Genomic DNA, 144,179 nt, shown 5'->3' with positions numbered 1-144,179 from the left:
AATTGAACAGTATCCGGTCAACTAATGAAATCGTGGCTAGACTATGTCGTACCGTGATGTCCCCAACATAATTATGATTTTTTCGTACTGCGCCCTGCTTTTTATAAAAATAATTCCCGTAAGAATCTCGTTTAGTGTTGTTTTTTCTCCGGGTGGTCATTTGTAAATCCGACGGAGACTAAAATTAATATTTTTATGTTAAGGTCATCGTAAAAAGCACATTGCTTTTCAAAAATGCCGAAAAGCACGAAAAGCTAAAAATAGCATAAAAAGCAACAGAAAAAAATCAAAATTTTCTAAAATTGAACCACGGGTTTCCCTTGTCCGTTGGAATAAGAAAGGGGACACGCTTTTCACTAAAAATCATGAAAAGCTAAAAATAGTGTGAAAAGCACTCGAAAAGCAGATTTTTACAAAATTGAACCATAGCTTCCTTGGAACACGTAGGTTAAGGATCCGCGACTCTGCTTTTTGCAAAAAAGCACCTAAAAGCATAAAAAAGCATGAAAATTCTAAAAATAGTAGATTTTCTCAAAACTGAATCAAAAATCCGTCTGACCTACTAGAACATGGAAACAACCTTGCTTTTCACTTTAGAACCTTACAATATTGTCAAGCAAACATTCTAAGCTTGAATTTGATGATAGATATTGAAAGCTATTTTTCTTAATTTTAAAAGAGACCCAAAAATTGGGGATCTTACATTTTTATTGTGAGAGCTAGACAAAGCATTGTACACATGTAGTGAGTTTAGAATCACCATTATACACGCACATGTAGATACTCACAAATGGAATGTCAGATCCCGTCTATATTTACCACAAACAACCATATAGCTTTCAGATGTTGAGAGCTTGAGCACACACTATAGTACCGGATCATCTTATTGATGGTCTAGGTGCAATGATAGGTAGAAAACTATGGACGGTACATTGAATTTTGGATTAGCACCATGGGAGGACTATGTAGGAAGCTTTCAACAACCATTGATAGTATTTTGCTAGACCTATGTACGGTGATGAGCATCATAATGTATAGGCAAGAGATAGCCATACCTAGTTTGTACCCATCTTTAGATGAAGGTGGACCTATTCGACCACATTCCTTACAAGGTACCTATAAGAGCAATTATGATGAAGATACTTATATAGTGATATGTGGATTATGCTCTTTGAGAAGTGATGTTGCACCTACTTTGGACCCAATGATCATGTCCATTACTCAGCCTACATGCCTTATATCACCTTCAAGGTTCACATAATCTAGATATTCTAAAAGACCAACCATGGCAGAGAATGCAAGATGAGAGCTCAAGAGCCATTACCCTATAGAGCTAGAGCAGCTTCCATGCATTGAGACAGACATATTGCATCCTTTGATTGCACCCACAACTAATGCACATGATAGAGTGGTTGTAGAGACCATAATATGTCTACCAAGAGAACATTAGACCTTGAGCTCAATCACATTCCCAAGTTATGTATACCATTCATTGTTCACCACCCACGGATACCATGCAGGTCCAACTAAGGATAGAGCTACCATGACTAGGACAACAAAGCACCCTAAGGAAATTGTGCAACATTTTCTATGATCTAGAGGATTCATGCCTTGGCTTTTTTACCATGATGGACATGCTTATATCAGAGGCACCTTTTCAAATGAACTAGACACCTAAACATGGTAGATACTTTTTCATAGACATTATATGGCTATGATTGAGTTCTTGCTTGGTGAACTGAAGGGCATGTATATGTCCTTGCAGACTAGTCCATCCAATGTTATAGAGAGAGAACGCATCTAAATGATTTTTTGGACACCCAATTTCATCCTAGGATAGAGCTACCATGACTAGGACAAAGCACCCTAATGAGATTGTGCTACATTTCCTAGGATATAGAGGATACATGCCTTGGTTTGTTAACCGTGATGGACATGCTTATACCAAAGACACCTTTTTGGATGATGCGAGACATGGGTGGATGAGATACTTAGAAGCCATGACTATCTCCCCCCTACAGTACAAGTCGCATTAGAGAATTTCAAGCGAGGGTCACCTAGATTGACTTCTACCACGTCACTTGAGATACCATACGATCATGTAGAGGCTACTCTAGATCATGATCATAGGAGTAGTACTACCCATAAGAGATCAAGGACATATCGTACCTATAGCTCATGACATAAGCTTATCTTAGGGCCGCTAGACATATTTATCTGCCTTGTATAGTGATACAAATCAGACCATTGTTTAGAGATGATACACCAGTTTGTATTGAGATCCACCATACACTTGATGGTAGATCATAGGGTTGGCTCACACCTAGTAGGTCACTAGAGGAATAGGGATATCTATGTAGTACATAGATAGATTTGGGTTCCTAGGCCACTGACTGTATACACTCTGGTTTGAGAGATCTCATAGTACTACTATTAACAAACGTGTCCCGATCAAGATCTAGAGTACACCCACAATAAAAGAGGCCTACACCGTGACCAATGCCGACTAGAGTTAGACCTTCACATTCGTATGCTAGGAGAGCTCACAATATAGTTAATGAGAGACCATAAAATTTACAGACCTACCTTCCAAAAGGCCAACCTTCTATCCCACCACAAGTTGACATGAGCCACCTTAGACTTCCATCGACCATACTATTTACTAGTTAGCCACTAAGAGATCTTGAGCTTCATAGCTCATTGACTGCACATTCACATGTTGATGCCATCCCTAGACCCATTACTTGTCCTATAGAGTCTACCATTAATATGGATTTAGGTGCTAGCTAGCCTTTGACCAATAGACAAAGTGCTAGGAGATTGTAGATTTATTGTTTGGTTAGAGCTCTCTTACCATTCCTAGTTACACTAGACCTTTGATCTGAGCATATTGATCAAGGTGCACTAGACCCATGAACACATACCAAACATACTATTCTCCTTTAAGTTTTTTGCCTTTGGATATCCAAGTTTGAGACCATAGTAAACGATATATATTTATTTATCTTTGAGTAATAAAACTCTCACTAACATGCTCACACACCTGTTTAAGTGGTAGCGTGTGCATACATGATATTGTCTGTGCAATTAAGCTTCTCTTTACATGTGCTTAAAGTTAGTTGAGTGATTAAGAAACCTTGAAGTGCCTAATTGCCCTTTGAATGGACCTAATCAGTATGTGTGCTAGAAGAATAGTGGTGTGTAAACTAATTGACATGCATCATTGATTAGTTTGCTACCTATGTGTGTGTGGTTGATTAGATTAGGCTTCGTACATAAGCTCAAGGCTTCATTATAGAGTGGATTAATAGGTAGATCAGTTAGTCTTACGCTTCATATTTCTCTGATTCATTCTAATCTCTCCCATATCCAAGGACTCCATCCCCTAGCTGGGTTGCTACCACCTTTGGATTGACTAGTATTGGTTGATCCGGTGGTGCTATGATGGATTTCCCTACAACACCTTGGAAGTTGGCTTCATGCGAAGCATATACTAAATATCAGCTATTGTGACACATTACATGCTTGTTTTGCATGGCCCATTTTAGTATGGGCAAAGGAAATCATTTGTAGATATTTTTAGTGCAGATGATAATTAAAAAGGTCCAACGTTTGTATCATACTATTCATAACGTGTCTGACAACATAAATAACCACCATATATTGACTAATTGTGTATGCCTTAATACAAATATTTTTGGTGTATGAATGAGCTTTTGCATAGGCTCGTATATCAAAATCTACTTTTATTACAAAGCATTTAAGATATAAAGTGCGTTAAATTTTTTGGTGAGGTGTTTCATATTCTTTATTGCTTAATACAAATCCTTGGTTATATTATGTTTGCAATAAATATTTGGCTTGGTGTGGTGAGGTTGACATAGGGATATCTTGAGCCTCATGCTTGATCGTTGGCTACAACCAAAATATGCAACGGTGAAGAAGAAATGATAGGTTGGGGGAAGCAACATGTACTGAAGGAAGAGCTGATAATGTTGGAAGCTTGAGAAGGGGTTGATGGGGAAGTTGGTGATGTCATTGGGTCATCAAGGGGAGTTGATCGGCTGGGGTTGGATATGTGGTGACAAGAAGTATGTGATGCTGCATTGAATGGGGAGGGTGACACATAATATGTTGGACATGAGGGCATTTCAAAGGATGACGTAGCCTAATGATCCAAGATAAAGGAGAAATTTCAAGTAATGATAAATTTATAACATCATGTCAAAAGACTCACCATATCAATGGTATGAAAGAGAGAACCACAGACACTAATATGTCAAACCATGGGACGTGGCTTAACTCAGTAGTGCATGGAGGCTATGAGAGGTTGTCAATCCCTCAAATTGCAATCACAACTTACTACTCTCAAGTGACAATCTCTAGTGAGTGTCATTCAAAAGCTAGTCTCCCACTTGCAAGTACACATGCATGTTTCACTAAGCTAAAGTGCTTTGAGTGGAACCAGAATTGCTAGGATGCTATACCAATTAGAACCTCTGTATGGTTTCAAATCTTCAATCTAGCACTTGAGAAAAATCATGTCTACTATAAGTGGCCTATTTTTAGTAGGTGGGTTTTGATGTTTAATACACTCAATTGCTTTGTCTAAGGGAGCTCTATCCTCTCATATGCTGAGAAATCCAAATGAATTCATAAATCAAGTAAATCAAGACAAAATAACAAGAACATGGCCACAAAAAAAGCACAAAAACTTTGCAATAGACTCACATTGAATTGAAGAGAGTTCACATGTGATCGCAATGCTAGTCATGTATTTGCAATAGTGCTTCACATGAGGAAGATACTGATAGGAGAAGTAAGAGGGTAGATAGATTACTCAAAATGATAGAGTGCTCACTTTCAATATCCAAAAACTTAGGTTTAATTTGCAAAAGTTGGCCTTTGTACTTTGCCAATGGTCAAGATCTTGTCCTTTGGCCAATATGGCTCATAAAACTTGCAAACTAAGTGCCCTAGGTGATTAAGTTACAAGCTAGAAGCCATCTTCCCTAATCTACTTAATAAAGGCTTACATATAGAACTATAAAAATAATATTAATAATTGTGATTCTCTCTATCGCATGTGGTCTTGCTTTCAGTGGCATGTCCTAGCTTAGCTGCTAACACATCATAAGATCAACTTTGGTTCTCAAAGGACAAAAGGTGTTTCAAGATTGAAGAGATTGAGACTATTTGTTTTGCATACCAATACTTGCACCAAATTGGCTCGAAGTAATGGAAATTTTCAATGTATTGCACTATGCGTAGCCTTCCTAAGAAGGCTAGGCAAGTAGCTCAAACAAGTACTTGGAAGCCAAAAAAAACACAAAAACTAAAAATGAGCAATTCAAATGAATGGACATGATATTCACATCTCCTTACTCTATAGCCTACACTTACTTCAACAAGGTACCATATAGCATGCAATCCATCCAAAAGCATGTTACATTCTTGCATGGTCACTTTGCAAGTCAAAACTCTTGTTTCTTTCCACCACCTGTCTTGTGTCAACGCCTTTGATCTAGTACAATTTTTTTTGAATTTTAGCATTGTCATTCAAGTAACCATTTCTATTGCAATGCATCAAAACTAACTCATCTAAATTTGTGATACATTCTCTCAATGATTTGTCATAAAGAACCACTTGATGCTCTTTATGCTTTAGACCATTCATATCAACCACTCAACCAAAAAATTTGCATTGTTTTGCATGTGGAAACTTTGACACCAAGGCTGTCAAAAGGACTGTAGAAATTTACTTAAACATTTTCAAGCCAACAATTGTTTCAAAATATTTATGCACCTCACTAGGCATATAATGACTCTATAGTTCACTTTCATGACTAAGTTATATGTCCAATAAATCCCAAAGATACATTCTAAAAGCATGGCACATGAGCCATTCAAAAGTGGCAGTAGCATTCGTTCGTCCACAAAGCCATGAAGAAAACTATAGGCTTCTTTTCTTGCTCCTCATTCACGTACATGGACGATGTGGGTAAGGGGTAGTTACCTTGGACGATGGCAACATTTACTTGCTTGAGGTTAAGGCAAACCATGAGCTTGCCATTTTTTTAGGAACTAGAACTACCACAATCAAACACAAGCATTCGATATGCTCAATTTTGTAAGTAAATTTTGCATCTAGGAGCTTGTTTTCCTTCCTCTTTGATCTCTCTGTGAAATTTTCGTTGTAGGTATAGGGGTGTTGTTTACGTGATCATTTGTCATCCTTGAGGGGGTTAATATGTTGGAAGATTGATGGGTCTACCATGTTTAGATACTTACAGAGCATACAAAAACATCGGTATACTCCTTGAGAGTGGAAACTAGCATATTTTCTTCTTCTTCACTCAAATCTTTGGCTATTCACACCATTCTTGGGTGGTCCATCTGGTTTGGGTAGGTTCACTTGTTTAACATTACCTAGTCCATTTTACATTCCTCTATCGATCCCATTGGTTCTCACTTAGGTTTTTCTAGGAGTATTTTCCTAGCTTGCATAGTGTATCATTTGAAATAAGTAGGCAGATTAAGATTTTGTTCCCCTTCACAAAGGCTCCTTTCAACCACTTCATCCCTAGCCTCTTATTGATGATTAATGTGATAATTTTGTAGTGATTAATGTATTAATTAATTTCTAATTATCCATCTATTACTTTTTAGTGTTTTGACCTCGTATTTTAGAGCATTTCTTAGAGTTGAAGCTCTCTAGCTTGGAGTTGGCAATCCTCTGGCGATGTTCATGAGACACAAAGTGTTTCAAGATTGAAGTGATTGAGACTATTTGTCTTGCATACCAATACTTGCATGATCCCATCTTCCCCCACAAAATTCCTCTAGTGCAAATCAATCCTAGCATGGTCAAGGCTAAAAGCCCCCAAAACAGGCACTTCAATCGTAGCACATGTGTCGCCTAGTTCGTAGATCGATGCTCAATTAGTGAGTAGTTGATATGTGTGCTAGAAGTCATATCACTCTTATGTAGCTCATCCACCACCTTCTTTGATGTGTGTGCTTCCCAAAGTAACTTAAAAGCCCGCGCTTGAAACTCATTCTAAAGCTCAGATAGAACATGTAGAATCTCAATCACTCTTCCATTACAAAGACCCACTAGAATGCAATTCCAGCTTATTACAAAGCAAATTTTTACAAGGTCAAATATGCTAAATTAATCAAACAAAGCATGCATCTCCAAATGCCCAATCCTTTCCTTCTTGGATATACAAATACTCAGTCCCCCAATACCCGGTCAATTAAATAACCAACCCTACATTATGTATATCTTTGTATTTTGCTTGATCAATGCACCAAAATATGCCAAATAGTTATGCAAAGTGGGGTGTTGGAGCTACCCATTTTGTTAGCACAAGCATTTCTGCCTCTCACCTCAAACTCCCTTAAGAAATTATAACTAGTTATCCTAAGCAAGTAGGTATGTTCAATATTGGAACGATAAGTTTTAGTGAGAATCTCAAAATATTTCTTTTAGGTTTGAAACAAAAGGTAGCTAAGTGCAAAAGATGAGGGGAGTGGGATCATGTTTCTCTGATGATGGTGTTGCATGCAAGTGTGCAAGTGACAGAAGAGTCACGGTCTCTCTCTTAGGGTGCACACATGCACACAAAAGGATGGTCCAATGGATTGAGACTTTGTGGTGGTCCACCCATTTTTGGGACTTTTACCCACCCCTTTACAATCAGAGCTTTGTCATTTCTAATAGCACTGTAGTGTGCTCCCCTAGCCGTTTGTAGTGATGGTGAGATGGTCAATTGCTAAATTTAGTAGCACCTACAAAATATGTCACTCCCTTCTATTGCACGTTGTTATAGCGTAGTGTCTACGACTTTGGGTCTTCTACCCCAAGCTATTGGTCGGCAACAAACTTTATGCATGTGCATCGAGTGTCAGCAGGTCAGATAAACCTTTGTATGTGTATGTGCACAAAGCTTGCTCGTTCGATGGATGGAGATTGTGGCTTGCACACCAACCAGGGAGTTGCATGTTGCGTAGCCTCTCTCTCTCTCTCTCTCTCTCTCTCTCTCTCTCTCTCTCTCTCTCTCTCTCTCTCTCTCTCTCTCTCTCTCTCTCTCTCTCTCTCTCTCTCTCTCTCTCTCTCTCTCTCATCCAAGACAAGGTGTACAAGTGGTGTGTTCAGTATTTTTTTTCTGCTTGTGATGGATTAGGGGGACCTAGTGCAATTTTTTTATTTTGTTCAATAGCGAGGAATTGCAGCTCAGTTCTTCGTTGCCCTACGAGGAGGAGATGGGATTTGCAGAAGTGACACACACACACACACACACACACACACACACACACACACACACACATGGTGTCTACTTGGTGAACACGAGAGAGAGAGAGAGAGAGAGAGAGAGAGAGAGAGAGAGAGAGAGAGAGAGAGAGAGAGAGAGAGAGAGAGAGAGAGAGAGACATGGTTTGTCTCACCACAAAGAGAAAGATACACAGACAGACAGAAAGACGATATCACCGAAGGCCCAAAGGGGGGGGGGGGGAGAGAGGGAAAGAAAGAGATGGAACCTACGATGTTGAGCCCTTTGCAAAGACGATGGCGGGCCGGCGGGTGGGGAGGGGAGGAGATGATGGCGATAGCTCGTCTTTGTTTTACCTCCCCAATTAGAAATGTCTATCGAGGAAAATGGTAGCCTTGGTGTGTTATCTTTGATAATCGCTCTTGATGAGGCAATGGCAGAAGCCACAACTAAGATACACGTCAATAGAGATTTGGACCTGCGTCAAAAAACATGCACGTGATTGCGATGCTTTTTCTTCTTTTTGATAGAGTCGATTTCCATGTGAGTGCCAGAGTTGGGTAAGCCGTTTAGCTGCCCAAGATTTGTGAGGTCATTAACAATGATGCCTTCATTACTCCTCAACGCAACAATTACACCCTATGCCATCTCGTTTGCTCAAAAGGTGACTCCCCAATGGTCTCCACTCTTGATTCATGTGATTCTTGCATTGATTGTGTGATTCACACTAAGTTAAATTTACACTTCCATATAAGGTGTCGGGTAGTTTTTCCATTTAGTTTCCATTGGTCTGACCTGCTTTTAAGCCTGCTTAAAAAGCTTCCAAGGCCGCGTTGATGGGTTTGTAAATTTTGTCTACCAACACTAATCCTCCTTCCTTGGCTTTGGTTCTTTGAACTCAGTTGACATCGACTTCATTCTTTCCTCAATCATTTTCAAGGCTTTCTCTTCAATTTTCCTCCGTTGTTGTTGTATTCTAAGCTCGTAGCATCAGTGTCTCTCATTCTTGGAGTCTTTTGAAGAGTTTGTGTTATTATTTAACTTGCTAGCACTATTCGGTTTGTTTTTCTTGGCATGTGCCCTTGCCACTACCTTGATTAGAACCGTATTTTCATTGTCTAAGGAGCTAACCGACATGTTGATGGTCGCTTTTCCTTTATTTGTAGGGTTTCTAGGACAATCCTATGGATAGTATTCACCTTTTTTGCTGCACTGCATGCAATAAGCCTCAATTGGCCCAACATTCTTATCAAGCTTTGGACAATCATATTTCCAATGATCATCAAATCCATAGTTATGGTAACTTTTTGCTTTTGGTTTTGGCATTTGTTTCACCATGGGTAACCTAGATTCCTGGTATGCAATGAAGTGAACCAATATTGCATTTGGAGGTGCTTGATAGATGAATTCTACCATGGTAGTCTACGATTGAATATGCCACTCTTTCTTTGTTGATGAACTAGCTTCATTATAGGGCGTGACTGATACCTCCACTTGTCCTTTAGATGCATGTACTTGATTGGTACAACAATGTTTCCTAGCAGGGGTGGTTGATGACCTAGCAACCATTGTGGTCTCTCCATAGCCATGGGTGGTTTTTATATTTGTCCCATCTTAGGTGGATACCTATACATATGTTGTCCCTGCTATCTCATAGGCATGTATTGCACATTTCCATCATAATGGCACTCTTTTATCTCATGATTCATCCATTTTCCTTCAATGGCACATCACTTAAATGGTCTTGTTGTTTCTAAGGCACTTGCAAAAAGGTCTACAAACATCTTACTCATCCGTTTCATACAGAAAACCCATTAACATTTCACTTTCAGTGTAGAAACAGGAACCAAGAAAGAAACGTGGCACTGCAAACTACTTGAAAACAGTTAACACAAAAAACACAGAGAATAGGCATGGTACAGGGTCCCAATTATCCTCTTCTCCTTCATTCTACATTCAAAATCATCAAATCTATTTGGGATCAACCCGTTCCGTGATCTTAAGAGGTGTTTTGACCCATTTTTACATCATATTACTGACTATTGACTAAAGAATGAAAAGACTAGTTAATTTTGACTTTAACCCTTGGTAAAGATCAGTAGCAAAAAAAAAAATCAAGCAAAAAATGTTTGACTCAAACCCAAACATCGCTTGGCCCCTAAAAGTAAGGTTTTGGTAAGTAATCCCCCATGGATTGTAGTACCTCGAACTAAATCCAAGATGCGTTCACATGTGAAAATACCTCCTCTACCCTTGACAAAACAAGTTCCCCTTAGTGTTTAAAAACACGTTTGTTAATCAATCATCTCAATTTAGCATGTTGGCAACTCCCCTAAGGGCATCTCCAAAGCATCAACACAATTTGACATCTCTATATCAAACTCTTGCACTTTCTTTATCACTTAAGGTTCAATCTTCTCCAAAGTATCCTTTGGCTTTCCAGATAAGTCTTCAACTTGCTCTCCTTGAACTTTCCTCAAGTACTTCCCGAACCACCTATGTAATGATGTTTCTTGCCTTTGTTTCCTACTCATTAACCTCTTCAGCATGCTTCTCCATTCCTTGTACTTCGGGTCCTTTCTCAATAGAACCATGTGTTTTTTTACCTTTTACTAGAGTGAAGAAATCGTGGTCCATTGTAGATACCTGCATTTCATTTGTCATTGTCTCTTGTCCCTGAGAAAGTATATGAGTATTCCTTGCAGAGATTTTTTCTCTCTAATCTACCATCTGCAACTCTATCTTTTTGAAGTAGCAAATACTCAGCATTTGCCTCTTCTTTAGAAAATGCCTCTTTTTAGCAATTACTTGATAAGGAATATTCACCAAAGAAAATTGTTTTTTTCTCAGCTCCGTCCACACTCCTGCACCTTGCTTCCTGACTTTAGACTTGAGCACTTCCACATCCTGAGTTAACATGTACCAACCATCAAGATCTAAATCATCTTCAGACATGTCTCTCAATTTGCCTTCCAAGTCCTTGCAAGCCTGCACTTTACTGAGTAGAATACTGCTCTCTGATTGAATCTTAGAATAGTTGAGTTTGAACATTTTCGGTTGCTCACTCAAAGCTTCAGACCACTTATTTTTCCTCTCTTGCAATCTCTCTACATTACTCTCCCTCCTTTACAATTAGGACTTGTAAAACTGAGTAGAATCTTTCACCTTCTATAGCTCTTGCTTCAGGTCTCCAACATATTCCCCCAAGTCCTTGGTTAGTTTAGCGTCCTCCTTTGATCTCCTTTACATCTTCTGTAATTCTAAAATCTAACCCTGTAAACTGAAAGTTTTCTCTTTGCCAGACATTGTAATTGAGCTTCCCCTGTCCAGCAAAGTTTTCCACCAAGTCTAAAGCTTTATAAGCATCTGCAATGTCAATTTGTCTATCAAACTTACTTGAAAAAGATAATATAGGGTGTTTGCTTTTGGGATAGCTGACAAAGTGTCCATGTCACCATCGAACTCCATTCCCAGATTTTTCCAAATTCCTCCTAATCTTGTTGGCTCATACAAGATGCAACCCGATCCTATTTAGCCTTTGTTCTTTGCTCCTTCTTCATCCTTTCTACTACTACATCTTTGCTTCCCCCAGCTTGGCTCTCAAAGATTGAAGAGACTATACCCGCCATCTTACTTGGGAGTATCACCCACAAATGAGATCATGCTCATAGCATGAATTTGTAAACATATCAAGAATGGAACAATATTTGTAGTTCTATCCTCTCTTCTTATTTTGGTAGATCTCTATGTTCAATCTTTGAAACAACAAGTTAGCCTAGCCTGTTTTCCTTCAACACAATAGTGCATCATGGAGTATAGCATAGTTCTCTTTGGAGATATACTCTAACTTCTCTAACACAAAAATCCTTCCAAATACCATTTAATTTGTTGATGTCAGAAAGGATTCTTCATTTTTTAAAGCGGGCAATAGTTTCCATTACCTTGAGCCTATCAAAATTTTGAGTCCGTCAAGTCATCTGAGGCCTTATCCATATGATTGTCTTCCTCCACATTCATTTTAAAAAAACTCACCAATCATTTTAGGACTCAATCAATAGCTGCCAATGATGGTACCCTTGGTGTCCTCAATGTGAGTAAGTGTGTCTACCACTGTGAGGTTATGCTTCCATGGCAACATTGCATAGTCTAGCAGTCCAATTCTTTGCAAGCACTCCTTATGCACTAGGATGTTGAAGTCTATCTCTTTTTGCATGTCGACAAAGCTATAGTCCATCGGCCCCCTATACACTACTAAAGGTGACTCCTCTATGGGTGTTGAGAGGTCTTTCTCTATCACCAAATCAGGTGATGTAAGTGTAGCTTGAGCAACAGCTTTTGCCTTGCGTGCAAACCACCTCATCACCATCGTTTCTATGTCTTCCACATTTGAGGGGATCACTGCAGAGTCTCCCACCTCAATTGCTAGTGTCTTGTTAGAAATGGCTTGAGAGAAAGAGAGCATGCAGATCTTGAAGGAGGACAAACGCATGCACAAGAGCAATGAAAGGTTTAGGAGGAGGGGTATGTTTAAACTGGATTTCACTTACATGGATGTGACCCCGCCCCACTAATGGCATAAATTTATCCCAGGGATTCTCCTAGATTTAAGGTTCTCGTTTCACTTCCCTTGAAATGAGAACCCCTACCAGCAAGAGTTTTAAACAAAATATGTTAACTGCTTTAGGGAAAAACCTCCCATGAAGATCAACTAGAAAGTAAGTTGAAGGTCCAAGTTCCTCTGCAATCTGAAAAGGACCTAAATATTTGAGCTTTAATTTTCTTGGTCTCTTTCCCAATTTGTTATTGTACATCAGTACTCTGTCCCCCTCTAAAAATATATATATATGCTTCAAATATTTCTCCATGCATGCTCGCCTTCTTCTTTGAATTGCTTCAATAATATAGGCTGTCTGGATTCTATCTTCTTTCAGGTTTAGGATTTGTTCATGCATGCTTGCCTTCTTCTCTGAATTGCTTCAGTAATATAGGCTGCCTGAATTCTATATTCTTCCAACTTTAGGATTTGTTCATGGCTAAAAACTGAAGATTCATCTCCTTACGTTTAATGCTTTACTACAATCCTAAACTTGGAATCACAAACTCCATTGGCACAATAGCATCTAGTCCATACACCATCTTAAATGGTGTCATCCCTGTACTGACTTGGAAAGCTATCCTGAATGCCCACAAATTAGAATCCAATTTGGTATCCCAATCCTTTCTATTTTCAAAAACCATTCTTTTTAGGATCTTAATCAAAGTTTTATTTGTAGACTCTACTTGACCATTTGCTTGAGAATAATATAATTTGGACTTTTTGTGGATAATCAGGTGACAATCAGTAAAGTTCTTGATCACTTTGTTAATGAAATGGCCTCCTTGATCAGAGATCAAGTCCACAAGACATACAAACCTTGTCATAATGTTCTTGTACAAAAACTTTGTCACACTCTCTACTTTTTATCCTTCATTGCTCGTGCTTCCACCCATTTGGTGCAATAATATATTGCCACCAAAATGTATTTTTTGCATGTATACTTTGCAGTTGGTTTAACAACAAGCCCCATAAAAATAAGACCCCACTTTTGAAAAGGCTCAAGTGGAAGTATTGGTTGCAGTGGCATTCTATTTGCATCCAGTGGTCTATCGTCTCTTTGGAAAGTCAAGGAAGTCTTCACATACTCATGAGCATCCCTGAAAATTGAGGACCACCACAAACCATTGTTTAAAAAAACAATTGCAATAATGTCCCCTAAAAAGTGACCACCTACATGACCTGCATGTGCTTCGACCAATATCACCATTTGTTCAAACTTTTGAACACGCCTTCTCAAACCCCCTCTTGTAGAGGACTCCCATGATAAATGTAAATGTTGTGCTTCTCCATGCCAACTTGTTTATCTTCATTAACTGATATTTTTTTGGGGAAGAACTCCTTGGAGCAATAAATACAACATCTCTTCATACCAAGAATCTTCATCATCAACCAATTTAATTGGGAAAAAACTTGCATCAAGAAACTCATCTATCTCTTCACTATGGGTTTCTCGTTAGCCAACCTACTTAGATAATCTAGTATCACCTACTCTTGACATAGCCTATGAATCGATGTGTAGTCAAATTCCTGCATTAGCAACACCCATCTAGCCAATATTCCTAAAAGATGAGGCTTGTTAACTAAGTATACCAAATCTTAATGATCCACATGCATGACTACTTTATTTTGCCAATAAGTAGTGACTGAATTTTTGCATTCCAAAAACATTCCCAAGCATTCCATTTTAGTTACTATATAATTTCTCTCTGCAGATGTGAGCACTCTACTAGTATAATAAATTGGTTTGTACCACCCTTTTTCTACTTCCTACATTAAAACTGCTCCTATTGCTGAATGGGAGGCATCTACAAACAAATGGAATGGTAAGTCCCAATTTGGTGCAATCAATATTGGTGCGGTTACTAGCATTTTCTTGAGTAGGCCAAAAGAAATTTCACGTTCTTCTTTCCACACAAAATCCACATCCTTTTTAGTTAATTGCGTGAGTGGTAAGCATACACGGGCCAAGAATTTCAAGGATTTGCTATGCCAATTTACCTAACAAATGAACCTCATCAATTGCTTCACTTTGGTGTTGAGGCCTTCAAGATTGATTCCACTTTTCTTGGATCAATTGCTATCCCTTCTTAAATGATTATGTGCCCCAACAAAATGCCTCTTTTCATAGCAAAGGCACATTTTGCAGGGTTTAGTGGCAATCTAGAGACTCTGCATTTCACAAAGCACGATCTCAAATGCTTCAAGTGATCTTCCTTTTTCCTTAAAACACTAAATTCATTTAGAAACACCTTCATGAGAGTAGTCAGGTAAGGACCAAATACTTCCATGACCCACTTCTAAAAAGTGCATGGTGCATTCTTCAACCCAAAATTCATCACTGTGGAAGCATACACTCCCCATTTAGTTATAATGGTTGTTTTGTCCTTAACCTTTACGACCATCTTGATTTGATTATATCCACTAAAACCATCCAAGAAATTGTACATCTCCTCCCAGTTACTGTATCCCGCATTGTGTCACAATATGGTAAAGAAAATGGATTAGTAATTGTTGCACAATTAAGTTTCCTGTAATCTACACAAACCCTGGTCTTCCCATTCTTCTTTGGGACAACAACAATTGATGATAACCAAGACACCTTATCCACTGGGTAAATGAAGCCAACCTCCAACACTTTATCAATCTCTTCTTTCACCTATTTAGCATGATTGGGGTTCATACTATACATATATTGCTTCACAAATACTGAGTCTATTTTTAAATTAATGGTATGTTGGCATACATTAGGATCTTCTCATTTCATGTCAGTGTGTGACCAGGCAAGCACATCCCGAAATTCTACTAGCAAAGCTTCCAATGCCTTTTTAAACTCGGTATCCAGTTCAATACTTTCACCATTTTGAGGTTCTCTGCATCTCCCAAGTTCATGTCTTCCAATTCATCCTCCCTCATTCTAGAACTCTTGGACATTTGTTCTTCAAACATCTTTTCAACATGTTTAATGGCTTCAGATGCTTGCTACTCCTCTTCTAATTTTACTCTTTAGTTTTTTTTATTGTTTTCGTCCTGGTTTTTGTCAAGTTCACTTCAAATGATTGTTTCTAATTCTCAACCATATTTGCAATCTTTTGCACATTTAGCTCAAAAATTAAAAACATTATTGTATTTCTCTTTAGAAACTCCTCTTCTTCATCTTCTTCAATAGCTTCTCCCATATTGATCCCTTCTACATACAAAGGTCTAAAACCAGGTGGGATAATCTTCTTTGGTACCATATGCATTCTCATTTTCTTTTTCCTTTGTTTGATGACAATTGTATCTACACCCCATAATTGTTTCACTTTGGTTGCCCTTAGCCATGTCCTTCCCAAAATCATTGAGTAAGAGCATGTTGACTCTTCCAGTCTAAAGACAACAAAATTGACCACAAATGTTAGTCATGCTACACTTATTGTTTGATTTCGAAGAATCCCCAAAGGTTGCACCCTTCTTTGATCAACCATTTTGAATTGAAATTGTGTTGGATACCATTTTATGAGGTTCAACTTCTTACAAATTGATTCAGGGAGAATGTTAACACTTGAACCTCCACCCACTAGCACATCTAAAAGGTACACCTTCCCTATGGAGATACTTATTGCAGGTACCTTGTAATCTACATCCATTGGAGCTGCATCCCCACAATCAACTTGAGCCAAATCAATTTGAGAGCTTTCTCCCTTCAGCTTTCTCTCCTTTTCTTTAATTTGACTTGTCATTTATTTATTTATTTTTGGACTGAAACCAGGAACTAATTTCAATAGTTGTCCCACATTCACTCAAATGGGTGCTTCCAACAAAGCTTCAAAAAGATCATTTGATAATCCTTTATAAAGTAATACTTGGATCTGTCTATCTCCTGTGAGGAATTTAATCTTCCCCATTTTGGGGATCTCTTTCTTAGATTTTCCTGCAATGCCTACATTGTCCCTGCTAGCCATGAATTTGCAGATTCTTCAGTGTCCTCATTTAATTGAATTTCCTTCAGCATCCCCTTTCTGATCTTATCCTAGGCTTCCCAATCAATGGGTCCTTCAGGACTAGTCCCTTGGAGTTCCCATTCTTCCTTTGGTTTGCCTTTTGACCTTGTTATTGCTAAGCTTCCCACCTCCAGAGGTTTCTCCAAAAATTCCTCAATCTTGATACATGTCAGGCAATCACATTGAAAGCAATGCAAGCTATCACCTTCTAGACTTCCGAATTCAATTGATGCTATTTGAGGAAGCTAGTTCCTTTTCTCTTCTTTTGCATGACTTTTTCTGCTCTTCGCTTCAAAAGAAATCTCTTCCAAGAGTGCTACATTCACTTGAGCAGGTGGTTTCATTATTGCATTATTGGAGGAACTAGCTCCTGCATTTATAGGTGTATAGTTCACAATTGGGATGACCCTCTCATTCATGTGCTTGCCCCATAGTTCATAAGTAGGTCCCAATCTATGTCCCACCAAAGTTCCACAATAAGTGCAGGGTTACAATGGATTGTTTTGTGGGTGGTATCTATGTACATTCTCCCACTTTCCTTGTTAAAATGTCCTTGGTGGGCCTGTATTCTAAAATCTAGTCTTGAAGGGTTGCGGAGCTACAACATTTGCCCCTAATTCCATCTTTGCAAGAATATGTGCTAGTCTCCTTCCCCTAAAATTAGGGTCATAATAGCAATTATCATAATCATGCCCATGTTTCTGACATACCTGGCAAAATGGTGGTCTAGAGGGATTCACAAAAGGTGAAGGTTGAATCTCCTTTAGCTTCTCCAAAAACAGTTTGTTGATATTGGAGGTATCTTCGAGATCCGATTTACCATTTTTCTTCTTTCCTTTGCTCTTTTGCTTCTTTGGATTGACATCCTTCTTTTCCTTTGACCTCTTTTTCTTCTTTGCACTCCATGTATCTTCTCCTTCTTCATCAGAGTCCGACTCTTCGTTTGAATCAATACCTGAATCCTCATTTTCATCTTCATCTAAATCTTCCTCTTTTGAATCTAAATCTGTTTAGATTTATTCTTTCGGATTTTCTTCTCCTCACTTGATCCATACGTCCTTTCAGCTCTCATTATTGCATCCAACAGATTACCAAAGTATTTTTGTTGAGCAAGGGGTGCATGACTTGCAACAACACTCTTGAGATGTTTTCTTAGTCATTTACCAAAATAATCCCCTAACTTCTCCCAAGATAATCTCTGATTTACTTGCAGTCTATTTGTTAGGTTCCTAAACTGTAGTGCATAGTCTATGTCATAAAAAGAACTAATATCTAATTCTCCCAAATGATTTCTCATGTTAAACTGATCATTTAATATGGGAGGTACCAGGGGAGTAAAAGCTAGAATATTGGTAAGGCTGCCATACCGGTCTCAGCAGGGATCCAAAGGAGGGAAAATCGGGATCCGAAGGGGGGCAGTCTGCAAAAGAGCAATGTGCATCAATGGAACTTAAAATACCTAAGGTTCAGATCCATTAAGAATTCCATAGTCTAAGGTTCCAAAAATCAACTAAAAAGTCCAATGGCCAAGGTGAAAAATATTGGATGGTTATGGGAAGACTAAAAAGTCTTCCCACATCCCTAGGAAGGAGGAGGCGAGCCCTAATGGTAAGGGATGAGAGAGAAACACACACACACACACACACACACACACACTTCCAAGCTCTCCCCAAAGGGAAGAATGGACACATGGTAGGCTCCTAGCCCAGTTGCCCCCAATCTCCCCTCCTCAAATCCTATTGGATGGCCATAGAGGTGGACCAATGAGAATTAGGCTAGAGTAAAATTATTATAATCAATTTAAAAATGCTTGATAAAAGAACCAATAGAAATTAAGCTCCCTAGAAGACTATTGGATAGTCTACCAAGGGGTCCAATGAGCATCCAGCAGCCGGATGGCTTGTTTAATTCCTATTGGCCAGAAGACTAAAAGGTCCAATGAGAGTTAAAATAAATTATTTAATTACCTAAATCTCTCACGAAAGGGAAAAGGGGGACACATGTCACAAGTCTATCAATTATGCTTCATATTTGTTATTGGCTAAGCCCTGCAGGAACCAATGGGAAGCCAGCAAGAGCAAAAGCAAGAGGGGTCGACCAAGTAGAGAGAGAGCATTTTTAGTCTAACTCACTCTGCTACACACACACACACACACAACTTATGTGTTGAGCAAGAACTCCATCCTTTTCTCCAAGCGTTGAGAAGTAGAGGCCTACACCAACAACACTTGGCTATGGAGTGCAAATCCAACCAAGAGCCAAGCTTCAATGGCATGGTCATCTCCTTTACCATGCTAATTACTAAGCTAAGCGATGCGATTAGAGTGATTATGAGAGGAGAATACTTCTTTCTCGTAAGATATATCTTCTTTCTCTCAATCTTTCCTCATTCCCTGTTAGCTCTCACCATTTTTGAAGGTGTGTGAGGTCTTAGGACTGAGGCTAGGGACAGTACGTGTGTTTTTCAAGCATAATTTGGTGCATGAAGCTTCCATCTTCATTGCACCAACGAGTTTTGTCAAGGAACAAAACTATTTTATTGTACAAAAGTCTCCTTTGATGGGAGAAGCTATAATACACAGTCTTTTTGGAGGGGGGACCGGCTCCATGTAAATCCGGTCCTCCACTATTGTCAAATTGTTCTATTTCTCTCTCTCTTTTCAAGTATTGTCTATGCTAAACTAGCTGGGTGTAAATTGCTATGTTCCTTTCTCAAATGAAGTACTCTCTCTATGCTCATTAGGAACTTGTTCTTAATGAAATGCTCACTTTGTTATCAATTTTCGCTACACACAAGTTACTAGTGCATTAAATGTTACATCTTCTCTATTGGCAAATCCTTCTGCTTGATTTTCTTGATCTTTTTCACAACATCTTCATAGTTTTTTCAACCTTGAACCTTGCCAAAAATCTAGTCTTCAAATTGTCATAATTTGGGAAGTGATCAATATCATACTACATGAACTATGTCTTGGCCTTTCCCTACAATGTGGCTGCAAAATGCTCCTTCTTAATTGAATCATTATACAACACATCATACCCACTTGTAGACCACCTAGTCTCAAATTTAAACCCCATTTTTCACAGTGTCGGGATTCCCAAATTTTAGATGTTGCACTCTATTTTGATCTATATAGAAGGCATCTTGGTTTTTGGCTCTAACCTGCTCTTCAAATTCAACCATATGGTCATTGACTCTAACCACAAACTCTTCGTAAGGGTCCATGTAAATCTGAGCCCATGCGTGTTGGTCTTGTAGAAGGTCAATATGTGTTTGAACCTGAGAGATGTTCCAATCCTCTATTGAGTAGAAAAGAAAGACGTCTCTAAATTTGTGTCAGAGTAAGAGTCAACAGGTACTCTAATGGTACCCCTTGGTATACGCTCTCCTCCTCTACTCTCATTTTATCGATTATAACCTTGATTATCTATGACACGACCTGATCTAAGGTACGTAAAGACTCAAAATACTCCTTGTCTTTAGAACCAATACCAATCCATTTCAACTGTTGTAATTTGAATTGGTCATTGCTCAAGCTTGATTTTGATCACTCTTGTACAATCAAAGGTATATAAGTCAATCTGTTAATGTGCAAGTATGTACAAGGACTCTTGATCAATTAGTAGCAAATGGTGTCCAAACGAACTTTGAATTTTTCAAGCTATTGGTATGTTAGATCTACTAACCTTGGGAACCAAAAAAATGAGCCCTCTAGCTAGCAGGAGATAATAATCTCGATTAATATCTACTAAGACAAAAAAAACATTACTTTTCACTTTTGTTGATCCCCATTGGTTAAGTGTGTGTTCAATAAGCTTTGAATAGGGTTTTACAATTTTTGGGTAAGTTTGGCTCAATCTCCTAACAATTTTTGTGTCTTATAGTTTCAGATACAATTCAAGTGGCCTTGCAAGTCAAAATTTGTTCAAACTACATGAAACTCCTCAGAAGTACTCTATTACAACCCTAGATCCAATTCCCTTTGTTAAAATAGCCCAAAGTTGAATTTTTAGGGTAGGATAATAATTGTGATTAATATCTTTTGGATCAACATGAAGAGTTCTCGCCACTTTTTTTACTTGTGCTCAATGTTTACATTATAAACAAGTCAATCATCAAGTTTCATGGAGTTTGGTTTAGTTTCCAATTTCTAGGCCAAAGTTTGTGTATGCAGTTAGACTTCAGTGAATTTTAGGCTTAACTGACAACTTAAATTTCCAAATGGCACCAAACTTAAATCAAGGTCTTATTTTACTACGTTCGAGCCTGTGGTGTTGTCAAGTGGTAGAAATTTTGCATTTCCAGGCTCCAAGATAATAAGTGCGATTAATATCAAAAAATACGACACCTCGATCCTCTAAAAAATACAACTAATAATCAAATTTCACCAAAACACCTCTATTGCACACTCTCAAACACATAATCCCTCACAAAATCATCGCTTGCAGCATGCCACTCAACATAATCACCTCTCGTAAAGCACATGCTCTCTCTCTCTCTCTCTCTCTCTCTCTCTCTCTCTCTCTCTCTCTCTCTCTCTCTCTCTCTCTCTCTCTCTCTCTCTCTCTCTCTCTCTCTCTCTCTCTCTCTCTCTCTCTCTCTCTCTGTGTGTGTGTGTGTGTGTGTGTGTGTGTGTGTGTGTGTGTGTGTGCGTGCATGCACGCACGCACGCACCACAACTAGCATGGGAGGCTCGTGCTAGACACACACAATCAGCACCAACGCACAAGAGAAGAGCAAAAGAAAAGGGCATGGGGGAGAGAATAGAGAAAAATGATGCCTCAAAATGGCGATGGCAGCCTCCTTCCTCAAAAAGCCTTTACAATGATCTCTCTTTAGAAGCCCCAGTTTCTCCTTCTCTAACTAGGAAAAAAAGCCACCAAGAACACCCAAGTTAGCTCTGAAAGGAAACCAAAAGCACATGCATGGGGAGGGAGGAGAGAGAACCATAGCCATGAACCACCCTCTCCCTCTCTTTGTTGCTTTATGAATGGCGCACAGTCTTATATATACCCCATGATGGGGGCGCCTTTTTTTTGCATGTGGGATGAGTCTATGTTACGTGGCAGCCCTCTTGGCCCTTCTTTCTTTGTGAGCTCCAAAAAATGCTCATAACCTAGTAGTTTGAACTACGATTGAGGATCCAAAAAGACCCGCAAGGTTAGAAAATTGAGCACTTTGACCATATGTCTTCACATAACCCTCAATCCATTACCATGCATGTGCCGCCCAATACAAATCTGCAAACCACTCCAACCTTCAAACTATACCTTTCACACTATAGCTCTAATCGATGGGTTGTTTAGAAGAGCTTGGAGAGCACTTTGAAGAGCACCATATAAACTCCCAAAATTGCACTTTTCCAACTAAGATAACATGTACAATGGTAAGTCCATTGGAAATGAGGCAATCACTAAAGAGAAAATCCTATATGATTTTGCTTCAACAGCTATAGAGAATGTGTTGATCTTAGAGAAGTTTGGATACATATTTGAAGTAGTATCAAGAAGGATTTTTGAAAAAGCACTTTTTGTGGGATTTCAATGATTGACCAATTGACCATACCTAGTGCTCCTAGTGTAAGCTTAGAGCCAAATACTTTAAAAGCCAAATTTGGAATCATTGAAACATCAACAAAGCTGAGAGAAGAACCGAGCATTAGAAAAGTAGATTCTACCACAAGAACAACCACAGTCATCCAAAGAGAACTACAAATAGAGGTAGTTTTATAGTTGCTACAGGGTCATATGCCACATCATACCGATCAAGTAATGCCAGATGTGACAATGAGAGAAGTACCAAGAGTTACATCCAGAATGGCAGCACCTCCTTATGAGGAAGCTTTTTTAGGAGCTTTGAGAGTGATGAGATATGTCGATGGCCAAGGCCCATGCGTCCATCTCAAGTTGCAAAATGCATGGCATCAGATTACAATAGATCAAGGGATCCCCATTCACATTCAAGCAAGTATTGAGAGCTAAGTACGTCACAAATTTCCACATCCAATTTGAAGGTTTTTGATTAACCCCGGAAGGCACAACCCTTACTTGGTTCCAACCCTTGAAAAAGGAAGACTATGGAAACATATAAGTCATGTTACAAGACTTTGTGGAGGAGTTTTCCATGGGAGAGATTAAGCACAATACAGTTTCACAAATCCGTTCTTTCAAGAAAAAAGAAAATGAGAGAGTATAAGAGGATGCATTGCGATTCAAGCGGTATATTGAGATATGTCCACCACGAGAGAAACCCATGTTCATCAAGGGGCTTAGGAACAAGCACCTCAAGAAAGATTTGCACTTTAAAAAATATACGAATTTAGATGAGGTCACGAGAGAAGCTGACTATTTAGTAGACAACTTCATGATCTAAAAAGAGGTATCACGGGAAATGGATACAGTTTTAGATGACTCGTGAACTACAACTAGTGATGCAAATACAGTGAGGACAACACCCATACAGTAGTAAGTGAATATGGATCATCTTGCATATGAACTTTTGAAGAGAATGGATCAGACCTTGAGGGTCCATAACAAAAGAACACCACCATTGAGACATTGCTTGACATGACATGTGGAGGAGACCGTACAATGACACATTGGTGTCTCGTGTTGCCATAACAATATCCTAAATAGAGGTGGTGCGCCATTGGGCATATGTGGACTAACCATACTAACCATGCCATTGAGAAATGTTACTACAATAGAGGTCAAGTGAGGGAAGGACCTTATCAGCCTAACCCACAATACCATCTCAATGCCTCATTAGATCCTCGGTATCAATAGAATAGGCCAACACCACCACCACCAAGATATATATCATGTCCAACAAATCCACAACTAGGAGTTGAAAGACCGAGATTGATGTTGGGCCATCAACCGCCACTGCCAAGTGAAGACCAGATAGTTGTGAGGTATGTGTATCCATACCAATACCCAAAAAATGATGCCATAGTGATGGTATAGTTGTATTACAAAGAGGAAAGCTATGGGTACCACCATGCATACGATCCTAACCCACCAGTGATCATGGATTCATTGACCATGAGAATATCGCTTCATCCTCTAGTAATCCTCACTTGAAAATAGGATGCGCATCTCAGAGTGAAGGGTTTGTGTTGAGCTAGGAAACACTAATGTTCATAGCCACTTGACACATATCCTCAAAGATTGTCTTCCCAGCAATCGAGACAACAAGGAACCCTATAAATTGGTTTCAAATGTCAAGGAGACCATTGACTAAGAATTGCTCAATTGACCAAACTGATGGTGCAAACAAAGTTCCTAATGTGATTGGTCGTGATTGTGGGCATTGTGATGAATGTGGAATTAATTAAAAATTTGTACCAAGATTGCCCTTAGAACCCAGATAGCGATTGTGAACATTCTAGAGGTTATCCCCTCTTCAAGTGGTTCTTATTTAGGTGCAAAAGTGACATTGAAGGTGGTAACGAGAGTGCAAGCAAAGCAGAAAGCTGAAAGTGAGAAAAGTAGTGACGACTTTAACAAAATCATGAGTGTGAAATCAGCAAAGAAAGCTATGAGAGATAGAGTTAGAGCTCAGTATCGTAAGAAGCTAAAGGATCTTACAGTTAAGCTATCACAACCTCAAGAGAAATTCCAAAAATTGACAAGGTCTTCATCTAGTGTGATACTAGAAGAAATACCCAAAACCAAACGCAAGCCAAGTGGAGTAGAGCCAAAAGATGCTAGTTCAGGAGGTTCGATCTGAGTCGATCAAAATTTTGAGCATTGGAAGCAATTATTAAGGTGTATGAAGTGAGATTAGACAACCAAAAAATGATGGAGCATTGATGGATATGTGCAAAAAGTTGATTGAGACTGCTCAAGTGCTTATGCAACCTCTACCAGATATGCCAACTCATGTTAGGACAATACCTCAACCACCTATTGACTCTAAAGTAATGAACGAGAGAATAGAAGAGAGCTTAAACGATGTGGCTGACAAGAACTAGTGAAAAAATCTCAGGTTTCAAGTAACAACAAGGTTCACAAAAAGATCTCAAACAAGCAAGGTGGCAAAGAGGATAAAACAGGGATCCAAGATCCTCGAGGGATTAAAAAATGCAATTACTTGTGAAGAAGGTGCAGTCAAACACACGATAGAGAACACAATAGATGAATATGTTTACCACATACCTCCTACCATGCTGTAAGTTAAAGGCAATTGGCATGAAGAACTTTGAGACATAGTTAGGAAGGCTAGAGATGACAGTCACACATGGGAATCGACACCAATTGTAGAAGTTGATCTTGAAATGGGTATAATGGACTTTGAAATGCAATCCATGTATGGTGACTGGGGAACCCCCTTAAGGAGTTGCCATCAGACTTGGGATCTTATGAGGAAAGATTTAATGTTATGTTTTTTCCATCTCAGAGAAGAACTCATAAGCCAGTCATAATTGTCACGGATTGCAAGAATTCATGTCAACACTGGTGAAATGTACGCTAACAATACTTGAGTTGTTGAAAGTCCCCAAATGTGGAGAGATCTTGATAGATGTCTTGAGAAAATGGGAATCAAAAATCATGTTGAGACAATAGGTCAAGAAGTCTAGGATTGGAACAAACCCAAAAAGGATGCTAAACCAATCCCCATAAACAAAGTGGGTGATTACTGTGAAGGTGAAGATGGAAACACCACATTGCCTCCTGTAGAGGATTTGATTTGACTACATCTGTAGAATCTGAAGTACCCACGTGGTTGAACCCTAAAGCTCATTTATGGATGTGTGGAGCTTTGGATTATGACAGTCTTGTAAAAGACGAGCGCAAACGAGATAGATCGTTTGAAGATTTTGACTATATATCTGAACCTTTTCGCGAAGAAAGAATGGAACCCCTAAAGTGGAATCAAATTTTGGCCACCTTAGATGTGTGTGTTAATGAGATCACCCCTATAAAATTTTGTGACGATAATGGTTTAAACTTGGTTCCATTCTGCATGATAAATGTGATCCAAGAACAACAAAAACAGGAAAGGACCAGGGATATGAAGTAACAAGAGATTCAGAGACTAGTGTGTAGTGTTTGTGTATCCAAGATGATATTTTTTTTCAAAAGGGATGCATGAAAGAGTTTCATGACAAGCTGTGAAATCTAAACAATTTGTGCTAGGAGATTATGTGCTTGTTTGTACTCTTAAACAAAAGACAAAGAAATTGAGAAAGTGAGGTATGGGACCATTTGTGATTCATTCTATATCACCGAGTGGGGCCATCAACCTTGCTACATTGGATGGACAAGAATGCCCATTTGAATAAGTGGTTGTAGATTAAAAAAGTATCACTTGCCATTAACTCCAAAAATGCTTGAAAGGGCACATGTAGCTAAGAAAATGAACAACAAGCATGACAAAGTCATTCAAGAGACACAAAAAGAAGCCAAAGAACTAGCTGCAAAGAGAAACAAATTTTGGAGGACTTTAGAAAGCAAAAATCTATTTAGATTTACCACCTAACGAGCATTGAGGAGGACGAAGATGGTTTAGATCCTTACGTCTCAACAAAGCTAGGAGCAAACATGTTACCTATTCATGCACTAGTAGATTTTGGTGCACATTTGAATACAATTAGTTGGGATCTATATCAAAAAATACCAGAGCTAGTCCTACAACCATTGAAAAGAATGTTCATAGGATGTAATGGGATTGTCAGTATTGCCCCCAGGTTATATGGATCTCATGCTACAGATACAAGGATTACCATGTCCCCATAACTTCTTTGTACTACCTCTAGACTCCCATGATAATCAACTAATATTGGATACACCATGGTAATGCAAATACAAAACGTATATACATTGGTCCAAAAACCAAGTGTATTTCACAACAGGAGATCATGCACGACAAATAAAATTTGCTTCCATGGAAGATACCAGGTATCTCTTCAAGGATCATGACAAAAACATCAAAGAGACAACTATTAACTTCAACGCAATAGATGAACAACAAAACATTACAACTATCATGCCAAAAATGACACTTACAAAATCTACTGATAGCCAAGATTGTGCATCTACAGTAGATTCACTCCCTTCAGTACAAGTCATTGGGACAAGTCTACCTGTTACAGATTTTGTGTTAGCAATTGAAGACATCGAGACAAATCACTCAAGTCAATCATCCCAAACAATTTGGGTACCAAAGAAGACACATACCAAGGTCACACCAACATAACACCAAACACCCTCAAGACGAACAAATATGGATACCAAAGGATACCCCAAGAATTGATGCAAGCTTCATTTAGTTGTCAAAGACCCAACTACAAAGTTTATCTCAGCAAGGTCAAAGTCAACCACGGTATTCACCCACCACTACACAAGAAAGACAAACAATTATGCTTAATCTCACCCCAATTACCCATACGACAAAGGTCAAGAAAACTTAGGTAATCAAATATAAGTAGGTATGGGTACTTAAGAACCTTGTGCCAGCTCATAAACCACTACACAATTTATGGATTCCAAAACAAAATAGTCATATTCATCCCATGGCGACCATAATCCCCATAAGTGCTTCAAAGACACCACAACACTTGCCAAAGTCAAAACCCACTATTATGGTGTGGCATCCTAAACTTCCAGCACAAATTCAAGCCAAGAAACAATTTCAACCTTCATTGATTCAAAAGAATGTTACCGACTTACAACACTTGTTACATGGTACATGCTCTTTTATGTAGGACCAAGTCAACCTCATCGTTGAATGCCCTTAAGCACTTTGCTTACGATCCACCTCTCACAAAACATTAATTTTTCCATGCATTGACTGAGCATGCATACATAAGGCCACATTACAAGGCCTTGCATAAAGCACTGCTTTGACACCCATGCACAACACAACCCTGATAGCTCATTGTCATTCAGGAGGACCCCAACTAGGAGGGGAGGAGGCATTTTGATGAAAAACTATCTATCAAAAGAGCATTGTGTTATCAATTTGGTGTTATAATTTGTGGTTGATTTTGCCTTTTTTTCAAAAAAATTGATTTTATGCCCTGACAAGATGAGGTATATCAAGTGTAAGGGATGAACGTCATATATAAGCCCTTAGGTGTGAGTACTTATGTACATTATAATGCTTTTCATTAAAAACACTTTAAAGAGAGAGAGAGAGAGAGAGAGAGAGAGAGAGAGAGAGAGGGATAAGGGTTTTTCTTGAAGCAGTAGGCTTCTATGATTTTCTAGCTACTTTCTATATTTTTTTCACTTAATTCTTTTTTCTCTATTTTTTGCATTTTTAAATATATATATTTGTTAAGAGAATAAAAAATCGAGGGAAAATTGCAAGAAAAGTAGGATACAAGTACGAAGAGTCTGTGAAGTGATAGGAACTTCCATTAGTCTGATTGGAGCTTGTTTGGTCAAGATTCAAAATGAGCATAACTCAGTCAGATGAGTACTAGACTTGACTTGCAGATTAAGGGCATCAAAGCTACCAAATTCTGTGAAGAAGTCTCACACAAAACTCTACATGCAAAGTGATGCAAGCAAAAAAGCTTTTGGATGAAGCATCAAAATCGCTAAAAGTCATCCAAATGACATCGAAATGGGGTTACACTTCAGTACACAGTTTCTAAAAGGCTACTAGTTCATGTCCCGCTAAAGCCTACAATCCAGGACAATAGTTAGAGCTTCATTCACATGACAAATGGCTAATGGCAACAATAATGGCTTCCAATAGATGGAGTGACACATCAAGTGTGTCTCAAGGGAGTATATGTTCATGTGGAAATAGTCACATAGCTGAAAATTTATATATTTGTGTTAGATAGGAAAAAATCGCATTTTTTTCTCTACCTTATTCATGTTGAGCAATAGCTACATCTTGTTTTAGCCAATGCTTTACCCTAACCTAGAAACTAATGCCTATGAAGTCTCAAATGTATTAGACTTGCCCAATGCTAAGAACCTGCTTGTTTCACCTTGCGAGAAGTCCAAAAATGGTAAAATTCTTCGATGGGAGCCCACATTTATGGTACAAATGGTTCAATACCCTTAAAACATCACGGGGAACATGCCCACAAAGTTGGAAGTCAATCAGAGCTGAGATCTCCAATATGAGGTAAAATTCACGATTTTTTTTCGCAGACAGATCACACACCCAACAAAATTTTTAACTCAATATCCGAATAGCTTTGAAAAGTTGCTAAAAATGCTACTGTGGTGTGATGGTTATACAAAGGCTATGCAAAAAAAAAAGCCCAAGAAGTGGAGCCACCGGAAAAAAGCTTGAGCAACTGTCAACCTTCACTTTCATCAAGGAGATAGAGAGAGCTTGACGGGAGACTCTGAAATTTAGACCTTGACTCATGTCAAGGACGACATGAAGTAGGAGGGAGGGAGAGTTGGAAGATTCCAACAATAGATGCTTGTTCAAGAGAAGGAGATGCTCGAGAGTCTTTTTGAGCCCTTTTAATAGAAAGCGATTGTAGATTTTTCCACCAAAAAACCATTAGATCTTTGTTTACTTTTTATTTATGCGGAATCCGAGGCTATGGGCTTCCAAGCTATATCATAAGTTAGACAATTTGGTCGGTTAGGCCGCTTATTTTTTAAGTAGTTTTAGCCCTTGCACATTTAAGACCCTTAGCCAGGGTATGAAAGGCAACTTTGTAAGGTTTTTTACAATCACTTTTATTATGAAAAAAATAAGCAAAGAAGGTTTTCTCTATACAATGTGAGCACTCTCTTGCTGTCAAGATTTCATCTCTTTACACCGTACTGCACAATTACCTTACAGATAAGCCAAGAGCATCAACACGTTAACCTTAAGGAGCTCTTCACGTCGATATCTACATTGCAAGCCTTTTTCAAGATCCAAGTGTCGACTTCCACGACCTTAAAGGTGATATATCCTACTATCTGAGCGTTATTTTGAGCTTTAGCCAATTGCATTAGATTCCTAGCGCTTAGGAGCACATATTAGGTGTGTCCGACATCAGATTCGGAGACCTGCAATTTTGTTGCTAGAGAAATCATGTTATTTTCAATGTGTAGATTTTAGGCTTGCTAGTGTAAAAGTGTTTCTGACCTATTAAGGACTGTGCCTGCCAAGTTTGGTGTTGATCGGAGTTTATTTGCTATTGGTTTTGCATGTGGATGTGTGATTGGATCAAAGAGGTAGTAATCACGTTTTTCGTAGTTAGAGAGTTTATAGACTGTTTCCACGTACTGCATTGTGTTCAAACAAGAGATTGACAGCCTCTTCACGTGTCTCCATGCCCTAGCTGAGTAACTTGTTCCCTAGGATGGACATTTTAGTCTTGGGACCATCTCTTTGTAAGGTGTGACATGTAATTTCCTTCAAATAAACATTTCTTTATAGATCTCCATCTTTCACAAGGGCAAGTTATCAAATCTTGAGCAAATAAATGTTCAATGATGTTGGCAATTTTTGTGTAGTAGGCCTCAAATTTGACAGAGAATTGTCATGCTTTAGCTTCAATCTTAGGGCTCTTGATTCCAATTGTAGCATCCTGATGATTAATAACCTTCTGTGGAAATAATTGAAGATTTGAAAATATATTCAATGATCTAATAGAAAGTTGTGAACTTTGTTACAACAAATTGGCTACAATTGTGACCCACTTCCAAAAGCTTTGGTAAAAAATAATGCAAATAATTGTAGAATATATGCAGGGACCTTCCCTTTATAAGAAGAATTGTAGAATTTAAAATCAATATATGTATGTCAAATTGGATAATGCTACCATTGAACCATTTTGTTGTCATAAGAACGTTGAATCAAACAAGGCATGAGTGATACCTTCGATATGAATTGCTCTCTTGCATATAGGAACAAAGGTTTGAGTCAAAATAAACTTTGAATATTGAGAGAGAACATGAGAGCTATTCAAAATGAACATGGTCAACTTTAGGTAGATAATTGAACTAAGGGCAGTAGCAACATCGATTTGGTATATAAAATATATCTATGGAATCTGATCTCTTTAACTTGTATCAAATCATGACTTTACCCATCCTTAGCTGTCAAAACCTATTAGGCAACATGAGTAGTTTGTGAAGCACCTCTTCACAAGGGGAAATTATAAAAAAATAAAACTGCTTTGTACAATTTTGGAGCTCATTCAAAATTTGAACTTCACAAGCCTTAGAAGCTCACAAAAATTTGATTTTTTTTGCTTTTGTGGTTTTGGAACTTGCCTCGGGTCTTTGAAGTTTGATTGGAATTGAATCAAAAGTACTTGACGGTGTTGGGCTTAGTCACCTTTGGTGTGAAGCTTTGTTCTTGCCTTGAAGTGCCTTTGAACACCCTCGTATCTCGATTGATGATTTTGAAATGTGAGTGTTGCCCTTTAGTTCTTTTGTATCCTTTGTTTTGAAACTTTTGAAGCTCAATTGAAGATCTCCGTGAAAGTCTTGAGAACTTTCCACTCTTTGTCTAATCTGCAGGTGGGAAGGCACACAAGATTAATGCATTATTGTACTTTGGGTAGGGCAGGGAGTGGTTATTTGCAAACAGGCTTTCTGTGTGTGAATAGTTGCTTGCATGAAAAAGTAATTTTCAAAAGGAAAAAAACTATATTTTTTATAAGGAAATCAAAAACAATATTGAGTTGTTGTTAAAGATTGCATCTAGGAACTTTGGCATCTGCAAGCAAAATTTTGTGATGCAACAACCTTGTGTTTAAGAATATCCCTACACAAAGAGAAAACGCCAAAAGGTGTGGCACATGGGTGGTTGATGAATTAACGCCGCCGAGCAGGGTCAATAGGGGTCGGGGTTGGTCATATCTAGTGAGAAGCAGAGGTGGAGATTTGTTGACGTCAATAATATGTGCAACACTACAAGTTGGTGGCCTACAATGGGCTCAAGGTGGGGCCGAGGTCAAGGCAACGCCCTATGCTTAATTGCATTCTCCATTAGTCAAGCTCGATGCCCTCTCCTTTCGTAGGCTTTTGACTTTAATTGGCTCCTTTAAAACATGTTCCCGCCAAAGTAAACAAATCGCTATCACACACCCACCCACTTTCGATAGTGACTAGGTGAGGCTAATAGCAATTAAATCTAGAAATTAGCAGTTGAAATGAAATCTTGGGAATAGAGTTACAAATAGAAAACCAATAAAAAAGAAAAACTTTAAGCAATCAGTTGGATTTAAAAAATCATGTTCAACTAATATGTTTGAGGGTGCGTTGTGAAGCTCTTGATGTTGCAAGATGGAGCTTCAAGCAGGGTAGTGCTTGATGCAAGATGATGCAAATGAACTATTTTTAATATGATTAATGCCTAGTAGCCTCTAATGATGAATCTAAAGATCCTAACGATGTAGGTACAACACCCTAATCAATTCATGGAGGATAATGGCTCATTGTATTTTTCAAGAAATTGCCCACACATAGAAAGATTAAGAAATGATTAATAGAGAAAAGTAATTAGCTAGATTAAGAGGTGATTATACCTTCAAGCTCTAATACCGATTGTTGAGTTGGAGATATGGAGGGTGTAGTAGCTTGTGAGAGCTCAAGAAGGCGTGAAGGAGAAGATAACCATAGGTACACAATTAGAGAGAGAGAGAGAGAGAGAGAGAGAGAGAGAGAGAGAGAGAGAGAGAGAGAGAGAGAGAGAGAGAGAGAGAGGGAAGTAGACACTTTCAATAAAGTAGACTCGTGTTATAAAATGCAAGAAATACCTTAGCTTATGATATGTACAACATAGCCTTTTTTTATAAGGCTTGGAATAGATATCCAATTGGGGTCTTTGACCTCAACATAGCCATATAAAAACATATAGGATAATATATAGGATATTATGCCACACGAGCACTTATCTTTCTTCCAATAGGATTTTACAACTAGGAGTTGTTGCACACTAACTACTAGATCGATCTAGGGACATGCCCACCAACAATGGGTGCTTTGTGTTTTTTCTTTTTTCTTTTTTCTTTTTCGTTGTTTATTTTCAAAAAACAACATTGAAGTGTACTAATAGTCACAAGATGGTCACTTTTGCTGCTAGAAAACAAAACCATCACAAGCCTAAGACACACCTCAAGTAGTTACATGCCAAGGATAATATCACTAACGAGGATTGCAAATTAAGTATATATGTTAACCTAAAGACTACATTGCCTACTCAAGGGCCCTAAGATAAAGCTAAACTCTTAATCAATTGACTAATGCAAATACCTTACAATGTTTGACTTATAAACTCGTAAACTAGTAGGATTTTTTTTTAGAACTTCAACATGCACAATAGACCATAATCATCAAGCAATGATATAGCAATGCAACCATGAAGACCAGGGTAGGGAAGCAACAAGCAAAGGAAGTAGTTCCCTTGGCTATATGTGATGTAGGATGAATCCTTGTGTCTACATTGAAAGCTCCTCGTGTATAGAGGTGATGTCATGCCTACAAGAATTGTACAGTCTCTTGATGTCCATAATAATCTTCTAGTCTCTCTGTATCCGCAAGCTTCACAAATGATCAAACCAAAAAGCACTATACCTTGAAGGGGCATATCAACATGGAAACATGACAAAAGAACCAAAAAAGAAACAACAAAAGTAAAAATAAAAGGAAATAAACCTAACTAAGGTCCTAGATAGCTAGAGGGAAAAAAACCAAAGGAAAAAACTACCTCTGGTATGCACTCATATGTAAGTCTATGCACTATGTCAATAGATTGAGAACAAAGGTCTAGTGCAACTAGAAGTGGTAAGAGAGATCTCACCAAATAGAAAAACATGATATCTCCAAGCTCTCTATCTAACGGTCAAAGACTGGCTAGCACTTAGCTCCATGTAAATGTGGATACTATAGGACAAGTAATGGGTCTAGGGATGAAATCCACTTGTTTCCCCATGTGAATGGTAGATACTATAGGACAAGTAATGGGTCTAGCGATGAAATCCACTTGTATCTCAGTGTTCATATTTCTTTGTGGTTCTAATGGGTTCAAAGGTAGGCTCATGCCTAGCTCTAAGGCATCTACATGGTCTATGAAACTCTAATGGGATTACGACTATGGTCAACCGCTGTATCTGTGATCACTTGACTTGGAATCTCAATGGTTGTGGAGGTATAATTCTTACCTAGCTCTCATCATTTGTATGGTCAATAGAAGTCTCATGTGAGCTATGGCTCATCTCAACCTCTGGAGAAATAATGGAAGGGCTTTTTTGTAGCTAGATTTTGAATGTCTACAATCTCATCAGTGATTCTAATAAAGCTCTCCTAAAAGTCAATCTCAAAGTACAAGCTTTATCTCTAGGTATGTCAAAAGTCTCTAAAGATGGCCGTTATGATGATCGTGTGGAATGTCTTAACACTCTCTAGTGAAAATTGGTCTCTAGGATCTCTTCAGTCTCAGGAGTGGCTACGGTCTCTATGGGTAGGCTACTACAAATCATGGACTAGGATGCCCAATCTATCTATGACCCTAATAATATATTTGTGCCTCTAATGGAGGATGTGACCCAACTCTTGGATCTAACCCATCTAGTGTGCCACGGTTCTCTATCTAAACTAGTAAATCATTGTCAGATAACGGTCCAACCTGAATCTTAGCACACGGCACATAAACAACTCTGGTGCTCCTAAAGTGAGCTCTATATGAAGGTATATAGGACCAATAAGTCATCTATCTTTGCTCGGTGTAGCAACACTCCTATAGCCATAACCTAGAGAAGATGTAGAAATATCCTCTCTCTATTGTGTTGTTGTGAATACTCATCATAGAATATCTTCGGTGCACTACTGCTTTTGTGTATATGGGGTCTAGTTATCGTTGTACTTGATGTGTCTTGTGGAGAAGACTCGAGTGTAACTTCTACGGCGATATCAATGTAATCCTTGTCTTGTAAAGCCTCATGTGTATGTACATCACAACTAGGATCTCACTAGGGTACAAATGTGGTCATCGAATCCAACAGGATGTTACATGCACTCAGGAATCTTCCTCAATGATGTCTCTATAGGTCAATCTAGGTTGTGTATGCTCCAGTACTTGTGGTGTGACCTCTATGTTGGTGGTGTCATCTCTGCGGTCTGTAGGATCCTCATCTATCAAATTTGTACATGTGGCATCTCTCCACTCAACGGTCATGAAATGCAACCGTGAAATATCACTTGTAGATAACTCTATGGGAACATTTGTATGAAGTGACTGTTATGAATGTAGCTCACTCTGCGTATCAATATGTGCATTCCTTTTCTTATCCCTTATCAATCTAGACCTAAGGCTAGGGAGTTAAAATAAACTTAATTGCTCAAAATGACATTAGAGTGAACATCTAGTTGGTAAGGTGAATCTTTTGTTAACATTGACAAAGTCATGCATTTAGACTATTGGATGAAGAGGGAAGAAACCAATTTTGAAACGCTCCAATTTATATGGTTGTTTACATTAATTAACACTTTGTGATCATGTAGAATCTTTGAGTGATCATGTAAATACTAAATCCCTTGAGGCTAAGGCTCTCTATCATGCTCCTTGGTAAAAAAATTCCAAGGGATGATCTAATAGAGGGAGATCTCGCTCAAGTGGAATTGTGAACACAATGTATCTATGTAGTGGTCATGGTCATCAAAGTATGTGCCAAATCACAAGAAAACCAAGGAGAGTAGGGCAATTCAATGGTCAAAGTATACATTGCATAGTCAATACTCTCGTAAATCTAGTCACGAAGATCTCCTACAAGATGATAGGTCATAACTCTCTTAAGTGGCTCGCTAGATCCATTCATTTGTGATCATTTATACCTACAATGTGAATCGTCAATATATGTCACGGTAAGCTCCAATCTACATAAACCCACTAGCTCGAGATGTGCCTATGTATCTAGGTTTGGATGTGCTCTCGTAAATTCATGCAAGATACTACTAGGGTGAGAGCTGTAAAAATATCCAAGCTAATCAATAAGTACAACACTATCTACTTGGGAATGAATTCTCACTTAATGACACCAAGGTTGCTTTTTTACGGGTATTTTACCCGTTTTGGGGTATTTTTCTTGCTTGTAAGAGGTAGAAATGTGAGCTACCCTTTAAAAATACATTTAAATGGCATATAAATCATTAAATCTTTCATATTTGAAGGACAAGGGTACCATCAAAAACCAACTTTAAATACAGTCATAGGGAGATGAGGAAGTGCTATTCTCAAATAAGAATGTCCAATCACTCACAAGAATGATGTGTCTGTCTTGATCATGGCATCTATAACCTCAACTAATCTTGAAGGGGTCTCTATAGATGGTGTTCTCTAAGTAGCACAACTGTCCGCATCACGTGATCTAATTTCTCTGTGCATGGTGCTCTTACCGTAGGCCTTGTGGTCTCTAGAGCCTCACAAGTATGTGTAGTGGTGCTTTTTATCATCGTAGGTTGTAATGTAAGAAAAATCATCCACATGCTAACTACATGCGAATGGTCTCCTAGAAATCTCATGGACTAGCTCTATGCTTGGTTCATGGCTCTTGTCATTAAGAATCTATTCCTACATCTCTATCTCAATCTTGTGTCACTCAAAAATCATGCTCCACAAGAGTGCTCAATGGAAAAATCTCTCTAGGTGAACAAAACCCTGAAGATGGTCTAGGCCCTATCTCTAACATGGGCATAGGGTGCACACTACGCATGGTCAGAGCACTCAAAGAAGGACACTCAATGCTTGGTTGAGAGTAATATCAAAAGTCCAAAAATCAATATGTATATGCTATCATCGTAGGAACTTCTATATGCACCCTCAAACAATGCTCTCTAATAGGCCTACATGTATCCATAGAAGGTGTCTCACTGTGTGCTCTACACTCCCATTGATAAGTGTATGCAAATTTTCTCATCCGTATAAGTGACGCTCACAGAAGATTGTTCCAACTGAATGCTACATGATGACAATGGATCATTGGAAACTCATCAAGAACTTTTGCTAGCATGTGATCTCTAACTCTCAAAGAATGGGCTCTATATGTTGCATCTTACTCATCAAGCAACCATCCGTCTACCCTTGGATGTGCCTTTGCTTGCAACATCTGCCACGTATGATATTGGCAATCATGGGGCTAAAACTAGACATAAAAATGGCCTTGCATTGAATCATAAAAGCATGGCATGACATCATGCTCACTTATGATCACTAAAAGCATGCAAAATATACTCTCATGCAAGGAAAAAGACATTGCACAGTGATCCAATCTCTCTGTGTGGTGCTAAAATCTGACCATTGGATGAGAAAGTTTGGCCTATATCCATCTCGGGTGATATCATAGCACTTTGGTCACTCATATTGATAGAATCATGTCTAGAGGATGTTAGTGGATCATTGTGATGGACGTCTATAGCACAACTATTCAAAACTAACATAATCTACGTCAATAATTAGGGCAATGACCAAGGAGGGGCACATAGATTCATTGAGCTTGTCATACCCAATGGAGCTATTGTGACTACAAGAACACACAATCATGAAATCAATTCAGGCAGTCTACGACTATCTACACTTAATCCTCACTTCTACCAAAAAATTGATGATTTCTTCAGCCAAACAAGCTCAAAAATTCATGACTCTTTAGGAGACTATAGAGGCAAGGACCAATAGAAGCTATCTTGACCCTATAAAATCATTTTTGAGAGGTACATAGATTGCAATACATGGATTTTCAGGTATGCAAAACATGAATGAAAGCAGCTTGACAACTTCTTTTATGCCCATTGACTAATCTCCCATTAAAAAAACAACATTTACACTTGATTATAGCACAAAAAGTGGATTTATGCTCGCACTTCAACAAAAACGACAATTCATACAGTTCAATGAAAGAGTGAGAGGAAAGGAACAAGAGACAATAGTCAAAACTTGATTCTGATTACCAACGGTAGATATATGTTGACTACAAGTTTGCACTAACAAGCTCTCCTTCTCATAACACAACGATATCTCCAAAAAGAACATTCATATGGGGTATAATCTTTACAAAGTGAAAGTGGGCGTGATAGATTACATAACCAAAAATTGAGCTTGAGCCATTTAGATATTACAATGTGGATTTTGCAGGGAATATTATGCTAGAAGGGGTATCAACGGTGGCATCTTTAAACGCTCCCCCTCCTTGACGATAATGCTTGCCCTTGACAATGTTTCTCGGTGTTTGATGGAGTTGAGTGCGTTGAAAGATCTATGGTACTTTTTCACCCTTGCTTCAACATCAGCCATATACACAATGTGTATCAAGGGGTTTGAAACCACTAAATTTTGATAGGCAATGTGCCGCACTTGAAGATCTTTGGTTGGGGGGTTGAGGACAGATGAATCAACTTCGAAGAACCCGATGATGAAGCTTTCTTCCAGTGTTTGAAGGGTTTGGCTTGGCAAACACATCACCTAGGATAAAACCCCATGATTACGTTCTTTGATGGCGTATTTACAAGGTCTCAACACAAGTCTTTGCTATTTTTGACAAAGATGTCCCACAAATGGTCTGATGCTTCCACATCTTCGAACATAGTGATCGCAATGATCAACATATTGGCAATCTTGCATAACGTTTGGCATGGTAAATCAAGGACATCGCTTAATATTTATAGTGTGGCCTTTATCATTTGTAGCATGTAGGGTTCTAAGGGTACAATATTCTTTGGAGGGCTTTCTAGAGCTAGGTAGTTGAGCACCAAAATTGTTTCTCGCTTTCCATGTGGCAAAGGCAACCTATGTTCTTTTTCTTAGTATGGAACAATAGTCTAGGTCCAATCTAATGTGTTGAGGGCAACTTTGTAGATGGTTTCATCCATTCAATTGTTCCTTCAGGATTTGGCTCTAGGTTTGGTAGAATCTTCTTTGGCCAAGGTATACCTACTAGTGGTAGAGGTAGCAACTCACGCCCAATGTTCTTTACATGTTGCTATGGATTTGTGAAATGTAAGGTTATTGATGGTAGCACTTTTGTGACTCCTTTGTGCTCCCACTTCATGTATATTTTTGCAGATCCTTCGGGCATATCCTCTATCCACTTGGCTAGTTATGGTATTTAGTCCATTAGGGTGCTTTCGAACGGCATTTATGGGGCTAGAGATAAGTGATACTTCTTAAGTCTACATCCACTCATCCAATTAAACATTTCCCTGACCAATGTAACAAGTTTAATGGCACCACTCAATGATATGTCATGAATAAAAGATGGTCCATTGCTCCACTTTTTTAGTTTCTTAGCATGTTGTTTCAGTGTGTATACAAGGACATAATCACACGATGAGAACTCTTTGCTTCTAATATTTTTGTCATGAAATTATTTCATGCGTCTTTTTCGAGGATATATGCAAGCATTTGTTTGTATTTGTGTCTCTCTGGGTTTAGAGTTGCTCAAATTGTTCCAAAAAATCATGTCCAATCCATCAAGTTGTTTGGATATGAACAAAATTGGGAGCAAAACCTCCAAAGGTACGATGGTATTCAGTCCAAAGACCATGCTAAACAGTTATGCATCAGGATAGGTATATACTCACATTTTGTGGTGCACATCCTAAGATGTCCATCTCTCCCTAGTTTATAAAGGTGACTCTTGGGCTTTGTTTTCAATGTGTTTTTGTCATTACTTATTGACTCCTTTAGAAAATGTTCGACTTTTCAGTTAATCAACACTGTATTTCCTTCATGCAGGTGCTGCTATGAATTGCAACATTGCTGTAGAGTCATGTATGTGCTTGGCACAACAATTTTTACATATCTTGAAATACTCGTGAATGGTTCTATGCACATGGGAGTGGTACACTCCCACTCTCATCAAGCGTTGGTGTTTGTTCATGACCATCGTAGAATCTTAAGTTTTGAACATGGGCTTTGATTTAGGTAGTGTTGTCGTTTCCTTGGTGCTTCAATGCATAGATGTAAGATTTGGTTAGTTCTTTGTTTATAGAGGTGCCCTACTAATATAAAGAGAGATTTGATTTTTCTCAATCTCTTGTGGGTCGTACTCCTTCAATTCATTTCTTTGAGCTAAAAGAGGAATCAATCATTCACTCCATTTTGGTACCATTTAAAAAATGAATAGATATGAGTTAGGCAGGTCATCGTCTATGCCTTCAGGTGCTTCACCTTGAATCATCCTTGATAGATGGTCAACTCTTTGATGGATAATGCCCTTCTTGACTAAAACGGTGAAGTCAAACTCTAGCAATAGAATAAACCATAGAACATTTTGATTGATTTTGCAAGATTTGTTCACTAAGTATAGTAAAGCTTGATGATCAACAAAAAATATGAAATGATTAGCCAATATATAGTGTCAAAACTTCTTTACCACGTAGATCATTCCCAACCCTTTTCTCTTGGTGGTGGTGTAGTTTTTCTCGACGCTATTCATATTTCAACTAGTGTAGCAAATGGGGAAATCCATGTTACTCTCACATAGTTTAGCCAATATTTCCGCTGCAAGGGATTTCCTCTGTTGCCAAAATGAAACTGAAGGCTAGGGCATGTTAGTAGACTCAAGGGCGAGCTACACATGGAGTATGGTCATCATTGGGTGCTCCAACGTGGTGTAAACATTGATTTTCATGTTGGCCGACCTAGGTCTCTCCGAGGTTTCTACCTACTAATTTTGGCATGCACAAGCATCAAACCGTAGTGTATTAGGTAGGGAACATACCTCTCATATCTGGTGTCGAATCTTAGATGGTGTAGGGCATAGGGGTCACGAGAAAGTCACTCTGGCATAGCTCTCTCTCTCTCTCTCTCTCTCTCTCTCTCTCTCTCTCTCTCTCTCTCTCTCTCTCCCCCCCCCCCCCCTCTCAAATGAGACTTCTAAATGGGGTCAAACTATACATACCCAAGTCAATTTTGTCTAAACCTCACAGTTAGCCCTACCTCATGTGTACGATGACCATTGTGTCAATTTTTTTGAAATCGGTTGTTGTATGACCCAAATTGGTCCATTTTGTCAAATCATGCTTTTTCAGCTTAAAAAGCGGTTGCAACTCATCCGAATTTGATCATAACTTGGTCATTCTTGCCCCAAATTGGCTTCTTAAAGTTTCTATCTCTTCCTGGAGTCTATGAACTTGTATCTGGTTTTCTTTGTTTTTTTTTTTGGCATTTACTGCTTAGAAAATTAATAAAAACAATTGAAAATATATATAAATAGCAAAATTGACTAAAGTTTGTAAAAATAAAAGCTAGATACTTAGAAAAAGTTGACTTCCAAAGAAAAGTCTTTATTTGCAAGTTTTCGACATATCACTTTACTTTTTATTATTACTTTTAGCAAAAAGCATTATTATATACATATTTACACACATCTAAGGGCTTATCTTTGGCATTTGTCCCTTTTTCTTGATTTTCCTCATCTCTCAGGGCAACAAAAAATCAGAAGTTGTGTCAAAAAAGAGAAATCAAACGTGAATTATAACACAAAAGTCAATAAACAATGCCCATTTCCCTTTGATGTTTAGGTTTGCATTTAGAATGCCTCCCCTCCTCTTAGCCATAGTACTCATAAACAACAACAGTGTGTCATTAGGGTTGTGTCGTGCATGGTCATCAAAGCAGTGCCTTATGCAAGGCCATGTAAGTGGTCCTATGTATGCATACTTGGTCAATGCATTAAAAAAGTAATGTTGTGCGAGAGGTGGGTCTCGAACAATTTTCTTAAGGGCATTTGATGGTGATGTTTAGCTATTCTTGCATTAGAGAGCATACACCATGTAGTAAGCATTGTAGCTCGATGGCTCGTTGATGAATTGCCAAAAGGTCCATCCCTTATCATCGTGGATTTGTTCTCGAGGTTTAGGCCGGGTTCTGACTTGGAAGAGTATTATGGTGGCTTCAAAACATCATTGTGGGTTGTGGCTTGCAGTGAATCTTTTTACTAGGGAAGCCACTTCTTATTTGTTGATTGCGGTATTGTAATGGGGTTTTTAGGTATCCAGACTTCTATGTATCTGAGTGTTCTTGGTTTTGGAATTTTAATAGGCCGCACGACACTCTGATTGCTCTTTTAGCTATGGGGTAAAATTGTTGTTGCATTCTTGGAGATAAGCCTTGTAGTCGGGGATTTTGGGAATCCACATGAAGTTTCCTTCCATTTGGAAGTTCCTATAGATATCAAAATCTGTTGTGTAGAGGGTGCTTTGGATTGCTCTACATTTACTTGGACACATGTTTATTTTGGTATCCACATTGCTTGGGTTGTTTGTTTTGAACCAGCTTATTTGAAGATTTTGGGCATGCAATTTTTGAGACTTGCTTTGTTATAGGTAGTTGTTCTTCCAAGATAAATGATTGGTCGTCCATGAATTGTACTGAAGGGAACGAATTACTGGCAGTTGTGCCTTCAAGGCTATCAATAGGCCCTGTTGCTGCCATTTTCTGTATCGTCTATGGCATGTGCTGTTGTGCTTTTATCGTGCTGAAGCTGCTAGCCAATTCCTTGGTCTCTTCATTGGCATTCTTGAAAAAGTATCTGGTAACTTCCATGGAAGCAAAATTGACATAATTTACATAATGGTCAACTCTAAAGTACACTTGGTATTTTGACCAGTGTATATGCGCCTTGTATTTGCGTTGCCATGGTGTGCCTAGTATTAGCTAATTATCGAGGGAATGTGGGGGTAGTACAAAGAAATTATGGGGACATGGTAATCCTTTGATGTGTATCATGAGATTCATATAAACTGTAGAAATACTGACATTCCCATTGCATTGTCTTAGATGTAAAATTGTTTAAAATCATTCTCTAAATTTTAGGCATACTTGCTGGTAACATTTCATTCTTGTACGCACTCGGGCCATGGACAAGCACTAAACTTTCCTGGTTTCATTCTACATGCTCGCCCTTGCTTTGTAGAAGCTTGAGAAATGGGTGTGATGACAAGTGAATCTAACCCAAGCTTGGGAATACATATATTTTTCTTAGCGGAACTTGGATCTACTACATGAGAGATTTCATCAATGGTGAAAGATGCACTGCAATGATGGTTGCAACCACCACTTTCCCTTTTCCTCGTGGTGTTGGGTCAAGAATTATTGTCTGTATTTCACTAGGAAGATCACTATAAATCGAGAGTATAATAAACTTCAGGACATTGAGACCCAACCCCTTCATTCTCTCATACAAGATTTCGCATGCTGTATCAATTTCTACGTCTTGCCAAAAAGAGAACACCTTCTGGCTCACTTACATGTATCTATATAATAGGAATAAGTGCAACATCCAGTCACTCTTTGGTTTCTTTGCATACAAAGAGTTGACAAAATATGTTGAGCCTAGAATAGTAAAAATGTTAAAGTAAAACAAGCACCCAAAAAACTTCTCAACATCAAGTGTATCGAGATGAGTATAAGCCAAAAAAAAAAATCACTACCTTCCTAGGTCCTTTAGTAGCTCAAAGAGGACATTGATGTGCATTGTTTCTTGAGTATTGTCTCGGCCCCATGCAAACCTAATCGCATAACCAATCTCTTTACCAAGCTTGCAACCAAATTCTTTAGCAACCCTCTTTGCTATAGTGGTCGCCTAGAAGAGCCATTTTCATCCCACTATGTGATGATAATCCAAAATCCCTTTGCAACCTAATGAAAGGTTGATTCATGCTGGAGGGATTAGATTCCTCATCCAAAGAGCCTCTTTTCATCAAGTGAACCATACCTCTTGATCTTCTTCACAACATCTTTTGCATTAGCAATCAATGTGTGGGAATTTGCGACGCATGCACAATGCCTTCCTTTGGATCATGAAATCCCACAAGCTACACTATGCAGCCATGATCCATGACACGTGAAAACCTACCTTGGTAAACATTGAACAACTCAAGCTTTTGTAACTGGTGCCCTTTTGAAGCGCTAGGGTTTCTATCATCTTAATCCCTCCTACTCCGACCTTTGCATTGATAGTCATCATCACTGCCAACATATCTATTGTACGTATCCTTAGATCACGTGCTTGCCATGAGTCCTTTGGGTCACCGTCCTATGGCTACGATCCCTTCTATACTCATCGTCTCTATCATGGTCTCTTCGTCTTTCATACCTTCTGTCATGTCGATCATGATCTCCATCATCATGTTGATCACATCTACTGTGATCTCCAACATCGTGTCTTTTGCAATTTCTACCATTGTGTCGATTGTTGTTTTATTTGGAGATTTTTATTTTCCACATGGACTTTTCTTGTGCCAACGTAAGAAAAAACTATATTAGTTAAACTAAGTAAATAGTCATTGGTGGACCAAATTAGAGCAAAATTTCTTGAGCTAAGTTTCTCTCTTGGGGTTGCTTACCATTATGATACGTGAGCGTTTTGTCATCATGTCAATTTTTAAAGGTCAAGAACAACTCTACGTTAGGTTGAGCATGTGAGTTCAAAAGTTGACAAAGAGTGAGGAGCGATTGAACATTGGCTTTCAAATGTCCTAAGAGAGTGAAAGGGCTATCCTGGGCTTTGTGTGGTGTGTGCAGAATGCCTCAACGACAATGCCAAGCAAGCACGACTAGAGACTCCTAAAGGGAGTTGCTGGTCGTCCCTAGCTTAACTAAAAAAGATAAACACTTTTCCAGCTAGAGGGGGGCTAGTTGAGCCTTTTAGTTGTTTGGGAGGCTTTGAAAGCTCATAAAATCTATGGAAACAACATCAATATTACTTTCTCTCCTGATATATACATCATTGGGATCCTTACCTTATCCGTCTCTAAGCCATTGGAGTGTAGTAGTAGCCTACAATACTTCAACAACCCTCTTGTAGATAGACATTGCAGCCACTCTTTAAGGTTGTGTGCAACCAATCTTTCCTTTTTTTGTGTATCATGCTTTGATTGTCTACAGGCGATGGGAGAAACATTCATAGGCTGACCAAAAAAGAGCAAAGTTTCTCCATGCAAAGGTTGCTCGCCATCATGTTGCATGAGAGTTTCAAATGCTACCAACATGTCACTTTGCAAAGTCAAGAGTAGCTCTATGTTAGTATGTTAGGATGAGCGTGTGTTTTTAAAAGTCAATAAAGAGCGTTTTTTTTGTCTAGAAGGAAATTTTTGAGGATTGGAAAGCTCGGACTCTCCGTAGAATCGTACTCTTTCCTTCTCTCTTGCTATATATGTTGTTGGATCCCTACCTTATCCATTGCTAAGCTGTTGGATCATAGTTGCTCAAGATCAGCTCACAACAATGCCCTGCACTACAAAACGAAAAACACTAAGAGAAGTTTATCAACTCAATTATCAAATATCAAAGCCCATCAATGTGGTTTTATGCATGGTTATTATGGAGGCGAAGCGAACAGGTTGCCCAAAGAGGACATCTGTGTGTATTGGTTTTTCATGTGCTTCATCAACCATGATAACAAAATACACTTAGAGTTGGCTATCCACATGTACTTCTCTAAGAAGCATTCCATCTGTTTTATACTAGTCAATAAACCTAACCATGTATCCAACCTCTTCATGAAGCGTGCAACCAAATTCTTTATCAACCCTCTTGGCTACAGACATTGCGGCTACTCCTCGAGATTGTGTGCAACCAATATTTTATTTTGTTGTGTACCTGCTTCTGTTAGTAGATATTGCATAATGTGTGTTGTTTTCTTTGAACCAATTTCTCTAGTCTCAACTAGAGAGAGAGAGAGAGAGAGAGAGAGAGAGAGAGAGAGAGAGAGAGAGAGAGAGAGAGAGAGAGAGAGAGAGAGAGAGACATTGCGTCAGTGGAGCAATGCCTTCTATCACATTAGGTGATAGCATCATGTAGGCTCCTTATTCTTGATTCAAGATAATGAAGGGTATTGTTAGATTATGCTTGGTTGGACACGACATGTTTGAACATGGTGCATTAGTCCTTAACCTAATGATTTTTACAACCGGGGGAGTACTACTCCTATTGAATTATCACTCATTTAATATAATGTTCTCCTAGCTTAGAGAGACAAAATCAAAGCTCAAATGTGCATTAGAATCTTGATGTTTCTTTGAAGCAATCTATAGATATAAAAAATACATATTGATGATGGCATAAATTGTTGTGCATGATTAGTGTTCAAAGTGGCTGAAACTTTGCCAGAGACTTAATTTACTTTAAAATCTACTATATGTGGATAAGCCACAATTGTGAGCTTGATATAACCATACATCGTCTACATTGAATTGGAAGGCATCAAGTAAAATTTTTGACACTAACTGCACATTAGCTTGAAAATTCATGGATTCTTTGAAGGACGAAATTTGGAGGGAACTTTAAATTTCCAGCGAGGCCTAGAGGCTGCAAATGTCTTGCTCATTTCCTTGATAAAAAATAAGGACCTTGCATGAAGTATTTGCAGGGTTTTTGTTGCTGGCAGAGAGAGAGAGAGAGAGAGAGAGAGAGAGAGCGCTGTGACCAGCAAAATCGGGTCATTCCGCTCTCATGGGCGAACGTCGGTTCTTCGTTTTCGGCGTGCGCAGAAAGGAGAGCTCATGCCATTAAAAGGCCTGTGCGTTATTGGGGGGGGATCCTTTTGCTCATAGTCAACCGCGCGAATGGATTTGCAGGTGGATAAAACGCCCCTCTTCAACCCGCACGACTCACCAAAGCTTCGGGAAGGAGAGCGAGTAGAGGTTCGTGCTCCAAGCCAACCTAACATAATGGATAGCGCATAAAGTTACTTCTTTTCAAGTCGCTATCATTGCTAGTAGCAGGGAGATGCAGTTGTTTAAATCAGGCTCTTTAGTGTGAGCGTTTTCTCATTTTGTTTTCCTCTATTGTATTGAAGCGTACATTTCCTTTGATGATGAGACAGGCCATGGCATGCCATGCAGGTGAGGCAGAAAGATGTGGGCTTGCGTGGGTCTTGGCACCCGGGTACCATAGTTGGTCTGAAAGCTGGTCGACGTTTGGTTGAATATGATGAACTTCTTACGGATGATGGTCTTAGGAAACTCAGGGAATCCATCCCGTGTCCCAAACTCAGTGATATGCCTGGAATCTGCCCTCCTCCAAAGTGCCACCCACTGGCTGTCACCCCCACTTCGTCTCCTTCAAAAAGACGGGGCTTGCTAAGACCTAGCCCACCGGTGCGGACAGAGCCTTCGCCTCTCACTTGGAAAGGTGGACTTTTTGTGGATGTCTTCTATCAAGATGCGTGGTGGGAGGCTGTACTCCTTAATGATGTCACTTCTTTGGATGGCGGCACAGTAGTTGATGTTCTTTTTCCTGATGAGGGAGACCTAGCACGGGTCTATGTCAAAGATATGCGAATCTCACAATGTTGGGATGAGGTCTCTGGGGACTGGAGTATAAAAGGGAGCTTAGATCTATCAAGATTTTTAAGAAGGCGTGGCATTGGAAAGAAAGAGGTAGTCTGTTTCTATGGTGGCACTAGAGTACTTTTCTGTTTTAACCGGGTAATGGCTGCAAACTTTTGGCACCCTGTTGGCTTTTGATTATGCAGGTATCTCTGACTGCAGATTCTGATTGCAGAACAAGTGAAGTATGTAACAGTTTCATACCCAATGAAGAGAAACTCCACAAAAACAGGTGGATTAAAACCTGTTCATCCTTACATTCAATATCCAAAGGTGAGGAGATGTTGGCATCTGTCATTTAAGCAGAGGAGCTCAAGGGTGCCCTAGATTTTGATGCTCCTACTTTTAAGTGTGCTGCAGTTCCTTCAAGTTGCGAGACAGTAGGTAATAAGTCCTCCGAGGAGTTGTCACCATCAAAGTGTCATGAACAGGTGATTCCAATTAGATCAAGCACAGAAGAAAGTGCAGTTCAACCTATAATGCCCTCGAGAGATGGTAGTCTGATCTTTGATCTGCCAGAATCAGAGCATCAGCTGGAAATTCTGACTTCTATTGACAGGAGTAAAAAGCTGTCTTGTGAAGGAACAAAACACCCAGAGTTGCGTCATGGTGGTACACTTTTTGGCAATGATATCGAGACAGTTGATTCTGGAGAGAAGTTACATGATGGAGATGATGTTGCAGAGTGCAAGAGGTCCCCTTCTTGCGAAGATTTTGAAGAATTTGGTTTGGGGAGGGAAACAGTTGGGAAAGATTCTATTGAAGGTGGTATATTCTTTAAAAGAAGAAAGATTGGCGAAGCCCCTTTCGGTTCTTATGTCAGTGAAGTGAAGCTCTCTGATTCCCAATCATTCTCTCCATCTTTTTTGCCCGACCATGAAGTTGGAACCTTGAAGCCAGTTCATGAGGAATGGAGTTCTGGTAGAGGAGAATGTGGTACACCACATTGGGGTGCTGTCCATCGTGGGGGGCTGCTGCATTTGGAAGATTCAAGTAAACGTAATTCAACTGTGGTGGTGAAAGAGCCAGAAATGGGACTTTCTATTGGGTCTGATTACAGTAACCCACTCAAAAAACAAGTATCAAGTCCTCCTGCAACATGTATGCTTGATCGTTCGAAAAGGCCCAAGGTGGAAAGCAAGCTTTTACAGAAAAGGCCTGTGTGCAAAGTGTTTTTGTTGGCTTTAGAAGCTCCTGTTCGTAAGACACGAGAAGAGTATGACCAAATTATGTTAGCAGGGAAGGCAGCTTTAGGAGAGGGAGTGAGTTCAGGCAGATATAGACGAAAGAAGGTATTTGCTCAGGGTTTGGAGGATGGTGGCAATAAAATCACCTCGGCAGGGCACAGAATGTTCAAAGGGGGTGTATCTGAGATGGTAACAAGGCCAAAAAATAGATTTGGAAAAGTGTTACCTGTTTGTGACCAAAATTCAAGAGAAAATTACGGTAAGAGTACCACAAGTGAGATATCAAAGTTAGGAGGGGTTATACTTGAGAATGTCTTGAGGCCTAGGAGAAAAGCACCTGCTCAGAATCCCAGCAAGGGGCATCAAATCATTTTAGCAGGGAAGGCAGCTCTTGAGCATGCTGCAGTTGAGAAAAGTGTACAGATCATGAAACGAGCAGGGGAAATTTTGAGGTCGCCAGGCAGAACAGAGAAGAGAGTAGATAAGGATACACTGCGGTCATTCAGAGACCATTTGGTGCGCCAGAAGCAAGCTAAGTCCTTGAAGAGAAAGGCATCTGATATAAGCTTAGCGTTGGAAGCAGGAAGCAAGGATGTCAAGCTCCTAAAGGCGTCAAAATCAGATAGAGAGCCAGAACAATCGGAATCTGCAACAACATTGCCTTTGTCCAATTTTGAAGATAGTATTACTATGAAGAGGATGGCCCATAAGAGAAGAAGGGTGCCGATTGTGTCCTCTTCACCGATTGTGTCCTCTCCAGCAGAACCAGCGTCTGCTGCCTGCGATGGCAGTAATCTTGTGAAGAGGAAGGCCCCCAAGGTAAGCTGTATCTTGGAAAATGGCGACAGGAGTGTAGACAAGTTGCCAACAGTTCCGAAGGCAGATCAAGCAGAAGCAGCGTCAGTATCTCACTTGTCCAGTTTCAAAGTAAGAAAGCTGAAGAAAACTGATGACAGAAGCCTAAAAAATCTGGCTAGGGAAATAGGTATAAAAGCCGTTTTGGAAGCAGGCTTTACAATTGAGTATAGACCTAGAAGAGGTCATTTATCTTCTGATGCGGTTTATACTTCACGTAAAGGTCATTCGTATTGGTCCCTCCCCAAGGCTTGGCAAGCTTTAGGAAATGAAAAGAAGAAAGTTCGAGTTAAGGTTGAGAAGTCTGTTATTCAACAGGTTTTGTCAAAGATCGACCAGGATGAAACTTTGCGGTCAGCTTTTGAAAAGCTGGACAGGTTCTCAGGTACATGTTTAGAAGAGGTCAAGAAGCAGGCCAATATGACTTATGCTGAACTCACTGATCTTTTGATTGAGGATTTGCGTGTTTTGAGAAAACATGTTTGGAAGCCCAAGGGAAATAAAAAGAAAGCTTATATCAAAGGAAAACAAGAGAAACAAAAATCAGGGAAAAAATCGTCAAGTAATGGTGATCTGACGACACCTCTGCATGCTTCAGGGAGTTTACTGGTCAAAAAAAGGGGAAGGAAGCGAAAGCAGGAGGTTCAAACTGTTTCAGGGAAAGTTGACTGCAGCGCATCGACAAGTAAAGTTTACTCCAGGCTCAAGCATGTGCAGGGCAATGCTTTGCGTAAGCTTGGAAAAAACAGGTCAAATTTGATGGAAGCAACTTCAAAGATTTTGAATAGATTTCATACCTCTGTAGGTTCCAGAAAAGCAGCATTCAAAGCAGGTAGCTCTATGATTTATATGGCTAGTCAGAAGCAGCGAAATAATTTGAAAGGCTCCTTGAAAAACCGTGGAATTGAAGAAGTAAAAAAAGAGTCTTTTAAAAGTGAAGGTAAAGAACTGAAGCCACGTTCTGGCTTAAGGCTTGAAGTTCGACCCTCTAGTTCATGCATGGATGACTCGTCAGAGGAATTTTCATGCCAAAGCAAGAGAACAGTTCTTTCATGGTTGTTAACCAGAGGGGCAGTTTTGGAAACAGAGAGAGTTTCTTGTGTGGACCAGGTCAGCAATGAGGTTTTAAAGGAGGGGATCTCCACAAGGGAGGGCATATTGTGCAGATGCTGCAAGGGGGTCTACACGGTAAGAGGTTTTGAAGAACACGGCGGAAATCAGCGGGAGAGGCCCAACTGCTACCTACTTTTTGCCTCTGGGAAAACCTTCTCGGATTATCAGTTGGAGGCATGGGACATGGAGATGGATTTAAGGAGGACAGAGAACTATAAGGGTGTCTCTGCAAGTGACACAAATGATGATACTTGTTTGGTTTGTGGGGATGGTGGAGTTCTACTTTGCTGTGACTTTTGCCCCTCAACGTTTCATGCTTCATGTTTACAGCTTGATGTGAGTATTTCTTAGGAAAAGGTAAGAGCCCCACTGTTCTCCATTGTAGTGAGTAATGTTTCAAGTTATGGTGCAGAATGTTCCTGAAGGAAACTGGTACTGCCCAAAGTGTTGTTGTGGGGTGTGCAAGGGAAAATATAACACTGAGGATGAGGCTGTGTGTAGCCAGTGCGAGCATAAATGTAAGTTTAGAGGCACTGAATCTTTTCTTTGACTATTCGTGTGCCAAAGATAGAAGAGCAGCTATTTATAGTAGTTTCTTTTTATTACTGAATTGATACAGACCACATTGCTTGTCTGCAAGGCGGTCATACCATTCTTCGGGAACTGTTTTTCTGCAGGGAGTCTTGCAAGAAGGTTTGATATAACTTCCTTGCTGTGTATAATCAGAGTATTAGATACTGTTTCTGATGGATTGTTTAAATATGTATGCTTGGGGATACTACATTATTGACTGGCTTTAGCTGAAGGATTTTATCGTGTTTCTGCTTAAGATTCAAAGATTTGTGCGAACATGTTAACCTAGACATAAAACTATTAAGTAATCCTGAACGTAGGTGGAAGTGAAGTCAGAGAGGAAATAAAAGAAATCCACAAGTAGATAGGTTTTTCAATGCTGTATTGATGATCTGGGAAAAGACAGTGATAGGGTGTAAGGGTACGGTACATACCTTGGTTGGAGACATAGACATACATGCATACAACTCAGCGGCAACTGTCTGAAGTAGAGCAATTCACAATCAACCCTCATTACCTACAATGATTTTTTCAATGGCATGAAGTAGATCATGGGACCAATTGTGGTTGTATTACTTGATTGTCTGGACATCTACGTGCTTTGCATATAATGTATCTTTAAATCAAAGGAAGACCTACTTGATGTCACGATCTAATGTGTTACTGCATAATTCTAATGTTTGTATTGCTTCTTGTTTCTGCTTGGACATTTGTGGTTGCCTTCAAGGTGTCTCGTATGTAGCAGTGATGGTTCTTCGAATCTTCTTTGAAGTGGTCTGAAAATTCCTTCCTTTTCATCCAATTGACTTACTTGTGAGCTGTGTTTGTAGGAATTTTGTTTCGCCTAGAACTAAGGCACCTAAGTGAGGATTTTTCTAGCCACCTCTAGTCATAACCAAAGTGTTGTTAAAGCTCTTTGCAAACTTCTAGATGTTGGAAGAGTTAATTGGATTTCATATGGTGGTTAGCGAAGTGAATATAACATGCGAAATACTAGTGGATCATTGAAAGCCTTTGTTTTATGATGAAGAGGCTCTTAAACTCCCGCATATAAATGTCTACGCTCTTCTTACCCATGCCCACCTTGATTGCTTTCTTGAAGCACTTGTCGCTGGCCTCTGCCTTAGCCTCACTCACTGCACATATGCTTTTCCTTGCAACATGATTTGCATATGCTTGATACCTTGAGTGTTGTCTTCTTGACCTTTTTTCTTACCCTTGGTCTCTTTGGTTGCTGGCTTTGACGCTAATAGATTGGTACCGAATGTCAATGATCTCGTAAGCAAGAAATAACCGTCCTGAGTGTGATCCATCAATCCTTTTGGGGTAAAGGCGGTGTGCCTTACCTCGGGCGGCAAAGGAGAAACTCGTAGGAGGAGATTGGGCCCGTGTGAGGCTTGGAAAGCTTGGCAAGCAAAAGCTTTGGAGCACAACCTTGCATATTTAGCAGCGGGCAGATCTGCAGAAAATAATGCAAGGAGACCAAAGCTAAGCAGGTAGCGCTGAATTTTGGAGTTCTGGAAGTTGAAACCTTTCTGTACGCTAAGAACTGAGGGTGAATCACAATAGCAGACACTCCAACTTGGGGGGGAAGAGAGAGAGAGAGAAATGAAATGAAATGTTATATTAACGTCTTCAAAAGGCCAAAATGACCTATGAGACCAAAAAGTTACAATTGGTGAATTTGATACCATGTCTGAGTACGAAAATTACCAAGTTACAAAGTTACAAAGTTACCAAGTTAGAGAGAGAGAAATGAAATGAAATGTTATATTAACGTCTTCAAAAGGCCAAAGTGACCTATGAGACCAAAAAGTTACAATGTGGTGGATCTGATACAAAGTCAGAGTAACAAAATGACAAAATGACAAAACAAATATGCTATAGAATCCTGGACTGCTAGGTGTGAATGAGGCAGAGCAGCTAGCTGGGGTAGGTAAGTCACAAGAGATCCAGCATCGGTCGTTGGCGGATCTCATCAATCTCCTCCATGGTCAGTAGTTTGACCAGGCGTCATGCATGTCGGGCCAAAGTGATCCGAGGCCTTTGGTGCAGCCTTCTTCGATATTGTGTAGTCCTCCGTAGTCGTGGGCGTCTAGATCTCCCCAGCTTGGTCGCCCCGTCGATCAGTGTGCCTCTGGTGTGAGGCGACGGGCTCTGTTGTGGTAGTGGCTCCTTCGGGTGTCCAGTGTCTACTCTAAAGAAGTCTGTGATGTGTGTCTGAGACTGGCTAGCCTCTCCTCTCATCAAGCTCTCTCTGTGTCGGCGCAACTCTAGTAGAAACAAACCCGAGGATCAGAGGAGTAGAAACAAACCAAAGCATCTCTGATCCTCGTACTGCATGACTCTGGAGAGTGGTCCAAAGCCCTCTCTGAACAAGCAGTGGAAGCGGCCTCATATCTCGTAGTAGACGGGGCAGTGGCATGTGTAGTGCAACTCTGTCTCTGGCTCCATGCCACATAGGGGGCATGTCCTGGCCTCTACTGATACTCCATTGTATCTCCCAGTTTCGATCCGCAGCTGGTGTGAACATGTGCGTATCTGGCCAATAGCACATCGTATCCCATGAGACAAGTGAGTGTCCATGTATCTGGGCCTCTCCACAAAACCGTCCTCTGTAAGCTGGAGAAAATGCTCTCTGTAGAAAGCCATCTTCGTGCCCAGCTCCTGAGCTGGTTGTATCCATGTCTTCCTGATGTCTAGCTGAGCCAGGTCTTGTCGGATGAGCCTGGTGATCTCGGACTGTGTAAGAGTCAGAGAGGGTGCCTCTAATGAGTACTGGAAGGGGGGCAATCTGTCTATGCTGAACCCATGCGCCTGAAACCATGATGTCATTTCACCATACCAGCATGCTGTATCTCCTTGCATGGCTAGCTGTCGAGAGGACTCAAGTGCAAGGCGGGCATATCTGTCTCTGGGAAGCTCCTGCATGCGGTGTATGAAGGAGACAGATCTAGTGAGCGCCTCAACCACTAGTGGGGGGGCAGCTAGCTCTGCTCGGACAATGGCACGTGCTACTGAAGCCTTGGCTCTAATGAGCCGCGAGATCATAGAGACCAGAGGCTCCTCCATGTCCCCCCATCCATCAGTGCGACCTGTCCTCCCGTGATGATCCAATGAAGGCCCCCATATCATAGTTACCCGGAACACGGAACGGGAACGGCGACGGGATCCCCGCGGAACGGGGTAATTGCTAGGGGTCCGGAACGGGAACGGCGCGGAACGGGAGGTATAAAAAACACCCAAATAGTGCATTTTTTAGCTCCTTGTGTTTAAATACAAGGAGTATTAGAGTGCTTTGACTCTAATACTCACAAAAAACTCGTTTTGAAGACCATTCAACCTTGCTATGACTAGATGATGAGAGAGAGAGAGAGAGAGAGAGAGAGAGAGAGAGAGAGAGGCTCGAGAGAGTGAGAGGGAGAGGGAGAGATTTGAGAGAGTGGGAGGGAGAGGAAGAGAGCTTGAAGGCTTGAAGCCTTGAGCCTTGAGAGAGTGAGTCTTGTGAGGGAGAGATCTTGAGAGTGTGAGAGGGAGAGAGCTTGAGCCTTGAGGATTAGCTTGTGGAGAGAAAGGGGAGGGGGGTGCATTTTATGAGTCCTTGAGGCCTTGCACACTTCAAAAAGAAGCCCAAACATTTACTTCAATTTTTTCAATTTTTGCCAAATTTGTTTGTAGCCGTTGGCCGTTCCAGGGGCGTTCCGGAACGTTCCGGGGGCGTTCTGGAACGTTCTGGAACGGCCGTTCCGGTTTGAACTGGCCACTCGGAACGTCAGACGTTCCGGGACGTTTCGGAACGTTCGGGAAGGGAACTGCCCCCCGGAACGCCGGAACGAGGGCTAGGGGGCGTTCCCCGGTAACTCTGCCCCATATCTCAGCCCCATAGAGCAATGCAGACGCCATCAAAGTGTCAAAGAGCTAGAGCTTCGTCCGAGGCTTCTGAAACTGAACTTGTGAACACATCCTCTCCAAACTGCCCAATGCTGCATGGGCTCTGGTCAATCTAGTCTCTGCTGCTCTCCTCAGTGAAAATGCTGGTCCACTGAAAACCACTCCAAGGTAAGTGTATGCATCTATGTACTCTATAACCGGCCTGTACAACGTAGAGGGCGGTACTATTTCAATTACCTGTTAACTTTACACAGAGCACTGAGAAGGGAAGAGAATACAGTTGCGTCCAACGACTAGAATGTCACTGCGCACACGAGACCAACACCCTGTAGGCCCCAAAGATTGGCGCCCCTTTCGGTATTTCTTTATTCAAATTAAGGTAGACGATCCGACCACTTCGCACAAGCTTTCACAAAGCTGTCCAAACCTGGCGAGGGCTGAAAATGCAGGTTTTCGACCTGATTTTGGCAGCATAACGGTGCAAAAACCCTTGTAGGTCAAAAGCACCTGTCTAGGACAGATTCCCTCGCTATCTGGAAGCTTTCTGGTGAGCTGTCACAGAAATTCAGCGGGCTGTAATTCCCTGTTTTTCACTGCCGGGTGCCCAAAAGCCTGTACACGCATCCCAAGGCTCTCACGAGGCTCCCCCGGTGTTCCCTTGCAATTTAGGTGCGAAACCCTAAACCTGCAGAAAAACACAGCAGGCTGTAATTCGCTGTTTCGGATCGTTTTTAGCGGAGCGAACACGCCTACGCGTGTCCCAAGGGCTCCCACACGCAATGGGACAGTTCCCTTGTGAATTGGACGAGTTTTCATGCGAGAAAACTCTCCGAACTCGCAATCTTTCGCGATGGAACTGTGCATACCTGTGGGGGATTAGCAATTAGCTAATCCGGTTCCTATTCAGAAGGCTCTTGCCTTGGCAAACGCGCATAAACCCTCAGAACTGTACATGTTCAACTGAGTAGCCCAACTAGTGGGGCATTACCATATGTGCCAAAGGGGAGAGAGAGATGCACGAGAGCAAATCATCGCGCTACATGAGACAAAGGAGAAGGCAAGCTTTCCATTAAAGTTGTAGACCTGCACCCACTACTCACACACACACACACTGTAGGTCACTTATGAGTCAAATCAGCCTCCTCTCTCAAATTGGGCGCCCCCTCTTGTTGATGGAAGTGGAAAACTGCACCAGGAGCCGCCATGTGTCCAGTTTGCCCCTTTTGAGTTAATTCTCTAGTTCCCACTGACTTATAAAGTTGTGACTTTCAGAGTGGCCCAGATTTCATTTGGCGCACACAGGCTTCTATACTCATCAGAATTCAGTGCTAACTGGCCCGACCAATCCCAGACTCTCGCTGTGAGAAACCTATTCGGCCGCAGCCGTTTCACACTAGCCATGCAATGTCCACTTGCACCTTTTCAAGGGTTCCGGGGAAAACAAGTAAAAATAAAAATAAATAAAAATATCTAGTACTTATTTACGGAAGGCAACAAGAAAAATACACCTCTTGGTGACACACCCCACCCTTGAAATACTGCAAGCGACCTCGCTTGCATGCAAATAATACATGCGGTATCTGTTGATATCACACATATTCTATGATGGGAATCCAAGATATACATGCTTCCGGAAATGTAGCGTTGGACGATTAAACAATCCCACCAACTTGGCTACGACACATATATCAAGCATAACAGCCTTCTAGTGTACTCTGAAGCACAAACTTCTCTAGCTAAATTCTGTATGGAAAGAGTAGATGCAATTGCTTAACTACTCTCTTGAGCATCATGAACCATGCTCTTGCCTTGCTCCAAAAAGGCTACATCAAGTCACTGTGGGTTCCATCTGAAAGGCTTCAAGATACAATTGCAATAGCTGAGGTGAATCAAGCAATTTAGACTCTTCCATCCATTTGGCATCCAATGATGGATAGTTCTTGAACTTCACCAAATAGCGTCTTGCAACCTTTCCTCTAACCTTTCTTTCTTTATGTGCCAATATTTGTTCAGGAACAAGGATTTCATCCAATTCTTCCACCTCGGGTTGTTCCTCATCAAGCATATTCTCTGGCACATCACCAACAAAGGGTCTTAGAAGGCTGACATGAAAAGCATTATGTATTTTCCAGCCTTCGGGTAGCTTCAACCTGTAAGCTACATCGCTGATCTTTTCTGAAATCCGAAAAGGATCATAATATCGCATACTGAGCTTAGGAAACAAGCGTTCCTTGCCTTTCCTTTTCCTTAACTTGGCCTTTTCAAAGCGCAAAAGCACCCAATCACCAAGTGAAAATACAAGTTCACGACGGTGACGATCAACAACTTTCTTTTGCTTAGCCTGAGTCTTCTCAAGAGCAATCTTTATCTTCCTGTATGTTTCATCCATATCTTGCACATACTTGTCTGCCTCAAAAATCTTGTCTTTAGCCTGCAAAATGGGCGGGACTTTCTTCCCTCCTTCCACTATCTCAAATGGTGCCTTACCTGTTGACGTATGCACAGTGTTATTGTAAGCATATTCAACCAATGGAAGATGGTGTTCCCAAGTTGCCTTGTGGTCTGACACATAACATTTGAGCAGGTCCAAAACAGTAGAATTTGCCTCTTCTGACTGTCCATCAATTTGCGGATGAAACGAAGAAGAGAACTTTAGCGTAGTGCCCATGTTCTCAAACAATGGCTTCCAGAAAAGACTCGTCATACGTGGATCCCTGTCACTGACAATTGACTGAGGCATCCCGTGGTATTTAAAGATATTGCTCATGAATATCTTGACCATGTGTTCTAGCTTTATCTTCTTCCTCACAGGAATGAAATGGGCCTGCTTACTGAACCTACAAATAATAGTCCAAATCCCATCATTGCCTGTTTGCGTGCTTGGAAGATCAAAGATAAAGTCCATTGCTATGCTTTCCCATGGCCTATCTGGGATCGGCAATGGCTGCAACAATCCCGGTTGCTTTTGTCTGTCAAATTTGACTTTTTGGCATACTAAGCATGATCTTACAAATGTGTCAATATCTTGACGTAAAGTTTGCTAATAGAAGAATGCCTCAACCCCTTTCACTGTCGCATCAATTCCACGATGCCCAGCATAAGGTGGAGCATGACTTTCCATCAAAATCTTGGGCCGTAACTGTTTGGTAACGCATAACTTTCCATGCATCACGAGAAAGTCATTCTTAAGCATATAGTGCTCATGATGTTGCCCATCAACAAGCTAGTCATAGATCCTTGCAAAATCTAAATCTTCAGCATATTGTGTCTTCATTTCGTCTAGTTCACAATGGTACGGAATTGACACGGCTGAAATTTGGGGCTTTCGTGACAACGTATCAGCCACCACGTTCTTTTTCCCTTGCACATGCACAATCTGAAAATGGAACATTGACAAGATGTTTGCCCATCGCATGTGCTTCTCAGACAACTTCGTTTGTGTGAGAAAATATCGCAAGGTTTGATGATCCGTTTGGACAAAAAAATCAGCCCCTAGCAGATAGTGTTTCCAACTAGTGAGAGCATGAATTACTGCCAGCAATTCTTTCTCATAGACTTGCAAGTTCCTTCAGTCTTCAAAAGAATTTTGCTCTCATATGCGACTACTCGGCCATTCTGCATTAGAACTGCACCAAGACTATGGCCACACACATCACACTGAACCTCAAAAGGTTTTGAAAGATCTGGCAAAATGATTACCGGATCTGAAGTCAGCTTCTCTTTCACGTGTTTGAACGCTAAAATTTCCTTGGCTGTCCACTTGAAAGTAACTCCTTTTCCTTGTAGTGCATGGAGTGGAGAAGCAATCTCAGCAAAATTTCGGATGAACCTCCTGTAGTAGGAACATAAGCCTAGAAAGCTTCGAATGTCATGTACGGACTTCAAGTCTGGCCATGATCTTATTGCTTCCACTTTAGCGGGATCCATGCGTACCCCATCCTTTGAAACAATGTGCCCAAGGAAGTGAATTTCTTGCAAAAAGAATTCACTCTTCTTCGCATTAATGAGTAGCCTGTTCTTACGTAACTCATTGAAAACTGCAGTCAAGTGATCCCTATGCTCCTCTTCAGACTTCTAATAGACAATCATGTCATCAAAGAAGGTACCCACGAAGTTTCTATGTGGTCTAAAAATTCTGTCCATCATTCTATTAAACGTGGCAGGAGCATTTGTGAGACCAAATGGCATGACAAGAAACTCATAGAGACCAAATGTTGTCCTGAACGCAGTCTTATGGACATCTTCTGGCCTAATGTGTATCTGATGGTACCCACTCTTTAGGTCTATTCTTGTAAACAATGACGCTCCCTCAAGCCGATCAAGAATGTCATCTATCCTCAGTATGGGGAACCTGTTCTTGATAGTATTCTTATTCAAGGCGCGATAGTCAATGCACATGCGCCATGAACCATCCTTCTTCTGCACTAAGAGTACAGGCGAACAAAAAGGGGATGAGCTGGGCTGAATCAGCCCCTTCTCTAAAAGCTCGTTGACTTGACTCATAATCTCTTTCTGCTGGGCTGCACTAACCGTGTATGGTGGTCTATTCGGTGAACTAGAACTTGGCACAAGATCTATAGTATGATCCTCGGGTCTCTCAGGAGGTAATGTCACCAGCGTGTGACTACTATCTATCCTTTTTGTTGATTTCTTTCTTATTATCTATTTACTTTCACTTTTTGGAAACACCCCTCGGGAAATCTAACTGCCCTGCATTGCATAGCTAGTGTGGAACTGTCCAGAGGGAGTCCAGGCCTGAGGGCAAGAGAGCACTAAGGTTGGACAAGGACTATGGTTAGCCAAGTGGGGTCATTGACTAGCCAAAGTGGAATCCTTTGCTACAGAGGCTACATTTCAGTTCTGGATGTGGCCGCAGTGTACAAAGAGGGTCGGATGACCTAGAAAGATACAATGGCAGCATCTCCTAAAATTTAGGGAACTGCTATTTTGGGACCTGAAAATGTCTTCGCGTCATTACGTGCAGTTTGACATGGGGATCATTTTGTTACTCTGTGGCCAAGTCAACAGAGGCTGCAGGTGAGATATTTTTAGACCCGAGGGTCTAAAGCGGGAAAATGCACAAATGAGTGACACTTGGCACTCTGAGGCCAGTTTACTACTTATAGAGAAGGCAAAAACGTGATTTATAGCTGGGAGGCTCATTTTGCAAGTCTCTGTCACAGGTTAAGAGCTATGGAGTGCTTGCTTTCCCTCTTATGCACAGTGCGGTGCCAGGAGTGATGCCCTGCACGCTACGCACTGCCCTCTCTCTCCCCTTTGGCAGTATGTTATGCCCCTCTAGTGGGCTTTTCATTTGACCAATGTACAGTTGTGTGGGTTCATGCGCGATTGCCGAGGCAAGAGCCTCTTGCACAGGTACTGGATTAGCTAGCGGCTAATCCCCCCGCAGGTACAGGTGAATTCGGAGAGGTTTCACGCCAGAAATCTCGTCCGATTCAAAGGGCAAGTAGCCCTACAGGTGCGGGAGCTCGAGGACTTGCGAGGGATGCGACCGGCACGCGAAACGGAGCCCGAAACAGTGAATTACAGCCTGCTGTGTATTTTTGCAGGTTTAGGGTTTTGGCCCTAAACGGACCCTAATACCCCCAGGAGGTTCGGGGACGCAAGGGGACCGCTGTATAGGCGATCTGGTGCATTTTCAGGGCTGAAAACAGAGAATTCAGCGTGCTGCAGATTCTCGCCAGGTTTTGCAAAGTGCCCGTATGCGTCGGGAAAGTCAGTCAATGCGTGGGAATACTGACCGTGAAGGGTTCTAGTACAGTTATGCTGCCGAAATCGGGCTGGAACAGTGGAAATTCAGCCGAGTTTGTGTGGGGCAGCTTGTAGGAACCACAGCGTTTATTCCCTCTTTTGAACAATAAAGAAATACCGAAAGGGGCGCCTAAGTTAGGGGCCAATCTGGTGTCCGTCTACTCATACAGGTGCAATCCAGCAGCCTGTATCCCTCTCCCCTTTGTTGTGTCTTGAAAGTACAGGTAAAATAGACGACTAATAATGGGTGAAAGCTAAATCAAGGTTTAAAGTAAAGTCTACCGCCCTTTTTGGATTGAACAGGCCGGTTTCATGGTTCCATTGCCAGGATTAAATCACTTTTTCCCATAGAAGTGAGCCTTGGGCAGTTTTGGGCTTGAAGACACAGGGGATCATAGACCAGACACAGGGAATTGTAATTATGGCTGACAGACCAGATGATGTGACTGAAGAGGTTTCCTCTTCACAGGGTCAACAGACACATGAAGTGGGTGAGTCCTCAAGACCACCACAGACTGATGATGATATATTCAGGACCCAGTTGGCTACTGCTGTGGCTATGTTCACACAAGTAATGCAGAACCCAAGGTTTTTAGCCTTTCTGCAACCTCCTGTTCCGTCTCAGCAAGTTGGGTCACTGGATCATATTCAAAAGCCTGTTAAGGCTCGAGCACAGGTGATTCATACCGCACAGTCAATGGAAACACCTGTACACTTGACGGAGAACATGCAGTCTCCACAACGTATGCCTAAGGTGCAAGAACAGGTGGCTGAGATGCCAGTTTTTCAAGCTGTACCAATTCAGCCCGCCACCTTTCAACAGCCTATAGCTGGTTCTAATGGGCAGGGAAGCAACTTACAGGCTATGCAACAGGTCTTCCCACCACCTTCAGTACACCCTGGCTATTTTGGAGGTGGATCGGTATTTCAGAGCATGGCTGGTCATGCACCTGGAAATCAGTTTTATACGCCAGGAACAGTGTTTGGGGGTGCTCAAACGATGATGCCTAACCCCATGTATGGTGTCACAGGCATGCTACTAGGGTTTCAAAGCACTCAGGGACAATTTGGGATGCCACAAGCAAATTTTGGTATGGCTGGAATTACAAATCAGCAGCCAAATATGGCATTTCCAGGTCAAGTTAATAGCGGCCAAGGAACACAGATGAACCCTAATAGTGTTCCCATGTTTCAGTCACTTCCATATGACAATTTAACGCCGCTGGAGAGGCCAACTCCATACAAAGAAGGTGGCAAAGGAGTGTCATTCACGACCTTTACAGGGTTTGATGACAGGAAGAAGGCTCTTTCATTCCTCCAGCAGTTTGACAAGGCCTATGCAGGGGGAAACTTTACAGAGGCTTCAAAGGTCCGCAAGGCAGCCACTTTCTTGACAGGGAATGCGGGACAATGGTGGACAACTTTATTGCTTCAAGGGCAAGCTCCGTCCACATGGATTTACTTCAAGCAGATTTTTGCAGCAGCATGGTTATCTGATGATTTCGAAGCAGATGTCATGACAGAATGGCACCAGCTTAATGCTGCCACTTGCAGAAATCTGGATGATTACAATCGGAAGTTTTGGAAAGCTCTACTTCCAGTAACTTCCTATAGGTTTGTGCCATTGACAGAACAGATTGAAAAATACTGTTGTGGCCTACCTAAAGGATTGAGAAAGTACTGTACAAAGACCAAAGTCACTACTTTGACGCAGCTCATCGAGGTAGCAAACACTGGCAATGGTTTGCTCAAGGGAGAAGATTGTGAATTTAACACTGGCGTCAAGGCAGGATCAGGCAAGAAAAATTCAGCCAAGAAGCACGTTCCCAATGAGGCTCCTAAAGGGACTCAGGAGTCGGCCAACACAGGGAAAGACAAAGCTACGGCTGAATCAGAAAAAGGACCAGCAAAGAAATGGAAAAGACGTTTTCCTCGCAAGTCAGAAGAGCAAAAGAAGATCCTGAGGACAGAGAACAAATGCTTTATATGTGAGCAGCCTGGCCACATTGCTTACAACTGTCCTACAAAGAAAAGGCCAGCTGATTCTGAAGACAAGGAAGACAAGAAAGGAAAGAAGCCCATGGCTGGTCTAGTGCCAGATATGGTGGGCGACAAGCCAAATTCAGATGCAAGTGAGCTTTGCAGAGCATGGGGAAAGGTTAGGGATCAAACAGTGCTTATCTTCTTTGATCCAGGTGCCAAAGCCAACTTTATTTCCCCAGAATTGGCTTCAAAGTTGGGAATCAGACCTGAAGAGATGGGGTATACAGCAGAGGCAGGTTTGGCATGTCCTGGCCATACAGAGGTTGTGACACCCATCATTGGAAAGTTGCGTCTACATATCCAGTCCTATGTAGATGCTGAAGAATTTTACATCATGCCACTGGACGGATGTGATGTGTTGTTAGGTATTCCTTGGTTATTTCGTGTACAGGGAATCATGGATGCCTACAACAAAAAGATCACTGTACAGAGCAGGGGAAAGACTCACATTCTGGATGTAAAGCTTAAAGGGGAGTCTATTCCTACTGTATCAGCTTCTGCTATTACTTCTGTAATGAAAAAGCATCTTTCTGCGTACTTGGTTTTTGCACGTGAAGTGTCAGATTGTGATGAATCAAATTTATCTGTGCTAGATAAAGAAAGGTCAATGTTTTTACAACAGTATAGTGACTGTTTTTCCGATTCATTACCGTCTCAATTACCGCCAGAGAGACCCGAGGACCATGCGATAGATTTGGTGCCAGGCTGTAGCCCACCAAATAAGCCTCCGTACAGGGTTAGTGCGGCTCAGCAGAAAGAGATAATGGGCCAAGTACAGGAGCTGTTAGAAAAGGGGCTGATTCAGCCCAGTTCATCTCCATTCTGTTCTCCAGTGTTGTTGGTGCAGAAAAAGGATGGCTCATGGCGTATGTGCATCGACTACCGTGCACTGAACAAGAATACCATCAAGAATAGGTTTCCTATACCTAGAATTGATGATATTATGGACAAATTAGAAGGAGCAGCTATGTTTAGCAGGATAGATCTAAAGAGTGGGTATCATCAGATCCGCATTAGATCAGAGGATGTGCACAAGACTGCTTTTAGAACGACGTTTGGCCTTTACGAATTTTTAGTGATGCCCTTTGGTCTCACAAATGCTCCTGCTACGTTCAATAGGATGATGGACAGAATTTTCCGTCCACACCAGCAGTTTGTTGGTACATTCTTTGATGACATGATAGTCTACTCAAAGAATGAAGAGGAGCATAGGCATCACTTCGCCATTGTGTTCAAAGAGCTACGCAGTCATAGGTTGCTCATCAATGCAAAGAAAAGTGAGTTTTTTCTGGAAGAGATTCACTTTCTGGGACACATTGTCTCAAAGGATGGTGTCAGAATGGATCCTGCAAAAGTTGAAGCGATCAAGTCATGGCCAAATTTGAAGACGGTGCATGATGTCCGAAGCTTCTTGGGACTATGCTCCTATTACAGAAGGTTTATCCGAAATTTCGCTGAGATTGCTTCACCTTTACATGCTCTTCAAAAGAAGGCAGTCACCTTTAGATGGACACAAAAAGAGATTTTAGCTTTTAATCTCTTAAAGGAAAAGATGACTTCGGATCCAGTCATTGTGTTGCCAGATCTTAGGAAGTCATTTGTGGTCCAGTGTGATGCCTGCGGTAGTAGCATTGGTGCTGTGCTAATGCAAGATGGCAGGGTAGTAGCCTATGAGAGCAGAATTTTGCAAGGGCCAGAGATGACCATGCAGGTCTATGAGAAAGAGTTACTGGCTGTGATTCATGCGCTCTTAAGTTGGAAACACTACCTGCTAGGTGCAGACTTTGTTGTCCAAACGGACCATCAGACCTTGCGATACTTCTTGACACAGACAAAGTTATCTGAGAAGCATATGCGATGGGCAAATATCTTGTCCATGTTCCATTTTCAGATTGTGCATGTGGAAGGCAAGAAGAACGTTGTGGCCGATGCCTTGTCAAGGAAGCCACAAATTTCAGCTGTGTCGATTCCTTATCATCATGAACTTGATGATATGAGAGAACAGTATGCAAATGATGAAGATTTTGCAAGGGTCTTCGAGCAACTAATGGATGGACAACGTCATGAACACTATCTTCTTAAAGACGGGTTCATGATGATGCATGGCAGATTGTGTGTCACAAAGCCATTGCGACGCAAAGTTATGGAAGAGAGTCATGTCCCACCGTATGCAGGGCATCGTGGTATCGATGCTACAGTTAAAGCGGTAGAGACATTCTTCTATTGGCCTACATTGAGAAGGGATGTGGATGCCTTTGTGCGAGAATGCCTAATATGCCAAAAGGTCAAGTTTGACAGGCAAAAGGCACCAGGGTTATTGCAACCACTACCTATTCCAGATAAACCATGGGAAAGTATTGCTATGGATTTTATCTTTGATCTTCCAAGAACGCAGACAGGAAATGATGGTATTTGGACCATTATTTGCAGATTCAGCAAACAGGCTCATTTTATTCCTGTCAGGAAGAAGATAAAGCCAGATCAGATGGCACGCTTGTTTATGAGCAATATTTTCAAGTATCATGGCATGCCACAGTCGATTATTAGCGACCGTGATCCACGCATGACTAGTTTGTTCTGGAAAGGCTTGTTTGAGAATATGGGTACTACGCTCAAATTCTCTTCGTCATTTCATCCTCAAACAGATGGGCAGTCGGAAGAGGCAAATTCTACTGTCCTAGATCTGCTCAAGTGCTATGTGTCAGAGCATAAAGGAAAGTGGGAGCAGTATTTGCCATTGGTGGAGTATGCATACAATAATACAGTGCATTCATCAACTGGCAAGGCACCCTTTGAGATAGTTGAAGGTGGCAAGAAAGTTCCTCCCATACTGCATACAAAGGACAAGATATTTGAAGCAGATAAGTATGTTCAAGACATGGATGAAATGTACAAGAAGGTCAAAGTGGCCTTAGAAAGGACTCAGGCAAAGCAAAAGAAAGCAGCTGATCGTCACCGTCGTGAAGTGGTATATTCACTTGGTGATTGGGTGCTTTTACGCTTTGAAAAGGCAAGGTTAAAGAAGATGAAGGGCAAGGAAAGAGTGTTTCCAAAGCTCAGCATGCGTTACTATGGGCCTTTTCAAGTGTGCGACATAATCAGTGATGTTGCATATAGGCTGAAATTGCCTGACAGTTGGAAGATTCACAATGCGTTTCATGTGAGTCTTCTCAGACCCTATGTGGGTGATGTGCCAGAAGATATGCCAGCTGAAGATCAGCCGGAAGTCGAGGAACTTGACGAGATCTTGGTCCCTGAACAGATTTTGGCACACAAAGAAAGGAAAGTGAAAGGCAAGGTTGCTAGGCGTTACTTGGTAAAGTTCAGAAACTATCCACCAATGGATGCTAAGTGGATGGAAGAAGGTGAACTTGCAGAGTCACCAACTGTGTTATCACTTTACCTGGAAGCCTTCGATTTGCAACCTACCTTGACCCCTTGAGTTTCAAAGGTACATGGATTGTCAGTGTGACAATGGCTTCTGAAACAAATGATGTACATGGTATTTAAAGTGAGCTCAAATGAAATACCTGTTACATGAATGTTAGAGCTGTACAGATTGTCAGTTTGGCAATTGCTCTTATGAAATGTCCAAAAGTTTGGTTAGTGCTATAGAAGTGAGTATTTCTTGTCAGTTTGTCAAGGATACAGTGATTGCTTCTATTGAAGAGTACATGTGTAACTGCATTCTTAAACTGTCGGTTTGGGTATGCTCGAAAGTGTTACGGGATCCAACGTGTACTATAAGACAGTGGCAAAATGTGCAGCTACCATTTTGTCATTGGAAAGTTCGTGACTCAAAGCAATGGCAGAGTGCGAAGCTACCACTATGTCATTGGGACAGGGTTCACACGCAGGCAATACATGAGTCGACGAGGTGTTGAATACACCAGGGTTGACAATGAGCATGTATGTGTCGTACATGTGTCGACAGGTGTTGAATACATCAATGTTGACTAGGAGCTTGTACGACATAGATGCAAACGAGGACGTTTGAGATTTCAAGAGGGGGGTATGTCACCAGCGTGTGACTACTATCTATCCTTTTTGTTGATTTCTTTCTTATTATCTATTTACTTTCACTTTTTGGAAACACCCCTCGGGAAATCTAACTGCCCTGCATTGCATAGCTAGTGTGGAACTGTCCAGAGGGAGTCCAGGCCTGAGGGCAAGAGAGCACTAAGGTTGGACAAGGACTATGGTTAGCCAAGTGGGGTCATTGACTAGCCAAAGTGGAATCCTTTGCTACAGAGGCTACATTTCAGTTCTGGATGTGGCCGCAGTGTACAAAGAGGGTCGGATGACCTAGAAAGATACAATGGCAGCATCTCCTAAAATTTAGGGAACTGCTATTTTGGGACCTGAAAATGTCTTCGCGTCATTACGTGCAGTTTGACATGGGGATCATTTTGTTACTCTGTGGCCAAGTCAACAGAGGCTGCAGGTGAGATATTTTTAGACCCGAGGGTCTAAAGCGGGAAAATGCACAAATGAGTGACACTTGGCACTCTGAGGCCAGTTTACTACTTATAGAGAAGGCAAAAACGTGATTTATAGCTGGGAGGCTCATTTTGCAAGTCTCTGTCACAGGTTAAGAGCTATGGAGTGCTTGCTTTCCCTCTTATGCACAGTGCGGTGCCAGGAGTGATGCCCTGCACGCTACGCACTGCCCTCTCTCTCCCCTTTGGCAGTATGTTATGCCCCTCTAGTGGGCTTTTCATTTGACCAATGTACAGTTGTGTGGGTTCATGCGCGATTGCCGAGGCAAGAGCCTCTTGCACAGGTACTGGATTAGCTAGCGGCTAATCCCCCCGCAGGTACAGGTGAATTCGGAGAGGTTTCACGCCAGAAATCTCGTCCGATTCAAAGGGCAAGTAGCCCTACAGGTGCGGGAGCTCGAGGACTTGCGAGGGATGCGACCGGCACGCGAAACGGAGCCCGAAACAGTGAATTACAGCCTGCTGTGTATTTTTGCAGGTTTAGGGTTTTGGCCCTAAACGGACCCTAATACCCCCAGGAGGTTCGGGGACGCAAGGGGACCGCTGTATAGGCGATCTGGTGCATTTTCAGGGCTGAAAACAGAGAATTCAGCGTGCTGCAGATTCTCGCCAGGTTTTGCAAAGTGCCCGTATGCGTCGGGAAAGTCAGTCAATGCGTGGGAATACTGACCGTGAAGGGTTCTAGTACAGTTATGCTGCCGAAATCGGGCTGGAACAGTGGAAATTCAGCCGAGTTTGTGTGGGGCAGCTTGTAGGAACCACAGCGTTTATTCCCTCTTTTGAACAATAAAGAAATACCGAAAGGGGCGCCTAAGTTAGGGGCCAATCTGGTGTCCGTCTACTCATACAGGTGCAATCCAGCAGCCTGTATCCCTCTCCCCTTTGTTGTGTCTTGAAAGTACAGGTAAAATAGACGACTAATAATGGGTGAAAGCTAAATCAAGGTTTAAAGTAAAGTCTACCGCCCTTTTTGGATTGAACAGGCCGGTTTCAGGTAACTCCCCTGGCAAAGAGTCCGAAAAACAATCACTGAAACCACTCAAAAAAGTTGACTTGTCTTTATCTAAGGTAGACAAATTAGATACAACTTGAGGTACTTCTTTTGCAAAGATCAAGTACGCAGAAAGATGATTCTTTATTACAGATGAAATACCAGAAGCAGAAACAACTGGAACAGACTCGCCTTTAAGCTTTACATCAAGGACATGAGTCTTTCCTCTATGTACAAGGGTAATCTTTTTGTTGTAAGTATCCACCATAGCATGCAACCTGTAACACCATGGGATACCCAGTAACACATCACAGCCCTCAAGTGGCATAATATGAAATTCTTCCGCATCCACATAGCTCTGAATGTGCAAACGAAGCTTTCCCAAAATGGGAGTAACGGGCTCTGAATGACCTGGGCATGCCAAACCTGCTTCCCCTGTCATACCCATCTCCTCTGCACGAATGCCCAACTTTGATGCCAATTCTGGTGATATGAAATTTTCACGGGCTCCTGGATCAAAGAAAACCAACACTGTTTGGTCTCTAACTTTGCCCCAAGCTCTGTACAGTTCCGTAGCATCTGTGTTTGGCCGGTCTCCAACCAAATCTGAAACAAGTCCTGCACTTGGCTTTGGCTTCTTCCCTTTATGGTCTGACTTGTCATCCTTATCCTGTGACTTCTTTTGTGGGCATTCATTTGCAAAATGTCCTTCCTGTTCACAAATGTAGCATTTCTTGGCCTCCCTAAGAGCTTTCCATTCTTCAAAAGTTTTGCCAGAAAAATGTCTCTTTTGTCCTTGTCCTCGTCCCGAAGAAGACTTAGACTGCTTCTTGGACGTATCACCTTCTTTAGTGGAGGGCTTCTTTGTGGGAGGCTCAGAAGGCTTTGCTGCAACATTGCCCTTGGCTGAAAATTGTTTGCCTTGGGACCCTTTCTTGTGGCTATTAAATCCATCGGAATCTCCTTTCGAGAGATTTCTGGCCACTCTTGCATTCTCTATCAACTGAAACATATTCATGACAATAGTCTTTGTGCAGTAGTCCCTGATTTTCTTGGGCAATCCGCAACAGTACTTCTCAATCTGTTCTGACAATGGCACAAACCTGTAAGAGGTGACTGGCAACAGCGCAGCCCAAAACTTTTTATTGCACTCTTCCAAGTTCGCACACTGTTTAGCATTCAACTCGTGCCATTCTGTCATCACATCCACTTCAAAAGTGTTCGTCAACCATGCAGGCGCAAAAAGTTGTTTGAATTGGACCCATGTTGTTGGGGCTTGACCCTGGTTCAACAATGCGGTGCACCATTGAAGCGCATTCCCTTTCAAGAAAGTGGCAGCCTTGCGTATCTTTGAAGATTCCGTGAAGTTTTCTCCGGCTTAAGCTGCATCGAACTGCTATATGAAGGTCAAAGCCTTCAATTGATCCTCAGTTCCTCTGAAAGTTTCAAACTTCACTCCCTGCCCACCTTCCTTGTAATCCTTAAGCTGACTCAAAGGAGCCACATTATCATAAACAGGTGCCTATAACAGGGGTGCTCCATGATTGTTCATTCCAGCACTCGCATCAACTGTTTTACCTGTGGTATTTGCATTTGGTACGTATGGCTGCGAAAAACCAGCCATACCAAATTGTGTTCTAGGCACTCGAAACTGGCCATAGGCACCCTGAAAACCTGGTTGGACAACCATGTTCGCGTACATAAGGTTACCCATGCCTGTTTGCATTGTCACGAACACATTCCTTGGCATATAACCTGTGGAAGGTCCAGCCATAGCTTGAAACACTGAACCACCTCCAAAATAACCACGATAAGTATTAGGTAATGGAAGTGTCTGATGCATAGCGTGTTCATTACTCCCTTGACCATTCACAAACGGTTTCTGTCTAGCTAAAGCAAGTTGCTTTGGATCATTGGACACCGCTAGTTGCTCAACCACATGGGCTTTCCCTCGAGCATCATGAGTCCTCTGCGCATTGGAAATCTCCTTTTCCTGCAATGGCTCAGTCATGCCCTGTGTAGGAGGCTGAAAACCCTGTGTCGGAGCTTGTAAGAACTCCTACATCCTTGGGTTGTTAGCCAACTGCTGAAACATGTCCATGCCACAACGCAGTTGAGTTCTAAACAACCTGTCCTCTTCTTGAAGAGTTGAAGGAACTTTCTCCGTGCCATGTGAGGAAGATCCCTCTTCAGGTACTTGGTCTCTCTTCTCTGCCATATCGACAAGCTCTGTGTTGCTTTCACCCACAACAATCCACGCTGCACTTTTTGAAGAAAAAGTGACTATCCCGTCGATGGAACCATATGACCGGCTTGTACAACGTAGAGGGCGGTACCATTTCAATTACCTGTTAACTTTACACAGAGCACTGAGAAGGGAAGAGAACACAGTTGCGTCCAGCGACTAGAATGTCACTGCGCACACGAGACCGACACCCTATAGGCCCCAAAGACTGGCGCCCCTTTCGGTATTTCTTTATTCAAATTAAGGTAGACGATCCGACCACTTCGCACAAGCTTTCACAAAGCTGTCCAAACCTGGCGAGGGCTGAAAACATAGGTTTTCGACTTGATTTTGGCAGCATAACGGCGCAAAAACCCCTGTAGGTCAAAAGCACCTGTCTAGGACGGATTCCCTCGCTATCTGGAAGCTTTCTGGTGAGCTGTCATAGAATTTCAGCGGGCTGTAATTCCCTGTTTTTCACTGCCGGGTGCCCAAAAGCCTGTACATGCATCCCAAGGCTCTCACGAGGCTCCCCCGGTGTTCCCTTGCAGTTTAGGTGCGAAACCCTAAACCTGCAGAAAAACACAGCAGGCTGTAATTCGCTGTTTCGGATCGTTTTTAGCGGAGCGAACAGGCCTACGCGTGTCCCAAGGGCTCCCGCACGCAATGGGACAGTTCCCCTGTGAATTGGACGAGTTTTCACACGAGAAAACTCTCCGAACTCGCAATCTTTCGCGATGGAACTGTGCGTACCTGTGGGGGATTAGCAATTAGCTAATTCGGTTCCTGTTCAGAAGGCTCTTGCCTTGGCAAACGCGCATAAACCCCCAGAACTGTACATGTTCAACTGAGTAGCCCAACTAGTGGGGCATTACTATATGTGCCAAAGGGGAGAGAGAGATGCACGAGAGCAAATCATCGCGCTACATGAGACAGAGGAGAAGGCAAGCTTTCCATTAAAGCTGTAGACCTGCACCCACTACTCACACACACACACTGTAGGTCACTTATGAGTCAAATCAGCCTCCTCTCTCAAATTGGGCGCCCCCTCTTGCTGATGGAAGTGGAAAACTGCACCAGGAGCCGCCATGTGTCCAGTTTGCTCCTTTTGAGTTAATTCTCTAGTTCCCATTGACTTATAAAGTTGTAAGTGACTTTCCGAGTGGCCCAGATTTCATTTGGCGCACATAGGCTTCCATACTCATCAGAATTCAGTGCTAATTGGGCCGACCAGTCCCACACTGACCGACCCAGACTCCCATTGTGAGAAACCTATTCGGCCGCAGCCGTTTCACACTGGCCATGCAATGTCCACTTGCACCTTTTCAAGGGTTCCGGGGAAAACAAGTAAAAATAAAAATAAATAAAAATATCTAGTACTTATTTACGGAAGGCAACAGGAAAAATACACCTCCTGGTGACATACTCCACCGTCTCTTGGCCGTATGTGAATGCGGGCGCTGACCTCCTGATCCAGTGTGGGGTGGTATTAAATACCATGACCATGGTTTTACCAAGGTTGACAGACAAACCACTTTCGTGGGCAAATCTATGCAGAGCATCCAAGTGACGTTGCATCCCCTCTAGAGAGTCGGAGATCAACACAATATCATCAGCATAGAGCAATAGTGGGATCCATGTCCCTACCAGCTGTGCACCTCTATCACCATCTCTCTCAATGTAGTCAGCAACCTCATCCACATACATACCAAATAGAGTAGGAGAGAGCGGGCAGCCTTGCTTCACTCCAATAGTGGAGTGAACCGGTACGGACAAGCCCTCTGGGGTGCGTACATGCCCCACTACTGACTTGTACAATGCCATGATCCCCCAAATGAGCTCTGTGGGTACTCCCATCTCCTATAATCTGCACATCAATCTAGCTCTGGGTACTGTGTTAAATGCTTTGCGGAAGTCCACAAAGCTACAATAGATCCGTCTCCCATGTGATCTGCCCTCCTCAATGATGGCTCTGAGTGTCAAGATATGGTCAAGAGTAGAAAAGCCTCTCCTGAAACCTGCCTGCCCAGCTGCACGTATCCCTTCCCTCTCTGCCCATCTACTTAGTTGCTACTCAAGAATGGATGCGTACAATCGTGCCAGTGTGTGTCCAATCATGATAGTGCGATAATTCCCAGGCTCCATAGGGTCTCCTGACTTGAAGATGGGTACAATCGTAGAAAGGCTCCAAGTATCAGGTAAGCCCTCACACATGGCACGATTAAACATAACTGCTAGAAGCTCTGCTAGTAGATCTCTGGCATGCATGAAATGCTCAGCCACTAAGCCATCATGATCATATGCTCTCCCAGTCCTCATCCTGTCAATGTCCTTCCTTACCATCTTAGCGGTGAAAAAAGCACATGTGTGTGGGCATGGATCGGGGGGGTTGGGGAGGGGAGGGTGTCCAGAAGCTGTGTACAAAGATGATGCGTACTGGCCCCAAGTCTCTGTAGAGGTAATGGCAGGTGGGGGGGATTGCTCATGACAGAGCCGCCATGCCTTACGTGAGTTGTTGCTAATTGGACGATTTTCTTATTTTTAATGATTAAATCTCTTTTTTTAAGGATATTTTATTATGTGCACTAAGAACTGTTAAAAAGATTGTAGCTACAGGAACTGCCATCAGGAACGGACAACTTTGATGTGTCATTTGATGGGTGACTGTAAACATCGTGAAGGAGTTTCCGTAAGTTCGGTGGAAAGGGCCGGGTTACGAGTGCCTCTGATGCGTCACATGATGGGTGACGGGTGCATCAGTAAGGGGGCATCCCGTAGGCTAAGGAGGAAATCCGAACTGAGTAAGAAAATACGCGTAAGAACGCAAGCACAAGAATAAAGATGGGTTCAATGAAGCTTTTTACGAAAAGCAAGAACAGTCGTGGGAGGACAGATGTTTTCCCACAAGGAGTCTGTGTCTGCATTGCATCTGTGTCGTGTCTTGCACCCGGGGACGCCTGGAATGTGTCCGTGTAGCATTGTTTTCACTAACTGAGTGAGTTTTTAAAGTTTGAACAGGTTCACACTTTATTTTATAAAGTGACCGGTCACTTTTAAGTGACCGGCCCCTTTATTAATAAAATAAAGCAGGCAAGGCTCTTATAGAAAAAAGCCAGCGCTAAAACCAAGGCAGGGGGGCTGAATTGCGATCTCTCTCTCTCCTCTCTCTAGAAAACGCGATTTTCTCTCTCCTCTCTCTACGAGCGCCAAGCTTTGCTTTTGGACCCCTTTTCCTGCCGGGTGTCAGATCCTATAAAAGGGTAGCCAACGTTTCAGTTTGCAGAGGCTGGGAGTAGCAGCAAGAACTAGCGCTGGGATTCTGGAGCACGTGTTGGCGACAGAGTTTGCAAGTGTTCGCGTGACGACTGAGTACGGAGGTCGATTCTCCGAGCAAGGAGCGACAGGTATAAGGTGTTGATACGCATTGATAATTGTTGCTCTGTGTGGTTTGTTTTGCAGGAATTTTCCGTCTTACGGGAAGGCCCTTCACAGGAAGTACGGCTTCACGCCTAGGTCCCTTACGGGAAGGAACGGCCTTGTGCCCAAGCCCTTTACGGGAAAGCACGACCTACGGGTCTAAGATTACAGAACGGAGGGGTTTCCTCGGGTTCTCGTGCTTGTATAAGAATTCTCCCTGAATAAAAGAACACTCTTAATGGGGGGGGGGGGGGGGGGGGGGGGACTAGCCCATCTTCTGGTCCCCAATACTGTGTCGATCTTCTCCCTTCTCTCCCTTTTGCAAAGTATATTATTATTTAGATTTCTAAGTGCTCGTGTACGCTCCGTTTCGGACTCCTCTCTTTTTCTGCAAAGAAGGACGATTCCGAGAAGAACGGGAAGAACCATGTCGAGCCAAGGGAGAAGCGTTGAAGAGGAACTTCAACAAGTGCAAGCTTAGCTTGCGGAGTTGCAACAAATTTTACTGGTGCCGGACGTCCAAAAGCTTTTGGGCGGAATGAAGAAAACGAATGGAACTGATGTAGCCAAGCATCCATACAACACTGTTGGCGTGAGACCACAGGAGGCAAGAAAAGAAGAACGTGCCGAGGTGCACAAAGGATCTTCGGATCGGAATGAACGGCCTACTTCAAGGAAAGGCCAGGAAAAAGCGCTCTCTCTGCTAGACGAGAGAAAGGACATCTCAATCTCATCACCATCTTACTCTCCTGATTATACTTCTACTTCTCGATCATCTCGTCAAAAGAAGGAAGCCACTACTACCACTACCCTACATCAACCTAAAGATAAGCCTCGATTCAAGAAGCATGGTCGCAAGTCTCAACATCGCATGAGAGTCTTCAAATCGGGCGACAAGGACATCAAGTTCGAAACCTACAACGGACGGAGAGACATCTCCAAAGCACTGTCCTTCATCAGACAGTTTGAAGTCGCCTTTACCAATGGGCACTTCACAAAAAAATCCAATTACGCCATGTGGGGATGCACCTCAAGGAAACGGCAAGTAATTGGTGGTTAGCCAAGATTCTGGAAGGTTCTCAGGCCAGAACTTGGGAGAGCTTCAAATCTGAATTTTATGAACAATTTCTTCCACTTGACTTCGAGTAGGACATACGGAAGGAATGGGACTGGCTTGCCCAGAAGGAACATGAAAGAGTAACGACCTATGTGGACAAGTATTGGTCGGTCCTTCTGAAGGTCACTCCCTTCATGAAGATTGCCGACGAGGAAAAGAAACGAAAGTTCGAAGTGGGTCTCCAACCGCAGCTTCGAAAGAGTATGAAGGTGTATCCGCATGATACTCTTCAGAGGATGATGGAGTCAGCAATCATTGCTGAGGATTTGCACTCAACTGGGACGCCCAGAAAGATGGAGCATAGCACTTACCGTGCAAGACAAAGAGGGGTCTACGATGACCAAGGGGGCCAAGGAAGAAAACGTCCTCCATCTAAGGACGATGATCATTCTAAGAAGCCAGAGCGCACTGGCAAGCGAACTAAGTATCTTTCTCCTACTCAACTTCAAACTTTCAGAGAAGAAGGAAGGTGCTTCTACTGTGGCGAGAAAGGACATATGAAACCGGACTGCCCGCTAAAGCAGCAACGACAAGAACAAGCCTCTACGAGGCAAGAGAAAGCAAGGAAGGAACCCGCACCACCAAGCTCGAACTCAATCCCAGATGTTCAAGGAAACACAGAATCTGAGAAAGGGAAGCGTCAACTTCTGAAGGGCTGGGGTCCTTTGAACAACCAGCGAGTACTGATTCTTTATGATACAGGATCCACGGATAACTTCATCTCCCTGGATACTGCAGAACGTTTGTGCCTTACACCGGCTCAACTTGGCACACCGATTACATCCGGATCGGCATTCGAGGGGTTGACAACCAATGCAATTCCTGTGCAAGGACAGCTCAATCTTCGGATTGGCGAGTACAAGGACCGCGAATCATTTTTGATGGCACCCATCGAGGGATGTGATATCATCTTGGGTATGCCATGGCACTTCCACATGACACCTATTCCCGATTATGTGGAAAAGACCCTCACTTTTGATCATGGGGGTAAGAAAATAAAGATTCATGCTGATGCAGGAGATTGGCAGTTCCCAATAGTAAGCCATATCTCCATTAAGAAAGAAATGAAGAAGTGTGTTCTCGCTTACTTGATTTTTGCACGTGAGAAGAGTAGGGACTCTCTCTCTAGTCTGGAAATTAAGCGTCTTCAATTTATTGAAAAGTACAAAGATTGTTTCACGGGAACACTTCCTGATGAACTCCCTCCGGTACGCCCGGAAGATCACCGCATAGATCTCATACCGGGTTTCTTTAAGAGTTTGCCTTTTCTTCAGAAAGTCTTTCTTTGCTTCCATGGAGGGAAAACGGAGGATGAGTGCCCTTTCTTTCGAGGTTTCCCCATTGCTCCCATTTTTCTTCTTGTTGCCCACTCTCCAAGCTTTTGAGGGCATCGGCTCATGAACCCCCATCAAAGCCATGAGTTCTTTTACCTCTTCGTTTACATTATCTTTGTCTGTAAGACCGCAAATTCTCACATGTAGAGAGCGCACGCGTCGTCTTTGCTCCTCTTCTAGGGTCAAGTTGATAATGGTGGGTGTCGACGTTGTTTCCTTGCTTTTCCCTTTCCTGGCCACCTCAATCCATTTCTGGGCTTCATCTGCCTTTTGCTGAGTCTTTGTAATAACGTCCACCCAGGAAGTCGTCATCTCTTTGTGCTGCTCTTCCCCCTCTTTGATGGCTCGCACTTGCTCTTTGATTGTGTTTAGTTCTTCTATTACTGAGGGTTGCAGTTCTCCCTCTTCAAGTGTGTTTCGTGAGAGAGAGAGAGAGAGAGAGAGAGAGAGAGAGAGAGAGAGAGAGAGAGAGAGAGAGAGAGAGAGAGAGAGAGAGTGTTCCCTAGAAGCGTTGGCCCTCGAGAGAGAGAAAATGAAATGAAACGATATATTAATGTCTTCAAAAGGCCACTTATAAACATTACAAAGGGTTGCTAAAAGCAGAGCCCCAAAAGCAGATAATTCAAAAGCAAACTGTCCCAAAAGCTGGCATCGTAATTTGCACAAATTTCGTACGCCCTGTGAGCGCAAAAAGCAAACGTCTGTACTGTTTGCCACGTCAGCACCTGTGAGCGTGTATCGCGGAGATTTGTACAGCCAATCAGCGCCAGTCGCGGAATTCCGTACTGCCACGTCAGCCTGTCGGCACATTTTTCGGGCGTGTGCCACATCACCAAGTGCGTGTGTGTATGTCCGGGTGGCTCTGCGACGTCACCAATTTGTGACATACCCCCTCTTGAATGAATTGTAATTGCCCTCGATTACACTTGCAAAAAAAGACAGAGACCATAAACTGTCTTAGTAGACACTGACTTAGTACCGACACACCAGACACGACACATCTAGCACTTGCACCAAACGATAGTCACATGACAGGACATCACTCAACATCACATGACAAATCACAAAAAAATTCATTCTAAATCTCAGACCATGACCATCGGCAACCTATTTAGTAATTGCATCTAGATCCATTCTGGACCTCACTGATGCCCGATTAACTAATCCTTATTGCATTCATGTCGATAGAGATTTATGAGACCGAAATGTTGCAGTCATTTTGTCTTCAGTTTTTGCACTTAAACAAGTCAAGTACAAATAATCGTATTCTTTTTTGGGAATTCCCGTCAAAGTCATATAGCAGAATATTGGTCAGCCCATTAGTATCCCTGAAACCCAAAGGGGACATCAGTGACTTTATTCAAAATGGGGGTAATCCGTTGACAAAGGAGCGGAGTGACTCCCCTCTTTTGCAAACCCACTGCATTGATACTCTCGGAAAATCCTATCTATCATTCGGTTGAAAGTCGTTGGAGCATTGGTAAGGCCAAATGGCATTACCAAAAATTCATACAAAAGTTTATCTTCTAGACATCTCTCGGAGCGATTATGATATGATGATATCCGCTTTTCAAATCAATCCTGCTGAAATAAGAGTCGAGAATATCATCTATCCTTGGAATCGGAAATCTGTTTTTGATAGTGATTTTATTGAGAGCTTTGTAATCAATGCACATTCTCCAAGATCCGTCTTTCTTTAATACCAACAACACCGGAGAGCAGTAGGGTGAAGTACTCAGCTGGATAAGACCCTTTTCTAGGAGGTCTCTCACTTGGTTCATGATTTTTTCATTCTGGGCTCGGCTAACATAGTAATGTGGCCGGTTCGGTGGTGTGCTTCCAAGAATCAGATCAATAGTGTGATCCTCAGGACAAGATGGAGGCAACTGGCCTGGCAAGCCCTCAGAGAAACAATTTGCATGTGTGTGGAGAAAATCTTGGCGTTCTTTGTCAAGCTTAGATACGTTCGTTCTGTGTTCATCATTTAACTCTTTCAAATAGATTGAGTAAACAAAGAGATTGGATTTCATTAATTTGGAAATGGCCGAAGTTGATACAATAGAGGGACAGATTTGCCCTTCAATTTTACATCAAGTACAATTTTTCGGCCTTTTTCATTCATCAAGGTTGCTTTCTTTGCTCGATAGTTGACCACGGCGTTGTTTTTATGGTACCAAGGTATTCTTAGGAGGACTTCACAGCCTTCTAAAGGCATGCTGTAGAAGTCCTCGTGCCCTAAATAACCCTGACAATGCAACCGAAGTTTGCCAATGATAGGTGTAATGGCTATGTCATGTTTGGGCGCCTCTAGAATTGCCTCTGCTGGTGGTTCCATCTTGTCGGGTGTAATCTCGAGCCGCGCTACCAATTCAGGTGAAATGAAGTTGGCCTTGGCTCCTCCATCGAAGAAAATAAGGGCTTCTTGATCTTCACTTTGCCCCAAGTTCGACAAGTTCTGTACGTTTATCTCTCTGACTTGGGTCAGTATCCATGCAATCTGGTTCTAGTCCTGCTTTCATCTTGCCTTTTCTGCCACGTTACTCTTGTAACAGACTTGGACACTCCAAGTCAAGAATCTACCGCGACGGCACCAAATAACCACTTGAAAACAGTTCACAGTTTACAAGTGATTCACACTGGCCCGGCGGAGTTCCGTGCCTAGAGATATTGGCCCCAAAGACTAGCGCCCCTTCAGTATTTCTTTTTGTATTAATCTGAGTTCAAAGTACAAGAGTGCTGGCAAGCGCTCACACCCCGACTCTGCGTCTAGATGCTCTGAGTTGTGAGTGGCCTACCCACTTATTTAAAGAGTACAAGGGATGCCAAAAGCAAAGCCCCAAAAGCTGGAAATCAAAAGCTCAAAAGCTTTTAAAAAAAATAAAGCAAGAGTTTTCTCTTTCTCACTCTTCCTTATGCTTTTATCAAAATAAAGCAAAATAATTCTTTCTTCTCTTTAGGCTTTAATAAAGCAAGCCCAAAAAGCAAACCCTCCAAAAGCTGCCGCAGCCTGCTGTCGCGATTTCCGCCACATATCACGGAGGTCCGTACAACTGCCACGTGTCAGCAACTCCAGCCAACGAATTTGGGTTTTTGTAGAATTAGGGTTTTTGGCAGAATTAGGGTTTCTGGCAGCCACGTCATCACTTTGTGACATAGCCCCCTCTTGAAAGCATTGTAATCGCCCTCGATTATGCCTGCAAAACAGACAGAGGCCATAAACCGTCTTAGCAGACACTGGTTGTTAGTACCTATGTACTAGGAACACACATCTAGCACATGTACCAATCGACAGTCACATGACACGACATCACAGGACATCACTCAACGTCACAGGACATCACATGACATTCAACATTCATTCGGATCTTATACCATTATTTCGGCAATGTAGCTAACAATCGCATCTAGATCGAGTTGCGACCTCATCGATGTCCGATTGACTAACCTGTATTACAACCATGTCTATTCGAGATCACTTAAACCAAAATGCTGCAGTCATTTCGTCTATCAGTTCCTGCACTTAAAAACAAGTCAAAAACAAATCAGTTTCATATTCCGGAATTTCATTTCATAAAGTCATCCAACAGAATACTGTCAGCTCTGAGTATCCCTGAAGCTCAAAGAGACATCAGTGACTCTAGTATTCAAAAATCTAGGCATCTGTTGACAAAGGAGCGGAATAACTCCCCTCTTGTGCAAACCCACTGCACCAAATCTCCGGCCAAGCTGAATTCTGGGTTCCATTTGGAGTAGACTATGCTAAACCAAAAGCTTCAAGGTAAAGATTCACATTCCGAGGAATATCTGCTAGGTCTTCCTCCTCCATTCGCTTCGCATCCAATGTGAAGTAGGTCTTGAATTATACCAAGAATCGCCAGTTCGCTTTACCTTCTTACTTTCTTTCTGTGCCAATGTCTGTTCTGGAGCGAGTATTTGCTCGTTTTTGTCCATTTTGGGTTGTTCATCATCAGCCACATCGCCTTCAACAAGCTTCAAGAGACTCACATGAAAAACATTGTGAATCCTCCAAGTATTCTGGCAGCTTCAGTCCAAAGGAGATATCATTCATCTTTTCGGAAAACCTGGAAAGGTTCACACTATGTTGCTAAGCTTAGAAAGAAGCTGCTCCTTTCCCCTTTGTTTTCTTTCTCGGTCGTGCCTTCCCATAATGTAAGAGCACCCAATCCTTCTCCTTCAATTTCAAATCGCTACAATGGCGATCTGCTGCCTTTTTCTGTCGTTTTTGAAGTTTCTGCAAAGCCTTCCGGACCAAGTCCCTCGCTTGGTTAGTAATCTCTTCGTTCTGGGTTTGGCTCACACAGTAAGGTGGCCGGTTCGGTGGTGTGCTTCCTGGCATCAATATAATCCTCAGGACGAGCGGGTGGTAACTTGCCTGACAGGCCCTCTGCAAAGCAATCGGCATGAGTGTGGAGAAAATCTTGGTGTTCTTTTGTTCAGGTCCAAAACTTATTCAACCTTTATCCGTCGTTCAGTTCTCTCCCAAAAGAAATGAGTAAAGAAATTGAAGTTCATCAAGTACAATCTCTGAGCCCTTCATTTGTCAAAGTCGCTTTCTCGGCCCGGTAGTCAACCACGGCGTTGTTGTTGTGGTACCAAGGGATTTCGAGTAGAACGTCACAACCTTCCAAGGCAATTACTAAAACTCCTCGTGCCCTAAACACCCCTGTCATTGCAAACGAAGTTTGCCAATGCGCGGTGTAATGGCAACATCCTGTGACCCGTCCAGGTGCCACTCGAACTACCTCCGCCTGTGGCCTCAGCCTATCAGATGTAATTCCAAATTGAGCCGCCAATTCCAAGTGAAAAGAAGTTGGCCTTGGCTCCTTCAAAAGAGCTTCCCGATCTTTCACTTTGCCCCAAAAGCGGCAAAGTTTGTACTTCCATTCATTTGATTCGGTTCAAGCCCCACGCAATGTGGTACCAGTTCTGCTTTTTATCAGCCTTTTCTGCCATGTTTCTCAGCTGCTTTGGAACTTTCTGGCCTTTTTTCATCCTGTTCATTTGGTGCTTTGTTAGGGCACTTCGCGGAGATATACCCGGTTTCCCCGCATTCAAAGCACTTCCCTTCCCTGATGTATGCTCTTTCTCTTTCTACTTTCACTTGTCGAAGTCTGTTCAGCTCTTTGTGTCATGATCTCATCGGTGGTGGGGTAGGTCAAACTGCCAGAGTGAATGGTAAAACCCTGTTTCGCATGACTCATCAACTCCTGAATAGAAGCTGACTTTTGTTCCAAGCAGTGATCTTGGATCTCTGTAGGAAGACCCAAGGTAAACCGCTTAATCTGTTCCTTGAACGAGATCTTCTTAAATGAAGAGGCAGGTAGAAAAGAGCTCCAGAATCTCTCCTAATAAGCATCCACTGTATCCTTCTTGGTCATCCGAAGATGGTTCCAAGAAGTTTGTATATCACGTTCATACTCTCGAGTCAGCCAAGAAGAAATAAAAAGCCTCTTGAATTTAAGCGATTTAACTGGCGCTGTCTTGCTTAATAGAAGTGTGGACCACCAAGTTTGTGCATTCTCCTTAAAGTAAGAGGTAGCTCTCCAAATCTTAGAGTGCTCTGAGTAACGCCCTCCCACGAAAGCGATGTGAAACTGCTGTACAAAAGACAAAGCCTTCGAAGCATCTCTATAACCAGAAACCGTGTCAAATTTAATTGACTGTCCACCTTCTTTAAACTCCCGGATTTTCTTGCTTTTGTCTTCCAGAAAGTCATACTGGTTGGCTTTATAAAAATTCTTCTTATTTGCGTAAAAGTTGCTGTCATCAGAGTCCGAACTGTCTGTAGACGAGTCCTTAGTAGAACTGTCACTCCTGGGGCGAGATTTAGACTTCTTTGCCTTTTTCTTGCCCTTTCCGAAGCGTCGCTTTTTGCTTTGCTTTTTGCCTTTTCGATCTTCTTCGCTCGAGTTAGATGAGCTAGAAGAACTATCAGAAGAAGAAGAAGAAGAAGAACTGGGTACTTCTTCAAATCGAACACGCTTCTTCTATTTCTTTGCCTTTTCAAATTTCGATTGACGACCCAAATAGCCCAGGAAGTCAATGCCTTTCTTTCGCTTTTTGCCGTGCTTTTTAGCTTTGTTTTGCGCGTCAAAAAGCTGAGCAATTCGTGCATCAACCACCTCTTCTAATTCTTGCTCTGTGTACATCCTGGGAGTAGGAGGTTTCTTGGGTGGTTCTGTGGTCTGTTGCCACCTGGGCATGCATTTCCTCCAAAGAGGTCTTGCTCATATATATTGCCATTTTCGGGTCCTTGGTAAAATTGAGCATCATCTTTGTTGCATCGCCGATCAATTGACGACGCTCCATCTCTCGACGCTCCGCCTGAGTAGGCCGAGGCGGGCCATACTCCTTACCTGAATCTTCGTTGTGATCCCTTCCCGCATCTCCGGATGCAGAGGGAGTCGACTGATCTTTGCCTGAAGCCATAGCTGTCGCGGAAAAAAAAATTTGGGATCGGATTTCCCGTAGAAGAGAAATCGGCCGTGCTCTGATACCACTGTAATAGACTTGGACACTCCAAGTCAAGAATCTACCGCGAAAACACCAAATAACCACTTCAAAACAGTTCATCGTTCACAATTGATTCACACTGGCCCGACGGAGTTCCATGCCTAGAGATATTGGCCCCAAACACTGGCGCCCCTTTTGGTATTTCTTTTTGTATTAATCTGAGTTCAAAGTACAAGAGTGCGGGCAGGCGCTCACACTCAGACTTTGCGTCCAGATGCTCTGAGTTGTGAGTGGCCTACCCACTTATTTAAAGAGTACAAGGGATGCCAAAAGCAAAGCCCCAAAAGCTGGAAATCAAAAGCTCAAAAGCTTTTAAAAAAAATAAAGCAAGAGTTCTCTCTCTCTTCCTTATGCTTTTATCAAAATAAAGCAAAAGAATTCTTTCTTCTCTTTAGGCTTTAATAAAGCAAGCCCAAAAAGCAAACCCTCCAAAAGTTGCCGCAGTTTGCTCTCTCTGCGATTTCCGTCGCAAATCACGGAGGTCCGTACAGTTGCCACGTGTCAGCAGCTCTAACCAACGAATTAGGGTTTCAACAGAATTAGGGTTTTTGGCAGAATTAGGGTTTTTGGCAGAATCAGGGGTTCTGGCAGCCACGTCATCTCTTTGTGACAACTCCACTGCTCTCGAACTCTCTGGTGTGTCTTCAATTGGTCCTTGATGTGCCTTATTGGTGCACTTTGCGGAGATGTGCCCTTGTTCCCTCAACCAAAACACTTTCCCTCTTTGATATAGCTAGCCCTTTCTCGAAGAGTCAATCGGGGTCGTGTATCCCTCTTCTCTTGGAAACTCTTTTTCTTTCTACTTTCATTGTTGGAGATCTGTCTGGTTCTCTGAGTCAAGATCTCAGCAGCAGGGTAAGTCAAATTTCCCGAATGTATCGAGAAACCCTTTTTCGCATGACCCATTAATTCTTGGATAGAATTTGACTTTTGTTCAAGTAAGTAGTCTCGGATCTTTGTAGTGAGTCCGTAGCAAAACGGCTCAATCTGTTCCTTACTGGTGACCTTCTTAAATAAATGAAGAGGTCGGTAGAAAAGAGTCCCAAAACCTTTCGCAATAAGCGTCCATATCACGTTCGTACTCTCGGGTTAGCCAAGAAGAAATAAAATTTCAACCACTTGACTGGAGCTTCTTTCCTCAGAAGAAGGGTGGACCACCATGTTTGAGCATTTCCTTTGAGAAAAGATGCAGCCCTCCTAATCTTGGAGTGCTCGGAGTAATGCCCTCCAGAGAAGGCTATGTCAAACTGTTGGATGAAGGCCGAAGCCCTCAGAGCATCTCGGAATCCAGAAAAGGATTCAAATTTTGTGTTTAAATTCTTTGGCTTCCTTGCTCGTCTTCAAGGAAGTCATATTGGTTGGCTCTGTAGAAGTGCTTCTTCTTTGCATAAAACATATGGACATCGAAGTCCGAACTGTTTAAAGAGGATGACTCCTGTGTAGAGCTATCAGAAACTGGGCGGAATTCGGGTTTCTTTGCCTTTTTCTTGCCCTTTGGCTTCGCTTTTTTCCCTTTCTGTCCTCCTCGCTTGAGTCAGAAGAGCTAGAAGAACATTCAGAAGAAGAGGAGGAAGAAGAACTGGGTTGTCCTTCAAAGCATACACGCTTCTTCTGCTTTCATGCTGATGCAAAAGAAGATTGATGGCCCAAATAACCGAGGTAGTAGTCCCCTTCTTGCGCTTTTTCATTTCCTTTTTGAGTTGATTTTTCACGTCCAAAAGCTGACCGATCTAAGTCTGAACCACCTCTTGAAGTTCCTGTTCTGTAAACATCCTCGGAGAAGGAGGTTTCTTGATTGCCGGTTTGGTCGGTGGTTCGGCGGCCTTCTGCTACTGAGTGTGCACTTCAACGATTGATTACTGAGACAAAATTTTTGCAAACTGACAGTTTTTCACAAATTTAATCAACTGCTTTGTGCACTCGTCAACCTGCTGTCGACGTTGCATCTCTTGAAGTTCATGCTGAGTAGGCCGAGGTGGCCCGTACTCTTTCTTTGATAATTCGTTTAAATCTTCTGCGTGCTCTCTCTTGCTTTAGCGGATGCAAAAGAAGTCAACTGATTCTTTTTGGAATCCATTAAGTGTCGCGAAATAAGGGATCAGATTTCCCTGTAGAGAAATCGACCGTGCTCTGATACCATCGTAACAAACTTGGACACCCCAAGTCAAGATTCTACCGCGACACAGTAGAGATTCACTTCAAATTAACTCACGAAAGAAAAGAGAGTCGACACGGCCCGACGGAGTTCCGTGCCAAGAGAAATTGGTCCCAAAGACTGGCGTCCCTTTCAGTATTTATTTTATATTAATCTGTGAGCAAAGTAAAATTCAGCCCGCGGGTGCTCGCTCTTAGACTCTGCGTCCAAATGCTCTGAGAAGTGAGTCCCTAAGGCCACTTATAAACATTACAAAGGGTTGCTAAAAGCAGAGCCCCAAAAGCAGGTAATTCGAAAGCAAAGTGTTCCAAAAGCTAGCAACATAATTTACGGAAAATCCATACGCCCTGTGAGTGCAAAAAGCGGACGTCCGTATTGTTTGCCACGTGAGCACTTGTCAACGCGTATGTGGAGATCCGTATAACCAGTCAACGCCAGTCGCGGAATTCCGTACTGCCACGTTAGCTTGTGAGTGCATTTTTCAGGTGTGTGCCACGTCACCAAGTGCGTGTGTATGTCCGGGTGGCTCTGCTATGTCACCAGTTTGTGACAATGTCTGGGTACAAAAAAAAAAAGGAAACCTAAAAATGGAACTAGGAGTGCTACTAGTTGGTATTGTGTGGGATATGTGGTCATTGATACAATGGGTGCCTGGTAACAAGAGGGTGATATAATGGGTCATGAGTCTATCCTCATCTGTACTCTGGATGTCGAGATAGTATGGCTCGAATCCTCACTTGCAATCTCCGTCCATGCTTAGTCGCAGGCGTCTCGATCTCCCTAGCTCCAATGCTTGGTCAATGAGAGTACTGTGAGTGAGAGTATGAGTTGAGCTTTGTAGCGATGGCTGCTCCTCTGTCAGTCCAATGTTTGGTGTGAAAAAATCGGTAATTTGTCTCTGGAATCGTCTCTCTTCAGATCTCCTTAGTAAGCTGTCATAGGCTTCGGCACCCCAAGTCGAGAATCTGGCAAGAATCACTTACAATATTTCACAACTTTATCACACTTTAAAATTGAGTCGACACAGCCTGGTGTAGTTCCATGCCCAAGAGATTGGTCCCGACTCCCAAAGACTGGCGCCCCTTTCGGTATTTCTTTTATATTAATGCTTGAGCAAAGTACAACTCCCGAGGGGAACCTGTGCTCTCAGACTTTGCGTCCACATGCTCTGAAGAGTGAGGCCCCTTGGGCTTATTTATTCTTACAAGGGATGCCCAAAAGCAGAGCCCCAAAAGCAGTAAACTCAAAAGCAAATTATCCCAAAAGCAACTTGGCCCAAAAACTGTCTGTCACAAATTGTTGATGTGTCAAGCAAGTGAAGAACAGAGCCAACCTGCAGATCTTGGCCGAGGGGCTTAAACCCTAGAAGCAGCAGCAGAAGAAGAATTGTGTAAAGCCTGATGACGTGGCCAATCTGTACGGAATCCTGTATTTAACGTTGACATGTTGACGTGGCAACTCTACGGACGCTCGGGTTTCGTGCTGACAGGTGTTGACGTGGCAGTGTACGGATATCCGCGTTTTGTGTTGACAAGTGTTGACGGCAATGTACGGATTTTCGTAATTTGTGTTGGTAGCTTTGGACAAGATGCTTTTGAGTTTGAAGGCTTTTCAAGTAAACTGCTTTTCATAGGCCAAGGGCCTTTAAATATGTGCAGAGGGCTCAATCTCTGGCACTGTGTTGGGTGAAGGTGCAAAGCGCGAGTACCGGCATTGTATTGAGTTCAAGTAATATAAAGAAATATTGAAAGGGGCGCCACGGTTTGGGGCCAATACTCTCTGGGCTGGAATTTCGCCACCACGTGTTGCGTGTGCTCTCTCTCAGAATCAGTGTGACATGAAACGTTTCGGGGTTTCGAGGTTTTTGAAACGTTTCATCTCGGAGCTCCGAGAAAGCGAAGCACAGGTTTCGTTTTACATGTATGTACCCATAATTATACATTGATTATACATACAAATTCACCTGGCAAGACATGTGAAATACGAAAATCTTGATGTGAGACTTGAGTCACGAGTGAACAAGGTAAGAGCTGAAATTGAAATACCCTGCCAAGCAGTGTGACATGAAATGTTTCGGGGTTTCGAGGTTTTTGAAACACTTCGTTTCGGAGCTCCAAGAAAGCGAAGCAAGGTTTCGTTTTACATGTATGTACCTATAATTATACATTGAATATACATACAAATTCACTTGTCAAGACATGTGAAATACGAAAATCTTGATGTGACACTTGAGTCACGAGTGAACAAGGTAAGAGAAATACCTTGCCAAGCCAAAACCATGATAAATTACAACGGCAAAACAAATAACAATGTCTAAACTCATGTACTCATAACAAGAACCATGACTCAAATCACACCAGCAGTTCCCAATACATGAGCTGAATCCGGAGACTTGACGAAAAGAGCAATAATACATGAGCTGATTTTTGGCCATACTACATAAAATGTAGCTAGAGTCCTCCTCAGAAGAGTTGCTAGCAGACTCCTCAACATCACTGTCACTACTAGATGCACTATCAGCAGAAGGCAACATCTCTCATAACCAGAGATCGCCTTATAGTAGTAGCTTGACCGGAACGCCCTCCACCGTGAGGCCTGGTAGATGTCGCATGAGATGGACCCGCATCTGCCTCCATGGTGCCAGTCTCTCTAGCAAGCTGCAAAGCAAAAGCGTGGGATTGTGCGACACGCCTGAATCGTGTCTGCTCCTCCCTAAGAAAGTCTTAGGCAAGATCCTCATCAATGCGTTTGTGAATGAAACTGATGTCGATCGCCGCCCCGCCCTCTAGGCCACACTCCAGCTTCTCAATGATCGAGGCATCAATACCTTTCACCTTCCATTGGAGCACCCCCTCTCCATTGCTATCTGAAAGCCTTAATTTCTCTAGAAGTCTCAAATTTGCATTGACGTACACCAGCTTGTCAAGTTGAGATGTACTCATTCTGCAAAAGTCAAGACATCAATCAAGTATTTAGCAGTTAGCCATCTCAAGAGTCAATTGGAAAGTTTGAACTTAGAAAGCAATGTAACAACTTGTTACACTTGCAACACACCTGTTTCTCTTTTTGGTGTGAATGTCCGTGCAAATGCTCCAAATGTGCTCGGCTGCACCACTGGTACACTCTTGCGATAAGGTGCACAAGGCAAGCTTTTGAAGTGTAGGAGTAAGCCGTCCATTTATCTCCCACCATGACACAGCTTGTCTTTTAGTGTCTTGTACTGAGGCAACAACACGAACAAAGTAATCTCGATCTTAAGAGAACAAAATGGATTCCTCTTCAATGCTATGAACAATGAGAAGCAAAAATTAGATGGATGCATTGTTTGTGTATTGAGATACAATTTTTTTTGAATATTAACTTTTAAGACAATTGATCGTACTTATGTCGTACACTCTTCAATAGTGCAAACTTTTTCGTTATATTCCGCCCATGCATTAAGTAGTATTCGGTCATTCTAATGCTCAAGCTTCTTGTAAAGAGGGTTGAGCATGTATGACACGAAACGATGTGGATTGGTTTATGGCAATCGCTCGTTCCAAAGATGTGCAAGATCATCCACCCTAGAAGAAAAAAGCTAAATGTACTTAATGACGTGTTAGAGGATTGCGCATGTCGAGTGTTACGTACCTCTCTCTAGTAAGAGCACCACATGTGGTCATGGAGTCTCCCAACCGTTGTAGATAGTGGTAGACCAAGCTCATGTTGGTGCCTTGTCACGAGGACGTGGCAATTGCTAACCTTAGTTGTTGGTTTCTTCCAATGATTTTTGTTTTATTTTTGAGACCCTCTTTTTGAAGTTGCAAATGGTCGGACATTGTATGGCCAATGTGAACGGTAGTTTCACCCGCAGGCGGGAAGTTGGTCGGCACTGGAATTCGTACAGTAAGAGGATGTCTAGGCTTAGAGCAAGATCATACAGGTCCCCCCCGTCGCACTTAGCAAGTTGGTGGATACTAGGAAGTGAACTCAATAAAGGCATAAAGTCAAGGTGGGATCACCAACAGAAAGTATCCGACAGTTGGGCCACATTGCACTTTTGGATGCGGTCCCAATGAGGATAGATGGTCAGAAGACCAACGGGAGCCCGACGGAAGCATCTCCTAAAAATTAGGGAACTGCTATTCTGGGCCGTGAAATGTGTTCGCGTCATTACCTTCGGTATGACCAAGGGAACATTTTAGTACTCTGCTGCAAAGTCAACTGATGCACAAGTTGAGAGATTTTTAAGCAGGAAGCCCAATGCGGGAAAATTGCATGTATGAGTGCCAAGTGGCACTTTGTGGTCAATTTACCAAGTCTGGGAGAACAGAACCCGTAACTGACTTTTGAGAGCAGTTTTGGAGGCTGTTAACTTGGATTTTCAGCCATTTCTCTCCATTTTTGAGCTTCCCATGACTTTGCCTAGGTCCAAGGAGCTCATTTTCAGCATTGGAAGGCATCAGATGCGTGTTTACAGGGCTGTTTTGCTGCGTTTTCAGCGATACGCAGGTTTTGGCAGCCATGGAAATCTTCTCCTTTTTGCATCTATTTGTTCACAGATGCATTACAGGTCAAGGGCAAAAGAGGGGGCGCTCGATTTATGCTGGGAGGATGCTTCATTGAGAACCTATCACAGGTTAAGAGCTATGGAGTGCTTTCTTTCCCTCTCATGTATAGTGTGGTGCTAGGAGTGATGCCCTGCACACTACACACTGCTCTCTTTCTCCCCTACGTGCAGTTATGTGATGCCCCACAAGAGGGCTACTCATTTGACTGATGTACAGTTGTGTGGGTTCATGCTTTTGTGCTGAGGCAAGAGCCTCCTTGAGCAGGAACAGGGGTAGCTAACTGCTACTCCAAAGCAGGCACTGGTGAGGGTCATAACCTCACCGTACAGGTGCAAAATCAGCGCTGTGTATGCGCTGTAAATTCACTGTTTTTCAGCCATACGGACGCCAAGATCATTGGGAATCGTGCCCCACTGGCAAAGGACAGTTAGGGGACTGTTTGGGGCTGAAAACAGGGCAAAAACCAGTAAATACAGCGTGCTGAATTTACTGTTTTTGGACAGGAATCAGAGGGTATACGTCAGTGCAAGCGAGTTCCAGCAGGGGAATGGGTTTCGCGCAAGTTTTGGGGTTGTTATGCTGCCGAAATTTGGCCAAATCAAATGGTATCTAGGTGGATACACGTGAAGGATTCCCAGGACCTTACCTTGTAATTTACCCTCCTAAAGAATAAAGAAATACCGAAAGGGGCGCCAATTTTGGGGCCTACAGGTTGTCGGCGTCTGCTCGGAGCATTCTAGCTTCCGAGCCGTGTGTGTGTTTAAGTGTTAACTCCCGTCGCAGGTTCTCTTTGCAAAGTGCTCTCTGTGTGTGTGCATAAAGTAAAGAATTTCGGGTGAAAGCCAACGCCTACCGCCCTACGGGCCGGTTTCATGCCTTCAATGTCAAACAAGCGTAAGATGAAGTATAAGGGAGACACCACCATCTTAAATTGCCTCAACCTCCTCTCAAGAGTTGTTCGAGAGAATGTGATCCGACAAAGTAATAGCCTTTGTTTTGTTGCTTCCAGACCAATTACCCCACTCTACACTGCAAATCAAGCGTCGTACAACATCTTTTGACTGCACCAATCTAGATTGTACAAGTAGAAAGCTCATGGCTCATGAGTACTAGAGAAATTTATTGTAAATTGTTAAGCTAAGGTAAAAAAAAAGATAAGATTTTTTACCTCTAAAGCACAAGGAACAAGTAGCCAAATCTTGTCTTGGTAGCTTCACTAGTTCATATTGACAGACATCACGAAAGAGTGCCAAAGCTTGTTGCCTTTTCGTGTGATGAACAAAATTATGAACATAGCCTTATCCAAGACAGGCTCCACTCAAGGAAGCTTTGCAATATCCTCACAAAAAAGATCAAGTGTGTGTGATGCACAGGGCGTCCACACAATGTGAGGATATTTTTCTTCCACCATGTGTCCCATTAATGCACAATTTGAGCCATTATCAGTTTCTACTTGGACCACATTGCTAGGTCCAACCTCCTCAATGGCTTGGCATATGTGTGTAGTTATCCATTCACCAGTGATGCGCAATCCGGGAGTAGAAACAATGACTCGTAATAAAGTGGTCCCCGCACAACTAGAGACCAATATGTTGATCATATGGCGGCGCTTCTGAAAAATTGCACACACTCCATTTAGATGATTGAATCGTAGACAATGAACGACATAGAGCAAGAACAAGTACTTTGTAATGGATAGTTAAAACTTACAATATCACTCCATCCATTCGATATGATGGAACATCCATGGCGTTGCCAACACGCTCGCAAGCCTTCCAACTCCTTTTTGATGTGCCTCACTTGGCTCCTTAAGTGCTTTGTTCTCAACGCCTCTTCATTCACAGGACGTAGTCCGGTAGCACGAGCGGCTGTTGCAGTAACTAAGGCATTGTAGAATCTATGGTATGCAAGTGAGCGGGCAATTCTAAATGCAAGCATCGATAGAAAAGTTGTTGCTCAACAATCTCTGCATCTTTCTTAAGCTTTGGTGCATAGCGTGATGCGAGTGTGGTTTGCACATGAGAAGGCATGGGTTGCTTCTTCTTGCTGGCATAAGCATGAATTTGCGAGGAAGAAGCAACATATGGGAAAGCACCCGACTTACTGAGTTGTGACGATCCCCCAATTATGCGTGAAGTGCCACCATCATCACCGGTTGAGGTAGCAATGACCTCATTTTCCACTTCGTCTCGAGCTCTTTTTTTAGCTTCACGTACTTCTTTGTTTGCTCCTTCTAGTTGTTTAGCTTCCACATACTTGAGATGAATGATTGCTTGAGGTAAGGGAGCCCTTATCAACGATTTCACTTCCAGCCATCTTGCCTCAATGCCACCATGGGAGAAGAAAGCGGCCTCTGCTATGTTTTTGCATCCATGACCACCGACGCCCGCCACCCATGTGAAGTGACCGGTGACTCGTGTAAGGCTCCTGCGAAGGACAGCTCCACAAAGGTTGTATAAAACAACTCTGCTTGCAGATGTGCCATATTTTGCAATGGGCAATGTTAAATCCCATGCTTTAAGCTGAGCTTGTTGTTTAGGAGCCATGAAATTGGAGAAATTCCCTTCATGTAAGTGTAGAAACTGATGTCAATTTTGTGAATTTGCGGTTTTCAGGACACAATTTCTGAATGTGTGTGTGAGAACCTAGAGAAAGAGAGAGGGCTGATTGCTGATTTTGAAATTGTACAATGAGAGTGAGAGAGGGGGAGGGTTGAATTATACTAGCAGAGAGAGAGAGAGAGAGAGAGAGAGAGAGAGAGAGAGAGAGAGAGAGAGAGAGAGAGAGAGAGAGAGAGAGAGAGAAAACCTGGCAACTTGCGTTTGGACTTTGGCGTGCGTTCGACTTTCCTGCAACAACCAATGTGGCCACGCTGTTCAAAAAAACCAAGGTGCTAAGATTCAGTAGTTTTTGATTTTTGGAGGACAGATTCAGTAGCTTTCAATTTTTTGAGGATAGGATTTGTAATGGGTCAAAAAATCCTAAAACACCCTTTCGGGTCAGCATGTCAAAAGGGGAGGAAAGAAAACATCATCTCGTTTCGCACGTTTGGCCGAAACGTTTCGGCCATTTCAAGTTTCAAGGGCCGAAACACGTTTTTATGTCACACTGTTCTCTCTCTTTTTTAGTTTAGCTGTTATTGAAGTGCTCGAAGTTGTTCAGTTTGTTCTTTTCTGTTGGCACGTGGTCCCCGTCCCGTGACACTGTTAGAAAATCAGCCATTACAATTCATGGAAATGTGTACAGATTGCCATGTCATTAGCCAACGCATATTTCGGGATTTCGTACAGTTTGCCATGTCAGCGTCCGTACTGCCACGTGACCACTTGTATCCGGTGGTCATGTGATGTCATCAGTTTGTGACAGTAAGCTGTCTATGTGTCCGTGTAACTCAAGTAGATACAATCCAAGGCATCTCTGGTCTTGAGAGCTTATGACTTTAGAGAGGGATCTAGAGTCGTCTCTGAATAGACAGTGGAAGCGACCCCGTATCTTGTAGTACATTGTGCACTTACATATATAATGCATCTACGTCTGTGGCTTTGTATGGCATAGGCAGCATATCCTGCTAGTTGTTGGTATCCCTTTGAATCTACCAATCTCAATCTTAAGCTGGTGGGAAGCTGTCCATATATGACCAATGGCACACCGTAACCTGTGAGAAAGATGCGTATCCATATAGCTGGGTCGAATCACAAACCCACCCCTTGTGAGTTGGAGAAGATGCTGTTTATAGTAAGCCATCTCCGTACCTGACTCCTGTGTCGGTTCTATCCATGTCCTCATTGTCTCCAACTAGGTTAGGTCGTGGCGAATGAGCCTAGTAATCTCCAGCGGTGTAAGAGACAACGATGGTGCATCAAGGGAGTATTGGAAGGGGGTAAGTTGTCCATGTTGAAGCCATGTATCTGGAACCATGATGACATCTGTGCATACCAACATGATGTGTTCCCCTGTAAAGCTAGCTGTCTAGAGGACTCAAGGGCCAATTGGGCATATCTATCTCTGGTAGTATCCCATAAGTTGTGCATAAAGAAGACTTCTAATTAGTCGAGAGATCATAGATACCAAGGGCCTCTCCAGACCTCTCCACCCATCCTGACCTACAGAGGGTCCCCAAACGTGAACTCCATAGAGCATAAGTTGAATCTACTAAGGTATCAAAGAGCCAAAGTTTTGTTTGGGGTTCCTGGAATTGTACGTATGAACACATCCTCTCCAATCCATTCAAGGCCGCATACTCTCGGGTCAGTCTAGTCTTTGTTGCTCTCTTCAAAGAAAACCTTGGCCCAGTGAAGATTACCCCAAGATAAGTGTATGCATCTGTGTACTCCACAGTCTCGTGACCATAAATGAATGTAGATGCTGATCTCCTGATCTACAACGGCGTGGTGTTAAAACACCATAAACTTGGTTTTACCAAGGTTTACAGACAATTCACTATCTTCTGCAAAGCTATGTAATGCATCCAAATGTCATTGCATACCCTCCGGTGAGTTCGACATCAACACAATATCATCAACATATAGCAACAATGGAATCCATGTCCCAGCTACTTGTAACTAAGTCAGACTTTGTAAATAATTAATTTATTTACGAGAAAAGAATTATCTAGTTAGTTGTGTGCACATTAGAATAGATTTAGCAGTTCTGGGGCCTCAGGTGCGCCCAAGTTTGGGCCAGTGCACCTCAGGGAGACCCTAGCAGAAAATACCCTGAAGCCTTAGCGATTGGGAAATCGGGTCTTCAATGACGGGGTAGATAGTAGCCTCAGATTTCAGGCTCAGAAAATTACATGCGCTAGTGCAAGTACAGGAATGAGATGGGGTCCTTAGAATAATAACCCTAAGGCCGAAATCATTTTACGGCCTTAGGATAAGTCAGTTAAGGTATTTTTAAATTGTCTATGCCGGACCAAATGACCGGACAAGTGCGAAGAGGTAATGCCAGAGCAGTGTCGGTACGGCATTGCGCTGGGGAGCAGCTAACAATTTGATTAGTAGCATCTGTGTGTGCAGTTGTGAGTTAATTTGCACATTTCATTAATAGCCTAGGGATTTTTAAAAGTGAAAGTTGAAGGGTTTTTAAAGTTATTAAGTAAGTGTGCCAAGTGGCACACTTACCAATGCAAACTAACTCTCTCACCCTCTCTCTCTTCCTAGCGCCCCCTCTCCCCGATGGCTATTTAGGAGGCCCTACTCCCCCATTTTCAGTGTTGGTAGTGCTCCTACCTCCCCTATTGTGAGTATGCCCTACGCATTGGAGCCCTCCATGGAAGCTTGAGAGCAGCCCCTTGTGACATATGTGGTGCCTCGTGCTCCCATTGTCTAGAACAAGGGCTCTTATAGCCATAGCCAGCTTTTGGTGAGGTTTCATCGCGAGAAGTTGCAGCAGGCACTCTCTTCGTAGAGTGTGGTGGCTGTAAATTCTCTGTTTTCAGCCCTTAATCACCTCCTTTGGGTTGAATTTCAGCAAAATACATATAGAATCTAGTTCTTCTCTACCTACACTACGCGTACACCAAGTTTCGTGCAATTCCATCGCGGGAAAGGTCTCTTTTTTGGCTCTGGAAGGTGCTCAGGTAACATTTTCAGGTTATGTGCAGAAAATTACAGCAAGCATGTGTGCGTGCATTTTGCGTGTTTCTCCCTTGTTTTTGTTGCAGAAATAATTATGTATAAAGGGACTCAGTTAGCGGAAGGTAGACTCTCATTTTCGAGAGCTTCCGTTGAGTTTTGTGGAAGATAGACTCTCGTTTTTGAGAGCTTCCCAAAATCTCATAGCAGAGGGAAGATCCTCTCAGTAGGTAGAGAGTAGCGTTCGCACTCTCTCAGTCAGAAGCAGAAAGAAAGAATAGAGGACGGGCTATTGCCCCGTTCTTGTGCTTGTAAAGATTCTCCCTTAGTAATAAAGATATTCTCTTTATGGGGGGGGGACCAGCTCATCTTCTGGTCCCCAATGAAGTGTCAAGCATTTCCTCTCTCTCTCTCTCTCTCCAATTCTCTTGAGTATTTGAAGTACAATTAAAAGTCAGGTTACGCTTCCGTATTTTTGTGACAGTGGTATCAGAGCAAGGTCATCTCTCTTCCTTAAGGGATTGACGACTCTTGGCAGACTGCAGAAATGGGAGGACGCGAGATAGAGTTCTCTCTCCTTCAATAGCAGGTGGAAGAGTTGCAAAAAGCTCTCTCCCATCCAGAAGTCCAAAAGATTCTCCATACTCTTGAGAAAGGGAAGGAGAAAATGCCGATGGGGTCGGGAGAAATCCCGCAGAACCCAAAGGCGCCAGAACCAAGGAAAGATCCTTTGATTGGAACCTCCCGCATGCACGAGAGGCACATGAAACCTCCAGAACGTCATGTGCGGTTTAACCCAAAGGTTCAAGAGCAGGATCCCCTTGATTCCCCTCAGTTCTCTTTCATGAAGGATCTGGATGACATAGTTGCTCCGGAAGACATGTTCCTGGAAGATCCGTCGTAGCAAGGAGTGCATTCAAGGGAAAAGACTCCTGTTCATAAGGAGTCTAAGCATAGAAAGAAGGAGCATCATAAGAAGAAGCACCACAGGCAGAAAACATTCAAGTCGGGAGACAAAGATGTGAAATTCGACACCTACAATGGGCGGCGTGATAATGACAAAGCGTTGGCTTTCATCCGCAAATTCGAAGTTGCATTTGCTGAAGGGAATTTTAAAGAAAGATCCAAGCTTCGCCATGTTAGCATGTACCTGAAAGGCACCGCCAGCAGTTGGTCGTTAACCTTTATCTTGGAAGATCGCAAACCCCAAGATTGGACTGCTTTCAAGAAGGAGTTCTACGCACAGTTCCTTCCTCCAAACTATAAGAAAGAGGTAAAGAAAGAATGGGATCGACTTTCACAGTCGGAGAATGAAACTGTTCCACGCTATGTGGATAGGTTTTGGGATGTTCTCTTGAGAGTCACTCCATTCAAGAAGATTGACGATTCGAAAAAGATGCGCAAGTTTGAAGCAGGATTGCATGAAGCCTTGCAAAAGGCTATGAAGCTTTACCCTCGAGGTAACTTGCAGATACTTATGGAATCAGCCCGCATAGCTGATGGAATACATGACAAGGGTACTCCCAGGAAGATGGAGCAAATCACTTACCATGCCAAGCAGAAGGCTCTCCATGAGCAGCCTACCTCTACTTCTTTTTCTCAAAAGAAGAAAAGAACCGCATCCGAAGCAGAAGCAAAGCCAAATCAGCCCAAGAAAGGGAGATATCTCTCTCCTGCTGAGTTGCGAACTTACATTAGTGAAGGAAGATGCTTCAAGTGTGGACAAGTTGGTCATATGAAGGGTGACTGTCCTACCAAACCTCCACAACCACCCTCTTCCAATGCAGTCCCAGATGTACAGGGAAATACAACCAAGGATGGAAAAGAAAGAGCTCTTCTTAAAGCATGGGGTAGCATCAACAACCAACGGGCTCTTATTTTGTTTTACCCTGGCAGTACAGACAACTTCATCTCTACCAAGCTAGCTGATGACCTGAACTTACAGCCCAATCGTTTTGGAGTTTCTATTCAAGCACAATCTGCTTTCAAAGGGCAGAACTCAACTCTACTCCAATCATAAGGAAATTGAATCTAAAGGTTGACGACTACAAGGATCAAGAGTCTTTCTTACTAGCTTCACTTGAAGGATGCGATGTTATCTTGGGAATGCCTTGGCACTACAAGATGCATCCCATTGCTGACTATGTTCTGAAAACCTTATCCTTTGCTCATAAAGGAAAGGAGTATCTTGTACTTGCAGATGCAGGTGATTGGCGTATTCCTATCGCCAATCACATTGCCATCAAGAAAGAAATGAAACAGTGTGTTTCAACGTACTTGATTTTTGCAAGAGAGAGATGTGTCTGTTTCACAACTTTCTTCCTCTTTAGAGCAAAAAAGACTTAAGTTATTAGAAAGTTATAAAGATTGCTTTGCAGATGAACTTCCAAATGAACTCCCACCTTCGCGACCTGAGGATCATACAATTGATTTGATCCCAGGAAGTTCTCCTCCAAATCAGCCCCCTTATCGACTTAGTCTAATGCAGCAAGAGGAAATTCTCAAGCAGGTTAACGAACCTTTGGAGAAGGGCTTAATAAGGCCTAGTACTTCTCCATATTGTTCACCTGTCTTGCTAGTACAGAAAAAGGATGGCACATTCCGCATGTGCATAGATTATAGATCTCTAAACAAGATCACAATCAAGAATCGATTTCCAATCCCTCGGATTGACGACATTCTTGACAAGTTACAAGGAGCAAGTGTTTTTAGTCGTATAGACTTGAAGAGCGGTTATCATCGAATCCGCATAGCTCCTCAGGATGTGCATAAGACTTCATTTAGAACAACCTTCGGGTTGTATGAATTCTTAGTGATTCCTTTTGGACTCACTAATGCATCAGCCACATTCAACAGAATGATGGATAGAATCTGCCACTCATATAGAAGCTTCACAGGTGTTTTCTTTGATGACGTCTTAATCTTCTCAGAGACGGAAGACGAACACTATAAGCATCTCGCCTTAGTGTTTGAAGAATTACGCAAACACAAATTATTTGTGAATGCTAAGAAGAGTGAGTTCTTTCTAAAAGAAATCCACTATTTGGGCCATATAGTATCTCACAATGAGTTGAGAATGGACCCTGATAAGATTTAAGCAGTTGTAGAATGGCCTACGCCACGTACAGTACATTATGTACGAAGTTTCCTTGGCCTCTGTTCCTATTATCGGTGTTGTAGATCTACAGTTCCTAACCTTACGGTTCAAGTGCACATCTTTAAATATCCTAATTTCAATAAAAAGAAATTACTCGAGAAAATAAGAAAATAGTCCATTTAGCAACATCCCTCTTTCAGAATCTTGGGATAGGATGCTAATTCTTGCTCGGTCATCCACTGAGCATCTAGAGTAGAATAATTCTTAAACTTTACTTCCTTGTAATCTTCTCGGACTTAAGTGACCGCTCCTGATGATGAATGATCTGCTCCGGTTGGAGTATTTCTTCCGTTTCCTCAACCTCAGGAGGTTCCTCAGCAATAGGCTGATTTGGAGGCGGTCCCACATATGGCCGGAGTAAACTAACAGGGAAAGCATTGTGGATCTTCCAATTGGATGGTAAGTCTAATCGGAACGTTACATCGTTCACTTGGTCAATTATCTTAAACGGCCCATAATAGCGATTGGAAAGTCTTACCACTTTTCCTTTATGAGTCGCTTGTTTCTTTAGTTTTGCCTTCTCAAACTTGAGTAAGACTAATTGATTGACTGTCAAGTCCAGATTCCTTCTGTGCTTATCTGCAGCTCTCTTATGTTTTTCTTGAGAGCGCAAAATTGCTCTCTTACCTTGCCCGTAGGCCATGTCCAAATCTTGGACAAACTCATCTGTTGCGAAAATCTTATCTTTAGTGACAAGGATCGGTGGAAGCGAAGGCTTACCATAGACAATCTCAGAAGGTGCTTTTCCCGTAGACGAATGCACTGTATTGTTATACCCGTACTTAACAAAGGGCAAATGCTTCTCCCAGTCAGACTGTCTTTCTGACACATAAGATTTCAGCATATCCAATACTGTGGAATTAGCGATCTCACACTTCCCATCCGTTTGAGGATGATATGCAGAAGAAAAATTCAACTTTGTGCCAAGGTTATCAAACAAGGCACGCCAAAAGTTGTCTGTCATGCGAGGATCTCGATCACTCACAATAGACTTGGGCAACCCATGATGCTTATAAGATCTGTGCCAGAAAAATTCTAGCCATATGATCTGCTTTGATTGTTTTCTTAATTGGAATAAAGAGAGCTTGCTTTGTTAAATCTGTCCACGATAGTCCAGATCGCATCATTTCCAGCTACTCTCCCAGGGTTGATCAGGCACATGCAAAGGTTGTAGTAACCGAGGCGTCTTATGCCGATCATACTTTACTTTTTGGCAAACCAAGCATTCCCTGACATATCGATCAAGGTCTGCTTTAAAGCTTGGCCAAAAGAAATATCTTTCCAATGCTAAGGTCGTAGGGAGAATTCCTCGATGACCCGCATATGGTGAAGCATGTGCTTCTTCCATGATTTTCTTTCTCAATGGTTCTGCCACACAAATTGCTTGGTGGTGATAGAGGTAACCATCCCGAATAGAATAGGGATATTCATCCTCTCTGTTCTGTAACTTATTCCAAGTGGAGGAGAAGTCTGGGTCATTCGGATACAACTCTGGAAGTGATTCCAATTCTTGGTGATACACAGGAGTAACTGCGTTCACCCTAGGCCGTCTAGACAATGTGTCCGCAACCACATTCTTACTCCCAACCGTATGGAGGATCCGTAAGTGAAACATGGACAAAAAGTTGGGCCATCTCATTTGCTTCTCAGATAATTTCTGTTGCGTAAGAAAATACCGCAAACTCTGGTGATCGGTTTCGATCACAAAATCCGCTCCAAGAAGATAATGCTTCCAGGTAGACAAGGTGTGGATTATAACCATAAGTTTCTTCTCGTAGATCGAGGCATGTAATTCTGCATCCTTAAGTCGTCTACTTTCATAAGCCATTGCATGGGTTTCTTGGTTGAGCTTTGCACCAATGCAATCACCTGAAGCATCGTAGTGAACCTCGAATGGTTTCCTTAAGTGTGGCACTATCAAAATAGGTCCATGGCTTAATAGGTACTTTAGCCTACCAAAGGCACCTTGTTGCCTCGATCCCCACCTGAAAGGGATCTTTTTCCTTGTTAGGTCATGAAGTGGTCCTGCTACTTGAGCAAAGCCTCAAAGCCTCGAATAAACCTCCGATAGTAAGAACACAATCCTAGAAAACTTCGTACATCATGTACCGTAGTGGGAGTTGGCCAACCTTGCACAACTTGGATCTTTGCTGGATCCATTTTCACTTGGTTGTGTGAGACTATATGGCCGAGATAGTGTATCTCAACGAGGAAGAACTCACTCTTCTTTGCATTCACATGTAACTCATGTTTTCGCAATTCCTGAATTACTATATCCAAGTGCTTCTGATGTTCCTCCTCGGTCTTTGAAAAGATGAGTATGTCATCAAAGAACACTCTTGTAAAAGCTCGATGTGGGCTGAAAATTTGATCCATCATTCGATTGAATGTGGCAGGAGCATTGGTCAAGCCAAACGGCATTACCAAAAATTCATAAAGTCCAAAAGTTGTGCGAAAGGCAGTCTTATGGACATCTTCAGGGGCTATGCGTATGTGATGATACCTGCTTTTTAAGTCAATGCGACTATAGATGCTTGCTCCCTGCAACTTATCGAGAATATCATCAATCTGGGGTATCGGGAAGCGATCCTTGATAGTGATCTTGTTGAGAGATCGATAAATGTATGCACATTCGAAATGTGCCGTCTTTCTTGTGCACCAGTAGATCTGGAGAGCAGTAAGGCGAAGTACTTGGTCTTACTAGACCTTTCTCCAGAAGCTCGTTGACTTGCTTCAAAATTTCCTCTTGCTGAGCAAGACTAACCCGATAAGGGGGTAGGTTTGGGGGAGAGCTACCTGGTACGAGATCAATGCGATGATCTTCCGGACATTCCGGAGGTAGCTTGTCTGGTAGAGTATCCGTGAAACAATCTTTATACTTTTCAAGAAATTGAAAACGTTTAATTTCCAAACTAGAGAGTGAACCACCATTAGTTTTATCGCTTCCACGTGCGAAAATCAAGTAAGCAGAAACACACTTCTTTATTTCCTTCTTAATGGAGATATGGCTTACAATAGGGAATAGCCAATCCCTTGCATCAACAAAATTTTTAATGTTCTTGCCCTCATGCTCAAAAGCGAGGGTCTTTTCTACATAATCTGGACCAATTGCATATGGTAATGCCATGGCATACCAAGATGATATCACATCCCTCGATAGGTGCCATCAAAAAGCATTGACGGTCCTTGTATTCACCAATCCGGAGATTGAGTTGTCCTTGCACGGGAGTTGCATTGGTGGTCAACCCCTCAAATGCAGATCCGGAAGTGATCGGAGTTTCAAGCTGAAACGGTTGTAAGGTCCAAGCGTTCTGCAGTTTCCAGTGAGATGAAGTTGTCTGTCGATCTAGGGTCCTAGAGGATCAATACCCGCTGGTTATTCACAGATCCGAAGCCTTTAAGGAGCTGGCGCTTCCCTTTCTCGGTTTTAGTATTCCCTTGCACATCAGGAATGGAATTGAAGCTCCTCGGTGGAGCGGATTCCTTCTTCGATTGTTTCTTCTTCGAAGATGCTTGTTATTGCCGTTGCTACCGAACAGGGCAGTCGGGCTTCATATGTCCTTTTTCACCACAGTAGAAGCATCTTCCTTTTCTTTGAAGGTTTGTACTTGGTTCGGCGTGAGATACTTAAGCCGTTTGCCGGTACCCTCTGGATTCTTAGGCCCATCCGGGTCCTCTGGGGAACGCTTTTTGCCTTGGTTGCCATGGTCATCATAGACTGCTCTTTGCCTTGTACGGTATGTGCTATGTTCCATCCGACTGGGGGTACCAGTGGAATGTAAATCCTCTGCAATGATTGCCGACTCCATCATCCGTTGAAGGGTGTCGTGTGGGTATACCTTCATGCTCTTTCGAAGCGGTGGTTGAAGACCTGCTTCAAACTTTTGCATCTTTTCCTCGTCGGAAATCTTTATGAAAGGCGTAACTTTCAGAAGGACCGACCAAAACTTGTCAACATAAGCAATGACTTTCTCTTGTTCCTTCTGGGCGAGAGCCAGTCCTATTCCTTCTGAGTGTCCTTCTCGAAATCAGGTGGCAGAAATCGTTCGTAGAATTCAACTTTGAATTGAGCCCAGGTTCTGGCTTGAGTACCTTCCAAAATTTTGGCTAGCCACTAGTTGGCTGCAGTCTCCTTGAGATGCATCCCAACATGACGCAACTTGGATTTTTCAGTGAAGTTTCCGTTGGCAAAAGCAACTTCAAATTGCTTGATGAAAGACAGTGCCTTGGAGATATCTCTCTGTCTTGTGTAGTTATCAAACTTCACAGCCTTGTCACCAGATTTGAAAATCCGCATCTTGCAGTGACGTCTGTGGTTATCCCTCTTGAACTCGGGCTTCTCTTTAGTAGTATGTAGGGAAGTAGTAGGAGCTTTCTTCTTGAGAGAAGATTTAGATACTGTATGAGAAGTAGATGTAGTAGTATAGTAAGGAGAGTATGATGGAGAAGAGATAGAGACATCCTTGCTTTCGTTAAGCAGAGAAAGTTCTTTTTCCTGGCCCTTGCTCTTGGAAGGCGGTTTGTCTTGATCTAGAGATTTCTTGTGCGTTTCGGCACCTCTTTCTGCACCATCCACCTGTGGGTTGCTTCCATTAACAGGATTTTCCTGACGCCCATCGACATTTGTTCCTTGCGGCTTCTTGATTCCGTCCAGCCGGCAACGAAATGAGTTGTTGCAATTTCGCGAGTTGGGCTCGCACTTGCTGAAGTTCGTCTTTGGCGGTTCTTCCGTGGCTTGTCATGGTTCTTCCCGTTCCTTCTTGGAATCGTCCTTCTTTGCAGAGAAAGAGAGGAATCCGAGCTGTGATACCATTGTCACAAACGGGAGCGCACACGAATAATCAACAAGATGAAAATAAATAATCTTTCAACTAAACAGAGTTGAGGGAGAAGTTGACGCAGTATTTGGGACCAGAAGATGGGTTGGTCCTCCCCTCTTAAAGAGAATCCTTTATTAGGGAGAATCTTTTTACAAGCACAAGAACCGGAGAAAAACCCTCCGTTCTAAATTCTTGACTCGATGTTCGTTCCTTCCCGTAAGGGAAATCCGAGAGACGAGCTCTCAATCCTTTTTTCGTCTGTACTCGGAGTCGTGACTACGCAAACAATTTCCCAATTCCGTTCTCGGAATTTCCAAGTGTAGGTCGAAGCCTTCCCGCTTCTCCTTCGAGATGAAGTACCTGCAAACACACACACAAATATGGGACAACAATTCGTATGGCGAATCCACAATAAATACCTGTTGCTCTTTCGCGGGAAAAGCGACTTCCGTGCTTCGTAGTCTCGCGATCTCTTGCATCTTCTGGCGCCAGAGTCTTCTCTTGCTGGTGCTGGCAACAACTCCCGTGAGTGAGGGCATGTGGTGCTTTTAGAGCTCCTTGACCACATGTATAGCTCCCTGACCACAGCAGGAATAGCTGAGCAGAGGCTGGTCGCGTAGACATCGCGGCGGATTTTTTGTTTTTTTTGTTCTTTTTTTTTGCTGTTCTACCTGAAATAGAGAGAGAGAATTCGCTGGCTGGTTTTGTTGCTTTATTTATTAAGTGGCTGCCCACTTATTAAGTGGGCGGCCGGCATCTTTTAAATTGGTATGAACCTGCCCAAAAACTCAATAAAACCTTATAAGTTAAAAACAATGCCTTTCACAGCACTTCCCAGGCGTCCCTGGATGCAACCACATGCACAACTGCAATGCTGACATAGATTCCTTCCGGGAAAGCGTTTGCTCTTTCCGGAAAACTTGTTAAAATATTCCGCATTTTTAAGAAAAGCTTCTCAAAACCCATCTGTATTTCTTGTGCTTGCTTCTTTACGCGTATTCCTCTTTCCAGTTCGGGTTTCTTGCCAGACCAACAAGATATTCCCTTTCCGATGTTCCCGTCACCCCATCACGTGACGCGTTAGGAATATTCGTTTCCTGGTCTCTCCTATCGAACTAACGGTAAAACCCCTTCCCGATGCTTAATGTCATCCGATGCTTAATGTCACCCATCATATGATGCATCAGAGTTTTCCGTTCCTGATGGCTTTTAATAATTCCAGTAGATCTACAGTTCCTAACCTTACGGTTCGAGTGCACATCTTTAAATATCCTAATTTCAATAAAAAGAAATTACTCGAGAAAATAAGAATACTCGAGAAAATAAGAAAATAAGAAAATAGTCCATTTAGCAACACTCTCTCTATTAAAGTTCAATGGTTATGAGGTTTCTGCTTGGGTGTTGTTATTGATTTCTTGCTTGGAGTGTCCAAGCCTGTTACAGTGGTATTAGAGCACAGAAAGAATGCTTCTCCTACGGAGGATCAGATCCTCTTTTGCAGCGTGCACAATTTTTTCTTAAAAGAATCTTCGTTGTCGTCCCCGGACTTATTAGCCACTTCCACCCTTCGTACATCGCGCATCAGGCATGCTCCCGTCTTCATCGCTTTGTCTTACACGCTAGAAGCTATAAAGAATCCTAGATTACTCATGGGTTCTCTCGGAGAATCTGACAGAGAACACTTTTAGGTGGGCAGGCAAAGAAACGTTCAAATCTAGTGTGGGAATTGAAGAAAAGAATGAAGATTTGGACAGATTCTTGGTGGAAAATTTTACATAGCAGAGTACAAATGTCATCTGCACGTTGACACGTGTGAAAAGATTGATCAAGTACTCTAAAGACCCGAGACTTGCGAAACACCTGAAGGATTACCCGATTGATGAGATTTACTTGAGATGGCGTGAGGCCATTGCTTCTCCTCTCAGGTCGGAAGGAAAGTTGAAAGGATAGACGAGTGCACAATAGCGGAACCTGTGATTGTAGGAATAGCCGGATAGAACTCTTGAATAGAAGATGAACTAGAGGACCACCAGAAGATAAGCCAGAAAGTTACAAAGCAACAACCAAGCGGATAAAAGGCAAGATGAAAGCAGGACTGGTACCACATTGCGTGGGGATCAATCCGAATCAAATGAACGAAAGCACAAACTTTGCCGTGTATGGGACAAAGTGAAAGATCAAGAAGCCCTTATTTTCCTTGATGGAGGAGCCAAGGCAAACTTCATTGGCGGCTCGACTTGGAATTACGCTTGATAGGCTAAGGCCACAGGCGGAATTTGTTCTAGCGGCACTCGTATGGGATGTTGCCATTACACGTGTCATTTGGCAAACTTCGTTTGCATTGTCAGGGGTATTTAGGGCACGAAGATTTATATATAATGCCTTTGGAAGGGTGTGATGTCCTCCTAGGAATCCCTTGGTACCATAAGAACAATACCGTGGTTTACTATCGAGCTAAGAAAGCGACTTTGACGAATGACAAGGGCAAAGAGATTGTACTTGATGGAAAAAAAAATGAAAGGTTGAATATGTTTGACCTCGAAAAGGAACAACAAGATTTTCTGCAATAGAGGTTGATTGTTTCTCCGATGGCGTACAGGCGAGCTGCCTCCTTCACGTCTTGAAGATAAAATGATTGATTCTTGGTAGTACATCACCGAACCAGCCACTTACAGAGTTAGTTGAGACCAATATAAAGAAACAATGAACCAAAATAGATTTCCACATTACAAGGATCGATGATATACTTGACAGACTTAAGGGTTCTAGTTGCCAAATTGATATGAAGAGTGGTTAATATCAAATCCGGATTGCTCTTGGAGACGTCTACAAGACAACTTTCAAGACGACTTTTGAGATTTTCAGAAAGTTTTGCAAGCACCGCGGAAGCATAAATTGGTTATAAATGCGAAAAAGAGCGAATTTTTCTTTCCTGAGATCCTTTTGGGGACATATCGTCTCAGCAGCAAGGGTAAAGATGGACCCGGCCAAAATTGAGACTATTTGTTATTGGCCTGATTTGAAGAATGTTCATGAGGTTCGAAGTTTTGCTCATATTATTGGTGGCTCATTTTGAAATTTGCAAAGATAGTTTCTCCTTTGCATATGCTTACTGAGAAAGGAGTTCCTTTTATTTGGGACCGACAAAGATTGTAGCCTTTAAGACTCTCAAAGAAAAAGTTGACTACTGGACTCGTGTTGGTCTTATAAGACTTGCAAAAGCCACTCGAAATTTACTGTGACACTTATGGTCGCAGTTTGGGAGCAATCTTGATGCAAGAAGGCCATGTAATTGCCTATGAGAGCAAGATGTTTTACGTCCTGAAATGGTTGCACAAATTTATGAAAAAAGAGCTATTGGCAGTGATCCATACTCTTACTCAGTGGTGACACTATTTACTCGGAGCTGATTATACAGTTTTTACGGATCATGAGAGTTTACGCTACTTCTTGTCACAGAAGCAGTTTTTGAAAAGCAGATGCGATTTGCTACCCTCCCAATCACAATTTCACTTCCAGATTGTCCATGTTCAAGGACATAAGAATTTAGTGGCAGATTTATTGTCTTGGAAGCCCTTGGGTCTGGCAATTTCCGCGATTCACAGAAGCTTCGAGGATATGGTTGATCAGTATGCCATGATCCTGGCTTTGTTGATATTTTTACTAGGATACAGGATGGGGAGACAGTTTTAGGCTATTCCATACGGGATGGCTTTTTGATGCGGAAAATGATGTTGTGTGTTACACAACCCTTGAGGAAAAAGGTTTCGACAGAGTGCCATTGTCCACCTTTTACAAGCCACCTCAACATAGATACCACCTTGAAGGGTGTGGAACATTACTTCTATTGGCCGAGGCTTAAAAAGGATGTGGATGACTTTGTTCGCAGTTATTTAGTATGCTAAAAGGTCAAGTTTTGTCAGGCATAAGGCTCTTAGAGCCTTTTCCCATTCCCACCTGCCCCTGGGAAAGCATTGCGATGGATTTCATCTTTGATCTCTCCAAGACTCAAAGTGGGCATGATGGCATTTGGACAATTATTGCCAAATTCAGTTAACGGTCCGCGACGGATTCAGTAGTAGCACCAGCGTTTTCAGTTTTCAGCAGTGAGACATCGCAGTAGAACCCTCGAACCTCGTAGATCTCACCTTCCCGCAGCAGATCCTCGCAGCACGGTTAGATCCAGCGTAGTTTGCAGATTCAATCCGGAAAACACAGATTTCAGCATCTGCGTTTTCAGCACATCGTTGTCGCATCGTTGCAATTGACATCGTCATTGACATAGAGTCAGAATTCAGCAGATAAAGATTTGCAGATTTCAGCCATTAGCGTTTTCAGATTTCAGCCCGTCTCGTCGTCCTCATCGTCGTCGACATTGTCGGCAAGTCCAAGCATTGTAGAGATTTGTGCAATCAATAGTAGACCGCTCTCGCCATAGAGAGTGGGGCCTTTGGAGGAGGGTTTGGCAACCATTTGGTGTCGTATTCTCCTCTCTCTATCTCTCAGTCTCAGCGCCTTCATTCATAGTGTTTATCCACTTTGTTTGTGATCATTTGCACTCTCTCACTAAAGGAACGGAAGGCTCTCCCTTCCGTAAGTAAAAGGAACCCTTGAGCACAGTTCGGAGCACTCATGTTGCGCAAAGTTCAACATTCACATCCGTTGCACCTTACATTGGTATCAGAGCTGTGGCAGTGTTTTGTATCACTCAAGGAAAGAGCCACAAGAACCACTTAATTTTTTTTTGCTTGTTGAGGTCGCACGTAACCCAAGTCCACTTGGGCGTGTCGATTTCTAAATTTGTTTTTGAAGAGTGATAGGAAACGGAAGAAAGAAGGGCTTGTCCAGTCTCCCCTTGTTTCTCTTTTCACTCATTGAGAGCGGACCGTGCACTTAGTGGCCGATCAATCGATGTGAGGTGGGAAAAAGCAACCTTGGTGTGAGCGCAAGGCCGCTAAGGGGTGCGCTCGTGGAATAGAGAAGAGCTCAGGTAAAGAGAAGATCCTTCTCTAACACAGATTACAAGCAAAAGAAGAACCTCAAGAACCTCAAGAAACTCAAGAACCTCAAGAACCAAGACCCACAAGAACCCAAGTCCGTCGTGAACTTAAGAATCCACGACTTCAGTGGATGGTCATCACCCGAAGTGGAATGGCTACTTCGCATGGGAGTGGCGAATAAGAGTTTTTCCCACCAGGAGGTTTTTCCGACCCTTCCCCTTCCCCATCTACGCAAAGGATTGCACTAACTCCTATGGAGGCTTTCCACAAGATGATGATGGATAGGAAGTTAGAAAGCGAAGAAAGAATAGCAGCCATAGAGCGTAAATATGAAGAAAGAATGGCAGCCATAGCGCGTGAGCACGAGCAAGCACGCTTGGAAGCCAAAGTAAGAAAAGCCAAACTGGATCGTGAGCGCGAAGAAAGACAAGCAGAATTTTATCTCGAGAACAAAGCAAGAAAAGAGATGAGCGACCAACACATGAAAGAGTTGTTGCGACTTTTTTCTAATGTGCAGGCGCAGTTTGAAAACGAACACGAGAAGAAGACTCTTTTAATCTTTTCTTCTCCAAAGCATGACACACATGATTTGCTTGATGATTTGGATGAACTATAAGCATGATGAATTGCATGATGATGATGTGATTATTCACAAGCATGATGTAAGGTGCAACGGAATGAATGTTTGCGCTTTGCTCAAGATGAGTGCTCCGAACTGTGCTCAAGGTTCCTTTTGTTCTTATGGAAGGGAGAGCCTTCCGTTCTTAATGCGAGAATGCTATGATCACAAACAAAGTGAATGGACACCGTGCGTGCAAGTGTATGAGACTGAGAGATAGAGAGACGACACCAGAGACGTTGTAAAACCCTCCTTCGAAGGCCCCACTCTCGTCGGCGAGAGTGGTCTACTTATGATTGCAAAAGTGGTACAATGACGATGTCACAAGACAGGCACCACGTCCCAATAGAAAAGAACAGACTGAACAGACTTTTAGCACTTTAATAACAACTGAACTGAGAGAGAGAGAGAGAGAGAGAGAGAGAGAGAGAGAGAGAGAGAGAGAGAGAGAGAGAGAGAGACGACACCGGACACAGAGTGGCAGAATACCACCCCAGACAATATTGGCCCCAAACCTTGGCGCCCCTTTCGGTATTTCTTTATATTACTGCTGATTCGCAAAGTACAACAGTCGGGGAGCACCTGCTCTGCAATCTGCGCGCTAAAAAGTGTAGAGAGGGTCCCCAAGGCTCATATTTAAAGGCCGAAAGCCTAAGAGCATCGAATATAAAAAGCTGACCCCAAAAAATCACTTTCCTAAAATTTCGGGATTTCCCTAAAAATCCGCCGCGAATTCCGGAACGTCCGTACAAGTGCCACATCATTATATTTTGATGTGCAAAGTCTTTTGAGGGTGTTCTGCTTTATTTTTAATGCCTTTATGTCACTTGGGGCCCCATCGGACGGGGTCCCCATAAGTTGGTAGGACTTCTTCTTCTGTTACTTGTTCTTCTTAGGGTTTCTAGAATTAGGGTCTGCAGGTTTTAGGGTTAGGGTTTCCTTAATTAGGGTTTCAGCAGTTAGTGTTTCAGAGGTTTTCAAACATACAACGAAACGCTCCCCAGGCATCGACCTGTATCGTTCCGAGGTTCAAACAATACCAAAACAGTATTTCTCACTTCTCCACATGGGAGTAAAATCACCAATCATTGAAACCAGTATCAAACTAGAGTCAAACCATTCAAATCAGCACCAAAACAGGTTCAAAACATATACGATCCATTTCAAACAAATTCCAAACAGGATCACCCAACAAGATCAAACAAAACTCAAACTTAAAAAGCAATCTCGACATCATTCGAGCTCGAAAAGTGGACTGACTTTCCATCCTTAAACCTGCACCAAAATTAGGGTTAGGTTCATTCCATAAGGTCGTAGCCGAGCACAGCAGGGTCCACCAGCTCTTGGACAGACAGTGTTTCTTTGGTGGCGATGGTAGTCCCAAGAGATAGCAATCACACCGAACCTCTTTGACACTTCTTAGCACGCAGATCGCAGAGTAGGTGCTCCCCGACTGTTGTACTTTGCAAATCAGCAGTAATATAAAGAAATATCGAAATGGGTGCCAAGGTTTGGGACCAATACTCTCTGGGGTGGAATTCCGCCACCCCGTGTCGTCTCTCTCTCTCTCTCTCTCTCAGTTCAGTTGTTATTGAAGTGCTAAAAGTCTATTCAGTCTGTTCTTTTCTATTGGCACGTGGTGCCCGTCTTGTGACAGTGGTATCAAAGCACCAGGCGTGTGCTTTTCTGAAAGCATACCGGTCCTACAAAAGAGCAGACAGAGCTTTTGGAATTTTATTGGAGCTATCTTCGCCCTCCAACGCGGACTTAGTAGTCACTCCCACCCTCACTTCATCGCGCATCGGGCGCGCTCCCGTCTTCACCACTCATGTCTTACAAGGCATAAGCCATTAAGATTACTTGCAAGAGAAGTATCCAAGATTTGTTTGAGCTGCTATTTTTCTCAGAGACAGTACTAGGCAAATGTTGATGTCTACAGCTACCAAGCACCATACTCCAAGTACTTGGCAAGCTTTCAAGAAAATTTTGCCCGAAGCTATATGGTTTCTGACATCTTCCTTCGGAGTGCAACTTCTGGCAGAGTGGGGTATCCTGAAATGCTTGCCATGGAAACCCTAGCAGATTATATCTTGAAATTTCTCGACATCTCTCAGTAGATGTCTCTTCTCGAGTTGATAACCTTGGAGGGCCCCCAAGGCTCATATTTAAAGGCCCAAAGCCTAAAAGCATCAAATATGAAAAGCTGACCCCAAAAATTCACTTTCCTAAAATTTCGGGATTTTCCTAAAAATCAGCCGCGAATTCCGGAAAGTCCGTACAGGTGCCACATCATCATATTTTGATGTGCAAAGTCTTTTGAGGGTGTTTTGCTTTATTTTTAATGCCTTTGTGTCACTTGGGGCCCCATCGGACGGGTCCTCATAAGTTGGTAGGACTTCTTCTTCTGTTACTTGTTCTTCTTAGGGTTTGCAAGTTTTAGGGTTAGGGTTTCCAGAATTAGGGTTTGCAGGTTTTAGGGTTAGGCTTTCCAGAATTAGGGTTTCAGCAGTTAGGGTTTCTGGCAAAAATTAGGGTTAGGGTTTCTGCTGTCGGGCATCTGTAAGTTGGCTCCATTCTTTAGGCTTTGACAGGTTAGCAGTTTGTTACAGACGATGCAATGGATTGATGCAACCTAGGACTATGTTGGTGACGACGGGAGGGATGACGACGTCGACTCTAGAGTGGAAATCTGCGGTCTTCTATCTGCTATCCATAAAAACGCTATGGCTGAAAATTTGGGACTGTTTCGGGGTGGCTAAAAACTCTGTTTTGGCTGCATTTTTGAGGGCTGAAAATGGGGAACTTCTGCAAATGGCTAGGGCTGAATCTGCGGCTTTTCCTAGGGCTGAAAACGCTGCTGCAATTTCTGCACTTAGGGCTGAAAATGAAAACATTGGCCTGCTCTCGTAGCGTTAGTGAAAAACGCTAGGGCTCTGGGAGTGTTGGCGAGGATCAGGGCTGAAATCGCCAAGGCTAAGGGGAGGTGCTGATGGAGACCAAAAACGCTAGGCTGATGGGAGAGGAAACGCCAAGGTTGGGGGGTACTACGGGGTTCTTGTTGAGAAGATGCCTGTTGAGCGTGGAGCTCCTGTTGCCTCTTCTGCCATTGAGTGCTAACTTGGGTTTGCTTATATACAAACTTAGCAAAATTGCCCTACCTACTTTTGTTGGAAAGTCACTTAAAAATATTAAGTGAAAAATGCCAAAAATAGGGAAAATAGGCTAAATGCATTGGAAAATTTCCCTATTTGGTTCTGATGGATTCTGATGGGAATACCGATGATCATGCTATGTGCAACCAGAGGATATGCATCTACACTAAGTGGCTGGGCATGCACGGTCTATGAATAGATTCACAAAAGTGCCAGATCACTGCTAATCTAGACCGATTGGACGGACTGAACCCTTGCTATGCTGTAGCTTGTCCACGGACACATAGGGTTGGATGTGTCACGTGACATCCCCTCTTTTTCAAAGTGAGGTACTAGCACCGAACTGTATGGCGTCGAGGGAGATCGCCAATAGCATCCGGAATCTTGGAAGGAACTCTTTGCTGGCCCACTCTGATGTGTGGGTCGTGCGGTTCTTGAACTTCATAAAGGTCTGCAACGCTTGCTTCTTTGGGCCGCGCCGAAAGCGACACAAAGTCTTTTGTGGTTCCTTCGATGCTTCAACTTCGTCTAGAGTCATGCTTCTTTCTTCTTCAAGAATCTCCATGGTTGAAAATTCCTGAAACCATTTCCAACACAAAACCATGAACATACCCATTCCATGTAAAGTGAGTGGAAAAAATCTTGTCTTCGCTAAAGACTGTGTATGCAATGTAGATGAACATAGAGACGGAGTGACAACCCGTTCATCAAACACATGCAAACAATGAGATCGAATCTTTGTCTTATGATCCAGAGCAATCAACTGTGGCAAAACATAATGGAAATGCCCATGCTTGGTGCTCATACTTTCATGTGCTCGTTCGGAAATTGTGTCATGCCAAGGAAGAGACATGGAATGTGACTTCCTTACATACATACTTTTTAGCTTTTCATGAACAATGCGCATACATTCGTGCTCATCCATGAGTGAAACGTGCTCAACATACAATATGTCATGCCTAGGAAAAGGGATCACATATAATGATGTTGACTAAAATACAGGAAACGATCACGAATGAAACACTCGAACAATGCGTGCGTATCAATTATGCAAACACATAATACCTCCTGTGAGGGTTCTTTGGACCAAGGCTCTAGAGCCAAGACCGGTTCCTCGTGATTGTACGAATCGACAACGAGGCTAGCTTCGCTAGAAAAAGCATCCACTAATACATCATCCTTGTGAACAATCACATTTTCTTCATGCAAATCATCATGCTTGTGAGAATCACATCTTGATCATGAAAATCATCATGCTCATCATTATCAATCAAATCATCATGCTGCTCACAAACATGCAAATCTTGTGGGTCAGGCTTGCGAGAAGAAGAGACTGAGAGAGTCTCCTTTTCCCGAATCCTTTCAATCTTGTCCTGCATATTAGCAATGAGAGAGGGAGAATGAACAATGTCTTCTCCATGAATGACAATGGGAGAATCACTTTTGGCATTGAGAGTGAAAGTGTTAGCCTTAAAATCAATGAGAGGGTTATTATCACGAAACCATCAAATGCTCAAAGTCATATCACATCCTGAGACAAGAGAAACAACAAATCTTCTAGTGAAGGCAACTTGTTGAATTGCAAATAACACATCAAGGCACTCCTCCGTGATGAGAGCGTCTATACCGGGAACAAAGCCAGAGACCCCGATAGGAGGTCTCGGACTAACTTCGAGGCGGGCTCTCTCAAGAAGAGAGGGACTGATCACATTATGCAGTACCTCGCTTTGAAAAGGAGGGGATGTCATGTGCACATCTAACTGTATGTGTACGTGGACAAGCTACTTCATGACAAGGGTTCAATCCAGTTCAGTTAGCCTAGCTTAGGAAGTGTTCTGGCACTTTTGTGAGTCTGTTTGCAGTCCGTGCATGTCCAAACACTTAGAGTTTATGCATATCCTCTGGTTAACCGCACACATCATGATCATCAGATTTCCATTAGAACCCATCAAGAGCATTTTTACAGTGCATAGATCTATTTTTCCTATTTTTGACATTTTTCACTTATTATTTTTAAGTGACTTTTGTTGGGAACTAGGTAGGGCAATTTTGATAGCCAAGTATATAGGAAACCCTAGTGCTAGCACTTTCTGGCAGAAGAGGCAGCACTCCTGTTCAACAGGCAACTTCTCAGCAGGACCCCCCCCCCCCCCAGCAGTAGACCTAACGTTTTTGCATCAGCAAGAGGCTAGCGTTTTTGCCTTGAAGACCCGCCTTGGCGTTTGCATTGCAGATCAGCCCCGGCGATAGCAAGATAGCAGATTCCCACAACAACACAGCAACTTAGCAGATCAGCCCTAGCATTAGCAGTTTTCCACAGAAAGACAAAATCAGCCCTAGCGTTTTTGGAGCAGCAGGCAAACCAGCGTTTTGCAGTTCCTCCACGACGGAATCAGCTGTAGCACCAACATTTTCAGTTTTCAGCACTCAGACATCACATTAGAACCCTTGAACCTAGCACATCTCACCTTCCCGCAGCAAGCAGATCCTCGCCGCACGGTCAGATCGAATGTTGTTTGTAGAGTCAGCCCGGAAAACTTAGATTTCAGCATCTGCATTTTCAGCGCGTCGTAGTCGCATCGTCGCTATCGACATCGTCATCGACATAGAGTCAGAATTCAGCAGATAAAGATTTGCAGATTTCAGCCATTAGCGTTTTCAGATTTCAGCCCGTCTCGTCGTCGTGCTCATCGTCGTCGACATCGTCGGCAAGTCTAAGCATTGTAGAGATTTGTGCAATCAATAGTAAACCGCTCTTGCCATAGAGAGTGGGGCCTTCGGAGGAGGGTCTGACAACAATCTGGTGTCGTATTCTTCTATCTCTCAGTCTCAGTACCTTCCTCCACAGTCTTTATCCACTTTGTTTGTGATCATTTGCACTCTCTCACTAAAGGAACGGAAGGCTCTCCCTTCCGTAAGTAAAAGGAACCCTTGAGCACAGTTTGGAGCACTCATCTTGAGCAAAGTTCAACATTCACATCCACTGTACCTTACATCGAGGGTGCTAAGAAGGTTTCTTAATTTCTAAGCACCAAAGACAAGATTCTTTTGAAGTAAATTTTTTGAAAAAAAAAGTCTAGAAGGCATGGAAGGTCATCTAGCCGTTTAGAGGAGCAGAATTCGTCCTCTTTTGACAGTCACCAGATCAACAAGAAAACCAAGCAGTCCAAGGAAGGGAATGAGGCCATTAGATTTGAGACGTTTTTAGACTACCAGGATACCCATTGAGCCCTTGAGTTTGTACAATAGTTTGACGTCGCCTTCTCTGGAGAACGGTTCTCGGAACATTCCAGGGTTATAACGACATGGTGGTATAATCTTACTTGAAAGGAACTATAACGACATGGTGGTATAATCTGTTGTTAAACAGAGAAGTACTTGTGACGTGATTAAAATTCAAGACAATTTTCACGTCAACTTGGATATCAGATGAATATGCAACAGATGTCATCATAGCGTGGCATCACTTGAAAATGATTGAGAACGATACATTGGATGACTACTGCCAGAGGTTTTGGGATACTTATTTGCCAGTGTCTTCGTTTTGAGAGATTACTTTGAGCGGTTTTGTTGTGGTTTGCCCAAAGAGTTTCGAGACTAGTGTCTGAATCAGAAGTTTGCCTCTATTTAGAGACTTATGCAACATGCTAAGGAACGATTTGGAACGCATGCCGGCTCATTGACTTATCTTATGGACAGGATAATATCCACCTCAACAAGGCAAGAGTATGCCAGATTGAAAAGAGTGAATTAGGGGAACCAGATGCAAATTTATCAAAGGATTCCATAGAAAGGGGATCAAATGATAATGCGTCCTAGGGTTTTGATGATTGAGACTGACGTGCCAATGGATATGGGGCGCGAAAGATGCTACCCACAAGTCCTAGGACACAAGGAAAGAAAGGAAAAAGGGTATCAGTTGCTAGATTAGAGAATTTCCCAGAGTCTGGATAAGATTTTTTGGAAATTGCTTTTGCCAAGGTGCACAAGGCTCTTGAGAAGTTTCAAGCACGACATAAGAGGGCAGCCGACAAGATTCAACGCGCCTTGCAGGTGAAGGAAGATGATTGGGTGCTCTTACGGTTTGAGAAGGCACGCCTAAGGAAACGAAGGATTCAAGAGAAGATAAATGATTTATCCTTCAGATTGAAGTTGCCAAAAACTTGGAAGATTCACAATGCTTTTCATGTGAGTCTGTTGAAAAATTTCAAGGGTGAGGTGCCAGTCGACAGGGAGCCCGACGAGGAACCTGAAGGGGAAGAGAGCGAGGAGATACTCGTTATGGAATAGATAGTGGCTCACCGAGAAACACAAGAGAAAGGTAAAGTGAATGGCAGTTCTTAGTCAAGAACTATCTGGCATTGAATGCGAAGTGGATGAAGGAGGAGGACCTAGCAGATACCCCTCAAATTTCAAACTTTATCTTGACGCTTTTGGTCTAGCTTTGGCTATTTCAAGAGTTCGCGGAGATCAGCAGGTTGAATATGGTGTAGGCGGGACTGCACAACAGAGGAGTTACTCCGCTCCTTTGTTACAGATTACCTAGAAAGAATAGTCACTGGTTTTCCTTTGGATTTCAAGGATACTGATGGGCTAACAGTATTCTGCTGGATGACTTTATGAAAGAAGTACTTTGACATGGGAATTCTCGGAACTGATATCGACTGATGAACACTCTAGCATGTGGTTGTGTTTGAGTGCAGGATTGAAAGACGAAATGACTTTAGCATTTCGGTTTTGAAAATCTGTATAGACATGATTGCAATAAGGATTAGTTAATCCGACATCAGTGAGGTCCGGGATGAATCTAGATGTGATTACTAAATACGTTGCTGACAGTCATGGTCCGAGATTTGGAATGAATTTTTTTGTGATTGATTTGATTTGTCATGTGATGTCATGTGAAGTGATGTGACTGTCGTCTTTATACAAGTGCTAGATATGTCCTGTCTAGTGTATCGGTACCTAGAGTTAGTGTCTACTGAACTGGTTTTTGGCCTTTGTCTGATTTGCAAGCGTAATCGAGGGCGATTACAATTCTTTCAAGAGGGGGTTATGTCACAAACTGATGATGTGGCATGACCACCTGTGGGCAGACTGATGATGTGGCAGCTTGTACAGACATCATGCCATGTGGTAGCAATACGAGATCCTGCAAAAAGCGATGGCAGGCTAACGTAGTAGATTGTGCGGATTTTCGGGTTTCACCCTGCCTGCAAATGTGGCAGGGCTGCACGGAATTCCGTATTTTGCGCTGGCTACTTTTTGGCAGCTTTTGGAGCCAATTGCTTTTGGTAAGTGCTTTTGGGACTCTGCTTTTGGCATCCAATTGTAAGAATTAAAGGAACCCAAGGGCCTCACTCTATTGGGCATTTGGACGCAGAGCCTCAGAGCCGAGGACCCGCGAGGGTCATACTTTGGAATGATTAATGAAAAACAAATACAGAAAGGATCCTTGGGGCCAATCTCTCTGGGCTCGGATCGGGCCTTGTCGACTCTCTCTCTCTATTAAAGTTCAGTGATCATGAAGTTTTTGTTCGTGTGTTGCTATTGATTTCTCACTTGGAGTGTCCAAGCCTGCTACACCGGCCACCCACTTAAATAAAAAACCCAAGGTCTTAAAAAAAAAAACCCAACGCTACTCATAAGCTGACTCTGTGCTCGCAAAGTCAGCCACCAGCCCTCCTCTATCTCTAGCGCTACCTATGGCCTCTATTCTGGCCGGCTCCGCACCGACTATTCTTGTCGGGTGCGAGAGCCTAGAAAAGTAGCTCATGCTCTTTCTCAGTCGCCTAGATGTGCCAACGCCAGTAGCAAGAAGCCCTTCCGACGGACAACCTGCAAGTGAATGAGAGAAGCTAGTATACGGAGTTCGCTTTCCCGTTCTCGGAGCGACAGTGGTATGAGAGCTCAAATTCCTCTCTTTCTTTGCAAAGGAGGACGATTCTGGAAAGAAATGGGAAGAACCATGACGAGCCACGGAAGAACCGTTGAAGACGAACTTGAGCAAGTACGAGTTCAACTAGGGAAATTGCAACATGTTATTTCACTGGCGGCTGTCCAAAAAGCTTTGGACTGAATTAAGAAGCCGCAAGGAACATATGTTGATGGGCGTCAGGAAAATCTTGCCGGTGGTAGCAACCCGCAGGAGGAAGACACGGAAAGAGGTGCACAAAAGGGATCTCCGAACCAAGAAAAACGGCCTTCCAAGAGCAAGGACTAGGAAAAAGAAGTTTCTTTGCTTAAATCTCTTCTCCATCATACTCTCTTGATTATACTACTACACCTACTAATATAGTATCTAAATCTTCTCCTAAGAAAAAAACTCCTACTACTTCCGTACGTGATACTAAAAAAAAGCCCAAGTTCAAGAAGGATAACCGCAAGTGTCACTGCAAGATGCGAATTTTCAAATCCGGTGACAAGGATGTCAAGTTTGACAACTACACAGGATGGAGAGACATCTCCAAGGCACTGTCTTTCATCAGACAGTTTGAAGTTGCTTTTGCCAACGGGAACTTCACCGAAAAATTCAAGTTGTCATGTTGGGATGCATCTCAAGGAGACAGCAAGCAACTGGTGGTTAGCCAAGATTCTGGAAGGTACACAAGTGAACCTAGGCTCAATTCAAAACTGAATTTTATGAACAATTTCTTCCACCTGACATTGAGAAGGACATTCAAAAGGAATGGGATTGGCTGGCCCAGAAGGAACATGAGAAAGTCACAGCTTATGTTGATAAGTATTGGTCGGTTCTTTTGAAAGTTACACCTTTCATGAAGATTTCTGATGAGGAAAAGATGCGGAAGTTAATCATTGTCGAGGATGTACATTCCGTTGGTACCTCAAGACGGATGGGACATAACACGTATTGTGCAAGGGAAAGAGCGGTTTATGATGACCATGGCGACCAAGGCAAAAAGCGTCCCCCAGAGGACCCGGATTAGCCTAAGAATTCAGAGGGTACCGGCAAATGGCTCTAGTATCTTACGCCTAATTAAGTACAAACCTTCAAAGAGCAAGGAAGGTGCTTCTATTATGGTGAGAAAGGACACATGAAGACCGACTGCCCGGCTCGACAGTAACGGCAGGAACAAGCATCGTTGAAGAAGGAACTTGCTCCACCGAGCTTGGATTCCATTCTTGATGTGCAGGGGAATACGAAAACAGAAAAAGAGAAGCGCTAGCTCCTTAATGGCTTGGATCTGTAATAACCAGCAGGTGTTGATTCTCTACAACCTTGGATTGACGGATAACTTTATCTCATTGGAATCTGCAGAAGGCTTGGCCTCACATCGACTCAACTTGGAACTCCGATCACTTCCGGATCGGCATTCAAGGGGTTGATCACCAATGCAACTCCCGTGCAAGGACAACCTAATCTTTGGATTGGCGATTACAAGGACCTCGAATCAGTTTTGATAGCACCCATCGAGGGATGTGATATCATCTTGGGTATGCCATGATATTACCGTAGGCAACAGATCCTTGATTATGTAGAAAAGACCTCGTCTTTGAGCATGAGGGCAAGAACATTAAAATTTTGATGATGCAGGGGATTGGCAATTCCCTATAAAAGCCATATCTCCATTAAAAAGGAAACAAAAAAGTGCGTTTGTGCTTGCTTGATTTTTGCACGAGAAAAAGATAAAACTAAGGAGGATTCTCTTTTTAGTTTGGAAAGTAAATGTTTTCAATTTCTCGAAAAGTTTAAAGATTGTTTCACAGATACGCTGCCGGACAAGCTACCTTCGGAATGTCCGGAAGATCATCGCCTTGATCTCGTACCGGGTAGCTCTCCGATAAACCAACCCCCTTACGGGGTAAATCTTGCTCAGCAAGAGGAAATTTTGAAGCAAGTAAACGAGCTTATGAAAAAAGGTCTAGTACGACCAAGTACTTCGCCTTATTGCTCTCTAGTTCTATTGGTGTAGAAGGACGACACATTTTGAGGTGTAGAAGAAAGACGACACATTTTGAATGTGCATAGACTACCGATCTCTAAACAAGATCACTATCAAGAATCGCTTTCCGATTCCTCGGATTGATGATATTCTCGATAAGTTGCAGGGTGCAAGCATCTTTAGTCGCATTGACTTAAAGAGCGGGTATCATTAGATATGCATAGCCCTTGAGGATGTCCATAAGACTACCTGTTGCACAACATTTGGACTTTATGAATTTTTGGTAATCGCTCTCGGCTTGACCAATGCTCCTGCCACATTCAATCGAATGATGGATCGAATTTTCAGCCCACACCAAGCTTTTACAAGAGCGTTCTTTGATGACATACTCGCCTTTTCAGGAATTGCGAAAGCATGACTTGCATGTGAATGCAAAGAAGAGTGAGTTCTTTCTGTCACTAGGAGGTGTATTTTTCGTGTTTCATTCTTTAAATATGTATTACGTATTTTTATTTATTTTACTTGTACTTATTTCCAGGTTTTATTTCCTCTTTGAATACAATAAAGAAATACCGAAAGGGGCGCCAGTCTTTGGGGCCATCAAGTGTCGGCGTCTGCTTGCTAGCGCTCTAGCTTCCAAGCCGCGTGTGTTGAAGTATCAATTCCCGTTACAGGTTTTCTTTTGCGAAGTTTCTCTGTCCCCTAAAGTCTAAAGTAAAGTTTTGGATGAAAGCCTACATCTACCGCCCTATGGGCCGGTTTCATGGTTCCGTGGCGGAGACAGAATCACTTTTTCCTCAAGAAGTGAGCCTCGGTTGGTTTGGTGAAGAGACAGAGTACAAAAACATGGGATTACACTATGGCCAACAAAGGGAAGGGCATTATGGAAGAGGGTTCCTCTTCGAAGGACAGACAGGAAATTCCTATGGTGTTCAAGATTGGTGAGAGTTCACGGACACGACTGTCTGTACCTCTTGATGATGTGAATGTTCCTCCAGTATAGGGCTTTATGATTGGGCAACTTGAGGATGATGCGTTCAGGACTCAGTTAGTTGCCGCGGTGAACGTGTTTACGCAACTGGTGCAGAACCCAAGATTTATGAATTTCTTCCAAGTGCCACCAGTGCCACTACAAAATAAGAAACCTACACCGCGAACAAAGCTTGTTGAGGCTCAAGCCCAAGTACTCAGAAGGATAGGGAACACTCGCATGTTGCGGAGTCAAGGGCTTCAAAACACGTTCCTCCCACCCTTGAACAACTGGTTAGGACGCCTATTCCACAGGCTATGCCAGTTTAGCCCGCCACCTTTCAAAGCCCGCATGTTATCTTGAACGGACAGATGGACAAGGAACTGGTTAGCAGGCAATGCATCGAGTTTTTCCACCACCCACGGTACATCTTGGGTATTTCTGGGGTGGATCTGTGTTCCTGAGTATGGTTGGTTATGTGCCTGGAAGTCAGCCGTACATGCCAGAAACATTGTTTGGGGGTATGCAAGGAATGATGCCAAACCCATGTATGGTAGCATCGGCATGCAACAAGGCTTTCAGAGCAACCAGGGCCAGTTTGGGGTGCCACAGGGTCATTTTGGCATGGCTTGTTTTTCTGGACAGCAGCCTGCGATGGCACCTATGACGCAAAATGTCAATAGCCAAGATGCGTCGATGATTCTTACTACAGTGCCCATGTTGCAGACAATTCCTTATGACAATTTGGGGGCACTCGAAAAGCCGAAAGCTTACAAAGAAGGTGGTGCAGCTGTAAAGTTTAGCACCTTCAATAGCTTTGATTGAGGATAAGGCAAAGGCTCTTACTTTCCTCCAACAGTTTGATACAGCTTATGCATGGGGGAATTTTACAGAGGCCTCTAAGGTCAAGAAAGATGCCACTTTCTTGAAAGAGAATGCGCTTACATGGTGGACGACATTGTTAATGCAAGGACAGGCACCCACCACTTGGGTCTACTTCAAACAAATGTTTGCATATGCAAATGAATTTGAAGCCGACGCCATGACAGATTAGCACCAACTTACTTCGGCTACATGCAAGAGCTTGCTCGAGTACAATTAGAGGTTTTGTAAAGCGTTACCCTCAGTGACCTCCTACAGATTTGTGTCATTGACAGAGCAGATAGAGAAGTACCGTTGTGGGCTGCCTAAAGGGATTCGGGACTACTATACCAAGAACAGAGTAGCTACCCTCACCTAGCTCATGGAAGTTGCTAACACTGGTCTCGCCTTGTTGAAAGGAGAGGACAGTGGGTTTTCGAGCAACGAGAAAGGAGGGCAGCTGTCACAAGACGGGCACCACGTTCCAATAGAAAAGAACAGACTGAACAGACTTTTAGCACTTTAATAACAACTGAACTGAGAGAGAGAGACGACACGCGACACGGAGTGGTGGAATTCCACCCCAGAGAGTATTGGCCCTAAACCTTGGCACCCCTTTCGGTATTTCTTTATATTGCATCAACACAGTATAAGCCGGTACTCCAGACTCTGCACCTTCTCTGGGAGGCATGCCAAAGAATGAGCCCTAACCTCATAATTAAAGGCCCTTTGAAAAGCCTTCAAACTCAAAAGCATTTGGTCCAAAAGCAAAGCCAAAAAGCTGCCAAGGCAATATGAAAATCCGTACAATCCTGCCACGTCAGTAGCCAACGCAAAACGCGGACCCGTACAACCTGCCACGTCATCTTGCCAACGCAATTTTCGGAATTTTGCCGACAGCTTTTCCTGTGTGTGGGTCCTGCTTTATTTTAATCCTTTATGTCACTTGGGCCCCCATCTGACGGGGTCCCCATAAGTTGGTAGGATTTTTTTTTCTGTTACTTGTTCTTCTTAGGGTTTTGGCCATCTGCAAGTTGGCTCCATTCTCTAGGGCTTTGACACGTTAGCAGTTTGTGAAGTAGCAAAAGAAAAATTCAGCGAAGAAGCCCTTTGTGAAAACGGCTCCCAAAGCATCACAGGGGTCAGAAAAGGTTAACAAGGATAAGGACTCAGCCAAGACTCTTGGAGCGTAGGCAAAGAAACAGAAAAGAAAGCCTTTTGTGCGTAAGTCGCTCGAGGAAAAGAAGGTCTTAATGGCTGAAAACAAATGCTTTATATGCGAGCAGCTTGGTCACTTTGCTACCAATTGTCCACAAAGGAAAAGACCAGCTGACTTAGATGATAAAGAGGACCAAAAAGGCAAGAAGCCTAAACCCACGGTAGGTTTGGTGCCAGATATGGCGGGTGACAGGCCTAGTATAGATGCCAGCAAGTTATGCAGAGCATGGGGTAAAGTTAGAGATCAGACGACACTCATCTTCTTTGATCTAGGTGCCAAAGCAAACTTTATCTCAACAGAGTTAGCTATGAAGCTAGGCATCAGAGCTGAAGAGATGGGGTACACGGCAGAGGCAGGGTTGGCATGTCCTTGCCACTGAGAGTGTGTTACTCCCATTATTGGAAAACCGTGTCTGCATATTCGGTCATATGTAGACATAGAAGAATTTTATATCATGCCATTGGAAGGGTGTGATGCGCTACTTGGAATTCCGTGGATGTTCAGAGTACATGGCGTGTTGGATGTCTTCGGCAAGATGATCACCCTTTAGCATAGGGACAAAATTCATGTTCCGGATTTAAAGCTCAAAGGGGAGTCTGTCCCTATTGTATCTGCTTCCGCTATCACTTCTGTAATAAAGAATCATCTTTCTGTGTATTGATTTTTGCACGTGATGGCTCAGATAATTGTCAGTCAAATTTATCCGTGTTAGATAAAGAAAGGTTAGCATTTTTGCAAGAGTTTATTGATTGTTTTTATGATTCATTACCGTCGCAATTATCGCCAGAGAGACCTGAGAACCATCCGATAGATTTGGTGCCCGGGTGTAGCCCACCAAATAGATCTCCCTACAGGGTTGGTGCGGCGCATCAGAAAGAGATTATGGGCCAGGTTGAGGAGTTATTAGAGAAGGGGCTGATTCAGCTTAGCTCTTCACCTTTTTGGTCCCCAGTGCTCCTAGTGCAGAAATAGGATGGCTCATGGCGCATGTGTATTGATTACCGTGTGTTGAATAAGAATACCATCAACAATAGGTTTCCTATTCCTAGGATTGATGATATTCTTGATTGTTTAGAGGGTGCTGCAATTTTCAGCAAGATAGACCTTAAGAGTGGGTACCATCAGATTCGTATAAGGCTAGAGAATGTGCACAAGACTGCGTTTAGAACCTGTGTATTGATTTTTGCACGTGATGTCTCAGATAATTGTCAGTCAAATTTATCTGTGTTAGATAAAGAAATGTCAGCATTTTTGCAAGAGTTTAGTGACTGTTTTTATGATTCATTACCGTCGCAATTATCGCCAGAGAGACTTGAGAACCATCCGATAGATTTGGTGCCCGTGTGTAGCCCACCAAATAGACCTCCCTACAGGGTTAGTGCGGCGCATCAGAAAGAGATTATGGGCCAGGTTGAGGAGTTATTAGAGAAGGGGCTGATTCAGCTAGTTCTTCACCTTTTTGGTCCCCAGTGCTCCTAGTGCAGAAATAGGATGGCTCATGGCGCATGTGTATTGATTAGCGTGCGTTGAATAAGAATACCATCAAGAATAGGTTTCCTATTCCTAGGATTGATGATATTCTCCATTGTTTAGAGGGTGCCGCAATTTTCAGCAGGATAGACCTTAAGAGTGGGTACCATCAGATTCGTATAAGGCTAGAGGATGTGCACAAGACTGCTTTTAGAACGACATTTGGTCTTTATGAGTTTCTAGTGATGCCGTTTGGGCTAACAAATGCTCTTGCCATGTTCAACAGAATGATGGACCGGATTTTCCGCTCGCATCAACAGTTTGTTGGGACGTTCTTCGATGACATGATAGTCTATTCGAAGAATGAAGAGGAGCTTAGAGGTCACTTGACCACTGTGTTCGAAGAGCTGCGTAGTCACAGGCTACTTGTCAATCCGAAGAAAAGGGAATTCTTCATGGAAGAGATCCACTTTCTTGGCCACATAGTCTCAAAGGATGGTGTCAGAATGGATCCCGCAAAGGTCGAAGCTATCAAAACGTGGCTAGACTTGAAGATTGTGCACGATGTCAAAAGCTTCTTGGGATTGTGTTTCTACTATAGAAGGTTTATCAGGAATTTTGCAGGAATAGCATCATCTCTTCATGCTTTTCAAAAGAATGAGGTCACTTTCAGATGGACCCAAAAAGTGATTTCAGCTTTTAGTCTCTTAAAGGAAAAGTTGACTTCAGATCGAGTAATTGTTTTGTTAGATCTCAAGAAGTCATTTGTGGTCGAGTGTGACGCGTGTGGCAGTAGCATTGGAGTAGTGCTAATGCAAGATGAACGGGTAGTAGCTTATGAAAGCTGAATTTTGCAAGGGCCAGAGAAGACTATGGAAGTCTATGAGAAAGAGCTCTTTGCCGTGATTCATGCGCTTTCTAGTTGGAAGCACTACCTTTTAGGTGCTGATTTTGTTGTCCAAGCAGATCATCAGACCTTGCGATACTTCTTGACACAGTCAAAGTTATCCGAAAAGCTTATGCGATGGGCAAACATTCTTTCCATGTTCCACTTCCAGATTATGCGTGTGGAAGGCAAGAAGAATGTTGTGGCTGATGTGTTATCAAGAAAGCGAGAAATTTCAGTTGTGTCAATTCCTTATCACCATGAGCTTGATGACATGAAGGAACAGTATGCTATTGATGAAGAGTTTGCAAGGATCTTTGAACAATTGCAAGAGGGGCAACATCATGAGCACTACCTCATTAGAGATGGTTTTATGATGATGCATGGGAGACTTTGTGTCACTAGGCCATTGCGACATACGGTCATAGTAGAGAGTCATGTCCCACCGTATGCAGGGCATTGTGGTATTGATGCGACAGTTAAAGCGGTAGAGACATTCTTCTATTGGCCTACCTTGAGGAGAGGTGGATGCCTTTGTACGAGCATGCGTGATTTGCCAAAAGGTCAAGTATGACAGACAAAAGGCACCAGGGCTGTTACAAACATTGCCGATTCCGGATGAGCCATGGGAAAGCATTGCTATGGGCTTTATCTTTGATCTTCCAAGAACTCCAACAAGGAATGACGGTATATGGACCATTATTTGCAGGTTCAGCAATGAGGCCCGTTTTATCTCTGTTAGGAAGAAGATAAAATCTGATCAGATGGCACGTTTATTCATGTACAATGTGTTCAAGTATCATGGTATGCCACAATCGATTGTCAGTGATCATGATCCTCGCATGACAAGCTTGTTTTGGAGAGGATTGTTTGAGAACATGGGCACTACGCTGAAGGCAAGGCACGTTTGGAGATTGTTGAAGGCGGCAAAAAAGTTTCTCCCATTTTGTATACAAAGGACAAGATTTTTGAGGCAGATCGATATGTTGAGAACATGGATGAAATGTATAAGAAAATTAAAGTTGCCTTGGAGAGACCCAGGCAAAGCACAAAAAGGCTGTTGATCGTGACCATCGTGAATTGTTGTTATCACTTGTTGATTTGGTTCTGTTAAGGTTCGAGAAGGCAAGTTTAAAGAAGATGAAGGGCAAGGAACGGCTGTTAATTAAGCTCAACATGCATTACTGTGGGCACTTTTCAAGTGCTTGACAAGATTAGCGATGTGGCTTACAAGCTGAAATTGCATGATGCGTGGAAGATTCATAATGCGTTTCACGTGAGTCTTCTAAGACCCTTCGTGGGTGATGTGCCAGAAGATATTCCAGATGAGGATAGCCAGAAGTTGAAGAACTTGATGAGATCCTAGGACTTGAGCAAGTTTTGGCACATAAGGATAGAAAAGTTAAAGGACAGGTTGCAAGATGCTTTTTGGTGAAGTTCAAGAATTATCCACCTATGGATGCAAAGTGGATGGAAGAGCATGAACCTTCAGAGTCACCAATTGTATTGCAGCTTTACCTTGAAGCCTTTGGGTTACAACCTACTTATGCCCCAGCCCAACGTGTGCAACGGAGGGGTAAGGATAGAGCTAGCACATTAAATGTACATATGAATTCAATGTAATAGATGGAAATGAACAAAGTATGAAGGTCTCATTGAGTCATTTGTATCTATGTGTTACGATCTTTCTTGCGGATACATGCGATGATAAAATAGTGGTAACAACACAAGATCATCAGTAGCGTGTATTTATGGTATGCAATCGAGAATGTTTGCGATTTCAAGAGGGGGTATGTCACGAGGACGTGGCAACTGCTAACCTTAGTTGTTGGTTTCTTTCCGATGATTTTTGTTTAATTTTTGAGACCGTCTTTTTGAAGTTGCAAATGGTCGGACATTGTATAACCAATGTAAACGGTAGTTTCACCCACAGACAGGAAGTTGGTCGGCACTGGAATTCGTATAGGAAAAGGATGTCTAGGCTCAGCTCAAGATCATGTAGGTTTCCCCGTCGCACTTAGCAAGTTGGTGGATACTAGGAAGTGAACTCAATAAAGGCACAATGCCAAGGTGGGGTCACCAAAGTAAAATCACCCGAGAATTGGGCTACATTTCCTTTTTGGATGTGGTCCCAGTGGTGAAAGATGGTCAGATGACCAGTGAGTGTCCAATGGAAGCATCTCCGAAAATTTAGGGAATTGGTATTTTGGGCCATGAAATTTGTTTGCGTCATTAGCTCCGGAATGACAAGAGGAACAATTGATTACTCCGCCGCTAAGTCAATTGAGCAACCGGTGAGATATTATTAGACCAGAAGGTCCAAAGCGGGGAATGCCACTTGGCACATTTTTGGGCATTTTCCAAATTAAGAGAGAGAGAAGTATTAAAAGAAAACGTGGGCTGCATTTTTCAGCCGTATGGTGGATTGCTGTAGGTACCAAAGCTATTGTGTGCTTGCCTACCCTCTATGTACATTGAAGTGCAAGAACTGAAGCCTTGCACAACATTTATTGGTCTCTCTCTCTCTCCCCTTCGTGCAGTTATGTGATGCCCCATAAGAGGGCTCTTCATTTGACTTATGTACAGTTGTGTGGGTTCATGTGCGATTGCCGAGGCAAGAGCCTCTTGCATAGGTACTGGATTAGCTAGTTGCTAATCCCCCGTAGGTACAAGTTAATTCGGAGAGGTTTTACGTGAGAAATCTCGTCCAATTCAAAGGGCAAGTAGCCCTACAGGTGCGGGAGCTCAAGGAGTTGCTATGGATGCGACCGGCTCGTGAAACGGAGCCCAAAACAAGGAAATACAGCCTGCTGTGTATTTTTGCAGGTTTAGGGTTTCGTCCCTGAACGGTCCCTAATACCCCCAGGAGGTCCGGGGACGCGAAGGGACTGCTGTACAGGTGATTTGGCGCATTTTCAGGGCAGAAAACAGAGAATTCAGTGTGCTGCAGATTCTCGCCAGGTTTTGCAGAGTATCCGTATGCGTCGGGAAAGTCATCTATTGCGTGGGGATACTGTCTGTGAAGCGTCCTAGTACAGTTATGTTGCCGAAATCGGGCCAGAACATGTCATTTTCAGCCCAGATTATGAGGGACAGCTCGTAGGAAATCACAGGTTTTATTCCCTCTCTGAATACAATAAAGAAATACCGAAAGGGGCGCGAGTCTTTGAGGCCAACAGGTGTCGGCGTCTGCTTGGTAGCGCTCTAGCTTCCAAGCCGTGTGGTTAGTGTATTGAGGTGGCAAAGCCATCATCCAGGAGTTTTGAACTCTCAAATTGCAATGCTTTCCCCTTAGTTGAGCCCTCTTAGGTTTTGTTCTTTTCTTTCTTCTACCCTCTCGATGGACTCTCTATCCTTAACTGATGTGTATCGATCACCTTTACTTAGAAGGAACCGTTGTAATCAGTGTAATGGGGAACGGGTGGAACACGGCCTTAATGTTCCGAAATGGGGAGAATGGGGCGGAAAGCGATCTGGAACTACGGAATGGGGGGGCGGAATGAGCTTCTTGGGCTAATGTTCTTACTACGGGCGGTTCATTCAAAAGTTTGTAGAGGTCGCTTCCCCTTTGCACATTCTGACAGAAAAAGGAGTCCCTTTCTCGTGGGGACCCACAGAGGTGACTACCTTTCAAACATTGAAAGAGAAATTGACTACGGGTTGGCCAGCTTAAAATCTGCAAAGGTATTGGGCATGAATTGTCACACTTGAATCATCTTAAATCTTCAAAACGCAGCCCAGATCTCGTCCAACGCCACATTGGAAATCAGCAACACTCCTTGGTCGAAAACTGGCTGAAAAACGTAGATACACAAGGGTTCTTCACAACAAAAATGCAGCAAACACCGATCAGCCTCCTCGATGCAAAACTGCAGGGACTGGAGATGTTTTCGGGATGAAAACGCAGCTGGATATGGCCCTCCTATTGGCTCAAAAGCACAGCATCCAATCGCCACTCCTCGTGCTTTGGATCCACTAGGCGTCGTAAAGGCTAGGTTCTGTTACCAAGTGCAGTGGAAGGCGTGGTGACAAGGTAACACGCGGAGAGAGGAGAAGAGGAGAGAAAAACACTAGCGAGAGAATATGGAAAGAGTGTGGACAAGCCTTGCGGGGCAATCTGCTAAGAAGAGAATACAAGGCTCTGTTCAACACAAAACTAGAATGGGGGCGCCCCCTCCTCCCAGTAAAGGTGAGCAACGAAAATGCCCGACTGAAATCTATAAAATTCCCATGACCCTAAATTTGGGAAAAACGTAAAATTGGAAAAAAAATAGGGCTAAGGGCACCCACCAAGAGGGCCGCAAGTGGCTGACCAGACAAAATCTGGAACTCCCCCCCACATGCCTAAGATTTACCTCCAAAACTCGCATGCCATCAATAATATAGGTTATAGAAAAAGTAGGAGATTGGTCGTCCCTCCTCTGGGAACTGCCAAGTGAGCGTGCTTTAAAGTCTCGCTCACAATGCCGAAAGACAACATGCATGTCTTGCGATCGAATATTACAAAGAAGAACAACCTTTGACTCATCTGCCACACCATCCTTTAAAGACTGGATATGTCCTCTAGGATTTTTCAAGGAAGTAGGAGTGGATTGCCTAAGCATGGTGCTAAGAAAGAATTCTGTCAAGAGTGCTATCCTCCCGGAAGTCTTTGTGAGTGCCTACTGGGGATGAAGGTCTGGATATGTCCTCTAGGATTTTTCAAGGAAGTAGGAGCCGATTGCCTAAGCATGGTGCTAAGAAAGAATTCTGTCAAGAGTGCTGTCCTTCCGGAAGTCTTTGTGAGTGCCTACAGGGATGAAGGTAGGTGAACCAAGGGTATAAAAGCCGAAACAGGAGCAACACGTGCACTATGACAAACTATAGGTTTACGTGGTTGCTTTACATGAGCTTGACGTGCTCCCTGGTAGCCATGTGCAGAATTTAACCATCCAGCTCGAAAAGAAGCTCATGGCTTGCTGACTTTCATGTACCTCAAAGTTCTTAAAAAGCATGTTTGCGTTTTTTGTATTCTATGTCGTCACTTTCCTTACCATTTCTAGCAGTAACATGCTTTGTGATTTTCTTATGGCATGCTGGTTAGCTTGTTTGTTGGAAGTTCAAGTTTTATGCGCGTTTCTCATTGAGGATAAGGATGGCGTTAGTTTGAGGTGCTGATTTTGTTACTCAACAGATATATTCAGGTCTAAAAAGTCTCAATGGGGTCACTCACTCACTTGACAAAGGCTTTTCCTGGAGTTTACTTCATTGTATAGAGGAGCCCCAACCTGAGGATTCAAAAATTGTCGCAGAAATAAACAGCAAACTTGCTGTTGCCCTTCTTGTCTTAAAGGAGTGTTTCAATCCCATGGTTGATCCTCGAACAAATATTGACATGATTACTCATGCAGCATACAATCGCAGGTAGCTTCATTGCTGCTTTTTGTTATAAATATTCTTCTTGGCTGCTTGGAGTTTCACTTTGATTATCATCGCAACAGTTTTTTCTCTTCCCTTTTGTTCATGTCAAGTACATTGTTGGGAATTTACTGCTGTGTGCTCTTATGGTCTATGTTGATGAACATATAATGTCTCTGTACTATAAGTGTAGGACACACAAAGTCATCGCTTTTTAAAGTTACTGAAGGGATCTTGCTATAAAAACACACTCACATCTTGCAATTCAGCAATCGATAACCTTGCATAATTACAAAAGCAGACGTTATGTGATCTGCTTCCTCATCCTGCATCGAACCTGAGTAGCATGCCTAGTTCATTCCTAAGAGAGACCTAACTCTTGATTCTCTATTGCCATCTATGATTTGCAAGATCACAATATGACAAGACTTCTGCATTACGTAATTGATTGGGAGTGGACTAATAGCGGACTAATAGCCAAAATGGGCGTTCAGGCTAACAGTTTGGGTGATCATGGTGATTATCCTTGTGATTATTACAAGTATATATCTTGTAGGCCAAAACTTGTCCATTTTGAAAGTTACTCTCGAAGTATCCATCTGTACGTCACAGGTTCTTTCACATCTTTTTCAGTGCAGTGTTTGCCCTTTTCCCCACATGTCTGTGGAGGCTATGGCAGCTCTCTCCTCTTTCTAGTGATTCTTGTTTATAAAAAAAGCAGACTTTCACGTATACCCCATCACCTTGGGCAGTTCCAACTTTTGACAATGATGTTATCACTGTTACTATATTTTTGAATGTCTCTTCAAAAGATAGCCTTCATTACTCAGTAGAGAGGATCTTCAATTGTTGTCTTATCATGCAAAAGGCGAGACTTTGGTGGTGATATTATGTTGATGAGATATCTCTATTGTTTTATATATGTTTCATGTCTATAATGCAGCTTATTAAACTTCTTTTTTGTTGTGACAATGTTTTAATGACACAAACCATCTTGTTGGGCCCTCTGTGCTCAGCTCTGCATAGAAATTGAATTGGATGTGTTTCTCACTCTTTGTAGTTTGTTTTTTTTTGGAACTGTGTATATACTTTCAAGCATCACACTTGTATCCTTTTGTGAGAAAAATGGGTTATTTGCCCTTGCAGGTCACAGTTTTCTCGGTTGAACTATGTGGGTTTCTATACTGTTGTTTTGGAGAGAGACGATGAGATCATATCAGTTGCATCCATAAGGTTCTCCTATCAGTCTTCGTATGGATGATGATGTTATTGCTAATCAACCAGTGGATTTTATAACTAATGATGAAGTGTCTTGTTTTCTCATAGGATACATGGCGCCCGAGTGGCTGAGATGCCGCTCATAGGCACTAGGCACAAGTATCGGCGACAAGGCATGTGTAGACTACTTGTTGGTGCGATTGAGAAGGTATTCTCCATGACTTTGGTTTTTTTGGGGCGGAAGATTATGTCCTGGGGTTTTTTTCATGAGATTTTTTTTTTTTTTGGTCTTCATTTTGCAGCTTTTAATGTCTTTAGAAGTGGCAACTTTCATTTTGCCTGCAATTCAGGAACTATATGCAACTTGGACCCAGGCTTTTGGCTTTAGACCCTTGTATTCACCTTTGAGCCTAGAAATCAAAGACCTGAGCATGATGATGTTTCCAGGAACTGACTTACTGCAAAAATCGCTGCAGGGAGACACAGCAGTAAGTTCTCCTTCGTCCTCTCCGCATCTGAATATGTGTTGAGATTTAGGAGGACGTTCAGATTGTAATCACATTAGTGAGATCTGTATTGTACATATGCTAATGATTAACAATGACTCACCTTGAAGAGGAAATTGAGGGTTTTTAGCTGAAGTATGCTGCCATAGTCAAACCTTCAGCTTTCTATTTTTGTCATCTGAAGCGAGAAAAGTGGTGTTATATTCTATGAAGGGTTTTTGTGTGGTCCCAAATTACAGTCAAGAAATGGTATGCTTGCTGTGTAGCTCCCAGAAGAGCAGCAGTCTGGGATTATTATTGAAAATTCATTCTGAAATGGGCTGAAGGCCGTCTCTTCCTATTTAGAAGTTGCTTTGCTTTTTCCCTTGAACCACCAGCGGCTGATCTTGTTAAAAACGTTTTATTTTCGGGTTGAGCCCCCTGCAACTTATCTCCTTAAATAGTATGAGGGCTTGGAACTTCTTGTGTGCTTTGCAAGCTAAAGCCCTTCAATGTGTGGACTAAGGCTGTGTGTCTGTTTCTTGTGTCGAAACTCGTGTGCACAGAGGCTTGTCTGATGTTGTTAACGGCATGTTCTGATTTGATGGAGTGGTGATTGAGGGCGTATTCCTGGGTCCATCTAGATGATTGTACACCTCATGTATGGATAGCGGATATAAAATATTCTGTACAGTGATTGATCAAAATGTATGGGAGTGAGCTCTTTCTCTTGCTAATCATAAGATGCCGAAGCTTGACCATAAAGGGACATTTTTAGTAGTTGCTTGAGGGACCTGGTTTTAGACACAGCTTCCCGTTTTGACTCTCTGATTGATGGTCAAACTATCAAGCCATGATCGGGTGAAGCCTGCTGGCGTTATGTTGCATTTGTCCCTGCATGTGCTCTGTATTGCCATTGTAGTAGTATGTGCAACTTTTTCTTTTTAACAGTTTCTATCATAGGTTGGCGGGCTGATACTCCTTCGAAATGTTAGCCTTGCAGCATGCGCAGCAGAGCTGTCTATTATTGGGCAATAATCATTGACAGGAGGAATTATGCAAATTTTTAAGGACAAGGAACCCGATAAGTGTATCTCTTCAAAAAGGAACTCACGCTTCTCTTCGTAAATCACCAATCTTGGTTCCCGGATTATTCTGAATACTAGCATCACATTGCTCTCTATGGTCTGAATACTAGTGTCAATGCACTCTATGCGTAAGTGAAGGATGGGTGAAAGTTGAAAGACACATGAAGGTGGAAAGTCAAAAGACCTCTTGTGTCCATATAAAGAGGTGGTTGATTTCACGTTGTATATTTGTGTTTTTTTTCTCTTTTATTTTCTCTTTTAACGTTTTATTCTCTTGAAAGTGTCCTCTGTGTGTGTGTGTGCGCGCGCGTGTGAGCTCGTTGTTGCCTTGTCTTGATCGCACTGCACCCCCTTGCTCGCCTTGTTCTGCATCCCGCTCTACTTGTTGCTGCCCTGACCTACGCGGGCTTTGCTCTGCATCCCGTTGCTCGCGTCTTGCCTTGCTCGTAGCCCACCCCCCTTGTAACCTGCAGCGTACCTCCCCCACCCCGTTTTCGTGTGTGTACCACCATTGCTTTGCATTTTTGCATTTGCATTTACCGCGCGCGTCCCCACAACCCAGCATTTTCCAGCATCCCTCCCTCAACCCCACCCACCCCATCCTTGGGCAGGTGCAGGTTCCCACACGACTAATTCCCTAATTCCCAAACGATTTTCTAGCAGCTTTCTAAGCCCTGTAGAAAAACAGTAACTGCACGCAAAAAACAAAAATTTACAGGATTTTTAAAATCTCAAGAATTTATAGAGCTTACAGAAATTGCAGTATCGGTTGTTTTGAAGAAAGCCGGAAAGTTTGATTTGCAGAAATTGCAGGAGAGACAAAAACGTAAGCCATGTATGCTTAAAGTGGGGAGAACATGTATGTATAGTGTGGGCATGTAGGGCTGTCTCCTACTACCATCGCAAATTCCCCTCTCGTTTTTTGTGGCGACCAAGCATACGGAAACAAAATGACAAGTTTGACCCTTTAGAGAATGCAGTTCAAAGATGCAAAGAAGAAATGACAAACAATTAACAAGATTAACCGCAACTTATTGGGCACAAAAAAAATGCTCGATGAACGCGTGTTGGCCCAATAAAGCAAGATAGCCACATTGGGAAATCGGGTGACGGCCCAAGACGAAGAGATTGCGTCACTCAAGAGGGAGCTCGCAGAGGCACGATCACGAAATACACTTGAAGAGGGAGAATTGCAACCTTCAGTAATAGAAGAGTTAAACACGATCAAAGAGCAAGTGCGAGCCATCAAAGAGGGGGAAGAGCAATACAAAGAAATGACGACCTCTTGGGTGGACGTTATTACAAAGACTCAGCAGAAGGCAGATGAGGCCGAGAAGTGGATTGAAGTTGCCAAGAAAGAGAAAAGCAAGGAAACAACTACGTCCACAGCCACCATCTTAACCTGACACTTGAAGAGGAGCAAAGAAGGTGTGTGCGCTTTCTACATGTGAGGATTTGTGGTCTCAAAGACAGATAATGTGGACGAAGAGGTAAAAGAACTCATGGTTTTGATAAAGAACTCATATTTTTTATGGGGATTCATGAGCCGATGCACTCAAGAGCTTGGAGAGTGGGGCAACAAAAAAAATGAGAGCAAGGGGGAAACCTCGAAAGAAAGAGCGCTCATCCTTCGTTTTCTCTCTATGGAAGCGAAGGACTTTTTGAAGAAGAGACCAACTCTTAAGAAAACGGGCATCTTCCTCGGGGATGACCTTACCCTGTCACAGATAGCTCATATGGAGGAGGTAATGCCAGAGATTAGAGCGGCAAGGAAAAATGGTAAGATTGCTTTTCATCGAGATGGAAGAGTGGTGATATTGGAGCCACGCTCCACATGACGGTGTGAGACCTATGGGACCACACTCAAAGTTGCTACCTTGAGTGTTGTAATGGATCTATGCGTCTAGATGTGGGTGCTTTTGAGGAAAGTTTTAGTGGGAGAGATATCATCCTCTACTCTGAGACACGTCAGGCCTTGGGCAGTCTATGCCTCACATTAGTGGATACAGATGGGAGACCGCATGTAGACAGGAGACACGATTAGAGCACAGAGGTCGAGGCTCAGGAGGAGTGGCAATGCTATTCAGGGAGGAGTTGCAGCCATTGATACACATAGTTCGCATGGATGAGCAAGCTAGGTACATGTGGGTGAGATTGAGAGCAGAGACAAACATATATCTTTACATTGCTATTTGCTACTTTCCCTCGAGTACGTCAGTGTATGCACCACCCAGAGGACAATCCCCCTTTTCTATTTTGGATGATGACATTTGGGAGTTCTCTAGAGATGGTGACATCATCATTCTAGGGGATTTCAATGCTAGGACTGCTCATCATCAGACAGTTTTTTATGATACTTCAGAAGAGATGCTAAGAGAGTTGGATGTTGCAAAGACATGCCTATCCAGACTATCACAAGATGGGGAGCATACTGAGTATGGACGACACATGGATTGGTCATCTTGAATGGCCTACAGAGATTTCCCGCTGTGGGGGGTTTTACATGCTTTCCACACAGACATGGAGCTAGCACAGTGGATTATGTCATGGCACAGCCGAGTCTCATCTCTAGTATCGAGGACCTCACAGTTGGACACAGACCTTTTGGTGTGGCAGTGGACCATGCTCTTGTGTCGCTGACCATCTCTTTCGAGTTTAGTGTAGCACACAGGCCACAAGTAGCAGCTCCTACTCGCTACACCTTCACGTGGGAGACGGACTCTGTATACATAGATGGGATCTACAGACGCTTGTGTACAAAAGATCCAGGGCGACCTTTGGAGGAGCTTACTACTATACTTACGCAGACGTTACATGATGTAGCAGCAGAGGCATACCCACACACACAGCCTAAGCAGAGATGTCGTTCTGGGAGCATGTCCCAGAACAGCTGGTACGACGAGGAATGTCGAGAGACCAGAGCTAGACTTCAGAGAGGTGCTTTTGGGGGACATCACTCACAGACAGTCACAGATTGACTTCCGACGCCTTGTACGGTGGAAGAAGAGGGCATTTTTTTATTGCCTAGAGTAGGATCTATATTTGCTATTCTTGAGTCAGGACTCATGGAGGCATGGCGGCTCTTTCATGAGCACTCCCCTCCCCCTGCCATTACCTCCAAAGAGGCTTGGGGCTAGTACGCGTCATCTCTGTACACAGTTCTTGGACAGCCGCCCCTTCCCGACCCCCCTGATCCATGCCCCCATACATGTGCTTTTTTCACCGCTGAGATGGTGAGGAAGGCCATTGACAGGATGAGGACTGGGAGAGCATATGATCATGATGGCTTAGTGGCTAAGCACTTTGTGCCTGCCAGAGATCTACTAGCAGGGCTCCTAGCAGTTATGTTTAACCGTGCCATGTGTGAGGGCTTGCCTGATACTTGGAGCCTATCTACTATTGTACCTATCTTCAAGTCCGGAGACCCTATGGAGCTTGGGAATTATCGCACTATCATGATTGGACACACATTGGCACCGTTGTACGCATCCATTCTTGAGCAGTAGTTGAGTAGATGGGCAGAGAAGGAAGGGATACGCGCAGCCAGCAGACATGATTCAGGGAAGGTTTTTCTACTCTTGACCATATCTTGACACTCAGAGCCATCATTGAGGAGGGTAGATCTCATGGGAGACGGATCTATTGCAGCTTTGTGGACTTCCGCAAAGCATATTATACCGTACCCAGATCTAGGTTGATGTACAGATTACAAGAGATGGGAGTACCCACAGAGCTCATTTGGGCGGTCATGGCAATGTACAGGTCGGTAGTGGGGCATGTACGCACCTCAGAGGGCCTATCTATAGCGGTTCATTCCACTATTGGGGTGAAGCAGGGTTGACCACTCTCTCCTACTCTATTTGGTATGTATGTGGATGAGGTTTTTGACTACATTGAGAGAGATGGTGATAGAGGTGCACAACTGGCAGGAACATGGATCCCACTATTGTTATATGCTGATGATATTGTGTTGATCTCCGACTCTCCAGAGGGGATGCAACGTCACTTGGATGCTTTGCATAGCTTTCCCCATGAAAGTGGCTTGTGTGTCAACCTCGGTAAAACGAAGATCATGGTATTTAATACGACCCCACAATGGATCAGGAGGTCATTGCCCCAATTCACATACGGCCAGGAGACAATGGAGTATACAGATGCTTACACCTACCTTGGAGTGGTTTTTAGTGGACCAACATTTTCATTGAGAAGAACAATAGAGACTAGATTTTGACCAGAGCCCATGCAACATTGGGTAGATTGGAGAGGATGTGTTCACATGTTCAGTTTCAGGAGCCTCGGACGAAGCTCTGGCTCTTTGACACCGTGGTGGCTTCTGCTTTGCTCTATGGAGCCGAGATTTGGGGACCTTCATTGGACCATCATGGAAGGACAGGTCGCACTGATGGATGGGGGGACATGGAGAAGCCACTAGTCTCTATGATCTCACGGCTCATCAGAGCCAAGGCTTCAGTACCACGTGCCATTATACGAGCTAGCTGCCCCCCCACTAGTGGTTGAGGCGCTCACCAGATCTGTCTCCTTCATACACCGCATCTGTCTTGACAGTTAGCCATGCAGGGAGATACAACATGCTGGTATGGGGAGATGCCATCATGGTTTCAGGCGCATTGGTTCAACATAGACACCCTGCCTCACTTCCAGTACTTACTGGATTAACCCTCTCTAACTCTCACAGAGTCCAAGATCACCAGCCTCATCCGCCAGGACCTTACTCAGCTACACATCAGGAGGACATTGATACAGCCAGCACAGGAGCTGGGCACGAAGATGGCTTTCTACAGAGAGCATCTTCTCCAGCTTACGGAGGACGGTTTTGTGACGAGACCTAGATACATGGACACCCATTTGTCTCATGGGATACGATGTGCTATTGCCAGATACACACATGTTAACACCAGTTGTGGATTGAGACTGGGAGATACAACAGAGTAAGAGCAGAGGCCATGACATGCCTCCTATGTGACCTGGAGCCTGAGACAGAGTTGCACTACACATGCCACTGCCCCGTCTACTACGAGATACGTGGCCGCTTCCACTGCTTGTTCAGAGAGGGCTTCGGACCACTCTCCAGAGTCATGCGGTATGAGGATCAGAGATGCTTGGGTCTGTTTTTGCTTGAGCTGCGCAGACACAGAGAGAGGCTGATGAGAGGAGAGGCCAGCAGTCTCAGAGATGGATCACAGACTTCTTTAGAGCAGACACTGGACACCCGGAGGAGCTACTACCACAGGAGAGCTCGCCGCCCCACACGGGAGGCACACTGATCGACCAAGCGACGGAGCTAGGGAGATCCACATGCCCACGACTGCGGAGGACTACACAGCATCGACAGAGGTTGCGTCAGAGGATTCGGATCACTTTGGCCCAACATGCACGACGCACGGTCTGGCTATTGACCATGGAGGAGATTGATGAGATCCGCCAGCATCCGATGCTGGATCTTTTGTGATCTGTGATTTAGCTATGATTTGTGATTTGGCTATCCCACCTATCTGCTCAGATTCCATAGCATTTTATTCTGTCATTTTATTTTGTCATTTTTGTTACTCTGACTTTGTATCAGATCCACCACATTGTAACTTTCTAGTCTCATAGGTCATTCTGGCCTTCTGAAGACGTTAATATAACATTTCATTTTCATTTCATTTCTCTCTCTCTCTCTCTCTCTCTCTCTCTCTCTCTCTCTCTCTCTCTCTCTCGCGTGCAAAGTTGTATCTTTTCTTCTCACGTCTAGTTGATACTACTGCAAATCTACGTGCTTCGTCATTGCCCATTGTTGCGTGCTATACAATAGCGCATCTTTTTTGCTATTATTGAGGGAATCTTTGAATTAGGAATACCTTTTAATTTTTTTAAAAGCCATTAGAAATATCTTTTAATTTTTCGAGTAGCGAGTCCAAATAACATTATGGGGAGTAATCTTGATTTGATGATAGCCACTTTCAAAATCTATTTTACTTAAGCAAGTAGAAACTTGTATAAAGTATATAATCGATCCCGGGTATTGGAAACCGTTCTTAGTGATAATCTTATTAAGAGCCATGTAGTCTATACACATCCTTCAATATCCATGTTTGTTATGCACAAGTAGCAATGGTGAATAAAAAGGTAAAGAACTTCGTTGGATCGAGCTCTTTTTTATCAAGGGTTGGTTCGGAGGGAAAGTCGTTGGAATGAAGTTAATGGTATGATCTTCTTGCTGCTCTAGAGGTACCTTGCTTCATAAGCCCTCCGAGACATTTGAATCCTTTGACTCTTAACTCTGACAAATTTAAAGCCTCTGACTCACTCACTAGTTTGACGAAGAGCATGTAAATAAAACGACATGATTTCATCAATTTGAAAATGATCGAAGGCTGTACAACAAGGATTCACTCTCTCTTTGTTTTTCTTCAACTGGAGTTTCCTAGACCTCGAATAGACTATCACACAGGGGATCTAGGGCCCAAATTTGGGAACGCGAGGTTGCTTTAATGTTAGCCGTCGGATCACGTAGTGAACTAGGGGTGGGTGACCTAAGGATGAACTAGGGGTGGGTGAACTAGGGGCGCCTAAACTAGGGTATGATCATGTGCCATGCCAACATGGACAGTGATGCGTGCTAGCGTGGTGGTAGAGCATCCGTTTGACAATCGACACGTCTCGGGTTTGATCCACACCCCGCAAGGCGGGTGGACTAGTGGGGTGAACTAAGAGTGAACTCCGGGCGTCATTTTTGCTCCGAGTCCACCCTTAGTTCACCCCCAATTCACTGCGTAATCCGACGGTTGAGATTAAAGCCGCCTCGCCCCCCCAAATTTGGGCCTTAGATCCCCCCGGCCAGAGCCGTGCCATATAGTGAGGAGGTAGTGTCGCCTCTATTCTCTCGCCCTACTTCTCAGACTTGCAAGCTGTAGCCATGCTGACCTAAGGCTCTGCCTCAGCAGGAGAGAAGGAGAGAGAGAGAGAGAGAGAGAGCGACTTGTCCACTGTCCCCTTCCACGTCCACACCCTTTCTCTGCACGTCATGCATGCCTCCTCCCCCCGGATGCTCTGCAGACAACACTGCACCTACGTGGACACGTAGGATTGTTAGAGAGAGAGAGAGAGAGAGAGAGAGCGGTCCTCTTTGTCTTTAGGTCCCTTATCTTCAGGCTTGTACTCCCTCTCATGCTTTGAGAGTCGCTGCGTGCGCTCAAAAGAGTTGGAGAAAGCTTTGATGCCTTCGTCCCAAATAAACTTGAAAGTTGAAAATTTGAAATTAAAAAGAGCACAGCTCCCTACCCACCCAGATGCAGTGACCGTAAGTAAGGTGTCCAATGAGATATAGGCAATTACTCTCCCGTTAATTGGGCTACAGGATAAGACAGAGGCTTTTATCTATATAAGTTACAAATTCAAAAAGCAAGAAAAGAAGTAACGGAAAACGATAAGAATGGAGATAAGTACTTCTTGTTTTTAGGGCACTTCTAATAGGGTGTAGTCTTGTGTAAGGGCGTTCATTCCTTGTTGCAGGAACCATGCAAATATTTTGTGTGCAATTTCGATAGAAGTCGAATCTATGAACTTGATACGGGTTTTGGAACCAACTATGATTCATAAATTAGCCTCATTATCTTGGTATTGCTTTCCCTAGTAGTTTCAAAGTCTTGCTCAAGGTTGATCCATTGAAAACAAAGAAATCGCTAGAAGGATGTCACAAAGCATAACTGCCAAGGAGTGACTTTGTAATTGTGCAACCATGCACTGATTTTCTCTGCTCCTAGGCCTCCTTATAAGGCATGCATGCTCTAAAGAAACTGACATCAAAAGTTGGTGCCTCCAAAAGTAGAAGCACCTCCAAGTCTATGTGTTCGGTAATTGGTGCATGGAGATGTTGCTGTAGGCATCTTGATGACTCAAAAACCGTATGATTTCATTAATGTACTAGAACAAGAGCCCAAATAGATCTCAAAGTGGGCATCGGCACACCCAATGGTGCCAGCGATGGTTTCAAACATCCTTCCTATTCATCAAACTGTGCCAAATACATGCTCATATTAAAGCATGGATACCCATGCTATCTCTCTTGATATGCAAAGAAACTGTGACCCGAAAAGAGCCACTTTATATCAAATGCTTTGTAGCAATATAGCATCTCCTTTGGCTACATTTTAAGTGAAGACATGGTCTATAGTGGGGAATGCCTGCTTGTAGCTTTCCGTTCTGGTGCTTGTAGACCCTCTCGCTTAGTGTACATACTCAGCTATACCTCAAGAAAAAAGGGCTTTTGGTATACGATCGTAATGAGTTGAGTAGTTGACATTGAAGGTGAGTGCCTATGAGAAACAGAAGAAAAGTGTCTAATGCAAATGTCAATTGAGAACATTTTATATGCAAGAATGAAGTTGACACTTCAAGGAATACAAGTAGCAAATCTGTCATCAAGAGACATCTGAATAGCTTCCGCTTATGCAAAAGGGGTTTTCACTATAACAACTTCTCCACTCGTACTTCAGAGCTCTCTGTGCATCTTTTGGACCCTTCTCCTTTATATCACTTAAGTGTGGTAGATTGCTTAGCTATTTCCCTCTTGAATAACAAGTCTTGAGTTCAACTCTCCTCGTCAGATAGATCTTCAAGTTCTCTTGGGATAGTTTTCTACGATGTTAAAAGTGTGTGTGTGTGTGTGTGTGTATGTGTGTGCACGCACGCTTATAAAAAGAAGAAAATGGTGTAACCTTTCTATCACCCAAGTGTGGTAGATTGGTTATGCAATTTCCCTCTTGAATGATAGGTTTTGAGTTCAACCCTTCTAGATGTTTGATGGTTGATCCTTTTGTGGCTTTGATGGCTTCTCGTTTTCCTTCACTCTCCAGCATACTGATAAATATGGATGATAAGATTTGATGTCAAGCTTGACATGATTATCAAGGACGTTATTGTTTAAGATAATGATGTTTGCATCTTCCATCTACCACCGTGCAAGAAGAATCTGTATTGAAGGTGCCACATGGCCCATGAGTATTTGAGTGACATATCACATTGTATAATTGAGGAAACATTTCCTTATCAAGTAGCCTTACACAAAAAAATTTATCATAGTGGGTCATATCAACATGCTTGAAGCCTCTTTGTAATATAAAGAGTATATGGTAGTCCTCTTTTTTGCAATTTAATCTCAAAGACATATCCTACTACATTTCTAAATAAGGACCTCTTTCACAATTCCCTCAAGTCTTTATGTTTTCATAAGAAACACATGTAGTCCAATCTAGTTGTGGATCTTGTTGAGTAATTTACCCATTTTGAATTATGGGTGAAATATATAAAGACCTCAATTTTTCCCAGTCTTATAACAATTTCTATTGAGTCTTAATAAATTTGATTCATATATCTTGGTCCTCCTGCGTACGAAGAGGGCAAAACAAATTTATTAGTGCATCGTGAACAATAAGCATGTCAGTAAGACATTGGTACACCTCAAAACATAATGTTGATTGGGCATTACATACCCATACTAATCTACACTCCCCAATACTGCCATAAGCATCAACTATATATTGTTGCAGCTACCTTTCTCCATGCAAAAGACACTTATTGCTATCTTCTCATACTCAAAGGTTGAAGGCATAAACGCAAACTGAGTAATTACATGCTTAATGTTTCCACCATAGAGAATACCTAGATGCCACCCTTCCTCTCCACTGGAAACGATCACATTCATCAATGGAATATACGACTTGTGAAGATTTAAAATCCTCTTGACAATTCCTTCGTGTGAGGACCTGAGTATCTGGATGACCAATATCAAGATTTTCCATTTGACTACGCATGATTGCTACAACTTTACTTGCAATTGGAAAAGAATATTGTTCAAAGGTTGCTTGAACTTTAACAATAACCATCCTTATGTTGATATGTGGATGAAATTCCAAAAGCTTTCTCATAGTTGAAAATGCACGTGTATATGGATTATGTACATGCATCAGCTCTTGTAATTGTTGGAATTAGGATTTCAGGGAAACACACAGATTGGAGAAGATGAGGAAGTTCAAGGCACACAACATAGAGTAGTTTTGCTTAGTGCACAATGGAAAGTTGAATTAGCTCTAGAGTGATGGATGTATATATAATGTACATGGGGTAAAACCTCCTAGTGAGGGGAAAAATTCCATGGAGGTCCTAAGTGTGTTCACACACATAACTACCATATATATATGGTAACAAAAATCCCCTGGAAGTGATGTGGTGAATGACAGCTGGCACATAGAGTATAGGGAAGTGCCATGGCCTAAGGACATGATCAGTCCACAAAGGGGAGTAAGCCCAAAGCTTCATGGAAAGCTTCAGACTTCTCATGAGACAATGCCCTTGTGAAAAAATCTGCAAGGTTGTCTTGTGTCAACATATAAGCCAAGTTAATCTCTTCTGTTGAGAGTCTCTGTCTGACATAGTGGTAATGCACCTCAATGTGCTTTGTGCAAGCATGAAAAATTGGGCTCCTCGCAAGTGCCAATGCGCTCTGATTGTTAGTGTAGATGATGTTGGGAGTGTCTTGTCCAACACTCAAATTAGCCATAAGGCGTCTGAGCCATACACACTGAACCGTAGCTATGAAGACTGCCCTGTACTCAACCTCACAACTGGAAGTGGCCATAGTAGGTTGCTTCTTGCTCAACCATGATATGCATGGAATGCGAAGCATGAAGGAAAAACCACTCATGGACACTCGCGTTTCATAACGACCAACCCCCCCCCCCCCCCCCCTTGGGATAAAACAACCCAAGATGTAAAGTGCCACTCAAGTAGCAAAATATCCTCTTGACATCCTGCCAATGTTTAGACCCTGGGCTATGCATAAATCTGCTGACATGTGAGATTGCAAATTGAATATCCAGCCTCGTATTGCATACATAATTAAGGCATCCAATAGCTATTTGGTAAAGAATGACATCGGCAAGATCACCAGCATCATGAAGACTCAAATGCAAACCTATTTCCATGGGAGTAGCAATAGG

General features: G+C 42.7%; 1 protein-coding gene across 3 annotated transcripts; it reads left to right on the top strand.

Annotated features, from left to right (window-relative positions):
• The first annotated feature begins 46,124 nt into the window (after positions 1-46,124).
• LOC147451079 (uncharacterized) lies at positions 46,125-132,320 on the top strand. 3 transcript variants are annotated; one of them, XM_086520032.1, is made up of 10 exons: positions 46,125-46,415; positions 46,617-47,153; positions 47,249-47,375; positions 47,463-50,593; positions 50,670-50,775; positions 50,877-50,950; positions 130,165-130,394; positions 131,535-131,621; positions 131,715-131,814; positions 131,909-132,320. In XM_086520032.1, exons 1-10 carry the CDS (start codon positions 46,338-46,340, stop codon positions 132,134-132,136), a joined length of 4,698 nt encoding a protein of 1,565 aa, XP_086376158.1. In that variant the 5' UTR covers positions 46,125-46,337; the 3' UTR covers positions 132,137-132,320. The 3 variants fall into 3 exon arrangements, with proteins under 3 accessions (XP_086376158.1, XP_086376159.1, XP_086376160.1); XM_086520033.1 differs by having other exon boundaries at positions 46,126-46,415; positions 46,598-47,153; XM_086520034.1 differs by having other exon boundaries at positions 46,396-46,529.
• The last annotated feature ends 11,859 nt before the right edge of the window (positions 132,321-144,179 follow it).

Source organism: Adiantum capillus-veneris, chromosome 9, assembly GCF_014529385.1.
Source record: "Adiantum capillus-veneris isolate H3 chromosome 9, ASM1452938v2, whole genome shotgun sequence".
Lineage (NCBI taxonomy): Eukaryota > Viridiplantae > Streptophyta > Polypodiopsida > Polypodiales > Pteridaceae > Adiantum > Adiantum capillus-veneris.
The sequence above is the reverse complement of the archived record's forward strand: the minus strand, read 5'-3'. Positions and strand labels throughout refer to the sequence as shown.

Coding starts and splice junctions, on each gene's coding strand:
- LOC147451079 (XM_086520032.1), top strand. CDS start 46,338: ATGGATTTGCAGGTGGATAAAACGCCCCTCTTCAACCCGCACGACTCA. Junction 47,154..47,248: donor GTGGCATTGGAAAGAAAGAG/GTAGTCTGTTTC, acceptor TTGATTATGCAG/GTATCTCTGACTGCAGATTC. Junction 50,776..50,876: donor TAGCCAGTGCGAGCATAAAT/GTAAGTTTAGAG, acceptor GAATTGATACAG/ACCACATTGCTTGTCTGCAA.